Below are 116762 nucleotides of genomic sequence, written 5' to 3' on the forward strand. Positions count from 1 at the left end.
GTTCTAATCCACATTTGTTGTTGTTTTAACAACATAGGAGATCACAGTTTCAGCCTACTCATATTAGTGAAACTTCTCTAGGCCAAAATTAAGGCACTCCAGCCTCCTAACCAGCTCTCTCCAACCTCAAGTATAAGCTTCTAGCATGAACAACTTATTATTTGCCTATTTATGGGACAAACAGACAAAATGAAAACTCAAAGAATAACATACTTCAAAATACCAGGGGGAGCTAGTTCTTCTCATTAGAGCAAGTAGAGGACCTATCAATATAAACATAAGTTTCAAACATAATCCAGTTCCTCTGAAACACTATTTCACCACACTTTATAGCAACTACTGAAATGCCTTCATAGGAGGGGTGAACTTGAGAGCTGTTCCCACCTGATTGCTCTTGCTCTATCAGCATAAGAACACAGACTTTACTTTTCTGTTTTTGCCACCATATTTGCTGAACCTCCATCAGTCCCTCCTTATAATGTTTTGTCCATCACGACTGGCCACAGAGGCTGGAAGTGAAATAGAAATGGGGCAGGAAACTGGAAATCAGGACACTACAAAATTTGCTAGTCTTCACAGAGGCAGTAAGTAGTGTCTTTAGGATTAAGTTAAGCTGATATAACCTATACTCTCTAAATAAATAAGTTAATGGAAAATTTCAAAGTAAATGGTTCGACTTTCCAGCATGGGTAGGACTTTAACTGTTTTTCTTTTTTCTATTTTTTAGCATGAAAGCTGTGATAATAGGACAATCAGCTTTGAGGCTTTTTCCTTTCTGCTGCTGCTTATTATTTTATTCAGGTTAATGAGGTGTACCCCTCCTAACCTTGATTGTAACAGGTGGTAGGGAACAAACCTGGCATCTGCAAGATGCCAAGGAGAACTCAGCACAGTCTGGTGATACTTTAGGACCAATCTAATCTTTTTTTTTTTTTTTTTGCCTTGATCAACAGCTTTCTTTACAGCTAAAATATGTCTTCTGTTAAGATGGCTTTCTACTGCACATGAACATACATTCACTACTGTACAGAAGTTTATAAATCCTGAAGAAACCACCTATTGTATCTGGGTACAGCAGTTTCCTTTGCTACCTGCCCTAAACAGCTCTCATTTCTCACCCCAGGGAAGCCTTTTAGTTTGTTGAAGTAGTTCATGAATACAAAATACTTTTGACCCTTAGGGAAGAAAACAACTTGAACAAAGTTCAATATATTTTATGGTGCGCTACATTAAGGAAGGATGTATGAGTAAACATGCCATGCACTAGCTCTATGGTGTTCTTTTTACAACTGACTGCAGTCTTCTTCCTGCCTGTCTTGGCTGTTTCAGGTTGCAGAGAAAATCAGCACATTTGAATGTCTAGCCAATCTGTCACTTCATCTTTGGTTTCTGTACATGAAAGAGAACAAAACCTGACATATATTTGTGAAGACACTATTTACCCCAAAGTGCATGTTCGCTCATTGGCTTCATCTAAGCCACTGGAAAAGTGTGCATGTTAGAGAAGGCATTCCTCTCACTTCACTGAGCCAGAGTCACAGAACAGGCAAAGCCTCAAAGCAGGGAGAAAAAGGCATCTGCCACTGCTATTGCAATCAGCTGTCCTTCCACTGCCCTGAGGAACCTAAAACAAAGCATCTGGCTAAAGAAGCACAAAGGCTGCTATTTCTTGCAGGCTTTGTACTTCACTATTAACGGCATCTAACTAAGCAAGTTACAGTAAGGAGTTGAAAGTACCTCTGCAGACTTCAAGTGCACTGGGGTAGAGCACAATGATGCAACTGGGATTAAGCAGCTGGAATTTAGGCTGGATATCAGCAAATCTTTAGAGTGGTGGAATTAATAGAATGGAACTGCCTCTCAAAGATGTAAAACACTACAAAGCTTGTGTAAAACAGTAGAAATGGAAGCACACAATAATCCTATCAGACACTAATTCATTTGTCCTTGCATGGACACACAACGAATTATGAGGCTTCTTAGTATACACTTTCTAGGATTAACAGCCTTACTATTTGTCAGCAAGTAGGAATGTTTTTGTTATACAAAAAGTGGGGAGAAACTATCACTGTTGTTTCACATGATGTTTGATACAGCTAGAAGAATCTGCATGGTGTTCAGGACTGCTGTTTTAAATGCTCATTATGAGCTTCCACACAACAAATGCCACAAACAATGCCACTTTCTGAACTACACTTTTTCATGAGCATCTTTCTTGGGTCATTTGTCCAGATCTTACTTGCAGTTGATCCTACTATTAACATTAGTAACAATAGATAACTGAATTTTCAATCTACAAAAACGTCTAGGAACTAGGGAAGTTCAGACAATGCTTGAGATATTGCATGTTACAAGAATCTGCAGATTTCTAAATGGTGGCTACAGTCAGATCAGCAACATGGTCCGTGTTAGCAGAGGTATGTCCTGCAGTTCAGCCACCTTGACTTGGCAATCCTTTGTGTACATACTTAACATTTTGACATCGTATTCCATCAAACCATTGGACTGGAGATAATGCAGATTAGCAGTAATACATTTATACACATATTTAATTGCAGAATGTTTAACCTCACTGCCAAATAAATTATCACCCAATTGTAAAACTTTATTGCTTGAGGTATATCATCTCTATAGAAACTGGGTATGTGTAAGCACTATTTAACTGTAGTACGTTCTGCAAAGGTTACCTCACAGAAAGAAAAATGTCCTTTTGAATCTGTTTTGTCTCAAAGGCCATGTTTTTCTTATGTTATCAATATGGAAATGTTGCTGAATTCCACCTGTGTTTTTGCAGGTCACAAGTCTTCAAAGTTTCCAAGGTACTGATGATCTCCATTCACTTTTTGGTTCTCTGACGATTTTTGTGTATCTTTTTCAATGTTTTTGTGTAATATTTTAATGATCAAATCCTAGTCCTGGAAGTTCCCCCCTGAACAAATAAAGGAGGCCCAGAACTTTCTTCTAAATCCCACAGTGCTAATAATTTCCGTTACGTCTAGCAGACTCTCCATTCTCAGTATTAGTGTTGGCAATCTCATTTCACGTTTTGTTTCAGACAGAGTTGTGTGCTTTTAAAGGAATATTGTTACTTCTACAATCTAGGTTGGAACTGTACTTTTCTGTATGCTAGCTACAAAGAATGCACCAATTTATATTCATATATAAACATATAGATAGATATAGAGAACATATATTTATATAGAGATAGAGAACATATATATATAGAGAACATATATTTATATAACTAATCTGTGTTCTTTTCAGGCCTCTGTCAATTGCAATAAGTGGTTTATGGAGAGCTTCAGCTAACATGGACTTCTGTGAATAGACACAAAGCTTCTCATAAATACAGATTTAATATGAGATACTCAACACTATAGTAAAAGTCTTCAGTCCTGAACATGCTGTCATTGCTGTCACGACAACATTAGTCTAAGTCTAAGGACTTCCTAAGGACATCAACTTTAAAATTTAGTAACTTCATTTCAGTAAGCTCTATTCATATTTGCATACCACCAGAGTATTCAAAGGCCACTGTTTGAGCATTTACAATTAGTACTAATTTCCCTATACTGTTCATGACCATCTCTAGGTGTCATAATGCTTATTTTATCGACAAGTACAAGAATGCTACTAAAAGCCTTATCCTTACTGGATCTGCTTGAGCACCTTGCTTCTAGGAATGTTATTTCTATTACATATAATTCACACTTTTATTTATCTTCTGCCAGCTTTTCAAAGCTACTTGGAGCCAGTAGTCATACTCTTCTACTGTATTTCCACAGATGAAAACATCACCTGTGAAGACTTATATAACTCTCGACACTATCAACAATGTGTTTTATTTTCCGGTGAAAAAAGTCAGGTGCCAAACCTAGCCTAGAAGCCAGTCTGGATAAGCAGTATTTCCTAATAAATACCTCATGCTAAGAAAGCGTGCTGTTTCTTGAGGTTAACAGCCAATCTGCTGATACCAGACATTTTTCTATGGTTGATGCATCAAACATAATAGACTGTCCTAAGAATGTCCTTATTTATATATTACATTTTTATTTATATTTATATATTTATGTCATTCATTTTTATATATTTCATTTGTTATTTTGAGTGAATAGGTAGAGAGGAAATAATACAATTTTTTGTCCACAGTGACTGTTGAGTAATGTCGTTTCTCTTGGCTCCCTTGCTTGCTCTGTGATTCGAGGGATTCCAACTCTTCCCAGTCTGTCTTTTGCCTTGTGTTTTGAGAGACTAGAATTTTCCAAGGGGCAGGAATCACAAGACAAATAGGGTTTTCCACTTTTATACTGTTATCTTTAGAAAGCCTCCCAGTATCCTGGAACACCTTTCTGATATTTACTTCAGTTGTTCCAACTTCCTGCCTTCCAAAAAGTTACGTGTTTTAATTAATTATACATCTTATTCTATGTAATCCTAGGAGCTGAATCTTTAAGCATTTGTTATTTACCCATGCATTTATTTCATCTGCTTCCTCAGTGGGGCTAACTGCAATAAGTGTTCATGTAAGCAAAATCTTCAGTTTTACCCACTTATCTTTCACTTAAGCATTTCTCCTACAGTGCTAATATTTTCTGGCATCATGTTGATTTGGCACTGTCTCCAACTTTGTTCAAAACTCTCTATTACTTTTCTGAGTTTCCCTATCTGCAATGATATTGTTGTCATTCTCTGTTCATGCTGTGGGCATAAATTATCACAACTTACTATGAGCTTATTGCATTTGCCATGCTTTTCCAAGTACCAGGCACTTCTTCAGCTTGTGGCATTTGTCACAAGAAGCACAATTTACTATGATGCTGACTTCTGTCTTCAGTTTCTCTTTGCCTGTTAGCCTAAGGTTTTGCAATTTCTTATCTGATCTGTGCCACAGTTAGCTCCCTAAAAGACCGGAATGTCTCACTAGCTTTAATAATTTGCATATCCTTGTATGTTTTCATCTTCTTTTTATATTCTCTCATACACATCACTCATATTTTTATATAGCATCCTGTACGCCATGCAGTTCAATAATACAGTCTTATAATGGCATATTTTAACCAGAATTAGTGGAAAACTAATGGAAAGACCAGGCACTCCCAAAACAGCTGTTATCAAAAGAGTCTGATTGACCATTCTTTTTTTCTTTTTTTTTTTTTTAGAAAAAAAGACATACTCAGTCCTTTTCCAGTTACTCTTAATCAGTTTCGCAGGTTTGAGATGTGATAGTAATTTTAAATCTTTTTTGTGTAAAGTCTTTTCTTAATCAGTGATCAGTCCAAAGCCAAGAATTTGTCAACATCTACTTCATTCATTGTTTATGTTGTGTTAATGTGTTTGCACTGCTTAAAATGAACTTCTATGCAACAACTCATTTAAATGACTCATGCAAGAGCCTCTTCATTACAAGTTAAAATCCTTGTAGCTCCTGCACTGTTCTCTACTGGAAAAAAAAAAAAAAAAAAAAGATGGTAAATTTTGAATTTTGCCAACTGTGATGATGTGATGATTCATTGTCACAAAGACTGTTTTTGATGTGCAAAACAGTTACTTGTCTTGAAAATGCATTTCCTCTACATTCTGACAAAATTTGGGCTGAATTGAAAAGAGCCCTGACCACATCTCTTCAGCAGGCTGAAATTCTCCACTGAGGTTCGTACCTAGATGCTAGTTGTGAGTACCCAGAGGACTCAGTCTAAGACACATCATAGCAGGGTGCTGTTAAGACAGAGATTAAAGTCAAAGCCACGCAACTGCTTAACTTAATATGAAACATCACAGCAGAGACAGATTCACCTAATGTTTGTGCTTCATTTGAAGCAGAATGTCTCCTATCCACTACAAGTGACTCAATTCTGCTAACAGAGAAGGATGGAAAATATTTATTATGGCAAACCACAATCATAAACAAACAATATTAAGGCATTCAACCTTATAAAGCACAGGTAGACCTTCTCGGAGCTGCAAAGACTGTCTGAAGTGCTGGGATGCTATGATCAGTACCTCAAACTGATTTCTCAGAGTGAAAAGAAATTTTAATTTGTCTGCAAATACTTGTGCATTTTGTATTATCTTTTCCTTGAAGCTGAGGTATGTCAGAAGAATGATAGGAATTTACAACAATGCTTTAAGTACAAACATTTTGTAGAAGCTGATAAATACAACAAGTTGCCATGGCAAATCATAATATCAAATCCAGATGCACTCTCATTCAGTGAATATTGAGAAAATGTCTTCTTATATTTGTTAGAGAAGTTTCAAACCTTATTTCCTTAACACTAAAAATGTAGACCATCTCATATGTACAGAGAGAAAGATTCTCACCAATGCATAAGCACTGCAGTCTCATTAGTTTTATTCATAAAGATAATGAGGTAGGAAACACCAGGTAGTTGAGGATTTACAACCCTAAGAAGATCGGTAAATAAAAGCAACAGATTAGCCCAATATTATTGATTCCTGCCATTTAAAGTCTCTTCTGATGGACTTAATAGGCAATATATATCATTTTTAGAAGAGGTTTTGGAATGATGAGCATCTAAATCAGGAATACACATAGTCAAGTAGGCTGACAGAAATCCATCTTTTAACCTGATGGCAGGAATGCATGTAGAATTTGGAGAGATTTATGCCAGGACTCAAGGAATATAATATTCATCTTGAATTAACTAATTTTTGCAATCAATGTACTGTGAGTGATACAGTGCTGCCAGGAAAGATTTGTAGCCTGCCTAAGGTACCAATTACCTTCCATTTTCTACAATAAAAGTGTCTAGTAATATGAGTGATAGCAGCAAATTTTACACATCACTGACGATGAAAATGAACGTACTTTCCATCATGTCTGGAAACAAATTTTGTAAATAGCATAAAATAAAATGCAGAAAGGGAATCACTGGGATTTGTGCAGGAAAACTTCACTTAGTATTTTTACATATTTGTTTTTTCTTCTAGTGACAATTCCCATTAAGACTGATTTTTCAACCTTAGGTCACACTAGTAAAAAGTGTTATTGGGAGATGCTAATTCTCATCAAATAAAGGGTGAGCCAAAATAGCATAATCTAAAACCAGCCCAGCATGAAGTAAAAAAGTTATCTAAAGCAATGCTTCAAAGCTAATTAGATCACACTCTTGGCATATACCACCACAAGTCTTTCAGATTTCCTAGGATCAGTCTTGTGTTGCACACACTTGTCAAGTCCCAGGCACTGACTGTGGGACTCTCCCATATGATCCTGTCTCATGCACTCTAATAGTGCTGGCAAATCATAGATTCCCAGAACAATCAGTGGCTTCTCTCCTAGTTGGGGATCTGACATACCACACTCAAATGTTTGAATAACTCTATCTAGAGCAATATGATGCCATAGGTACTTTAGAAATATTTTTTCTATCTAAACAAAAGTGAAAAGACAGTAAATAAAAATGTATCTTCTTTTTTTTTTTTTTTTTACTATTTAAAAATAGTAAAATAGTAAAAATAGTAAAACTATTTAAAAAGAAATAATGATTCTGTGCCTAAGGAAAGGATGTTGAAGACAAAATGTAGGTCAGACTTGCAATATGGCATAAAAATAATCATCACTGAGGCACAGAGAATGAGCTCAGATTACTTTGATTTGAGCATTTGAAAAGCTGTGGGCATTTGAGAATTGCCTGTGGGGCATACCCAAAAGAAAAATTTATAGAGTTGTTTAAATACACTCTTAAGGATCAATGGGCCACAGGGAAATGTATCAGCAGTGCCCAACAGTTCCAAGAAGAAATTTCCAAGGGCTAACACATATAAAAACACAGCCATTTGGAAGGTTGTTTTAGAAAGTGGGTGATTCTACAAGTCAATTGTGTGTGTGCTTGTATTAGCAAGGACACAGCTCCAGCTTTGCTTATGACTTTGGCAACTAGAATTCTTATGTACACAGGGGATTATTTTTTTTTCTTCAAAACTGCACATAAAGAGTTTGTGTTTGAGTTTGAGTCTGAGTAGTGCTGGCTCATGCCAGCTGGACAGAATATCCAGTACAAATCAAGTTTGTGTACATGCTGGTATAATATAGTCCACTATGCAGCTCACTGAGCTACATTAATCCTATTTTGTCCTTTCCGATATTGCTGTCTTTTGTGACATGTCTCTTGGCTTGGCTGCTTATAAATTGCCAGAAGGTGTCCCAAGCCAGACATGAAGCTGTAGGTGAGCATCCAGGGTGAGAAGAGAGTAGAACCGTAACTGTGGTACCTCATTCATAGGCAATATCCTCATGCACACTATTGAGGTATACTAGCTAAGCCATGGGTGCATGTATGATTTTTTATTCTTCACGTTTTAAAATACAATGTTTGCTATTATGCAGCAATGCAACCTTTATCTTGACATTTGCCCCATGCTCTCCTACTAGGCAAGCAGGTTGCATGCTTCAGCAGTCACAGGAGTCCTCTGCTCAGAGAAAAGCTTGGAATGGGAAGAGGTACTGGGAATTATAAACAGATCCAACCTCACACCCTATTTCCATGCTACTTCAGTTGTCCTTGGAGGTCACTGAGACACAGGAGCAGGTAAGGCGGCCTAGAGGGAGAAGCTGCTATATGACAGTGGCTTCCACGTGCTATGGTACTGGAAGTAGTTTCTTAAGCCAATTTGACAAAAGAAACAATGAAATCCACACATCAGATCCAGGATCCAATTACTGTAAGATGAGGTGAAAATAAAAGGAAAACCTACACCACATCTTCACTGGATACACTGTCCAACTGGTATAAGATGCGGAAGATGGAATGAAATTGATAACCTTTTTAAATGGGAAAGATTTGAAGAGCCAGGGCTTAACTTAATGAGACCCTAACCTCTGGTCTCAGCTAAACCTTCCTTAAAAGATAAAGAATATAATTGATTCAGAAAAGATCTTAGAAGCCTTTGCAGTACTAATGGCACTACTTACAGGCCAAAAATCACAGAACAAAATGATAAGCAAAGTACCGTACCTTTCTCAGATGCTCAGTGGGTGGCTACGCATACTGAGGTCAATTAAAAGGACAGTGTGGAGTCAACTGACCTCCTTCTACCATGCTAGAAAACAGTTAATAGTTTGTTAAATAGTTCACCCGTTTTAGCTGTCACCCAATTTAACCTTCCTCAAGCTTAAAAAAAGGAGTCAGAAAACACCTCTTCAGCGAGGTGTTACAAAAGCTTTATTCATTTTGACAACCTGACACTACTGAGACTGTGAGGAGTGAAAATGTGGCAGAAAGTGTGGCCTGAAAGGCCATGACATGCTTTAAGCACTACAGGAGGAAAAGCCTGTAATTGACAACATCAAATATTCACAGAAAAATCATGAAGAATTAAAGTTGATGGAATGCCCAGATTCATGTGGGAGAGAAGGTCAGTAGAAACACTATTAAAAATGAATTTCTGGAAGATTTTTAGCGTGTTGGACAGAGAGAGTATTTTCTCTCTATTGGTACAATCAAACCCTTTGAATGAATATTGGTGGAACACAAAAGATCATATTTTCCACTCCTCTGAATTTTCTGGAGTCATTTATGACCAAGCTGATTCTGTACCATTTTATAGCTACTTTGTGCTACTATGAGTTACAGGCAGTGGAGAATGATATGCAGGAACTGTACATATACTGCACTACTAAAAGACTAGGGTGAAGTCCGCTCTGACTCACCTTCAACATGTGTTAAATTTTCAATATCCAGGTAGCTACAGATCACAGCCAGCCTGGGGAGATGAACTAACATCATGAGGGGGCTAGTAACCCTTCTGTCTTTTTTCATTCCTGTAGTAATCAGCAACCCAGTAAAAGTGTGTCTATCTGTGTTTAATTTAATCCTAGTTTCACAGTCTTAGGTTCTTCTGTAGTAACATTAGCTGAAGTTACCTGGAGATGCTGGTTAAACCGAACACCAGTTACTAGTTGATGGTGCAATTAGCTAGCACAGTTTTGATCTCAAAACTATTTCTGCCTTGAGATACATTTTTATTGTTTCATACAGCATTTGTAGATAAGGCTACAGGATGGTTCTATGCAGAAAAAGGTTACTTAGAAGAGTCAATTGCAAATTTCAGAATATTGGTGTTACTCCAAATTGCATTGAAAGACAATGGCCCAATGATTCATGGATCAGATATGCGTTAATCTTGTATAAGAGCCATGCCATTGTTTTACATGTTTATCCACACTGAGAACCAATTGGTATTTCTCAAGAAATTAGCTGATTGATTTTTACTTCTCTGCGATTATAAATGGCACTCAGATACAACCTACTCTTTAATGGAAGAATTAATGGATTGAATGAGCTTTGGTGCAAAACAATTATCTCAAAAGGCTGGGCTCTCTGAAGAAAGTGAAATTAGAGTCCTTGCCACCTCCCATTTGTCCTCTTCCTGAGGAATGAGAATAAAAACATTACCATACAATGTATGTCACTAGCCAGTATGGATGCATTTGAAATTCATTTTTAAGGGGGAAAATATATATATATATATGAAGAAAAAGAAAAGAAACAAACAAACAAACAAAAAAAAAAAACAAAAAAAAAAACAGAAGAAAGTTGCAAGTAATATCAAATATCATTTACTGGAACTTTTCACTATTGTTTTTTAAGCATTTTCCTATAAGAAACACAGTGGGCTATTCATTCAAACTGCAGGTCAGTATCAATGTGAAATCTTGAGGACATAGTTGTTAAAGACTTTGGGCAGGTGGAGGAAGAAAGATTGCTTTCAGTTATCAGGGGACATGAGTTTAGATATTTGACACAGTGAACTACTGTGGTTGTTTTTAGATGATGATTATCCATGAACACAGTATGCCAGGGAAGTGCTAGCTTAGTTCCTACCCTCACTATTCAGACACCATAATCTGGGTACAGTCTTTTACTGTCCTGAGAGCAGTTGATAATAAACAGATCTTGGTTTGTTTCACCTTTACACTTTGAAACACGTAACATGCATACCCAGACTGGGCAACATGGAGAAAAATACAGATCATGGATTCTGCTGTTCATCTGGATTTCCTGTTCTTGTGTAAATACGGTACTTTAGCCAGGAACACTGTTGACATATTCAAACTAAGCAGGCTGAGCTGTGCACAGTAACTACTTCTGGAAGAGCAAAGTTCATACAATCAACTGGAGTGTGGGTTTTAATTCTCCTAAGTTCTGCTACAGTTACATTTTCACTACCAGAAATAATTTCAGTTGAATCACTGCAACACTATTTGAAGCCAGAGGAGTTCCTAACTTCTTGGGGTTTGAATGAAGGCAGAAGGCCAATGCGGCATTTGAATGGAGAGCCATTTTGTCTGTCCATCACTGTGAATTTTGTAATCTAAAAGGTGTGAAATCAAAGAGACTGTATTTTATTCCATTTATTCCATTTACTACACTTGAAAATACTTGGCTATCACACTTTTTACTTTCCTCTTCTGATTAGGGATTGGGTTATAAAAAAGGTTTTCTAGGTTCCATGTATTAATTTCCTAACTACTGACTTTAAACATCATAATCATTTTCATAAATACAAAGGAAGGCTGCCAGACTCATGAGGGCAGAGTTTTAACAGGACCACAAATAGTCCATAACCAACTGCAGGTAAACAGGTGTTGCTGTTTTACCCATTTCTCTCATAGATGTGATGTGCAAATTTGAAGTCACTCTCACCTGCTTATTGACCTAGATCCTATCAATCTTATCTATAAACCTTCAGAAAGAGAACTTCCTTTGGTACTGCAGCACTACTTCTGCTCTTTCTTAGATATTCTTACCAGTGTATTAGTAAAGACTTACACACTGTTTGTGAGGAAAAAAACAAGCTTGCCTGGGGCAGAAAACTGTGCAAATGGACATGAAATTTAGATTTTTTTTTGTCTTGCTTCTCTTTAAAGCATGACTGTATCAGCACCTATGCTCCTAACACTATCATTCTTACATATTTCTTTAAGTCTTATCTTGTTTTGCCTATCTTTGTGACAAAGGGGGCTGGGAACAAAAGATGGATAAAAAGATGGAAATAACAATATTTCTGAAATATCACTCCTTCTCTGTCAGTTTCCAAGCTATGGTTAATGTAGTAAATCCTATCACTAGTCCCTAAAGACATGATATTGTACTCTTTTTAAGCATATTCATTATATTTCTGTTATTCCACTTTCACACAAATATCTCAGGTAGAACAGCTTCCCTAATCTATTCCACTGGGCAAAGAATACCTATCTATTACAACCCAAGGTCAGAAACTGGTACTGATAGAGGAAAAAACTAGAGGATAAGGGTTCAGAAGAATTTCCTCTTGACAGGAGCAATCACTATTAGCAGACAGAGACAGAGAAAGAATTTTACTCAAGAGGAAGCTAGCAGAAAAAACAGGTTTCAGAAAATCTAGTGGTTATGGCACTTGCATGGAATGAAAGTTACATCAATTACTACAAAAGATTTGAACTTGTGGCCTTCATCTTCCATGTAATTAACCTAACCACTGATTTCTAGCAGCAGGCTATTAAACTACCATGAGCTAAAGAATATTTAACTGTGTATATAAACCATGTGACTTCTAAGAGGGGAGCTTGATAAAAGGAAATTGACTTTTTTTTTTAACAAACTGCATTTTCTAGTGAAAAAAAAAAATCACACACAAAAAATCCCACCTGATAAGCTTTAACTGCCCTTCAAACTGCAGACAAATAAAACAATCTTAAAACCAACCTCTGGGCACTTTTCAGAGCACAGTTACTCACTGCTAATCTCTTCCAAACAAAATATGATCAGTAACAACAGTTCCATTCAGCGTTAACAAGAATTATTATGCATATGTGGCATAAGCACTTCTAGCATACCATGGCATTTGGCTGAAAGCCTGATGATATTTTTCGAATTTATAGCACAGTATGTGAACATTATATTTTTTTTCTATCTTTCACACTGTAAATTATTCAAGCTTTATTTCTTGGCCCTGGAATATAATACTATCCTGGGCTGCCATCCAAGAAGGACTTCTTAAAGGACTAACAAGTTTGGATTAACTCTGTAAGATATGAAGCCACTTGATTATTCCAGAAAGCAAAATAAAACTGAATTCAAATCACTTTAATTTCTCAACAGGCTTTCCTGCTGGTGGAAGTACCTGGTGGCCAGTCCTGGAGACTTGAACTCTTACAGCAAGTGCAGCACAGGCACCCAGAGCTGCATATGCCTGCCTTACACTGGCTTCATTCAGGAGGAATAGGAAGTGTAAGAAGCCTGGAGAACCTCTCCTCATTCTGATACCGCATTCCTTTTGATCCATTCTGACATGTTGGAGCTGCTACCACCAGCTATGACTTTTATGCTAATTTTCCTACAGATACAGGAATATATAGGTATATATAAAGAGTCAAAAGAATTGGTATTGGCAAGACAGATGCTATGGGGAAAAATAATGTTAACCTTGAAACTTGCAACAGTTCTTACAGACCCTGATGAGATAAACCCCAAAAATCAAAGAAATAAAACAAACATGTTTTTGCAAATTTTGAGTTAGAGAGGAATCCCAGAACTAAATGTCACTGTATATGTTTTTGTACTGTTAGGCAGCTTCTTCATCTGCTTGTTCTAGACCAGCTCATTTCAACAGCAAGTGAAATTATTTCTGCCTGCAGCAAGTAGGGTCATGTGCTATGATGCTTCTGAGCATAACTGATCTCTACTGATGTGCACCAGCTGGGGTTCTGGGGCTAGCTCCAACTAAGGACTTCGGTGCCTGAGGCAAGACCTGAGCAGAAGTGAGGCTCCTAAATCCAAAGCTACAGTCCAAGACACCCACAGACAGCTGCTGTCTGTGCTTGGAGGCATCTGAAATAACTAGTTATCTCCTTGTTTAGCCTTCAGGTTTCCTAAGCAGTCAGAATTCTGCTTCTACATGTGTCCAGGAGTGCATCAGCAAGAGCAGCCCACTCTTCGGTCAAGCCTACATTATCCTCCCATCCTTGAGTGTCTTACTGCAGTACCAGTTGCAGAGCATGCCAATAGACTGGAACTCTTCCTTTCACAAAACACATCAGTAACTTCTTCCTTCTGAGATACAGACAAAGGAGGTCTTGCCTACCTTCTATATGATATTCATTTAGGTAAAGCACTTGCCCAGGTAGTAGTAGATTTTGATTAATTTCTCAAGCAGATGGGAAAGCTTGCCAGCTGCCAAGCTAGGCAGGAGACCTTTCTGCTACTCTGTAGCAGAAGTTCCGATACTACGAAAAGCATTCAAGGTTCATGCAGTGAAAAAAAAGAGTACACAGTTGTGCATAATGCTGTATCCTGATGAACGGAAAGTTTTGTTGTTGGTTTGTTTTTTTTGCAAGAAAGGTGTCTTTACTAACATGTCTTTCTTTGGATCCAGACACTGACTAACATTTACGACCATGAAAGAGGAGAGATGAGTTCTATGCAAATGTAAATATGTTTTAATTATTGATGTAATATGAGTTGGACTCCAAACATAAAAAGCAGATTAAACCCCAGACTGGTAACCATCACAAATCTTTCTCTGGACACTGGTAATAATTTTTTTTCAGACAGGCAATGAAACTGCTGAACAAGAAAAAAGCCTTTGAATTAAAAACACAGAGTGTAAAACATGGGGCACCCATGCTGAGAAAAGCAGAAATGGCAGAAGAAGCTCTGCACAAAATAAACCAAACCAGATCCAAGAAAGTGACTGATTCAGTTTTACAGGCTAGACATAACCAGATACAGTCAGCAGTAGCAAATTACATCTTTGTCTCCCCCAGTGATGTGTTCAATTACTGAGACAAGAGTTTCATGCAAAGTGAACATCACAGTAAGTAATTAATTGTAGTGCAGATACTTTGAACTCTGAGAGCTGTGTTATGTTCCGGCTGTCACCACTTGTTTTGCAAATAACAGAAGATTCCACATGTCAACTTCTGTTGAAGACGGGGTTTCTTCCTATTTTCAAAATGAAACTCAGGCAGAAGAAGAATGTGCTACAAATCTCAGAAGGGCTTTACTCAAGTCTTTTATCCCAGCTTTCTAGGTGCATTAGACAACTCTGTACAAATGTCAGGTTATTAGCCAAGCTGGGTTTTGGTGGCAGCTGTATCTAAGCTGTTTGTCAGGGATAGATGGCATAAAGGCTTAGCAGATGGGGCAGGGATCACAAGTAGAAGGAGGTTTCCAAAGAAAAGTGGAATAGTAGAGCTTGACAAGGACTCAGTGGGAATCAGACTGCAGTCAGACACCCTGTTTGGAATGCAGTTAAACTGTGTTTAGATGCTACCAACTTCACCTACTCATCACTGCTTTCTTGACAGAGCCTCCTGCTGTTCCTTCAGATCTGTTGACAGTCTACACTCGTCGCCTCTTGCCTAGTCTAGTCTGTAAAAATGATCTGGACTAAAGAGCGACATAAACCTGCCAGCCACACACTGTTATGACTATATTACACTGATCTGGATCATGTGATGGACTGATTTAGCTTCTAATTAGTAGTTGCAGTTCTGTCAGCAGATCTGGTAGAGAAAATGAATTCTAGCATGGAGAAAGGGACAGCAAGAGGTACGCTGAGTTTCTGGCAGTAAGTGCTGTCTTGGAAACAGATCAGACAGTATATTAGAGGACAGCTTTAACGGTGGGAGCAGCAAGGTATTTTGCATCAAAGTGAGATGGAAACTGCAGCTAAGAGCAAGGCTTGGAAGTCTGCTATAGAAAGAACTAGGAAGGATGTGTGGGGCATGGTGAAGCAACTACAAGGTTTGGAAGCTGAAAGGAATTTAGACCACATTAGTTGTCAGAAGGTCCACTAACAATAGCCAAGAGTAACTAGGTTGCTTGATAGAGGCCTGCTGGGATTCAGGCTATGGTTTTGGGCATGCTATCATGACATTTAAGCAGTGAGAAAAGTAGGGTCATTTCTGAAGGGACCGCAGCAAGCAAGTGCAAATCTGGGAACACAGGAGTCATATGCCTTCTTTGGACAGCTGTGCCATGCCTAGTTGGAGTTGTATTTAATATGATCTCTAGATTACGGAAATTGATGTGAAAAAGGGGCAAATCCTTGCTGCTATACAAATCAAAACTTTTTTGACCTCTCTCTGCCTGTTTTCCCAAACTATTATCTCAGTTGGCAATTAGCTTAGTGCAGCTGTTTGGCTACACCTAGTCATAAAAATAATGACATTGCACACCTTCCACATACTTTCCATGTAAGCAAACAGAGAACATTAAGAGTAACAAACTAAGTTATTATGGTAATCACACCTAAAAACTCAGAACAGATGAATAACAGGCCAATATAATCTCCTGGGTCTTCACACAGCTTGCTGAAATACAATGCATCTGTCTGCCCCAACTGAAGACCACATCTCTTTTTATGGATTACGGATTGTTTTATTTTGTTGGAACAAAGCCAAAGACTGAGAGTCCATTTTTTCTTTTTTATTTTTGTCTTCTCATTTTCATGAAAACAATCAAAAATGTAAAAAAAAATCTAGAAAATTGTTAAACTAATTTTCAGAATAAAATGTTTTCCTTTGTCAGTTCTGAATAATGCTTTAATTCAAAGCAATCTGAAAGGACACATTTCTTTACTTTTGAGTTGGGTATCATTTTTTCTTCAGGATGATATTTGAAAAAAAGGAAGATAGTTATTAAAACAACTTTAATTGTTCTGGCAGACAGCATGTTTATAGCTTTTCAGAATATAGCTTGCAACCCTCTGATGTTATAATACGGTATGTTTTGATGGAAAATTGGTCTGTATTTTTTATCCTCCTTAACACTCTCTATCAATATGTAAAATTTAATTAGTTTCGAAGTGAAAGATGCATTTATTTTTACATATTAATAAAAATATCAAAAGAGCTGCTATAATGTATGCAGAAAATAAATGTCATTATTAAATAAACCAGATATGAAAATTTGAGGCTAATATCAGCTGAATACTGAATGCAGACTGTCCTCCATGGCATTCATATTTACAAAAGATGAACAATCTTGTAAGACGAGGTTTGTGTTCTTATGTGAGTTATGAAGGGTGCTTATAGTAATTCAAAATAATGCATTAAACAAACTCGTATCAATCTTTTTTTCCAAGTGTTCTCTAAATTGACAACCACCATTCAGACTGCATGCATTTCTAGGCATTTCAACTTTCATTGCTATTGAGCTATATGCTCAAGCCTTATTTAAGTTATTATATAAATTACTGTTATCACTTTTGATGTGAGTATTTTGCTGGAATTTGCACTTTTGCATGAAGGCGTAAGGGAAAAAGGTGATCAAGTCAAGATGCAATTCTCTTTATGTACACAAGAATATACAAGGTCTTGTACACAGCAGAAAATAAAAATCAACAAATGAACACCAAAGTTCTCATTGACAAATTCTGAGTCCCTTTCAAACCACACTTAAAAATTCTCTCCTTAGATCTGTCTCAGAAGCACAGAAGTCATGTTCAGTTTTTTCACAAATGTACACCTCCGATTTGAGCATTACCTAACTAAAACCTTTCTGACATGGCACTGTAGTTTTAAGCAGGCTTTCACTTGTGTTTCATTAAAGCAAAAAGATGTATATAACTATCATCTACAATTACCTAAAGTGAAAGGTGATAATTAAAGCTTGGTTGGATCAAACCCTCAGCGACACAATGAGCACATTCTACCTTGAGATAATTTTCTTTGCAACCTACCCCAGCCACTATCAATCTTCTATAAAATTAAGTAAAAGAGATCTTCATAATATTTCCTAAAATTTTGTGGTAAGGTGTATTTACTGCCCTTAGAGTACCCCAGGCTTGCAGAAGCCAGTTTTATATCCAATGGTCATAGGAGGATTAATCAATGATGATATCAATGATTAAAGAATAATTCAGGTTGGAAGAGTTTTTAGGAGGTCAATGGTTTTTCACTGACACATCCTGCATGGGATATCTGCAAGAGAAAAATGGCAAAAATTGCACAACTGCATTTTGAAACGAATTTAAACAGTTTCACTCAAAACGAACACGAACAGTAGCCCAATTCCTGGTGTGATCCAAATTTAAATTGTAAAATTCCTATCATTTCTAATAAAATAAATGTCTCTCTTTTGACAGGATGAAAAGGTGGATCTCAAAGTAATTCAAAATATAATTTGTTTTGACAAAGTTGTAAATACTCAGCAGTGCGGTCCTTAATGTTCAGCTCTAGGTATCCAGAAAAACTGTGCACTGAAAAACCTGAAGCACTGAAGGAGAATCTACTGATAAAGGAATCTGATAGCAATTGAAACTAGAAATCACATTAAAGAGGTTTGGGATTTTAAGAGTGAGGATGGCACTACTAGAAAAGTGTTATAAAGATGCAAGAACTTGTTTCAAAGAAGCAGAGTGATAACATTTGAAAATGAATGAAAAACTAAAAGGGAAGGTCTTAGTGTAATCTGTCAGATAGTTACAGAGAAGTGGGATTAATTATTTTTGTTGAACCATTTGAACACAAAAAAAGGAGAATTATTAGCTCACTCATTATGCATACATGGGAAAGTGGGATATATTGATATTTCTATTTCCCTAATTGTTAAAAATAACAATGGCCCTGTTTATTGCCACCAGACGTGCTCTGTTCCTCTTGCTCGTATACAGGAAGACTCTGATCTTGTCCGTGAGGATGCTGACCTGCCTGTCCTGCTGTTGCCCTCTGCTCCCAGTTTGCCTTCCCTTGCAGAGCAGCCCTCTCTTGGTGCTACCTGTCATTTCCCTCCAACAGTGCACATAGGTTTATGGCAAAAATGGTAAAATATATATTCTTTATCATATTTCCACTGCTGCTTTTCACCAGCCTTTTTTCTTATCTTCTAACTTATTTATCTTTTAATTTATTTATCTTTTATTGTTTCCTTCTGCGTATTCCTCTGTGCCTCTCCTGCCTCGGCATCTCATGTTTTGTTTTTCTTGCTCTTGCAAAGTGATTCCCTGTCTTTCCTTCTCTTCTTTCTTTACCTCCTGGTTTTCTGAGTCTTTTTACACAGTACCCACCTTTCTCACAGTGTTCTTTCAGTCTTTCCAACTTTCTCTTTGCCAAATGCACTTAATTTTCTTCATTTAATAGAAGGTTTTTAATCTCTCTTTTCAGGCCTCATTTTCTGCTTTTATGCCCATATGTATCTGCCCTTTCATGTCAATCTGCCCTCTGACTATTGACAGCTGTACTGGGTGTGGCTTGGATGGAGTTAAATTTCTTTATAGCAGCCCATATGGTGCTGTGTTTTGGATTTGAGACTAAAACAGTGTTGATAACATACCAATGATTTAGTTGTTGCTGAACAGTTCTTGCACTGTGTCAAATCTTTCTCTTTTTCCCACAGCAGGAAAGGATGTGGGAAAAGGCTTTCTCTTTTTCCCACTTTCCACAGCAAGTAGTCTGGGGATGGGCAAGGATCTGGGAGAAGACACAGCTGGAATGCAAACTGACCCAAGAAATATTCCATGCCACGCTCAGGGGAGGGGGCTTCAAGGGAATTACCCATTGCTCAAAGACTGGCTGGGCATAACTCTACTTGTAGAACGTGCTGAGTGACTGCCTTTGCATCACTTGTTTTGCATGTATTTTTCTTCCTGTTTCCTTCACTTATTAAACTACCTCTATCTAGACTCATGTTCTCTTGCTTTTTCTTTTCTTACTCTCTCCCTGCTCCACTGTGCAGGAGGACTGAGCAAGCACCTGGAGATCAACCCACCATCACATCTCCTGATTTTTTATACTTAAGAGTCCCAGCTTCTGAAGTGGTATCATTATTTTAGAATCTTAAACTTCATTTTAAAAGAAGAAACAAAAGCAGAACTAACAAGCTTCTTGCCCATAATGTTACACAAAAAATCTTGAAAGAGTTTCTGTTTTTAAGAACTAACAAAAGGAGGTCTCTTTAGGATATTTTAGTGTTTGGAGTTAGCAGTGCTGCCCACTTCATCTGAACCTCTCTGCCCATTTGCAGTCTCTTCTGCCCCATACCTGAAACACATCTATTAAGTTCCACACGCTGACATATGTTTATACTGCAATTAAAGGAAGAAGCTGTTTTTTCTGCAATGCATGACCCTACTTCAGGAAACCCCTGATGACTTTACAAAAGCAGCACTGGAGGTAGCTAGAAGCAGTTTTAATCCTTTTCATTGTACTGCTGCTGTTGCTAATGGCTTCTGGCTGCTACTGTAAAGAATTATGCCTCCTTCAGGGGAGTTTTCAAGATAGATGAGGAGTGTTCTGGTGTCTTGTGGGAGGGTGGGTGGACAAGAAACAGGAAATAGGCCTCTGGCCTTTCTAATTATACAGCATACAGATGTTCCTGAGGTGGCCCATTCTGTTCCTTGCCTGTCTGTAACTGTTCTGATAATGAACACAGGAAAGTCGATCTGCTGGAACTTTCTGTTTAATTCCTGTCACACATAAGAGAAAAGAAAGAAGTCTGAAGCCCTGTTTAATGATCAATCCATGAAGGAAGTACATTGGTTCCTGGACTCTGGCAACTGAGTTCAGATTACAGCTTCAGACATACTCAGGAAACCAGCAGAAGATGGGTCTAAGTTCCATTTGCTTAATTGCATTCCTAAATTATATGTACTCCTGACTGGTGAGGTCTGGGATTCCAGTGAACAAAAATGATTCAAGAAATAACATTTGTCTTTACTGAATGTTCTTTACAGAATGTGTTCTACTGCTAGCAGCAGGATTTTACTTCTCTACTTCTAGCAGAGGAACTCTCTGCTAGAAGTACTGTACATGACATGTAAACAGACTCTCTGACTAGTCACAGTAATTAAAAAATCAGCAGATCCAGCAGGTCACCTTCAGCACCTTTATGTTCTCTGCAAACCAGAAGTACTTTTTCTGTTATTTTACATATTTACTCTCTACTTTTCAGTGAGAAATGCAATTTAGAGATATTATCTTACCAATCTTTCCCAGTTTAGCACAAACATGAACTTTAATGGATACATGATTTTTTAATGGAACTTTAATTATGGGTACACGAATATTTGCAGTTACATGCAGTTCCAAAGCTCTCTAGATTCCCTTAGAATGAAAACTTTTTGCAGGGTACAAGTGCTGATTGTTATCAATATCAAATTGCACAAACCCCACAGAAAAAAAAAAAAAAAGAAAAAAAAAGAGAAACCTTTTATTATTTTGTAAGCAAACACTCCTCTGTTTTTTTTGCCTAATTACATAATTATTCTCTCACTTATATAAGCTTTGTACAAGGAGTACTGAATGGGGCTACAGAAAGGTGATACCAACTAATTGCTAACAGTGTCATTTCATTGCTGCCTGTTTGTTAAAGTGCCAATTACACATCTCCTTTTTAATGTATTAAGACAAACAGTAATCATGCATTTACTGCTTTTATAACCCCAAAGGTAATTCAGCAGCAGCTTGAGGTATGTCTTCTGTACTCTGCAGCCACGCTGAGCTATGTGAAGAGTCCAGTGAATGGGAAGTTAACATACTAAAACTGCCTCACTAGAAGTCAAATAAAATGCTCACTTGATACACTTTAATCTCAACCATCTAGAAATGTTCAGCAAAAGGAAATATTAAGTGACAGCACAGCTTCAAACTGCACACCAGTAAGCAACACAATGCAATGTTTTTGCCATGTATTTTCCCTTTGTGGAAGAAGAGAGGAGAGAGACGGCTGTTTACAGGTAGACTATTAGAGTTCTTCCCATTAGATTACCGTGTGAAGGCTTTTTTGTCATTACTGTAAGTACCACATAGACAAGGATGACAACACTAACAGAGAGGCATTCAGACAACTGAATAAATTGGCATATTATGACCTCAGCCTGCAAAATTCCAGGTAGAATTGTATTTTTTGTATATTTTTTTTAAGTATTCAATTCAGGCAAAAGCAAAGTAATATAAACAATGTTTAGGGTTAAACAAAGATAAGAGAGAAGAACTAGGATTAATGAAAAAGATTAAGAAAAAAAATTTGGTTGAATATCAAGAAGAAATACTGACAGTGAAACTTATTGGATTGTGAAATATTCTCCTATGGAAAGCCTCAGTATCTTCTCTCTGAACCATTCTTACAATAGTCTAGGGAACAAGGCAGCACCGACCTCCAGAGGCCACGTTCACAATATCCTTGGTCTTCTTTGCTCACAGTACACACAGAAATGCCATCAGACTTTGCCTTGCTTTGGCATTTTGGTATATTTGGTTCTTCCACAGTTTGGAACCACAGAACTAACTACAGAAATAAAACTTATAATATGTTTACCAGTATTTCTCTGAGTTTGTGCAAGTTTCAGGGGTTCTGAGTAAGCAAAAATGTTCAGGTCAGTTCTATTTAGTCTAAGAAAATTCACTTGTTCTCAATGAAAATTATTTTCCTTATGTGGAAGTATTACAGATTTACAGATTATTGCAGTAATTTCCAAAGCCACTGTTTACCTCTGAGACTATAGTTACTAGTGGCTACTGATGTCAGTGGTGCTATTCAACAATGCACTGTGAACAGTACCTTTTACAGAAAATAAAGCAATGTTTAACTGAAACATACTGAAAAATGAAATTGAATTTTTATGAGCAATGTCCCAAAGATTACATTTAGGCCTACAATTAAAAAATCATGATGAGAATTACTGCTTTTTGTCTACATTTTTAAGCAAACTTCAGTTTCAAGACATCTATACCTTTCTAAGTCTAATCCATTCTCTGCTTTGGAAAAGTAGGGACTCGAGGTCATTTACTTTAAGACTAACACTGTTATTTTTATGATTACCACTTAAATTATCACTAGAGCTGTTATGTCCTGTTATTAGTACCATAAAGAAAACAATATTCAGATCATTAAGAGGCAAGATTTTATGAAGACCCACCATTTTATTCAGTATGTGTGACAACATTCTACCTGGTTCCTTAGACTTCTTGCAGAGATTGCTGGTTGATTCCAGGTGCTGCCTTGCTCATTTCTATCGCTGCAAGTTTTCTTAGTCCCTGTGACAAAAAAATATATATATATATAGCCAATTATTTCTCTGTTACAATCCTCTTCAAACATTTTGTCTGGGATTTCTATTGAGAATAATTGCACCAATAGCATTATCTTCTCTAGTCTATGAAATCCAGTAAGAATCAGCAATAATCATAATCACCATGGTGTTCAGAGGCTGCACATGGCCTCTGTGAGCACTATGCCATTGATTTTTACTGGACATGGCTAATCATCTGTTGGCTACTGTATGGTTATAGCTGCTAAGATCAAATGCAACAAACATTTGAGAACAGCAGCGTTAAGAGCATATTCTCAAGTGAACTTGTAAGGGGGAATATGCTTCTGAAGTTAAATGACTGACACAGGTTCTTTCCTGAAGTACAGATCTGTCCTAGATAAAAAGATCTTGGTGTGCTACAGTTCTACTTATGTGCTCTCCAAGATTTTCAAACTTCAAAGCACCATGTAAAAGCAGATCATTTATTCACCGATGTCTATAAGGAGGAGACATCAAATATAAATACATAACTATTTCCTCAAGAAGAAACCATGCCAAATCCCTGCAAATCTCTGTTCTTGATGGAGTTTTTCAAGACGTACGTGTGCAGAAGTGCAATGGAGCTATGAAAGGCAGTCACTAAATATCAGACTCTAATCTAATGAAGAAGACATTGAATATACCTCTCAATATCTGCTGGCAAGGCTTTTCCTGTTGCAATAACAGGTGGACTTTTTAATGATACCTGTCCACTTCAGTAATACTCAGAAGATGTAATATAAAGAGAGACAAAAGCACTTATAAAGCTGATTCTTTCTGTCGTGTCCTTAACTTGGAAAAATAATTTTCTAATTGTTTGTCATGTTTGATTATTTTATAATAATTCCTGTTTTGTAAATAAATAATTTTAATTTGTTTAGGATGCATGATCGAGTCAGCTATGCTTTTTCAATGTAACAGGAAATTCCTTGGGTGGTGTGAGTACAGACCACTCAATAATATTGAGTATAGGATATTAAAAGGACATGAATAAACAGAACAATAAGATCCTAGGTAACACTTACTTGCAGTCACTTCTACACTAAATTGAAGATATTCTCAATTTAATCTTAAATAAATTAGCTGGAGCACTGGGGACAGTCTAGTTCTGATATCGTACATCTATGTAATGGCTATAAAAACACCAAAGATGCTCAGCAAGTATTTGAGCAGTTTGAACCACGCTGAACAACATGTTGCCATGAACACTGGCATCAGAGTTGTCACACAGCCACTACAGTACATGTAGATTTCAAGAGTACATATGCACAAACACAATCAGTACTGCTAACAGAGTCACAGGTGGTCCCTTCAAATAACTTAGATTACGTGGCCCACTAAAATAGAAATAAAAATATATTGGGTAAAATCTTGCCAAGTTTTCAAACCAGCCAGTTGTCTGATCAAGGTTCAAGAGGGCTTGTCCAATTAAATATTCAAATGAAATAAGCAATTAGGTATGTACTGTATCTGTTGGTCTGTGTCTTGAGGCTGAAAGTATCCAATAATTTTAGGGGGAAAAAAAATAATATATATAACAATTCCGTAATGAAATCAGGAAAATATGCAACAAAGCATTTGAGAAAACAGCTGCAAAGAAACCAGAATCTAGTATTCAGCAGTGGGAGAAATATAACTCACAGAAATACTTAGCTTATATACCTGTAATAGCATCAAATATTGAAGTTAAAAAATTAATGTATACCACTGTTTCTTTCGTGTTAGTCAAAATCCAAAATGAAAAGCTTGCCAACTTTTTAACTAATGTCTGTTGTCTTTGTATCATGGTTCTGATTAGCAAATTTACATTCTAAGTCTCTGGCAGTCACCCTGAACTACTTTAAAAAAAAAAAAAAAGTTTTAATTTTACAGTGGCCCTTCTGATTAGAATAAATTATACTTATGGTGGTAATATGACCACAAGATGTCATTTCACAATTAGTGAAACACCTGCTAACGTCTGATATTTACTTTTCCATTTTTAATCACCTTTCCTTGTCTTTTCCTATCACAGCTGGAATTTTTCATCCTTCTCTGTTAATTAAATAGCATCTTTCTATAGGTAGATTCTTAATTATCCAATAATTCCTAGCCCAAAACAAACACAATGAAGGGTGAAGTTAAAAATGACCATCAAACTATTCATACTGCGTCTGTTTTCACTTAGAGAACAAAGCAAGGGCAAAGAGGCAAATAGATAAGGAGCGGAATGTCCATGGAATAAGTAAGTTAAAGAAATGGAGGAGAATTAATAAAATAAGTAATACCAATAAATCCCCCAAAAAAGTGCTTATTCCCTTTTCTTCTTCCCTCCTCCTACCCCTTTTGTCAAAGGACGGTTGCTTGGCTTAATCTATTGGAAGATCTATGATTTATTATCATTTTAATCACAAGGATACTACACTGTGTACTCCCCTTGCCACAGAGATAAAGAAGATGGGTTTTGATGCTTTACTACAAGTACTTCTATTGATGACATCAAAAGGAGTTACAATTCTGCAAACAAGGAATATCATATACTAAAACATGCAGAAGTAAAATTAGTGTATTTATAAACTCATGTAAAATGAAAATAATAGCAGGCAAAGGGATTTTCTTCTTACAGAGAAAGAGAGATTCATCCTTACAGATGGGATACCAGGCCTTTGTAGCTCTAGCGGCTGGTTACTAAAGCTGATCAGAGGTACACAGTTAACTAGTTCTTGATAATGACCTCTTCTGAATTTCTCTCTCTCTCAGAGTAGGGATGTTATCCAGAGGGTAAAATTTACTCTACCCAGTAGTAATTGGGGAAGTTGCAATTTGCAGCAGCAAATTAGAATTAAACTAAGCAAGAATGAACCTAACTTTCCTATGCTGATAAACCTTTAAAATAGCTTTGGACATATTGTTACTCAGCATTATAGAAAAACAAGTCACCTTTAGGCTCAGCTCCATTTTTGTATTTCTTTTCCATTTGCATGTTCCATTCTGTGTTCCCTGTTCTGATCATGCATCAGTCCTCTTATCTTTTTTTCTCTTTTTGCTTTTTATTTCCCTTACTTTCCATCAGCTAAATGAGGCAAGAGTTCTGTAGAAATGAAAAAAATAAAAAAAAACATGGTCATGTTAGTAAAATCTACGCTTGACAGCATACGTTATTTATATCTATATCATAATGTATATGCACTGATGATAAATCAAGCTTTCATATCCTGCTTGAACTGTCAAGTTTCTTCACATTTGAGGACTTGCCTTTGAAACTGTAAGGTTATTTCAAAATCATTTTTTAAAAATTAATACTGAAGAGTCAGAAAGATAGATGCATATAAAAATGTAGAGAGATATAACCCACTCATCAAAATAAGGAACAAGAGATTCATGGTTTTCAGTCACTATTGGAGTCAATTTGCAGGTCTGGAAAGAGAACACTGTGCCACTTCACAATGGATTTACAACCAAAATGTCACCCTTTCAATAACCAGGACTAAAAATCTCCCTTTTAGTGAACACACATTTTGAATATACTACGTGGGCTATTTAAATACATCAAGTGCACAGTATCCGACCTATCAGCCCAAGTGTTTGACATCTCCGATTCAGATCAGATATTTTGGGAATATGTATGAATATCTAAAATGTTGTCATTCTGCTCTTTACTGAGATTTCTTTGAGCAATTGCTCTATAAACATTTTAAACCAAACAGGAACTTAGTGTCTGTGCAAGTCTGTCCTACATCCTTCCTATAATTGTACATAGTTCTTTAAGAAAATTGTTGCCAGGAATGCTCACCTGCCTCCTAAATCTGAAAAAGGACATTTCAGATTCTGTCTGCTGTATATAACTGCCTTCAAAGGCAGAGCCAAGGAACTGCAGCTCTGGATGATTCTTTCACTGCTGACACAAAGGCACTTCAGGTTTCTCATACAGTATTCTGAATGTTCATTTAGAAAGAAGCTTTTGCTTGCTACAATCCAAGTTAACATATCTTCAGATGAAGGAAAGCTGTCAAAAGCCAATTCACTTTTTAACAGTCAATAGCCAAAATAAGGTCAGTGACTTAGAAACATAAGACATTTCTTGTTGCATCCAAGAAACTGAAGTGTGCCTTCCTTGCCAGTCAGTCTCTCTTGACAATTTTAATGCTCAGTCCAACAGTTTTTCGCAATCTTGTTATTTCCATTGCAAGCAAAATACTGGAGGAGATACTTTCAGACACTAGGATAGTTATGCTGCATATAGTTTTCTCCAAAGATACGATTATAGTCCTGAGTCTCTATGTGATTCCTTTATAAAAGGTTTCTGGTAATACAGTGATGTCATGGTAATCCTTACATGAAATCTTTTAAGGTCCAAGTTACTGTTTCATGACTATCTCAAAGTTGTCTAGCTAATGTTAGATCTCCAGCTAGAGTATCAGATATAATACCTTACAAACACAGAGTAAAAGAAAACTTATCTCAAAACATCCTACTTAGTAAAATAAACAAACCAGTTAAAAGTATAGTATTTCCATGATTTCTTAGAATATATTTTGGCTAGTTTCAAATAATGTAAGAAAGGATGGTAATTGCCAAAGGGAGAATTGCTGAAATAGTGAGATACATCATTCTTTTTCAGATACTTGATAATACAGCAACGATAGTTCCAAGGAATAAAGTTGTATCAGGTAACAGAATCTATAAAACCTAATACCTTGTAGCTTCCTACATTTCTTACTTATCATAAAAATCATATGCAAAGACTACTTAGACTGGCAGAGTAAGGTAGGATGTGAACTCAGTAGTGTAAACAGTATCAGTAGAAGACAAAACTGGATAAATTCCAACTGCTTCCCTAAAGGGTAGCCAAAAGGAAATTAATGATATTAAAAAGGAATCAAATTTTCTAAACTAATTTCTATGTACGGCACATCCCATTTAACGCTACTAAAGAGCAGCTACCTCTGAGGCAGCTGGTGTTCACACCGCTGTTCCAAGCAGGGACCAAAGACACTTTTGGCTATAAACTGCAGCAAATTCCACCGAGATTATGAAGGGACACGGAGCATGTTTCAAGTGATTTTTCAAAAAGCTGCAACATTTTAGCAATGAAGAGTCCTTGGTTATTAAAATCTTAACAAGAAAAGCAACATAGGGCATTGTAAATTCTGATTTCTTTTCCAACAGTAAACTATCTTTGAATTACTAGTAAGTTAAGACTAAACAGATAAAATCACAGAATCACTGAATCATAGAATGGCCTGGGTTGAAACGGACCTTAAATATCATCTAGTTTCAACCCCCCTGCTCTGGGCAGGGTTGCCAACCACCAGAGCAGGCTGCCCAGGGTCACATCCATCCTGGATGAGAAATACATGTCTGATTTTTTCACTGCACACCAAATATTTCATCAACAAATAGTTCTGGTAAAGTGGATGCTGTATATGCATCCACATGCTCTTTTCAGAGTAAGCATAGCTTTTTAAAAATCTGGAGAATCTGATAAAGTACGTGCAAGTACCAACCTGCCTCTTTCTCACATCTCAGAACTGGAGCGCATGCCTCCGGAGATAAGTTTTTTTCTCCATTGATACTGCAAGCATTTTGCAGTTTACTAACAACGGGCAGTTCAAGTGTAGAAAGCATTGCAGCTTGTACTGAGATGAATACACAAATCTAAATTTCAGGAACAGTTTGTTGTTTTTCTAATGTGCAGCATGAAAAGTGGCATAACATCAGAAGATTACTCTTGTTTTTTCATTTTTGAGATACATGTCTTCTGTTGTAATAAAAAGCACATTCGTTCCATCAGAAAAACTCTGAATATTCTGCCAAAACAAAATGAATGAGGCTACATGAAGAATTATTTTCCTGAGTAAGCTTCCCTTACCGGTGCAATTTGATAAATATATATATTGATAGATAGATATTGATAAATACCCACTGTATTGCTGAAATAAGTGTTTTGTTTTTATTTTTTTTATTTTTTTAAAAAAAGGATTACTTTTGACATAACATTCTCCACTGCTGCTAAAATACTTTCTATACTACCTCGCATGCCTCACCTGAGTAGCCTGTATTAGAGGCCAGACTGCAATGAAGGCAGGTCTTTTCTTGATTGAAAGTTAAAGCAAGCACTGTGTCTACACCAACTCAATTAGCATATGTAGCTGTTTCAGAGATGGATGCCAATAACTTGGCTATCTTATGTGCAAGTTTCACAGAAAACCAAATCTGTATAGCTGAATTCAGAATTCTTCACATAAACATGGATTTTCTGTGGCTCTGAAGTTAAAATCTCCCAGGAACTGATGCAGCTTTTCAGACCAGAATATTCTTGCAATAATCTTTTCAGACTTTGTCTAGCATGGACCACTGCACTTTATCAACTGATTCCTCTATAAAACCTATATCCTCCAGCAGAACTGTATATATTTTCTCTGAATAGATCTTGTCTTGATTTAAAGACTTCAAGGAGACGATTTTACCACATTCATAAAGAAGTTGTTGCAACAGTTAAAGTACCTCTTTATTAAAAAATTGAGTCTAATTTCTGTCTTCAATATAGGTTTGTGTGGTAGATTTAAGAGCCCTCTTATACCAAGATATCATACATATACAATGCAGACAAGTCACCTCTAATGCATTCAATTAATTTTGTCACTTTCTATAATAGCAACAGCAAACTACATATGTTGGATATTCCACTGTTGATAGATTACACAACAGATTTTTGCCTCCTTTGGGTTACTTTGTATAATCCTGATTCAGGTCAGCCACTGCTTTGCAAAATAGTACTTCTTCCAGCAGTATGTCCTGTATTCTTGGCTCCAGGAGTTACTGTCTCCCATTCGGTTGTATTAATTTGTGAGCTCAAGAAGACCTTATAAATAAGGTGATTTAGAGAACTGCAGAATTTCCCTGTCCCTGCAACTTGGTGTGTCAGAATCTTCTTCCATCACCTGTAACCTTTTATAGCAGTGAATGTATTTCTATTTTTATTCTAGCTCTCTAGCTAACATGCAAAGCATCTATCAATTTTAAAAATAAAGCTAGATTGAAATTAGTCTTATTAAATAAGTCTTCCTCAGCCATTGTGACTGAGGCACTGTGATTTCTTCATACAGTGATTTCTTCAATTCTACATGACATCTAATTAGGACTCAGTTATAAATAAATACTGAACTGTTTTACATATATTCTTGTTTAGATTACCATCCTTTGAGACCTGTCTGTATTACTGCTTCTCTGACCTACTTCTATCAAAATGATTCAGGCTAGCATAAACATGTTTAACATTGGATCCCTCAAATCAAACTAGGTTGGGGTGCAAATTCACATATGGATTTGGTGGCAAATCTGAAGGGATTGTAGTCTCTTGTAGCATGGGAAAGGTTGTGGTAGGCAACAGCAGTCTGCAACAGCCCCAGCTGTAACCACGTCAGCTTACGACTCCTCCTCACTGCAGGTAGGCCACTCCATCTGATTCTCCTGGTTTAGATTTGTTCTTATTATTTATAGGAATGACTTTATTCCAGTAAGTGTATGCCAGATCAGGTCATGTAGCACTCTAACAAGATAAAGCCATTATAAGATACAGAGCTGGCACAAGCACTGTTGTGTTCTGGCCAAATCGAGGTAAAATTTATACTGCCAGACAGCTTGGCAGTTGTTTACTGATGAAGCATTAATAAGCAACTTCAGATTTTATGCTGCCACAGAAATATTACATTTCCAAGCTTTTGTAATTCAATGGCAAAAAAGGTGCTAACATCACTCCTGTTTAAAAGTTTGAGCAGCATGTAGACTACCTGCAGTTCAGCCCATCCTTCATCTGGCAGTAGGAATGTCTCCTGCTCAACCACGAACATTCAAACTTTATATTTACAATTTCTACAGAACTAATACATACTGCTGACTGAAGACTTTGCAGCATAATGTAAAACAAGAAACACAAGTTAAGATGCATTGCATTGATCATCCATATAAATCTGGAGAATACTGTACTAATCAAATTCTCTTTATTGAAGTATACAGTTCCATCCTTACATTTACTTGAACTGTGTCCAGAAATTAACAATGAATTCTGCAATTATCAGGTCTTATGTTTTAAAATTTGTCTAATATTTTTGAGTATTGAAAAGTATTGAAATAAAATTAATAGCAGGAATAGGTTTTAATAGGTTTTAGAGAAATGTCTTCAGCTTTCAATTTGTGCAAATGGAACATTCCTTCAGAAATAAAGAGAAATTTAGGATTCATTCAAAATGTACAGCAAGAGAAAAAATAGTGGAAATGATGATGGGGAACAATTTTTCATTAATCAGGGCAGAACTGGTTAATTAGGTAGGTCTCACTTTTCCCTGGTGTCTATGATAAAGGTTGCATTTGTAGTGAACAGAAAGTCTGGGGACAGAATACCTCTAGAAACATCTGAGGACATCACCTAGAGAATGGAGAGAGAGTTTGCATTCTCCATCTTCTAGAGTTTATAGAGATTTTCTCTCTTTTCTTCTGGCTATCCCTGTCTTCAGTGATTCCTCTCAGTAAGGTTTCCTATGGTACAGAAATAGACTGCTTTACAGTGACTGTCTTTCTCTTTGAATGTAGGGTAGGGAAGATCAAGAACTTTCCCCAGCTTGTTCTTTCCCTTTCATGGTCTGTTCTGTCCCTCTCAGCCCCCAGATTCCGAGATCTGAAACAATAGCGTAACAGGATCGTGTGTCTTTCTCTCATACACTCTGGACTAGCTACTGGGCAAAGCACAACATAGTGGACCTCTCCCTTTGTTTCTCCAACAGCTATTACTACAGCACACTACGCCCTGCAGGAAATCCAGCAGAAACATGACCAAAAAATTGTAAATAAATGGAGAATCCTCTTAAAGGCAAAGGGAAACAATAAATGTCACAGAAAACCTGCATGGGGCTGAATTACTTCCATTCAGAAGTCTCTCCTGTGAAATCAGGTTGTCTAACTCTTGGTTTGTGTGTCGGACATTTTTAAATGGTAGAATATTCACACAGGTTTCCAAAGAGATACCTCTTGACAGCTTTAAATGGGATGAAATGTGAGATAGCTGTGTTAGCAAGTAATTAGAGTCCTTATTGCTTGTCTTCTAGAAAAACCTGGGCATCATTAAAGAGAGATAACAAAGCAGATATGTGTTATTGTTTAAAGAAACTTAAAATACAGGAATCAGTGAATCTCTGCTATGAGAAGAAAACACTGAGTGGCAGAGTCACTACTCAGGTTTCCTGAGTGCTCTCGCTGAATAATTCACATTTGGTGCAGTCACAACCTTTTCCTCTCTCAGAAGACTTGCACAGGCTGCAAACAATCCCACTACCTAAAAGATTCTTGACATCTTGAAATGGAAAGGAAATCAATGCACTCAGATAACACGTGATATTACAAGGTACAAGTGTCATAGACTTGATAAGTTCATTATTGGCACAAGATCCAGTAAAACTTTTACTAAAGTTATCATGAGTACTGACTTTCCAGCTGACACTATTACAAGTACCCGGGGTGTTTTAAATTTGTCCTACTGCTGCTAGTAGTGAAGGATTAAGGGAATTAAGCTTCCTCAAGTTACATGTGCGCACGTAGTACGAAGTAGAACACTCAGTTTCTCCTGTCCCCTAAGGCTTTTAATGGCACTCCAACTGTATCAGAATGCAACTGAGAAATGCTTCGCATGGACATATTCTTCCTGTGAATCCCCTAGTTTGTTTCATGGACCTCTCAAATCAAATCACCCTTCCTTCCTATTCCCACCTTTCAGGTATTCTCTTTCAGAACTTTCCCATCAGTAGCAAAATTTTCTCCTTTTGTTCCTATTCTCTTAAGACAAGTTTATTTTAAGAAAACTATTAACTGGAGTTGCAAGGTTTTGAAATTAAGTATTTGTTAATCACAAATTTGATCAAGATAGACTTGTTGCACTATATTTTTGATAGATATCTTTTCAAAGCAGTGTTCATCATCAAAGCATGGTATTATCTACAACACTGATGTAGGAAGTGTTGAGCAAGCAGAACTGCAATCCAGTATTATAACCAGATTTATGTTAGGCATGAAAAGACAAGGAGGAGCTCAGACGCAGTGCAAGTTCATCTGTGGATGGAGAAAGTTATAGGATTCTTAGTGCTCACCTCTTGAGAAGATGACAAAATTCCTAAATGCCAAATATCTGGTAACCTGCTACAATGGCAAATGGCATAAACACGCATGGCGCACAGATTGTCTGAGGACATCCATGACAATTATTGTCCCTTGAGTTCACCTTGGCTGAACTGGAAGAGTTCAAGGAGATGGCAAGTTACAGTGACAAGATTTCAAGGACATTATAGAATTTCAGGCTAGCAGCCACGTGATCCTAAAAAGGTGGAAAATCTCTTGGCAGAAAGCTATCAAGCAAGAAAGGGGTCAAAACAGGCAGAAATGCCCAGCACAACAGTTCTCTTGCATTAATGATACCAAATGATACCACAAAAGCTGAGATCTCTGCTAATGGTTGGATGAAGCCTGTGGCACTTGCAGACACACTTGTCAAGGAAAACAGACGGCTGTTTTGTGATGACAGTCACAAATGTGTGGCACTTCCTCTCACAAACTCTACATGACAGTCTGCGGAAAGATTCAGTAATTAAGAAACATGGGAGTACATATAATACAAGGAATGGCATAGCAGATTCTAGACTCAGAATGCAAGCTGTTAGGAAGGACTCTAAGGACCAACAACACTTCAGCATGCAGGATCAGGCAGGAGGATAGAAGCTGAGGTCTCAGGGTTTAGCTGACAAATATTTATTTGGAGCAGCTTTTGGAATACATGAAACTGACAGATAATGGAACCAATCTGATGTCATTTAAGATTTAGAAGGTTCTGGGGATTTTTTTTTCTTTTTTTTTTTTTTTTCCAGTTGAAGATGCTGAGGGGTACAGGGTACAGATATGTGCAGAAGAGAACACAATTCAGAAGAATATAACTTCTAGACATGAAGACACTTCATTCAGCAGAGGTGTTTTGTTTTTCACAGAATATCTGAGGTTGGAAGAAATCTCTGGAAATTGTCTAGTCCAATCCTCCTGCTCAAGAAGGGTCAGCTGAAGCAAGTTGCCCAAGGCTGTATCCAGTTGTGTTTTGAACATCACCAAAGAAGGCAACTCTGCAACTTCTCTGGGCAACCTCTTCCAGTGTTCAACCACAGGAGAAAAGTGTTTACTTTTCCTGTCTTTCAGTTTGTGCTCATCACCTCTTGTCCTGTCACGGAGCACCACTAAGAAGAGTCTGGGTCTATACTTTTTATATCCTCCCATCAGATATTTATACAAGTTGATAATGTGCTCCCTAAGCATTCTCTTCTCCAGCCTAAACAATCCCAGGAGCATTACTGTAAGCAGTGCTCCAGGCATTAACTAACATTTTTAAAAATAGTTGAAAGTAGGGGTATGTCAGCACTCTGTTTACTCTAGTGCTTTCATGCCTGATGCTTCTGGTTAAGCTACTACCACAGTTTGCCTATAATTAAAATTATTTAAATGGACATTAGTGAATAATTGTTCCTGTATGAGCCAAGAGCTATTGTAAGCCCACATTCCCACCAGGAGTTATTCCACAACGTCTCTGTGGTAAGCTTAAGCATGTATGGGTAGGAAATTTTACCAAAATCTTCTACAGCAGCTTGATGTAGACACAGTCTCTAGAGTTCTCATTTCTTGGAATCTTATAACCAAGGAAGATTTTGTTAAACAAGAAAGTTGAACACTGCCAACTCACTTTTGAAGACAGCAAAAAAAACTAAACACATTCATTGTATGTACTAACCATAGATTTTATGTGTACTGCTGTAACACAGAACTGCAATAGGATACAAAGGTGTGCCTGGTTTTTGGCAAGCAAGTCACTACTGCACTGCTGCAATGGAAGAGGAATAGAGTGAAATAATAGGATAGGACTGAAGATTAAACCCCATTAGGATTTCTAAAGCTTAATTAATAAGATACTCCAGAAACTGGTAGAGGGGAAAAAAGGGTCTCAGTGGCAGCATGGCCCTGAATGTATCATTTAGAGGCTGCATTGCAAGAAATTGCATGTTTAATGGTCAGCTTTGTGTTTGATTACATCTTCACCTTTTCCATCAAGGTAAAAATAAAAAATAAGAAGAAAAGTTCAGTTATGGAAATGTCCCTTTTAATCGCATATCCACTTGTCTTATCTTGACAATTTTAACACGCAATCAGATTCAACTCCTTGGCACCAACAACCCATCATCTAATAGTTTCAATAAAATACATCAAGTATTTAAGTACATAAAATGCTGATAGGAGAAGGATAGTAGTATAAACCTGTACAACAATTCCTCAAAGTCTGTCTACTGTTCATTAGAAAAATGTAAAGGACTAGTTGAAGAAAAAAATGAGTGCATAAAGAGTGAAAAGACAAGAAGACAGAAACGGGAGAACAATACAAAGGGCTCGTGGAGTGCATCTGGGCAGTGAAAATGCACAGGAAAGTCTTTGCCATCTGGCAAGAAGACACCAAAGGACTGTGGAAAAGAAGATGAACAGCTTAGTTTTCACAAGTCATGTGGTCAGACAAGTAGAAACGAGTATCAAAGACACAAAGTTTCGATGCCAGAAACTGTTAAAGGAGAACAAAAGACTTACTCATCTTTGCAAGTTTGAAGAAGTCAGATGTAAAGAAAAATAATGAGTAAAAGAGCAGGGAGGAAACAAGACCAGGATTTCTGAACATTTCACATTGCTCTTTTAATGGTCAGTTTCGTTGTATGCATGCAGTTTTTGGTGGGGAAAAAAAAAAAAAAAAGAGCAGCTATTGTAATTAGTAGTGCATATTGTGAGCAGTAAAACTCATCTTAGGCCTAGACTCTGTCATTAACCTCTGGTAGAATTTGGGCACTCCGTATGAGCAAAAACGGACTTAGTTGCCTCTTCTGGACCACATGGTTTCTAACATAATTACTATTTTGCCCCCAAATATGAACTGAACCGTAAATGGTACATTTTCATATTTTACTTTGGCACTGTTTCCATTTCATTAGGTGTGCTTGTGGTACAAGAAATGTAGAGAAATCTTTGCAGTTTAGCGCATTCTAATATGATATAAACAAGCTAGGGCAAACCTAGAAATGTTATTAGAAAAAAATCTTTTACAGCCGCTGCATTGGATGACAGTTTGTCTGAGGGCCATATCACAGCCTTGACAAAGATTAATTGCTAAGGTTCAGTATTAAGCTAGATCTGCTAAATCTTTAAAATCCAGCCAAACTGAAAGCTTTCCTAGGCTGACTAAAATTCTGAGCATTTTGTCCGTACTTACACCACGTACGTTGTAAAACCTGGAATTAATTCTTCATGAGCCTGCCTACTGCAATTGTTCTAAAGCCTTACTTAACAAAGGATAAAGAAATGTACATGTTCCCCACAATAGCTAAGTCCCTGAAAATGAGAGAGAATGATGAGATGTATTAGAGAAGGAGGGAAGTATGTAATTAGCTGTTCTCTGAATTATCCTAAGCGTAATGATCAGAACCAGAAGACCATTGTACATCAAGGATCCACTTTACAGTTAATCTAAGTAGGTGCAGACCAGTGCTGTGCTATGTTGAACTTACAGCTTGGCCTTCAGGATGGTGTTGTGCTGTGCATATTCCTGGGCCACAAAAATAATTAAAAAAAAACAACAGCTGGCTAAATGTAACAGAGGAGACCATAGGCAGCTCCCACATAGTGCCAGTGACTACACCACCGCCATGTCCTTGCCTTTATCTAAAGTGCAGCAACAAATTCTCATGTGAAAATCTTTTTTTTTTTTTTACAGAGAAATTAATAAAATTAATAAAGTTGTTTTCTTTCAAGAAAATCCTGTAAGAGCTCAAAAGACCAAAATGCTCAATAACCTTTCCATGGATGGGATCTGCACAGCATGCTGTGCCTTGATCAGAGAGCCCTCCTCAGTGCTGAGCAACTCAGGGTTCCCAGCATCTGAAGGGATGTAAAATTATATATACTATCCTCTCTTTCTTTATAGTGGTAGCTCAAATAAATGGCATTTTAAGAAATACTTTACAGAGTCTAAGCACCTTTTTTACTGGGGTCATAACAAACCAGCAGCTCCTGATGTAAAACTGTAAGTATATGTCAGTGAGAACACGTTAAGTCAGCAAGGAAACACACAAGTTTGTCCAATATATTATCTATAATAATGCAATATTTCAATAATGCAACATTTCAATTAAAATAATTATATGACTTCAGAATAGTCAAACAGACTTCAGAGAGGTAGCAAAACGGAAGCATTTCTAAGTTCCACACCCATGTTTTCAAAAAGCCAAATTCTCAAGTTTTGTTCTGGGCAAGAGAAAGTTTCCGCGAAGCTCTGCACTAAAGCCTCATTCACTAAACTATCCATATTACCTCCACTGACTTACATATACTGTACGTCTCTAGAAGTGTTTTCAGTTAGATTTGCCCTTTTCCCCTGATTCTTTTGATTGATCAGTGGAGAAGGAAGGAAACAGGAATAACTCATGTCTCTCTACTAGTGAACGATCAGGCATAGCCCAATGTATTGTTTCATCTGGGGAATGCATTTTAGGAAGAAACAAACCCCATGTTTTACAACTGGCTTCTTACAGGTCAAATATGGCTCCTTGCTTCTTATCATTTCCCCTTTGCACTCCTTCTTGGCCTCCTAGATATAAATCAGAGCCAGCCTGAACTTTCATCTAACGTACTACACAGAATGAGGGTATACCATATACATATACATATACACAGCTTAACATGCTGTATATTAACTTGTCGTCCAAAGTAGATTTGAAGCTAATAGCAGTAGTTCAGTTACACAATGACAGATTTCTTTCAACAGCTACTCCCTTCCCCTTTACCCTGTCCTCTTCTGCTGTTCATGCAGTAAAAAAAAAGAAAGTAAGAATGCCCAAGAGAGTCATGGCAGTAAGCTACCACTATGGGAGGTGAACCAAGTGGATTTGCTGTAGGGGAAACAGGCTTATAGTAGGAATGTATCTATGCGCTCCAGTGATGATGGCTGAAGTTATTTTTGGCAGTTTCTCACATATTACTTCTTTGCTATTTCGCCAGCAGGGGGTAGCCAGCCAGTCAGCAGTAGAGCATCCTCTTTGGGTTGTTATGAAAACAGCAAATGCCATCACTGGTTTTCCACTGGGAGTGAATGAAGTGTTCAGTAAACAGAATGGTCCCACCTAAGGCAAATTTTATATTATCCTGAGAAGTAACTGCCTCACTGTCTTTCATCGTTTCACAGTATATGAAATAGTAAAACTTGTAACAATTTTCATAACATCATTCATCTTGAAGCATCCCAAAGGCTTTACAGGGATCTTTTTCCCTACTGTTAAAATGCAATAATCTTTAGCACCAAATAATATTATATAATATTACGGGACAGGAAATGGAACACACAAAAAAAAATGCATGCCCAGACTAAGTTAGAAGATACTTAGCTATATACGGAGATTTTAGCAGAGGTCAAAAGCTTTCAGTCCTGAAGAAACAAATCTTCTAAACAATCCAGCAGAGCTGTCCTATCCATTTGCTTCAAAACTGCCCTTAAGACATCCGCATCTTGAATCAAAAATATATTCAAGCTTCATAGTCTCTGTTTATCATATATTTTGCAAGTAAACTATTTCATACTGTCTCTTTTTGATGAAGCCAGCTAGGAAACTGTGTCAAAATAGTCATCTGCTAGCAATCAGTCATTCAATCAAGATACACAGAGACTTCGTACATAAAGTAAGAAGGCACTGTCATTGCCCTGAATAAATTACAATATAAGCACACAGATAAAGTAATGCTAGTGAAAACAGTAGCTTCTTACTTGAAGATAGAAGAGGAACAGCCAAAATATTTAATGTGTTGCATAAACATAATTTCTACTAAACTCTGCTTTAGGTATAGAAAGGCTATCACAAAATAAAGAAACCATAAAGATAGGTTTACCTGCATAACGTTCTGTTTGATCATTAGTCTTCTGGATTTTTATGTCTTAACAAAATTGAACATTAACAACTGCAAAGAGATGATGAAGATGTAAAGGTGGACTGTACAAATTTTGAGACAAATTAGCATTATTGAGAACAGAAGGAGAAAAAGGAGATAAAAGCATTAGATTATGGATGAATGAGCCTAAGCACCATGACAGACTCAAGAAATCAGCTTAGGTCAACAGAGCTAGCAAAAAGAAGGGAAACAGTATTTCATATCCAAGTAGATAAGCAAGGATATTTTGTCAGGTATTTGGATCCATCATTTATAATGTTTGATGCAGTGTCCTTAGAACTAGGTATTTGCCACACAAAGGATTTTTTTCCAACAGTCACTTAAATTTTGCTACAGATGAACAGGCTGTTACAGAAATATTAGTATGCTGTGCTACTCCAAGTCAGCTAGGTCAAATTCCTGCTGCAAACCTGAAAGATACAAAACATTTTGGAAAAAAGCAAAACACACAAAAAATCCCCACCTCAAAAACAGAGGTAGATGTCTGCATCGTGAACTCAGAGAGATTCCACAAGGTGCAAAACCACCCTTCTGCAACTTGAGAACTATTACAATTTTCCTCTTTAAACTAAAATAAATAAAGAAGTAAATAAGCACCGGTAATATGCTGACTACTTAGCAAAACATGCCACTGTAATAGTCTCTGGAAATCAGTAAGTGTCTTCAGTATGGGATTCTGCCTCAGACTATACCAAGTGCTGCGCTGCGGTGTTGAACTATAAAGCACTACTGCCATCTGCAGGGTTTTATCCTTGATGTCATTTCAAACTCACTAAGCTTGTGGGAAACTGCTCTCTGGAAACTTCTCCATACAGCACCATCACAGCGTGGACAGTACATCATGATTGCTCATTTGTTTGTACCACCTTCACTTGGACGCAAAAAGGCTAAACAAGGCAAAACTTCAAACTATTCAAAGGTAAACTGTGTCTATACATGGCAAGTTCACTACAATTGCACTTTCTGTGAGCTTATTTCTAGTACTACAAAATAGACTATTAGCCTATTATTACATTTTGAAACCTGGTCAAAAAATAAATTTATTTGAACTTCTGCTCCAGAAAGAGAGGTGTGGTTGCCTCTTAACATGGAACAATCTTGCCCTCAGTCTGATGCTAGTCTTATATGTTCTAACAGAGTTGTATCCTACCTGTTTATTTTAAAGAAAGCACATTAGGTAATAAGGAATAAAGGAAGAATCGGTGTTAGGGAAGACAAAAAAAGCCTGGAATAAACAACTTAGGATTTGGTACAGATAGAGGTTAAATGAGCCAATCTTAGTCCAACTGTTAGAGGTAGTATATGGAGCTATACACAACGTGGACTGTCTGCACCAAAAGAAATGAGGAGTGTTAGCTGGAAAGACTTAGGGATGTGATCACATGAAGACAGAGGAAAAGGACAGAAATGGATAAAGCTAATATGACATGTGGGACTGAGCAATAGCGCAGTAAATGGGAGAAAATGGGAGTATTTACTGCTTGTGTTATGTGTAAATTACTTATGGAGTTAGACGTAAACCCTTAGGATACTAGAACAAGCTGAAGAATCATTCTGCTGTCACAGAGGCACAAGCTACTTGTCCTGATAAGTCAGTAAACTCAGAAATACAGAATGTTACACTGTGAGCTAAAGACACTAGATGAAGGGTCATGAAGTCCTTCAGACCCTCGGATTACAGGGATTTGTACGATTTATTTGTCAGATATAGTCTAGAGATTTATTGCTGAAAAGAAAAATAATGAGTTCAATTATCAGGTTGAGTATGCGTTTCAGATTGATCCTTTTACATCTCAGTTCTAAGAGCAAAGTAGAATAGCTACAGCAAGCACACAACTGCTTTGGGAAGACCATAAGAATTTCAAGCCTTCCAGCCTTCCTTTTATGTAAAAACGCTTATTGCTGAAGTTCTGTTTTTCCTAGCTGAACAACAGCACTGAAGACATAGATTAACCACTGACTCCATCGAAGTCCTGACTTTTCTTTGACATCTAACAGATTGACTTGATTTGTTTCTCCCTTGCACAGTTCAGTTTCAGGTCAATTTCTCTCTTCTTGATTTTTTTTTTTAATTATTTTTATTTTTACAGGGTTCTCTTTCTACCCTATATTCAGCACAAGATCACTTCCACAAGAGAGAAAATTACTTATTCAGGACAGGCAGAAAAGATTTTTCTTTGTGTGAACCGAAGGTAAGGCTAAAAAGTCATTCCCACATTCAAATTTGTTTTATTTGGTAACGGTTTTTCTTCTCAAAAAGACTGATTTATAAACAACAGCAAAAGCAGCTTGTGGCAGACCAACCTTCTCTGGAGCCATACAGTATATTACTAAGAATATGCCAAAAGCCTTATTTCCCTGAATATAACTGTAAGGAACAACAGCAAATCCAAGCAAGTTTTTCTAGATTGCACTTTAGGAAAAATAAGGTCTTGCAAAATTTTCATCATCTGCTAAACTGGCCATGGCCATTCCACAGCTGTGTTTGCACCACAATGTATCTAAGCTAATAAACTCTAAAGACCTGTGTTGGCTCCTCACAGAGTCTGCAGTGTTGTCTCTGAATCCACAGCACAGCTAATCTGCAATTCACCATAAATAATTAACAACTGCACTGCTAGTCCAAGGATGATCAGCTTGTTCTCTAATCCATGTTCCTTTTCCCAGAACCCTCATTTTTCTGTTTTCTCTGCTGCATTCTGCGCCCCCTCCACACCCAATTCTGTATATTCCGTGTTTTCTACTTCCATATACTTCTATTGGTAACAAAGACCTATTTGTTCAACCTCTTGTGCACTTTCTCTTAGGCAAGTTTGAGAATTTAAAGTTCAGGGGTAAGCATCTCACTCTTGCTCTGCAGAACTTTCTTAAGGCTTTCATTATGCTCTTTAAAAATTGTAATGCAATTAAAGCATCACCCATTTTAAAAGTCAGCATTACAGAAAGTCTCAAAATGTTAAGTGGCTAGTTTGAATAAAACCACTTGTTCTACGCTTGGCATTTATACCAGAATCAATACAAACACAATGCAAGTCAGATGAGAGAACCTAAACATCTGGACAATCTTAGTTGTTTTTTCAAGACCTCAGACCTTTAGTAATCATTTTCTTCTTGAAAAGCGAGAAGTATTTTTACTATCCATATAGTCTGTACTAGCCATCCAAAGAAAAATAAATCTCTCTCCACACCCTGGAACTGGAAAAACAAACAAGCAAAACAAAACAACAAAAAACAAACAAACAAACAAAATATATATATATATTTTAAGCAGGAGTAGCTTGCTTGAGGATAGTAGGCAGATTTCCCAACTTCTCAACTACTTAAAAAATATTACATATCAGCTCATAAAGTGCAGTGTTATTTACAACATTATTTTCAAATGCAAATGACAATGTCTGCAGCTAAAAAGTGGTTCCTGCACTGAAATCATATATCACTTTCCAGTCAACGAGAACAAGCATCTTTTCAGTAAATCCAAATGTTAAGGCAAGTCCTAGTCATGGATTAATGAGCTTAAGATGGTTTCCAGTACACAGATGCTAACATTCAGATATTGTACCTGATAAAACCCATATTGTCCAGCAAAATTCAAGCCATCAGCCACATTCACAACAAAACCAAAATGAACACGTAATAGCTCTTTATTAACCACCTGCTGCTGCCGAGTTTTTCCAGCAGGGTGAGCCTCAGAAGTCCCACTTATGGCCCTGCTCTACTCCATCATATGACTGAAATTGCTCTACATGTCCATTGTTTTTCCTGCGTGCCACTGTTACTACACACATGCTGCAGCAAGTTATTAATAAGGAAACTCACTTTGTATTACTTTTTTTGTTGCAACCTTGGTATCTTAGCAACTGTTGTGCCTGCTGTTCTCTCTGCAGAAGCTTTGCTGACTCACCTAGTCCCTGATACTGCAGCTTTACTTGGGTGATTAGCATTACTGTACCTGTGTGCAGCATCCGTGCACGCCTAAGGTTGCACCTATACGTAGCTTTTACTTCTCCGTCCATGGAGCACTGAACTATATAATGCGGACACCTGCCAGATAATGAAATGGGGGTGGTTTTGCCCTTTGCTCAACATGTCATGCTATAGGCCCAGAGGATAGAATTAAGATGTAGCAAATGAATGGGTGCAATCTGCAAAGTTAATAACCTAAAAAGAACTTTCTGTTTCATTGCCAGTGGTTGGTGGTCTCTTCTTCTCTTCCATGAACATGCACAATTCCCATGAATCCTCTACAGATCATGCCAAGCATCAATAACTGCATCAGTTGCCATTTAAAAAAGAGTAACTGGCAGTAAACACTGTAAAACACCCTACATATATTTTGGTTAAAATGATAGGAATTTAAGCTGTAAGCAGTGGAAACAAGATCTGTTTTAAACTTTGTAAAATACTGATTTCTTGGGGTGTCATTCTTTTAATATTACGTCAGTCACTAAAACAGAAGATGTAACTCTACCAGACAGGCTGGTATTTTATATACAAAACCACAACAAAGAATGTTATACAATTCAGATGTAAAGAGGTAAGTAGCATGTGTCATTCTCATTCTCACTTTTAAGTTTCTTCTTTCACTGTTTGTACTGCTTCTGCTACTTGCAGCTCTTTGCATTTTTTATTCTAATCTCAATTTTTTCTTGATTTATAATCTGTTCAGCCAATGGAAGCCTTATCAGGAAAAAGCAAACAAACAAAAACAAAAACAAACCAACAACAACAAAAACCTGCAGAGCTTCTTCTAGAGTCCACTATACTGAAAAAAGAATTGGTAGAATTAAGAGGTTAAATGTACCTATTTAAGTAATTGATCCTTGTGGGTCTCTTCCAACTCAGGATATTCTATGACTCTACACAATACCTCCTTATGTTTTAGTTGCTTTCTTTTGTAGAACTTACCTTACTACATAGCTGGTCTTCATTCATCAGATGGCATGTACTGTTTCCAACAGCATAACCATTAATATGATGTGCTAATTCAGCTACCAGTTTCTCTTTCTGACATCAGTTTGCTTCTCACACAGAGGCTGATGGCAATGTATGGAATATCTTCTCATCCCCTGGAGAAATGTGAGAATTGCTCTCCCAGATAGCAAACCCAAACTGCCCAATAACATCAAGTGTTCAGATGAGATTGTGTCTAGACAAAATGACCCGGGAAACTCATTTCTCTTTGTATTTCTTGCACATGGAGAAACAAAAAGCCAGGGAATGTCTGATATGCATAAAAACGAAATTACAAAAATGGAGTCATAGGCATGCACCAAAAAAACCCTCAAATTCTGAAAACTAGCATGTCGTGGCATGAATCCTTAAAAGTAGCAAAGTATCTAAAACAGTGAAATGAAAAAAAAATTTGAATCAACATTAGAAAACAATGAACTGGGACCAATGTTGCATAAATCTACAATAAAAAGAGGCATCCACTGCTGTATAAATGGGTTACAGATGCAGCATGCATTATGGATTAATCTCTAGTATCAGGAGAATCAGTTCTTGGATGTCAGTTCTTCATAAGACTATTGCTTGAAATTCCTTGTAATGCTCCTATAAAGAGCATGAGACTTGGTCAGGGAATTTGACAAACATCTGAGGAGACGCTGTTTGGATATGATTGTGTGGGGGGTGACATAGAATGATTCATACTGAAAATTCCAACCATCAAAAATGCCAGTAAAAACTTCTGCCATATCATTTCATATCTACCAAATAAAACTAGCCAGTCAAATATCTTCTTAAAAGGGCTATGAATATCCTTACAAAGAAAAAGCTCTGTCTATGAGAGCATAATTTGCTTTGGTGGCTTCCATAGCTCCTTTTCTGGACGTCCATGGCAGACTTGTGATCAGCTCTATGATTCAGTCAATATACCAGTGTTCTGGCTATGGAGACAATATCTGAGATACGAACGATGATGACTGTGCTTCCTTGTGTACCTCTTCCCCATGTCTCTTACTGCCCTTTAAAGTTGGCTGCTGCATGAAATTATGCTCAGAGCCTGGGCTTTTGGACTAATTGGGAAGGAAAATGTTTCCTGAAGAAAATGAGTATTTTGGACAGTACCGCTTCAGTTTTGCCCAAGTTGAGCTTGAGACAGCTGCTCTTCCTCCCAGAAGACATTATGGCACCCTTTCAGTAAGAATGGTTCCAGCTCCAATAAAACAAGAGGTAGATGTCATCAGGAAACAACTAGTATATTTCTAAACATCCAGGAGACGAATACACAACTACCTTACATACAGAACACATTACAGAGAAAAACTGCTCCTGCAGTCAACTGAAGCCAACTGAAAGATGTGAAATTATGCATCTATATGGAGACAAAAACAGCTTGGCTATATGCTCTGCTGTCCTGTAGGTATGTGAGATTCATAAATGACTCTTTCATCAAAATGACATAATCTCCCTGAATGACAAGATGAGACAGTGAATATGTCAATTGACAATGTCAGAGGAAGAAGTGATTTTGATCAGGGATAAAAAAAGCATTCGACTACTCTGCAACAACACTGATAATACTCTCTGATGCTTTTGCTGACAAAATTTCAGATGCGAGGTAATCAATAACTCTAAACGATATTTTACAGGAAGAAAATTATTTTTTAAGTTCCTGAACACTACTCTGTATCCTGAAATACTTTAGGCCCTTCCTCAGCTTAGGAGCTTGCTCAGCTCCTAAACTTTCTTTCTCACTCCTAGTTATGCTTTCACTATAATCTTCTGTTTAAAGTACAACCACAGATTCTTTCCCTACTTCAGCATGCCACTCCCTCCCCTGCACCCACAGAACCACAGAATGGCTGAGGTTGGCGGGGCCCTCCAGACGCCAGCTGGTCCAACCCCCTGCTCAAGCAGAACAATTAGAACCAGTTGCCCAGGACCGTGTCCAGATTATTTTTGAACATCTCCAAGCAGGGAGACTCCACAACCTCTCTGAGCAACTTGTGCTAGTGCTCTGCCATCCCCACAGTAACCAAGTTACCCCAAATTCTTTCCTTTGTTTTCTCTAGCAATTCTCCACCACATGACAACTCCAAGTCCTTGCTAATGTCTGATTCCTACACTGAAGACACAGGGTTCTTAACTGCACTGAGACAGATTAAACTAGCAATGCTGACCAGCAATGAGGAATTTAATTACCTAGGAAGCAAGATGTTTATCCCTACACAGCATTGCTCTGCTGTAACTTCAGTGAAAAACCTTCCCTGGTATTCTGCATTTCTCACCTATAACCACCAAAAGCAAATGTTTTTTCAGACACCAGCAATCTGCAGATTTAACTGAAGCTTATTACAAAACTATGAAAATTGTTGTAGATAATACAGCTTCTGCACATGGTCAATATTACCAAATTTGCTTTGCACCCCTTTTAGTGAAGGATACCTAGAAATTACAGCTAGGGAATAAAAAGGCACAGTCATACTAGAGCTAAATGCTTAAATATCACAATGTGAATAGCCATTTATTTCAGTAAGCATTAAGTATGTCTGTCACTGACTTTAAAGGAAACTGAAGATGATCTACAGATTTGAAAAATTATTTCTATTCAACATACAAATACATACGTACATAAATGCCTCATTTTAATCAATATATTCCTAGGTTTAAGAGAGATGAATGTCATTTTAGAAAGAATATGAAAAAAATCTGACATCTTGAGATACCGTTCATCAAAGTATCCCACAGGGCTTCACTGGATAAACAGACTTCACTGGAATGAAGATCCCTCTGCAGTGTACAAACGCTTCTCAGAACATAGGAACTTCTCAAGATGAAGTGAAAGAAGGCTTTACTCCTCTGAAACTCCTGAAACTGCAGGGAAAATCTAGGGCAGCAAAAAGCAATTAGTAAGCAATGAAAAGTAGTAAGCAATGGAAACTAGTAAGCAATCAGTAAGCAATGGAAAAAAAAATCCTCTAATATTTATTAGATTTTTTTAAATGTAGCTTTACATAAACTTGCAAAAATAAACCTAAATGTGAAAGCGTAAATAGTCCAAAATATATGCTTGAATGTGATTATTCACACTTTAAATGGAAAATGTGTGGGTAAGCTTCACAAGTCACTCAATTATGATGCAGAAACCGTACTACTTAGACGCCTAACCAACCCTGAATTAATGCTAGAATTTGAATAATGAATATCCACAACAAGTTGTTCATAAAACATTCATTCAGGGAAAATATTTTCCAAATAAATTCACAAACTCAGACCAAAAAAAGAAAAAAAAACTTGTACAGTTGATTTAAATGGAAACATTGTCAGGACATTTCCTGCAAGACAAGAGCGGTGTTGTTTCTTTGGGACTAACCAGTATTTTTCAGCTAGCATTTCCAAAGCGGTTTGAAAAGTTCTCACTTGCTACTGCCCTTTCTACCTCTTGGATTGTAGAAACTCTGATAGGTGCATAACTGATGTACTTGGAGAAGAAACGGTCCAGACTGAAGCACGCATTAGGAACGCGAGCTGAGAGAGGCGTTAACGATCAGACAAGAACCTGACTCTTACACTGAAGCCCTCACTGAAGTAATAAATGAATTTAAACAAAAACAAACAAAAACCTCTTCATTTTACCTCACAACTTTGCTCCCTCAACCTGCAAGCCCCCCTCATGCCCTCCCTCCTGCCCCCAGCGGCAGCCGCTTCCCCAAGATGGCGCTGGGAGAAGGGGGGAGTTTAACGGACAGCAGCCCTCGAGCGCGTGCCGCTGTGGTGGCCGTTAACGGTCGGGTTAACAGAGGGTTCATTATTTCCAACCAGACGGGTTCATTTCTAACCAAACGGGTTCATTTCCAACCAAACGGGTTCGTTTCCAACCCGGTTGTCCCACGTCTGTGAGAGGCGCTGCCTGAGGCAGGCAGCAGCCTACGGCGCTGCATGTGAGGGGAGGGCGGGCGCGCAGCTTCTTGCTGTGAGAGGAAACGATCGTGGGACAGCGGCACCTAAAATCTATCTGTTTGTGGTTGGTTTGCGGGGTTTTGTGTTGTTTTGTTTTTTGTCTCCTTTTGATCTTGCTGACGAACATCTGTGGGAAGGAGGGCTGGTGTGAAGAAGTCCGGAGTGATTGGTGTGCAAGACGCATGGAGAGAATTAAAACAAGAGCATGAAGTGGGCTGCAATATTTGGTTTAAGACTGAAAGATTTTGGTTTAGGACTGATGAGGGAAGAATGGTGTAAGGGCAGTGTGTGAAGGTAGGTTCAGAAATACCAGAAGTGGCCTCAGAGTCGGTGGGAGCCCTGAGAGACTGTGAAGAACTTCTGTCAGCCCTGTAAGACTGAGATAAATATTAGGAAAAGGTTTTAAATCTGCTTAAAAACCATCAGTTAATGTTTTCATACAATTATGTAGTTTTCAATATGACTCATTTAGACACAGGGTTAAAATTGCTTACCATGTGGTTAATGTTACAGCAAATATGAATCAGAAACTTGAGTCAGAAGTGAAATTACATTGATCTCAAGATGGATTTTACCTTGTAAACACAGTGTGCAACGGAAAGCGAAGCTGTCAACTGCACTGGCACAGGAGCAGCAGTTAGAAAAACCAGCTTGCTACTGAGGAAAGTGCATCAGTTGTAGAGGACAGAAACCTGCAGGGAAACAAGTGACATCCGGTATATCGTCAGTCTGGTGTAAATGAAAAGGGTGAAGAAGACAATGACTATTTTTACATCTGTGCTAAAACCCAACTGAATGGATTTTTTTTTCTTCAGTTTTACTTGTAAAAGTGGTGTTCAGTTTGGAAGTCTTGTTTCATATTGATTTGCATGTCTATAGTTGGTTAATTTTTACTTGTATCTTTTTATGAAAACAGCTATTTATGTAGTGTTAGTGTCTCTATATAAGTAACACTTTGTACAATTTTATTCAAGGTGACATCTTGAGTATGTACATTACTCCATATTCCTTTTATTATTATGTCTGCAAACACCCACAAAAGATAGAAAATGGATTTTACATTTTATCCATTGGTCTGCTAATACCCAGAAAGCCAAATTTCGAAGTTATTAAAAAAGAAAAGTGTTCTCTAAAATAATCTTTTCTATGCAGAATTGCAATTTCCTTTCCTATTTACAGCTTTTTTTTTTTTTTTTTAAAAAAAACCCTTTTGAAGGAAACGAATTCTTACTGTCATTGTCAGTTTCACTGGAATAGCCTTTTGAATATTGGGCCACAGTTTAGTCAAGGTACTGTAATTATACAGTAGTAAATAGAATATATGATAAAATATAATAATTAAAATAGAGTAGTAACTTTAAAATGTATGTGTTGTTTTTTTCCCATGCTTGCTCCAAAAAGTTATTTATAAATACGAAGTATACCATAGTATAATACTTTTCATCTGTAATTCATGGATTGGAGCCCTTCTTGGCCGCACAGTACTAGTCATTGTTTCTATATGCTAAACACACAGATGAACTTCCTTACTGTCTGAGAGTTCAGAAACAATAGTCACTGAAAAACTCTGGCAAAAATATAATGTGCAATATAATATGCCAAATTAAATGGGTTTGTCTCATGTTACCAAAGCTGGAATGAAATAGGAAAAAAAATGAATAAAATGTGTGGGATTTCTTTAAGTAGAAGCAAAGAAAACATGATAATTAAAATAAAAAATTAAAAAAAAATCAGGAAAAGAGTATTCTTTCAGATACTGGCTTTACCATTTTCCAGAAACAGATATAAAACAGGCCAATTCAGGCAATATCTGTTTTCCCTCTGTGCATGTCCTCATTTTATGAAGACTCTTCTGCGAGCTCAGTGGGAGGGGGTGTGGAAGATGAAGACAGGCAGCGGGATGGGGAAGAAGCTCCAGGACAGAAAGGAGCAGATGTCGTAGGTATGGGATCCAACACGCTGCATTGTCACTGCCAGCATGGGCAGTGTGGCAGGGTGCTTCACAGTACAGGCATCCTGCATGTGCCTGAGGACTGCACGCAAAGACCCCAGTGTGGAAGGCCTGGAATTGAAGGTGACAGTCTAATTGTCCCATATCTGCATGGTGCCTTGTGAAGAGGAATTCAGACCACGCAGGAAAAACACCACTGAAACAAACATGGGACTTGCAGCCCCGTGCCTTCCCACATAAGTCCCTAGTGTTCGGGCAGCCCGTTTGTCACTGCTGGAAGGATATGTGTATTTTCCTGCTGGGGTAACAGGAAAAGGAATGGCACGTTTGGTAGCTGTAAGCTTGCTGACAGGAAGGCGTGAGATCTTCCACTGACAAGTCATCTGTGCTGTTACCTGAATGGAGCGTAGGCCCTGTGGTCATGCCAGAAACGACGCATTCCTCTATGATCCTCCTGGGTGCAGTGTCGTGGGAGCAGTGTCATGGGAATGGTGTCCCTTGTTATCAATACAGGATGTTCTTGTAACCCTTGTTCTGCTGCTTCTTTCAGTGCTTTCTCACACGTGCACACTTCCATCCCTACAACATTCCTGCCAATCTTGGTATTTCTGTTAAGAATCTCTCTGCAAGGACTGGCCTGGCTGGATTGCTATGGATGTAGTTTTGGGAGAAGAGCTGGTGTCCTAAAAGAGATATTCTGTTCCATCCCTGGGGGACTTTGCATATGTGAAGGTTTCCATATGCCCAAATTAGCTTTGATCAATGACCAGCATTGAAACAAGCCTCAGCTTCTCCCTCTGTGGCAGAACCCCAAAACTAGAAAGCTTCAGGACAGCCACACAGTGTCTCTAGTGCTATATGGCCATAGGTGGAGATATGATCCTTCTGAACAGGATGGCTTCTGCCTACAGGCTGGGGTAGGACGCGTATTCTGAACCTGATCATGAAAATGTCAACTTGCAAAAGTTATAATTTGTCAAAAAAAAAAAGTATGTGGGGAGCATATCATTGTGCTGAGAAGCTTCAGTGCAGGCCTTATGAACACAGCTTTGCTTCCCAGTGAGTATCTCTACCTACAAGCCAAAGCTCTTTGAAAGCCATTGAAATTCCACTGCCATAAAATCTTGAGGGGTAAATAGCACACTACCTGCTTGCAAGTTGCAAATGTCCATGCTCAACGAAGTCTGTCATTCCTGACAGGAGAAAGAGATTTTGCTCCATGAAGCTTTCATAAAAGCTAATAAGCCAGTAAGTGGGCACTTTTCCTTGGAAACTCTCCAAACTCCTTCATGCACTAGGGTTTCTTTAAGCAGATGTTGTCTTTTCTGGCATTCATTTTTCAGAAGTTTGCTGCCAGATCCTGTTTAAGCCACGAAAAAAAAAAAAAAATCTGTAAAGCTGTGTACAAAGGTATCTATGGGGATGTCACTATAAAAAAAAAATAAAAAATAAAACATTATGATGGAGGCCCATGCAGAAATCTCAGAAGAGAAACACAAGACTGAAAAGGCATGTAAGTAAAGTCTGAAAAATATTTTGACAGAGAACTGAGAGACTTCTGCTTTTAGAAGGTGCACTCCTGACTGAAATACACAAAAATTGTGTATCTGAAGTGTTTCATACAGATCAATGTTTTTTGTTTGTTTTCGTTTTGTATTTCCATACAAAAAATAGCCCTTATTATTTATATCAGAAATAACAAAATTGTCCTCACCAAACCACCAGTAGATTCTTGCTTTGCGGTATTATTTCCTCCATTTTGTTTTGTAGGGGCTCGGGAATCACAGCAGTCAAATATTTTTTCTCTAGAACTGCATTTTTAACAATATTCCAGAAAGACTACTTCTTATATGATGTGTTGATAGCAACACGTAAGTGCTAAGAATAAGTAGAAGCTGAACCTAGGTTCCAATGTTTTAAGAACTAAAGAAATGTCTGTTCTAAAGTAGACTGAAAATTGCTGTCTTCAGAGGCATTTGCACAGCCATTTGTCACTGTGGATGAGGAAGCAATCTTAAATGGAATTAAGGTTTCTCTAACTTTAAAGAAGTGGCCAATCCTTCATCAAATATAAACGCAGACCAAGCTTTGAGCAAACTCTTGTAAATGCATTCTTTTTGGTGCTTCCTTTAACAAAAGAAAATAAATCAATAATTTGCTGCATAAACCTTACTCTGTGGTTCAAGTTAATTTCCCACTGTTCTTTTCTAGAAATCTATTTCTGTAGAAAAGTTCCAAAGTTCCTAGCATTACGGAGTAAGAACAGGAAAAGCATTTGCCTTTTTTCAGACCTGCACATGCAAGTGTTACATGCTAAGGTTAGTCATATATCTAACTATCTCTACAAGAGTAAAATATTGGCCTATTTTGCTCTCAGATCTGTTAGGAAAAAAAAAAAAAAAAAAAAAAAAAAACCAAGAGTATGCCATTTTGAGAGTGTGATTACATGCAAAGACTAAGAAATAAGCTTTCCAGGGGCTCTGCCAATCTTACAGCTCTCTGTCTTCCTTGAGAGATCAGAACAGGAAAGTTTAGTTTCTTGCCTCACAAAAGATTTCTTCCCTGAACTGAAGAAGTGCTTGAACTCTGGCAGCATTATCTAGTTCAGCTCTTATCCTGTCACAGGCTTAACTATTTCTGTGGAGTAAAAATGGCTTCTGGATAAAAAAGCACCCTTAGGTGGCCCCTGCCTACCAGAACTGTACAGTGAAAACTGCAATAGGATGTATCAATACTTTATGGCAACAACTTTATCATGTCTGTCTCTCTTGTGATTTAAGGATGTAACAGGATCATTTAAGAGAGATGTCATTTTTGGAAAATTGAACGTTAGGCTAGGAAAAGAGGCTGTTTCTAGGACATTCTTTCATGCTGAAGACTGTGGAGAATAGAAAACGAATTTGTAAAGTTACAGCTGGTCTCTTCGGCTGTCTAAACCTATGATAACATCTCTATGATATTCTTAAGAGATACCTCTGTGGCTGAATGAAGGGTGCTAAGAAGTAAGACAACGTTGATATTGTGTGAGGCTGGAAGGGACTACTGGAAAATATAAATGGAAACTTTTTTTATGAAGCTTTTTATTAAATTGTTAAATAGAAGGAGGTAATAACTTAACTGTGCAGATGAAAGGGGGAATATACCAGATGTATAGAATTCATACATTTGTATGGCTTGGGGAATAAACTTTCTCAGGAAGGTGAAGACTTCGATTCTTAATAGAATTAAATTTCATACTGATCCAAGCCAAGATAGGAGCAAAGTTGGAAATGCATAATTTCAATATTCACAGAATAGATTCTTCTCCATTAAGTCAGTTGTGGCTGCTAGGTTTTCTTTGGATCCTTACTGTAAGTGAAATGAGACAATATTTAGCTTTCAGAGCTCTCTGAACAAACAGTAGTATCTCTAAAGTATGTAAAAGTTAAATCACATTTTATCCAAAAACTGGGATCATTTTGTAGTCAATGACACATAAAAGTGGCATGGGGATTTTTCCTCTTTTTCTTTCCTTCCATAGCTACAATTGACAGAAATAGATACTACAGAGAGTCACCATTACTGTGGTAACTTAATTGCATGTTTGTGACACTAGTCATTAATTAAACAGGACTGAAAAGAATGTTTTAGGTGAATATGTTCCATGGATCCTGACTATGGAAATACTGCCTCTTTTCTTGCCATTGGGCTGGGTGACCTGGCTTACCACAAATCTTTCTTGCCCTCTGAACTGTCTGATGAAAAACCTATCTTTTTTTTTCAGAAGAGCAATATATTTAAATATTACATTATGATTTGTTCTCATCCTACTGTGCTAGTAACCCTAGCTGTAAGTTTAAACTGATCATACCCTTAATGGTGCATGCTTTGGAACGGTGTGTATCTGAAAGGCAAGGCAAACTGTGGAATCTGGGAATCACCTGGCTGACAATTTGTCCTGAGCATGGCCCCATCTTTCTAAATGAATAAATGGTACTAGTGTAGGACTGATCAATTAGATCAAAAGCAAGGCAGGAAGTGGTGGGTCTTGTGGATATCATTTCCTCAACAGTGTTTTTCCAAAAGACATGTGAAGAGGAAGGTAGAATACCTGTTGACTTGACATAGATTATTTTTCTTTCTCCACCATTCTCTTTGTTCTCAGACCTACCGGAAGTAAAGGTGGCTTGGAAACCAGAAGCTGTACCAGCACCATCTGTGACAAACTCTACGAGCATAAGATTGCTAGAAGCAACTACATCCGTGGGTATCTTTGATCCACAGGTTTTGTCCATTAAAACTGTAGAAGACTTGCTGGATCCATCATAAACTTTAACATAATCACCCTGACAGCCTCTGGTTTTCTGCAGCTCAAAGGCACGGAAATGCAGGGAAATCTGGAAGGGAAGAAAAACCAAGCCTTTCATACACACATATGAGAGTTCTTTCATGGAGTGCCCTTTAAACCAGACAGAATCCAAGCTGTAGCCAAGCCCAAACTGGTACTGCTTGCCCTGCCTTGCCTCTCATCCCCTGAAGATGCAGGATTCAGATCTAACAGGCCTCTAACTGAATGCTCCCATGTTCAGACTGCTTGGAATTTTTCAAAACTATTGGAGGTTTTCAAAATCACAATTCTGCAGTTGTTTTTGCCTGTACCTGGCTTAAGGACACAAAGAAGTACAGACTAGTTTGAAATCTCTCCCATGAAAAAGATGTTATATGGCAACTGTTACGCAGATAAAGAGCAAAATGTTTAACAAAGAAAGGTGTAAGGCCAACCATATTCCAAGACCATTATTAACTCATGATTACCTTTCTCGATCGGGTACGGATAAGCCAGACACAGTTGGTATTATGTGAGTAATTTCTTGGGTGGTTGGCAGATTTCAGTGACCCAAATGCTGCATCGAGAATAGTGCTACAGCGACCTGAGGGAGAAACAAAGTTTAGTCCAGCACCAGGCTTGCAGAAACTTCCACTCACTTAAAATTGTAATCTCTTCAGAATGTAAAAGTCTTGATTTTCTGATATGGCAACATCATTTCAGGGGACTGGTACACTAAAGAGTGTCAGAGGTTTCATTTTGGCACATTTAGTCACATGGTAATCCACTGATGTGAGGAAGTCAAGTGGTGTTAGAAGAATCAAAAAATTATGGTGTCTCTGCAATACCTACATTCTGAGTTTAGGAGGAGGATTTGGGTTTTCCTCTGTGCAAGGGATAATACTTTATTCGTCATGTTTTTTACCTTTGAATAAATTTCTGTGATTGTATAAAAGAATTTCTTCAAGCAGAGGTTAAAATTAAGGAGTAGAAAATATATAAATATTTAGAATGACAATTTAAACATTTGAAAACTATTAGGCTAGAGCTGCACAAGATACCATGAAACAGTTTCAGTTCAGAAGAGCGTAACAGCTCTTTTCGTTTGTCTCAGGTCTTAAATACAAACTGCAATGAGGGACAAAGATGTCTGACTTTTGTGGGGTTTATCATTGTCTCATGAGCCCTAACAAACCTGATGACTCCAGTGAAGCATACGACATGGTATGCAGTTAAGCCAGTGCCACAGTCATCACATATGCCAACAATGAATGTGTTTGATTTAGTTTGGAAGCAAAAAATAATATTTCACTAATCACAATATGCCTCCAGCTTCACCTTTGCATTCTCTGCCAGAGTGACCGTAATGGGTACCATAGATTTAGGAGTGTAGTCTCACAGTCTTTGATGAGAAGCTGCTGCCAATGCAGACTGCCCAAACACCTCTGTCAATGAGCTGAGTATCCTCAGAGGAAAGGATGGCTTTGAGTCACTTACTGCAATTGTAGAGCTTGTTGATTTTGGCCACGTCCATGTTGCTTAGTCCCTGCCTCTGTCCAATATGTACTGCTCCATCAGGGATTGGTACAATAGTTGCTTTTCCAGTGGTATTAGTGAATGTGTATCTGAAAAAAAAAAAAAAAAAAAAGTTCTTTAAGTAAAGTTTAAAGTTCTTTAAGTAAAATTACTTCTTTCAGGATTTAATGGCACAATCTACATGCTTTGAGGGAGAACAACAATTGTATGCAAGTTGCTTAAATCCCTTCTGAGAAGTAGATTGTTCTTCTGGCCGATTCTTGATGCATGTTCCAGCATTCTTCTTCTTGTGCAAGAAGAATGGAACCTGCAAAACATGTCTGCTTGCTGCCTCATACTACAAGGCCCTCAAACTATGCTGTTTGGAGAGCTAAATTTAAAACGAGCTCATCAGTTACCTTTGCTATTGTTCTTGAAATTTTATTAAATACGGAATAACCCAAGGATAACAAACTATCTTAATCCCAAACTCATCCTTGAAGAAAATTCAAGCAAACCTCCAAGCCCTAGACATGGTGGCTGGGGAGTAATAGCACTGCTGTCACATACATTATGAAGGTGTTTAAGGTTCTAAAGTCCCACAAGAGGATGCTAATACAGAAATTATTGGAGGCGTAAGTCAGTCTCTTCTTATAATAGAAAAAAATAAAATATAAAACAACCTTTGGCTGCCTCTATATTAATTTATTTATATTTGTGCACAGATTAACTTTACTGTGATCTTAGACTGACAATATTAAACAACACTAATTAGATTGCTGATTAAATGATCTATAGTGTAATACCACTTCAGAAAACTATTTTTAGCCTAGAACCCCAGTATGTTAGGTGGTAGAGTAACAGAGGAAAAAAGACAGCTCTCCCTAAAAAACCTATCTGCGGTTGATGGCTTGCAGTCCTCTTCTTGGCTATGTAATCCTTTTCTTCAAGTGGCAAAGGAGGAACTCTACTCTGAAGCTGCTTCCTTTGTTGTTGCTATGATTAACAGTGCTATTCAAATAAGTTTGATTAGGAAGTCCAGCAGTAAGCAGATGCCCTCCTTTGCCACGTGCTCAGCTGTGAATGACTCCTTAAAGAAAGCTAAAGGATAGTGAATTAATCATGGGGAATGGCTTATCTGAACTGACTTACACTGTTTTTCTCAGAGGGGGAAATGGGGAAGCTATTCCCCATTAGTAGTAGGACAGAGTTTTTACAAGTTAGTTCTAATGTGAGATTTGAGTTCCAACGAAAGCAATGTCACGCTGCTACTTACGGGCCATAGTGCATTACTGAAGAATAGTCATATGGAAGACCCAGGTTGTTAGAGTTTTCAAATTTCTTGAAGTCTGGTCTGTCAGCTGTAATATAAGATACTGTTCTTAAAGTGTGCTTCTTATCCACTCCCTCAGGGAGCAAGGAAGAGTTGGAAACAGCAGGACATATCTACTCTACTATCTACACTGAGGAGATCAAAAGTACTTACCTGGGCTGATGTACTCCCACATGATCTTTACATATTTATCCCTGTCACTTCGAGAATGTTCATGCAAAAATCCCAGGGCATGGTCCAGTTCGTGCTGAATTATTCCTTTCCACATGCAGCCTCCTTTCATCACAGAGACAGTCTGTCCACCTCCTACTTTTCCATAGTTGGACCAGCAGCTGAGAGAGGCATTGAACACCAACAGAAGAAGACTTATGGGATTTTTATTGTCAGGCAAAGGGACATTACAGAGAACCTTGTTTCACATATACATTGTGGGAATGGAATGATTACTTCCTGTCCACTGGGATAGTCAGTGTCTACAGAAAGGTAAAACTGACTATGTTGTACAAAACAAGAGCCAGTATGGTCATCACTAAAGCTTCCCGGAAGACCTTCATTAGCACAAAGGCTCCTGCATGCTGACCTTCTATACTCAGGGATTTTAACTCCCTAGAAATAACCATTTTTGATCCGAATGACTGAATCCTATATCAGAGCTGGAGCTAAGATAAATAGCACTTAAAAGCTGGCAGATGTTAAACAATTCTCTCACAGAGTCAAATTCTGACCTTGACAACCAACTGTATGTCTGACTCAGAGAACTGTTTATTTCATAAGTTAGAATTGATTTTGCCTTTGCAAGAACTACAGTAGCTTGTTATATGTTGTGTTCAAGTATGCATTATATATATGTATATAATGTATATATATACATATATGTATATATATAAAACACCACACAGAAAACACAAGCTGAAGTATGTTCTACACCTTAAGGGTGCTTTTCTGTGGTCTGAGTCACTTCAGTTTCTCTTCTGACTCACTGAAGTAAATGCTGGGTCCTTGCACTTGCAGGGTACCTTACACTGTGATAAAACATGAAGTTTCTTCTCCAAATCAACACCTCTTTCCTCTCTAAGTCACGCGAGATGCAGGTAGTGAAGAATTGAAAAGCAACACAGAAACAACTTGTTCATTTGTCTTTGAACTTACCCATCAGCAGATTTAATGCTGAGGTAATCACGTTCTGTCTGGCGCTTCACAAAATTAATACAAGTCAGTGTTTCGAATTCTGCCATAGCTTCCTGAATCCCTTTTATGTGGCTCTCCTCTGGAGAAGAAAAGGTTAATTTTGGGGGTCACAGAGAATAATAACAGGTGCCATTGAAATCTCACGTGTACACAAAAACAGGGTAAATGAGGGACACAAACATTAGCCTAGTCTCTTTGTTGCTTCTTGCTCATTAATGAATTTCATTAAGGTATTACAGCCTGGCATGAGATTCTCCTTATCCAGATCCGTGTCCAAATGGATTCAGGTGGGAGCCTTTTTTTCTTAACAACTTGTTTTAAATTATAGGGGTGATTGTTGTTCTAGCTGCTGATTGTGCACTTGCAGGCAGCTATGGGAAACTATTTTGCTAATGAAAAGTAGGCCATTCAAACCACACCACAATAGGCCTAAAGGCAGGTATTCATTGTTGTCTTCAGGAGACCAGACCCAAAATATTATGGATGCAAACTACTCAAGGAAATTTGATCTCTTTTTTCTGTTTATGTCTTTGTATTTAAAATTAATCTGTGCTTGCATAGCACAAATAAATCCTTAGAATAGATTTCATCACCATAGCCACTGGAAGCAGGTTTCTATCTGAAACTTATTGGATAACGTCCATTCAAAAAAAAATAAATATATATACACAGAAATTTACACCCACCATAAGTAGGATCCAAGACATAGGGAACACGAACAATCCCATCGCTGGACTGGGGCCAGTAGCAATTGCGACAGTTGATGGCACTGCGGCTCCTTTGTGGGACTATGTCACCTTCTTGCAAGTACCGAGAGCAGTCTGTGGTGAGAAAAAAAGGGTGGAAGTACCTGAGCCGTAGACTGCTGGGAGCTGTCTAGGGTACACTTGGAAAAGTGTCACTCTGTGTCCTCCTGAAAGCTTATTTTTCCTAAGCTTCTGCTCCTGGTCAACATTGGAAGTGGAGTATTGGACTAGATGGACATTATTTGCTTCCCTACTTTTGCCGAAGTGTCCTTAGCTAAGAGGACAGGTGAGAAGCTCCAGCTCAGTTGGGTAGGGTTTTAGGCAAGACAAGGTAGGTCTGAAAGCAGTTCAAGCAGTAAGAGGAATGCTGTACTCTGGTACTATTTCTTTACCACCTTGTCACACTGAGTGAATGCCCAGGAAAGGTGCTGGGCAAAGGCAGGAGGACAGTAAGGAAACCCAGGAAGGCAAGAGTACAGAGGGACAAATAAAAAAAAAGTGTTGTCTATAGAAAACTGTAGGAGTGTTTGCTGTCCATTTCTACAGACAGGAGTAAGGCTTCATGAATGACCACACTTTCCCCTCCCTGAGGGAGAAAATACAAGAAAGAGAAGCTGATAAAAAGTGGCAAATATGTTTGGAAGTATCAAGGAACAGGAAGTCTAGAGCAGGAAGCTTGGAACTGGCCATATAGGAGTCTGTACTACAAAGGCATATGATGACTGAATGCACATATTACTTTCATTCAACATAAAGGTAGTTAAATAATAAAACAACCATATAACCAAGTTCTCTTTTTATGTCCAAAGAAGGACCAAGATGTTGAGAGCTAAAGCTGAAGAAGCTGCCTGCATAGTTCAGTTGCATCGACATCTGGTATCATCTTCAGTATTGACAAGATAGATTTAGGATACCATAGGGCTTCAGCAGACCACACAGACAAAGTATTTGTGGCCAGTTTCTGAGGGTTTTTTACATTTATATGAGCAAGATAGGAAAAAATGTTTGCACAGATTATGGTAAGATATTGTATCTCCCCCATTGCCCTCTCCCCAGCCCCCAGCCCCCCTCCAAAATAATAACAATCAGAGAGACCCAGTAGAAGCAGGGCTTTGATGGTATTACCTTTGTTAACTTTCAGAATTCTGTTAAAAATAACTTCATCCTCAGAGTCTGTCTCTATAGGTGATGGAGATTCTGTTCAGAAAATAGAGAATCACTTTCTCATTCCCAAGGGCAAAGTGAATCCTGATTTTTAATCTGACAAGTTTCCAGGCACTCCCTTTGCTCTGGCCCCAATCACAGTCATGCAGTCAAACTCACGGAGTCTATTTATGTGTTGGTGTTCAGTCATGTAGATATTTGCTCAGGGACACAATCTTGTGAACCTCCCAACAGCAGTGGTTGTTTCGGCATTAATCCAGTCCCGAGAGACATTCCTTTTCAATCTTTCTCTCTTTCTACCTTTGTTTTTTAGTCATTGCATTTACAGGAATGGTCCTTCAGCTCTTCTAAGTCTGTTTTGTCCTGCTTGGACAGCAGGCAATTCCAGCTGGCAATTCCCCTCATCTGCATGGCTCCCTCCGTGTGCTCAGACAGCACAGCTTTCCTTCTGCATGCACACATCACGCTCAATCACCCAAACATATCAGGAGCAAAAACGGTTGGAAAGCATTCCTGCTGCTTACTGCTGGGTACGCTTTTCTTGAAAACTCTTGAAACCAATGAATCAGGACTGAATTCCTATTCCATGATTGAGACTGAGGTGCCCAGATAAGCCCAGTATTGGGGACTTCTGAGCCTCACATAAGTAAAATCAGCTGATTTTGAGCATCATGCTATGAGTCTTGACATCCACAAACAGCACAGGCAGATGGCTTCTGCGCTTGCTTTAACCTTCAGAAGTGACTTAAGTCAGGATATTATCTAAGCAGAACCATTTTTAGCAAAATTAACACCTGAAATTGTTAGCAAGGCTGGGAAATTGGCCACAACCAACAGACTCTACTTTGCATAAATTATTATGGTTAATGCATTCTTAAAATTTCTTCCCTGAAATTAATTTGTGTTAAGCAAGTGCTATTTTCTGGAGTAACTGGGTAGCTAACAATCAGTATATCCTAGCAAACACTTACATTTAGATGTAATAATACATACCATATATATCTTCTTCTGTAGTAACCTAGGAGGATGAAACATAAGTATTATCTCACAATTAACAGTATAACATAAATATGAAATAAATTAACATGCAAAGGATCAAAAGTGTCTGGGCTACTGTTGTGTGCATCTTTCACTAGTGCAGTCTTGAGGTCTTATTTACTGTACCATGTGTAAAAAAAGTACTACCATGTGTGGTAGATATTCTTCTTTGATGTATTTTGCATATACGGATATCATAAAATAAATTCGCATAGGAGATTCAGGAAATGCAATTTGAAGCATGTAGCAAGTTTCATAACTTCTAGCTTCATTCATGTTCCTGATGGTAGAGTACAAGGCTGATGAAATCTCTGATGAAATCCTCCCAGTATCACCTCACAGCAGTGGTGAAAGGCCATGGCATTTACTGCTTGTAGGGAACTGTGGGGCTGGTACCTAGCTGTGGAGGTCATGTTAGTAGCAAAACAAATTGCCATACTCCCTTTGCCTAGTAGAATAAAAAGCAGTTCTGAGTTTTCTCTATGACCACAAAGGAGGCAAAAGTTTCCTGGGATTTTGGCTATATTTGGGCATTTTGGAATGACAAATGAGATAGGGATGGAAACTGCACACTCTGGTACATTGTTGATCTGGGAAGACTTCCTGCACAGATGGGGATATGGATGAGTAGATGAGTCTTGAAGTCAGTGCTGGACCCCAAAGTTAACAAAGGAGCTGATTTAGTTGTCCTCACCTGAGTAGGTTCTGTTGCTGCAAAAAGCAAGGAAGAAAAAGACAAGCAAAAGGAGCAAATTAGATTCTGAATGCAACTTCACAGCACAGGTCTCAATAGCACAGGTCTCCTCAGCCATGGGAATGCCTTTGGCAGGTGCCCTTGCTTGGAGAGGTAAGAGGGTGCATTAACTGATGCATGTGCACAGAAATTCAATTGAGACTTAGACAAACATCTATGAAACTGTTCCATGTTCAGGAACACAATCCTGGTCATTAACTGTATAAGAATCAGCAAAGCATTTTTCAGCTCCAGTGTGAAAAATGTCAGAGGAAATTAGGGACAAAAATTTGTTTTGTTCCCAGATTCCACTGGAACAGGTGCAGGCTAACCAGCTCAACAATCCTCTCTGGTTTCACAGTGTCAAAGAGGAAAGTTATAAAATGGGATGAAGGCTATAATTTAGCACCAGGCAAATAATCTTGACTTCAGTATGCACCTGACAGCAGCTTGTAACCATCCTGAATCCTAACATGTGTTTCTAGCATGTCACCTTCTTATTTCTGCCAAAAGGCAGTTTCTAGATACCAGCACAGAAGGGAAAATCTGATATATATATTTCTGAAGAGAAACTTCATTGTTATAGCATCAGAAGAGTACAGAAATTGAAAGGTCCTCCAGAGGTCATCCAGTTTGTCTGCTTTCCCTAAGGCAGAAGCAGTTTTATCTATGTTATTCCTGAACACAGTTTGCTTGACCTGTTCTTAAGTATGATGGATATGCCACACACCTTTCTGGCAATCTCTTCCTTGTTGTTAATAATCACACCTGTATTTGTCAAAATTTAAAACCACAATTGTTTTTCTACCCAACACCATCACAGAGAGCACTTATGCAAATAGTTCTCATATCTCTAAGCCCATCCTTAACTTTTTGAGCATGTGTTTTTAACAGAAGATGTGGAGGATGCCAAGCTCTGTCACACCTTGCAGCACCTTTCCTTTTCACAGCTTCCGTTGACCTAAGTGGTTATTGCCCAAATGTAGGGGGGACTTCCTCCTATTCAGAGTAGGTCTAGAACCTGCAGAAGAATTGCTTTGATTGAGCCAAAAATTCTTAAATCTGCCTTTTCAGACTGTTACTTCATTTGCATGCTAAAGAAACTCCACTATGATAACTTTTGTTTATTATGCAAAAGTTCGGTCATTTCCCAGGAGCTGCAACAGAGAGGTCTATGGCATCAAAAAATTATTCGGGAAAGTGCATTTTTGAGATAGGTTGACCAAATTCAAAATTCATGCACACAAGAGGCATTAGAATAATTGACTAGTCAAAGTCAGTGGAAATTAGGCTCCAGATTCCTAGGCACATACAGCTCAGGACCCCTTTTTAAAGCTCAAGTGAGACATCATAGCAGGCATCTGCTATGTGCCTCATCAAATGAAATCTGGTGTGATACGGATTTCAAAATGTTACAGTTCAAGTTTTCCCTGCACTGTAGATACTGAAAGATGGCACAAAAAGCAGTAACAATGGTAAATTAAAACTCACTGTATGTGTTTGGCCCATTAACCCTGCCACTTCGAGTTCCAACAAGCATGTCCCTCCACTGGCTTCAAATTTACTGAACATTAATTTTGCATCCCTTTGCTTCTATGCCATAACTGACATCTCAAAAGAAGAATTGCTCAGTTTTCATTAGTCACTACCTTGTTCTGAGTATGTCAAGCAACTCTTTCTTAGGCCTCTTCCTTTTGTAGCACGTCACCCCTGACTCGGCAGTTTCTTGATGTAGTTAAGGTCTACCTACAGTTTTATTTCCATTGACATTCGCTGGAAATCTGCAATGACCCCATTCTATTTTTCAAAATGACAAAAGCTGTTCTGTTAAGCCCATACTATTCATTTTCTATCTCAGCACAATGCAAAGCTTTCTCCAACACCTGATGTACCTTTTTCTTGTTGCTGCATCAAGGCAGGTAAGGAGGCAAATAAGTGGCAATAAGTGGCAAATAAGTGGCAATAAGTTTCCTAATGCTCAGTTTAAAGGAAAAGTATCAAAATGTAATGTTAAAATGTAATTTTCAAACCTGTCAAAGCACAGCTGAATTAACCTAACAAACCACACCCAGAAAGTACATACATGTAGAGCACGTCTGTGTGAAAGCACATCTGCATTCAGCCCAATACCAAATTGGGAAACATAAAAGTTAGTACATTCAAGTGCTCTAAAGTTGTCACTCAGCAGCAAATTAGTCTTAAGTGTTATCACCTATATTTACCACGCACTGGTGAAATTCAAATCTATACGTCTTTTATAACCTTGTGACACCTTTTCCATTTTTTCTGTGTTGTGACACAGTGAAGTCAAAGCTTCTTATCAACATTGTGCAGCCCAGGGTTACAGAACGAGGCACTCTTAGACACACAGCTCTGAGTCTGCTCTGACTCAGACCTCTCACCTGTCTACACTATAAGTAAAATTGATTGCTCAACAATTTGGTCTACCACAACACATACACTGCTGATGACATGCAGGTACTTTCACTGCTACAGCTCTGCTTTTGTTCCTCTTTCCTGAGGCCTCTTTGGCAGCCCCATGCTTCAGCTGTACAACTATATGTAACTACATCAGTGGCAGCGTCACAAATCAGCTTGTCATTCATTTCAGGATCTACTACACTGCACAGAACTGCACCTACAAAATACGGGGTTCTCTCCACAGTACAGATCTTACCTCCATTTCCCTGTTCCTCACTAAGTATGAGCAGCATAGAGCTTCTTTCTTAAAATCTTTTGTTCTGCTGCTGCTGCTCCCAGATAGACCCTTGTATCTTGTCACCACTGCTAGAATCATTGAAATCTTGACAGACAGCCTTAACTTTTTCTACCCTGAAGAAGCTCTGCTTTGAGCTCTGCTTTTGAATCTTAATTTCCCCCTACTTCAGATTTTTTTTATTCATTCCATAAAGACACTGGGAAGCCATACAATTTGTAATAATAACTCTCTTCAAAATACATAACTTAGTAAGTAGGCAAACAGAAAACCATACTCTCGCTAAGTCCCTCATACATGCAATGTAGTGGCATGTTTATTTCTGGCAGTATAATGTCCGTAGTTACACTTCTAGCTAGTAAAAACTGCATATCTGGAAGTATTACTGAAACTACATTATTTGCATCAGCTAATGACCAGGCTTCGAGATTGCTGCTACGTAATTTATTTGATACATGGTCAAGAATTAAAATACAATAGAAATCCTACTTACTTGCTGTACTGTTTCCGGAGTTGTCCTGCAAAATCAATAGGTAGAAGGTATTAATTTTCCATAGCTCATAAATGCAGCAACAATAGCATCAAAACGAGGTCAAAAAGAGGAGCTAAAGTAATAGATTGTCTTCATATAGCATTATATTACTACTATTTTTCTTGTGGGAAAATTATCAAAATGGGTTTCCACAGCTTCACTCCAGGAAGAACATGTCAATTAGAAGAAAGAGCAGGGCTGCATGGAACTGCTCTCACCTGAATAGGGAAGCCCAGGGTAGTGTGAAGCAGAAATGCGGTGAAGACTAGGAACATTTTCAGATCCATTCTCCAGTTCTGACAGACCACCCGTGCTTGTCCTTATCTCTTCCCCTTCCAGGAGCGCTGCCGCTAGATATACCAGTAGAGCCTGCTCTGCCAGGGCTCAAAAAATCTTCACCAGCCAATGGGGATCCAGGCAGGAAGCAAGCTTCTTTTGCAGCCTCAAGAGTCAATTTAGCCTCAGGGTATCTCCTAGTGCTGCACTACTGCTGTCAGGGTGATCTACAGCATCCCTTGTCTTCATATTGCCATTCACACTGCTCTCTGGACAAGGATCAGCCTCATGCTTGTGCTGCCATGCACTTTCTCTGCTTCGTGGAGGAGCTTTCCTTAAGTGTTCAATTTAACTGGTACCACCTGGGAAGCCCTGGATAGCTTTCTGGTGTAATTCTGGAGATTTCTGATGGTGGGTGATTTTTTACTTTATGTCACAGGAAGCACAGAAGGCCATGACAGTATTATGCTACTTCGGAGCTTGTAAGAAATCCCTATTCAGTGTAGTCATGTCCATATATTCCCTGAGTAGATTTCCTTCATGTTCTCAGCTTATAGATCTACAAGTAGAATTTCTGTTTCTTCCTCTGTGTTTCCTGATGTTATAGGAACTCCATAATTTCTGTCAGTCTGACACTTACAGGTGCCCGGTAGGCTTCATGACCAGCAGTCGGAGAGGGGATGAAAGACAAGAGGAGCAGAAGCAGCACTTGTCATTCTCACATTTTGAGGATGATTTACTGATCCACTGCTTACTGGAGCTCACTTCCAGAAAGGATGTAGGAAGCAATGAGCAGACCTGTCAAGAAATGCTTGTAGGAGGTAAACTCCTGAGTCTTTTGTCACAGCAACATCTTGTCATGACCTCTTTATTGCAGCAAAGTACTGCTTGTTGAAATATTTGCTGGAAGTGCTGTACCTGGGGAATTGTCCGGTCTCTAATGCATGCTTGTTTTGTGTCAGAGTACATTTTCCATGCGTGGAGAAGGAAACTGAAATTAAAAAGGTAGAGATTCTCTCCGTAGACCATGCCAGTGCTCAGATACCTTCAGAGTGAGTTTAAATCCACTCACACTTTCACTGTTTCTTTCTGTATTAAATAAGATGTTCCACAATGATCTTGGTGTTAGAAGTTAGCCATGTTGGTGAATGAACCAAGAAAGAATCAAGAAGGAGTGGAGTGGGAGAAAGCTTTCACCAAATGAAAACCGGTCAAGTCTAGGAGTTACAGGGAAATGTAGTCTGAATTGCATTGTCAGGGATTACTCTTAATTTTAGTGGATGGAAGTTCACAGTTATGCACCACTGGCTATTTTAGGAGAGTCTGTATTGACAAGGTCCAGGGATAAACCTTCATTATCTCCACAGGGAGGCAGCACAGGAGAATACTATTTTTTTCCTCTCTGGCTGAAGTACAGTGTGCCCTAGACACCTGATAGTAAAAAGCAGGGTAGCACATGGCCCTTGTCCCTGTGAAAGAACAAAGATCAAGCAGGCACTGTCAGCACGCTGATCTTGCTGACACGGACAGTCTTTGTGTCCCTCTGTGTGCATAAACGTTTGCACTAAGCAATGCTAAGTGCCTTTCTTTGTATTTGGGCTTCAGTGATGAAAATCTTCCTTGTGCTGAAGCGAAGTGGTGCAACTCTGGTCTGCAGTCCTGGAGTGATTTCCCCAGGCTTCTCACTCAATACAAGGGCAAGATGGATGTCCTTGCTTACAAATGCCTTGGTATGCTAAAACGTATCAAAAAGACACCACAGAATGGGACTTGCATATAATCTGCTTGCATTAGAGTTTAGAGGAAGAAAGGAAAGGTCAGATTCCCCTCAGGGAAAACCAGTCCAGAAGCAAAAGGACAGATCAGAGATACTGAAGGAATAAAGCAAGGGGTTAAACTGCAGGGTAGGAAGATCAGTAAACAGCATCTTTGTTGCTTCTTGCTGGGAAAATACTATAACCTCCCAAGTAGCCGGTTAACTGCCTGTGCTCAGGAAAGGGTGAGGGAACTGGGCTGGCGAAAAGGATGCTGCACGTTTTGTGCTGGACGTGCTAATTGCTAATATGCTGACATATTAAGTAGTTTGTCAGACTGATTGCTGCATGCCACCTTTTCCATATGCTAACACTAGTGATGATGGGGGAGATTGCTGTTACAATCAAGAATGTGGCTGTAAATGCTACAGCTGGCAAAGCACGCACAACAGAGCAAGGGGGAGTGCTGACACATCATGCCTGCTGCACATCTCAATGATCCTATCAGCTTCTGTTTGTCCCTGTGATTTGGATTCAATATTTGGTTGTTTTCCTAGGTGCATTATTCATGGGGGAGGAATTGTCAGCAGTCCTGTTTACACTAATCAAAAAGCTATCTAATTTTTCAAGATATTGCAAAAACTATTCCTTTCACCAGATCCAGTAACGCTGGTACCTCTAGCAGAAAAAGTGCCAAAGAAATTTTATTGGAACCTTTAGGAACCAAACTAGGGCTTAGCAAAGAGGAGCCTGTCTTTGCATGTGTGGAAGGAATGCATTTGGGAAATTTTGTCAGGACTTGAGCTCTCCTGTCCATATATCCCAGATTCTGGTAGACAGTAGGAATGGCATATACTTTGCAACTGTGAAAAATGATTGGCAGGTGTCCAAAACCAACAATAAGATATCTAGGGTTACTTGGACAGGACAGTGAAGTTATCTGCAAGAAGTCCATCAGCAAGAAGAACACTACTCCTGAGAGACCACTACAAAACTTAGAGTTATTCCTGAGGATGTATGCTGATCTGCAGAAAACTGTATGCATAAGCAAGAAAAGACTTTACAGATATAGAAATGAAAGAATTTTCTGTTGCTTGTGGGAGTTCACTGTAGGCAGCCAAAATCAAAACAGCAGATGTATAGAAGTTGCAACACTTCTGTAGACACCTTTCAGATTTTGCTCAGTTGTGTATCATTTAGGCATATATATTATACAGTTATTTTTCTCTTTGGAGTGTTTCATTGTAAACAGTTCCCAAAATATAATGTAAAACATCAAGACAGAGTTACATAAAAGAAATCAGATGTCTATAATTGCTAAGTACTAACTAGTATAACTACTAGCTACTAATTGTGATGTAGTAAAATGCAGGAAAAATAATTCCATGAAATAAGAAAGTAGTCAAATTTATGTTGATTTAAAAATATGTTTGTACTGCTAAAGGAGGTTATATGGCAGTTACCTTACCCGATTAACAGTAAAATATTAAAAGGCCTTAAAGGTTTTAAATCATCTGACTTTACTAAAACCAGCCATTGAAGCAATGGTATGGTCCACAACACATAACAGAAATTACTGTGGACTACTGGCATCACCTAAATAAACACCACACAATTACATATACAGTTAAGTGTTAGTGACAGGTCTTAACCAATAATATATTATGTTAGAAAGATCTGCTCAATATCATTTCTCTGGAATGTCTGCTGTGTTGGGCATTTCATTATTTTGGCTCACCCTTTTTTTTGGAATAGGAATTCCAGTTGCAGCTCAGCTCTGGGCTCATTCATTCTAAACGTAAGTCCACTGGCCAGGAAGTCTGTTCCTATGCACTTCTTCCACTTCAATGCTTTTTAGTTTCCCTCTCTCTACTTCCAGTTGTCTTAACACTCTGTCACACAGAATTAGCTTCCTTTTCTTTGGTGTCTTTATTACCTTTCAGCTGTGATACTTTTCAGCTATAAATCAGTCCTCACATAAGTTTTTTCTAGGCTGGCTTAAAAGATTTTCAGCCCTTTAGTCTTATAATTAAAATCTTGGTTCTGCAGTCAGATTCGATAGTCTTTGAATACCTTCCAAATTGCTCATACCTTTCTGGTAATGCAGTGATTAGGAGAGGATAATTTTGGTTGAATTTATGCCAGCCAGTACTTTGCTGGTTAAGACTATCATGGCAGACTAAACCACGGCAGGTTCTGAGGGTTTCATAGGCAGCCAGCATAGACTTCAAGTCCTTGTACAGAAAAAGACTGATGTGTCATAATAGACAACTCTAGATAAGTCAAAGTGTGTGTTTTCTCATACCAGGGAGCGTACTTGTTGAATCAAAAGATTTAGCTGTCCTTCATGTTCCTCTCCACACTCCTTTGTATCCTCCTACCAGAGAAGGCTTGCAGTTCCTCACCCCATTTCCTATTCCACTTTCTGTCATACTTCCAGTTTCTGAGAGGCTCCTGATTTCCTTGTCCTTGCTAACACCATCTGCAGCAGCTCCTAATTTTACATCGTTTTCAGATTCCTTAGCAGAGCACTTACACATCCTCCATAGTATTAATTACTAGCTCCAATCGTAGTTCTAGCCCTAGCAGTATTTCTGCAAATCTAAGTGATGAATGTTTGCTTGTTATTGATTAGTCACTTCTCTATTCAATGAGCCGAACCTGGAAACTTTGATCTTCAGCCTGTCATCAGAAAAAAGAGGGATGATGGAGAAAAAGATTTTTTAGTGATGGATTGTTCTTTATGAAAGAAAAATATGCAGTTAAAAAAAAAAAAAAAAGAAAAATTGAAAAAGTCAAAGCATTGTAATTTTTAAAATAAATGCATAAAGTTGATTTTCATTTCAAAATCACATTTCAAGGTCAAATTTAGAGAAATATAATTGAGTAATTAAATTAGCATTTGAAATGAGGTATGATCTGAAGATTATTTAGGGTTGGGGAGGAGAAGGGTGGTGATGAAACTAGAACTTTAATTTGGACAACTCTAGTAATGAACTTCTGATTTACTTGGGAAAAAAAAGAAAACACACACACACACAACAAATTCCTTTCTTTTATCAGGAGAAGCCATCTGATTTGTCTGCTGCCCTTAGGTGAGGAGCAGAGGGATCAAAGGTTTTACATGATGTTTCCAGCCTGCAGAACAATGCTAGGCTGATTGCAAAGGAATCCATGTGATGGGGTAAGGTGAGAGCTGTTGGAGCAGTGCCTGGGGTTATCTCTGGTCTCTGCCCTCTGCAGGGATACATGCCATCACACAGTGCTGCCCAAGCTGTACACTGGGGAGTTAGTTCTCCTGCCTATATCTCCTTGAGACAGATTGTGCAATGCCAGCCAGCTCCCCTGCTTGGTTTCATCTTCTGTGAGAAAGGGTCTTTTCTTACAAACTGAGAGCTTTCGGTCACATTAATTTTGACATGAAAGCTACCTTTGTAAGCATTTCTTTGACGTTTTAAATACAGGCATCAAAACACTGTCTCACGTCTGCTTCTCAGATGAGTGCACAGTAGCTGTCGATGTGTGCTGTGAGTGAAATGCACCAATCTCTGACTTATTGTGCCTAGATCTGCCTGACTGAATCTACTGATAATCCTAATCATTATCTCTCACCCTGGAAGAAGTATGTCCCTAGCACGATCATCAGCATCAGCTAGCTGCACTTCACAGATTGTTTTTACTGTACCTCAGCAGAAAGGCTGAGTACCACCTATCTCAATACTTCTACTTGCTTCTCAATAAGTGGCTTCCTGACTGTCCTCTCTCCAGAATTTCTGAGTATTTCAATGGGAATCTTGAGAAGGTGGTTTCAGCGTTTTTCTGAATGCAGATTCCCTTCGCAAGGTGAGCCTCACTGTGAATTACGCCCATTTACCAGGTTAGCGTATAGCTTTGCTTCCTCTCCGGGGAGGGTAATTTGTCGTTTCTCTCATGCCTCCTGGGCAGGTGAGTTTGGACACTTCCCCTGCTGCCTCTGACTTTATCTAGATCCCCAGGAAAGTGCTCTGAGGAAAGTTAAAGTCTAACCTTCCCTGCCTTGTTTTAAGAGAGCAGGTAACAGTGACTAAATATTGACATTGGAATGATTGGTTGATAATAAACCTTACACTGTTACACGGCAGAGTTTGCTCATGGCTCCCTTTCACTAAGACAGAGCTGGGGACAACAGGACACGCAGTAAATGATGGAGGAGCACTCACAGGGCTGCAGTGTGGAAGGCAGGAAAGGTGGGAGGCCGAAGTCTTCGCTGCCTGATGCGGGCAGAGAAGGAGGCCTGCACAGCTCAGCCTCTGCACGGCCTACCTGCTGCCATCACTGCTCGTTGCTGATGTCTAGCTTTGGCAAGGAAATCACTCACATTTTAACCACGTTGTCTGTCCCAGATAAATCCCTTCATCCTTTTCCAGTTTCTGAGGGCTGCTCATTGCTCCAGGAGTAAAAGATTCCTTTCATTGCTCAGCATTGAGGCACCTGCTATCAGCATGTACAAAAGCTCCATAAATCTTTACAGATTTATCCCTCCAGCACTCCCATCTGAACAAGAAAGATTTGTTCCCCTTTTCACAGCAGGAAGAGCTGAGCACCTGCACCCCTCTCTGCCCCGTGCCTGAGTTTCTCCAGGCCGTGCAGGTTTTCCCTCCATGAGGCCTGGCAGGACCCCAGAGGAGGCGGGTGCTGGGCCCGGGACTCCGCCGTTCCCTCCAGGGAACAGGGAATGGCTGCCACCCGAGCCGTGACCGATCTGTTCGTGATGCTGCCCAGGGAAATTGTGGCTACATTAACCTCGGCTTACAGCTGCCATTGCATTAAATAAAAAGCTTCCCATGGGGCCTCTCTTTCCATTTATCTGCGGAGACTCTGCTACTGGTTTCTGAATGCTCTAAAGGGACATTGCCAAATTACCTACAATTGCCATTTTTCAAGCACTCACCAGTGTACTCTATGTTGCTCAATAAACACATCAAGAAGGCCCACTCCTTCAAGAACTTGCACATCAAATAAATTAGAGAGGCTGTCCTGAAGCCTCCTGTGGGAGGGAAAAGGTAAGCTATATTTTCTTATAAAGCTGATAGAGGCTTGTATGGCCAAACTTTAATCTGAGGCCTTTCAAGTCTAGCCTTTTGGTTTCAAATTCATCTTTGCTGTAGTTACCATTCTCCTTAGTGGTGGACTTAGCATTGGCTTTCCAGGCTTTTATGCAGGAAAAACTTTTTTTTTTTTTTTTTTTTTTTTTTTGTACTGGAAGATTTGAACTGAAGATCCAGTTTCTTACAGAGATGGATCTGTTGCAGATCTGCAAATGATACAGCGTGAGTTCAACAAGGAATCAAGGTCAAGACACTCTGAGAAAGCTTCTATGTAGAGGCCTGCTCCCATCCTTTACATATGTATCTCCCTTCTATCTCTGATAAGGAACGTTATAAACAGAATCAGGGAGTATATACGTATTCCTCCTTTGAAAAAGTAAATTCTTCTTGTAGAAAATTGAAGAAATTGGTGATGTGGAATATTCAAAGTAGTTGCTTTCTGGCTAAGGAAAGAAGGGTGGAGTATTTATCCCTTTCTTCATTCTGATAACCTTTTCTGATCTACAAGAGAGAGGGGCCCACATGTTACTCATTTTGAGCCATCATAAAAAAGGAGAAGACAATGCCAGAGTTCATCTATCCAAGAATTTATGAGGGCCATAGAGGCAGTCTCTGTGGCCTGTCATTAAATGAATTATGACGCTACCCTCAAACCACTGCAATTCTGGTATCCAGAGGTTTGAGGTAGAAATATCACACTACTAAGGTGCTGGATTTTATAATGAAATAACTAAACAAAAACAAAACAAAATACAAATAGGAAAAAAAAAAAAGGAGGATGCATATCAAATGATCAAGTCAACCTTTTTATACAATTAACTGAACTATCCAGTAAAACCTTGTTTTTTTGCTTTATTATGCCATTAAATGGGCAGCAGTCTTGATGACCTACCAGTCCCCATAGGAACAGACCACATGCATCTCTGCTGATGTGTGTGCTTGATAAAAGCACTCACATACTGAAACTAATGGGGATGCCCTTTGCTGTCAGACAAGGCAGTCAGTCCAAATTATGAGCTTTTATGAGACAATATCTTTTCCACACTCCAGTGTATGGCTACTCTAGCAGATGGTTTGACTGCTAGCCTAGGGTGATTTAGAGAAGCCTTTCAGTAAGCACTGTTTGTACTGAAATTCCTCACACTCTGCTGCTTACACATACACATTTGCTTCCAGAAGCTTGCTAGCAGTAACAAAACAACTCTAGGAATACAGAAGCAGTGGTGTTTCTCCAGAGTGACAGTCAGGCACTGACACATTGAGTACATTTCCCCTCCGATCCCACCAGAACAGGGTCCTTCTTCCACAGGCAACTCTCCTGTCTCAGCCTGGGTTCCCGCTGGTGGTCAAGGGGCTCCATCACCTCCCTCCAGGGTTTCTCCTGCCCTGTGCCATTGAAGCTGCAATGGACTTGCAGCTTTTCTTCATAGTGGAACAAAATGCTGCTGGGAATGAAGGTCTGAGTACATTTGGAGACCATATAATGGTTCTGTGTCCCTCTGTTAATTACAGCTGGGGAGGCAGGAGGGGAACACCAGGCTGTTCCATACACTGAATAAATGTCTGGGTTAGCAGCCCTCAACATGTCAAAGAAAGGTGAGGTGTGCCAAAAGGAACAGCAACACCTGACAAAGGAAGGTGAGGTGTGCCAAAAGCTTCTAGTCTTGGTCATTTTTTCTGGCAGTCACAGGTGGGTGACTTTTGGACCTGGTCACTGATACAGTTAGGTCACAGGGTTACAGTTAGGGTTTGGAGAAAGAGAAATCACAGAGCTTCAGTGTGACTGGGGTTGCAAAGGGGCTGCCAAAGGAAGGTAAGGTGTGTGAAAAACTTCCAGTCTTGAGCACTCCTGATGAAATATAAAGCTGGAAAAGAAGGATATAGGAGTCCTTGTAGACACCAAGTTCAGTGTGAGTCAGTAACATGCCCTTGCTGCTAACAGCTTTTTGGGCTGTATTAGGCAAAGTATCACCAGAAGGCCGAGAGAGTACCCTACCCCTCTACTCAACAGTGGTGAGACCCCAGCTGCAGTACTGTGTCCAGTTCTGGGTTCCTCAGTACAAGACAGACCTAGACATACTGGAAAGAGTCCAACATAAGGCCACCAAGATGTTTAAGGGACTGGAGCACCTCTCCTATGAGGAAGGCTGAAAGAGTAGGACTGTTCAGCCTAGAAGAAGAGGAAGTTCAGGCGGGATCTTATCAATGTCTATAAATATCCAAAGGGAAGGTGCAAAGAAGATGGAGCTCTTTCCAGTGGTGCCCAGTGACAGGAAGAGAGGCAAGAGGCACAGACTGAGACACAAGAGGTTCCAGCTAAACAGCAGGAAGCACTTTTGTACTGTGCAGGTGATAGAGCACTGACACAGGTTCCCCACAGAGGTTGTGGAGTCTCCCTGCTTGGAGATGTTGAAAAATTATCTGGACATGGTGCTGGGCAACCTGGTGGCCTTGCTTTAGCAAGGGGGTTGGACAAGATGGCCTCCAGAGGTTCCTGCCAACCTCAGCCTGACCAGCTCTGGAGGGAAGTGACTGAAAAGCTGAAGAAAAAGCAGGACACTGCCCTCCCTTTACCTACAGCTTGGAAGTAGCTGCTTTTCATCTGCCTTCCTGCTTCTCATCTTCCTTTATGCTCACGACATGGGGAAGGAGACCTACTTACTACACTGAGATCTGGGCTCTGCAGTCTGTCCTACCTATCAATAGTGCCACTGGATGTGGTATGGCACTACATTTTGTGGAGGTTAAGGTCTTTTTGCCTTGCCTTTTCTCTGTCTCTGACACGAGAAGAAGAGGGTTTGGGATCTTCCTCTCAGGGTCCATTAGAATGACATGGAAGGCACTATCTATTCCACCATGGCTGGAATGACCCTAACAAGATTTTGGGGATGTTTAATCCATCTACATTGCTGTTCTAAATAAAGAAGTAGCCTCTGAATCTAATCATAATGTGGTTTATGTGCCCCAACATTTCTGTGTCCTGGTTTGTGCAGAGCTAGCCAAACCGGGAAAAGAAGTGGTAAGGAGAAGTCTTTCCTATCTACCTTGCCATGTTATTACTTAAGATTACACAACTGTTCCTGTTCTACAGACAGGAGCTGACCTTTCCCTCCTCCTGTCTGGTACCAAGTGTGTCTCAACTTTGAGCAGAAATTTTGACACAGAATTCACGTATTTTGCCACAATTTAGGTGAAAGGCAAAACTTTAACTTTGTTGTAACAGTCTTCTCTCCTAAATCATAGCTTTGGGGTGATTTCATCTTAGCCACAAATTTTGATCTGATAATCTCACAAAATGTTGTCAGTGGAATTGGTACTTCAGAGGGTCCAGGTTGTATGGGCAGCAAGAAGAGCCTGGCATTGTCCAAGAAGATGCAAATTGCTGCTGGTATGACAAGTACATATCATGCTGGAGAGATCAATGATGTATGGGCTTGAGTGATGAAGACTTTTGATATATAACTGATGGTGTGACAGATGTTGGATGGTGAAGGCAACTTGGGTGGGAAAATCGGGAGTTTTAGTATGACTATGTTAAACTTAAGCTCATATGAAGTCTCTTGGTAGAAGACATCAGTGTTAACCATGGATTTCACATGTAAGAAGACACATCAGTCAGATGTTGAGATGGGATCCATAAGCTATGAAATAGGACAGTGGGAATGGATCAGGAAAAGGTCAGGTGGAGATAAAATATAGATGGAACAGACTTTTGTCTTAATAAATAATGCATTCCCATATAGTGAGGGAAAGAGAAGACATACAAAATGAACAGATAAAAGATGTAAAAAGAAAAAGCAGAAGGAGGGTAAAGGGAGAGTATAAATGAGTTTTAAAGTTCACAAATGTGTTCAGAAAAAAGGACAGAGTAAACTGTCCTGTGTAAGCAAAGCGATGGAGTAGAGACTGTGGAATCAAGAGTGGAAATGACTGAGGATGAGAATTTGCAATAAGGGTTTTACTCTTTGTCGTAATTGTCAGATTTCCTCCTACTTTACCCAGCAAAGAGCCTCTGACCAATTTTGCAGTTTTAGAGCTTGAAAACAATTTATTCAGGAGTTTTGAGAGGGGCTATGGTGCATCTGATGACACAGGGCTGCAAGTCAGGGAACCCACTGGGGAAAGGATAGTCCTCTTTGAAGTGTATTTTGGACAACTGGGAAAATGAAGGTAACAATTGCCCAGATATACTGAAAGGAGCACACGTGGGAGGCATCCTCTCAAATTGGGATGTAGCTTTTTCAGTCTCATGTTAGAGGAAGGTTCTGCTTTGGAGATTAAGAACTGTGTACAAAGCAAGTACAGTCCTCTGAGACAATCAGAGGCATGACCCCGTGCTTTCCACCACAGAAGTGCCTAAATCTTGAAGCTTGTGGCTATCTCAAGATCGTGTAGATTAGGCCAGACTACAAGCCTGCCCATAATGGTGCTGATGGAGTGTGAAGTGTGAAAGACCTATTGCCCTGTTTCACACCAGACAACATTGATTCTGAGTAGCAATTACCTGTCAGACTTGACGGGGACAAGGCCAGATCTGCATCATGATCTCAATTTGAAAAGCTAAAAATAGCATATATTTCTGCAGACAACAAAACAATTCCCAGTCTCAACTATTTCAAAGGAAGGCATGGAGGTCAGGTGTCACAGCAGTGAAGCAGGAAGGATATCATAAAAATGGAGTCATGCCACTCTTCGCACTTAACTCACTGTCAATAAACTCAGTAGAAAATATCTATCCTGACAGCTGAAGGCTGTTTTCTGAAAAGGCTGTTTTTGTAGAAAGTGTTGGTAAGGTCTGTTTGTTTCTTGACTGGAATGTCTGGGTATGTGATCATGTGCACCAATTCTTTATATCAGTGTTGACTAAAATTTGTATAATAGCAGTGTTATAGAAAATATTTCAAAAACAGAAAAAAAGTGTGGGTCAAAAGCAATCACTAGGGGTGAACATGAACAGAAACATAATTTTTGAACTCCAGAACTAGAAACTGAGAGTCTCTCTTATCTATAATGTTTTCTTCTGCTCTTTTCTCTATCTCTATATCAACAAACAGGATCAAGCAATCTTAGGGAAAACATCTCCTATGGTATTCTTGATATTAATAATAGTACAAAAATCACTGCAAACTGATTCATAATCTGGCATTAAGAACCACTGTTGAGGTACCTGCAGCTTCTGCTGATGGGAGTACCTAGCAAAAGAGCCCAATAAACACAGTGAGTGACTAGACAGCAGACCAGTTCACAGTCTGTCCAATGTGATTTCCTATCCATGCCTCTTTGACAAAGGGAGGGACTACATGAAAATTCTGACTGAGACACAAAGGAGATGTGGAAAGAAAGAATAAAAGTCCAAGAGCTGCTGCCGAACTGCCACTTTACATGAGTCAGTGACTCAAAATAACATTTCCAGAAAATAATCTGATTTTTTTTTTCAGGGCTTTACCTAAAAAATATAGGAAATAAAATGTGTACAGTGGCATCTGCTAGAATAGCCACTCAGGGTTAGACCACTGCCTCCTCTGACCCAGTCTCCTCTCTCTGACAGGGGCCAAAAGTGGCTGCCTAGAAAAGCATGTAAGAACAGGGCAAGTATACACAATATTTTCTCTTTGTTTATTTTGAACCTGGATCCTGCCTGAATTTTCCCTGTAGTTCTTATACTGAAATTGGGAAGTTGATCCGTAACCACTTTCCCCAGTACACTCAGGATTTGAGAGACCTCTTTGTTTTCCCTGTACAGTATCTCTTTTCCAATCTGGAGAGCTGTCTTGTTTATTCCTTACCCAGAAGCTGTTCCACACATCTGATCATCTTTTTTCATCTATGAACCTTTTTCATTTTGGCGACATCCTTATTTAGGTTGGAGAGACAAGAACGACACTTAATGGTTAAGGGAAAGGCAATCTGCTCCTAAAACAGAATCAACTCACAGAAAAGCAGATGCGGCTTTGGCCATTACATTGCTTATTTGCTTCTCGCACTGCAGTGAAAAACATGGCAGCCTTTTTCATGAATCTTCCCCTTCTTTCCCTGAACGTTTCTTTTGCAGTGACAGTGGTATCTGTGGTATGAGAGGCTGTGGGATGGAGACACAGGCTTCAAGGCCTACTTGGAGGGTGGCTTGCCTCCTTGGCCTTTCTCCAGTCCCCCTGTATTGAATCTTTGCAGATGCCACTTTAGTTATTTTCCCAACACCTGTCTGGGATCAAGCAATATATTTTCTCCTCTTTCATGGGGAACTGAATTATGAAGCAATTAGGCAGCAGAATCCACCTACTTGATTTAGGGGCCCCGTGACACCTCCCAAAGACCTGTTGTTGCTTATTGTGTTCAGAATGCTTAATGCCACGCTGCACTGTATGTGCTTGGGCACGGCTCCCACAGACTTTTGCTGCAGATATGTACACTCAGGTCGAGTATATCAGACCACAAGCTATCCGGTTGGATGTAGAGAAAATGAGAAAGAAGCACATCATGTATATTTCCAGCTGCATAAACTGTAAGATCAGCCTGCAATTGGAATTGTATTTTTCTTTATCAACTTCTTCACTGAGACGGAGGGGAACTTAGAAAACAGCTGCTTTCAGTACAAAACACAGATTTATTTGTGGAAAGAGTGCATCTAAGCAGCAAATTATCCAGAGATTATTTGGATATATTATTTGAAAATAAAATAGTGTGTCATCCTGTACGCTTTATCCTATTTAAAGACAAGGCTGACAAAGAAGTGGATAGAACTAAGACTTTATAGCAAACATTCATTCTTGAATTTCATGGCTTTGTGACCTTAATATAGCTAAAGACATCATTTTAGCTAAAAGAATGATATCTCAACGCTTTTCTCTGCAAAATGTCCTTTACAGCAATAGCATTGTAAAAAATGAGTATCTAGCATAATAACCAACTCTTAGAAGTGTAAGAAAAGATATTGTTGCCTCTAGGAGGCAGCATTTTATTGCAAATACACTTATCATATAATTTAGTGCCTGACACTTCAGAAGGTTTTCAGGCTTTTCAAATCTCCTGTGATTATTAAATATATATATATATAGCAGAAAAGAAATAAACATTTACACTTGCAATGGAGCTGTATGTGTGAAAATGAGTTCTGCTTCTCCAACCAACCAGAGACAATTCTCAAATGAAATAATCAGGCACAAAATATGCTCTTTGGGTTCCTGTTTTCCGGGCTTTTCAATAGCAAATTAGCAGAGTTTGATGGAAAAGCAGAATACTCGGGTTGTTCTTCTGCTCTCCACAAGATACCCTCCCTAGGAAAACGTCTGCTCATTTGCTTAACCTCACCTGCTAAATGTGTACATATTTAAGCTTGCACATGCCACTTTCCTAAACCAGGTCCTTCAGCTGCATTTGCAGTGGTTTGATTTTCTTTCACCCAGCTCTCTCCTGAGCTGGAGATGGCAATTTCTTTCTGGCCCACTATTACTGAGGTGCTAAGACCTCATGCTAAAGCAGTTCACCTGGTGAAGCACAGACCTTGTTTTCCTGCTGGGCTTTGTGGTGTGATGTGACTTGCTGAAGCACAGCTGCCTTTCTCTCTGGAGATGGCCTCTTGGTGCTCTCAGAGGAATCGTGATTTTTTTTTTAACCTGCCTCACATGTTAATACTCTTACAACATCCCAAGTGGGCCCAATGTAAACATGGATCACCAGTGGAGTCCAGACCGCTTTGTGGCTTGAATCTTTTGTAGCCCTCAGAAACTAAGTAGTGTTCATGACGGTGAGTTGTCCTCAGTCTTGACTTTGGTGTTGTCTGTGCTTGATGTACAAAGCTTTTAATTCCTAATTTATCTTCTGACCAGCTCAGCAACATGAGTTGCTCTAACTTCATGGGTTAGTAGCACAGGGAAAGAAAAAGAATTCCTCACAGTTACTTCAGTTATTCAGTTTTCCAGGAAGCTGTTACAACAACCAGTTTGGGTCTTTTTAATGTGTGAATAAGATGACTGACAAGTAAACAGGAAAGTCCTTATGGGAGGTTATATGAAGCAGATGGATAGATTTGTGAGTGAACAGTCCATGAGGACTCATTGTGGTCCTGTAGTCTGATCCTCTGTACCACGCAGGCCATTGATCTTCTTTAGTTTAACTCGTGATTGAATGAAAATAGATCCCTTAAAAACAAGTTGCATACAACCAGTCTTGATTTCAAAACTGCCCACGATGGAAAACCCTCCACAATCCCTTGGAAATCGCTCCTGCACAAATTATGCCCATTGTTAGAAATCTGCAGCATGCTTTTAGCCTGAGTTTGTCTGCCATCAGCTTCTGGTCATTAGCTCCTGTTAATGCTTTGCTTGCTTGACAGAAGAGGACCTCTGTTATCAAAGATTTATTACCCATTTGGGTACTTATGGATTCTGTCTGCATAAACCCTTAGCCTTTCCACTTACAGACTGACCTTGAGCCACACTCCAATCCACTTGCCTCCCAGCCCTCTGTTCGTTCATGTAGCTCTTTCATGGACGCCCTCTAAATTGTCCAGCGAGCTGGTGCTCTGCCTGGCAGAGGGGGGTGCAGCTTTGCTCCACAGCAGTCCCACCAATGCCAAATGCAGATGTTACAGGCCCTTCCTATTTCTGCCCAGTGTTTTTCTTCTCACTCTCCTGTGGATCACACACTACTCTTCCTGACCATTTTTGTTCTTTGGCTCCTTCTCCCTCCTTTCTAATGCTGGGCCTCCCATGCTGGAAGCACCGCTCATGTTCTCTGTCCCGACATCAGACTTTCCATTTGGCCACCAGACTGCCACTGCTCTTTGCTTCTGTCTGGCTGTTTATTTCCTTAATGTCACCCCTCTGTTTTCATGTAACTCATACGACTTGGCACTGGCAATTTAGACTTCCTCCCAGACACCAATAAAGATGTATACAAGAGGGGCAGATTGCTTGATGGTGTTTGCTCTTACAGTTGTGTTTTCAAACGTGCTCACTTCATTAGCTTTGAAAGTATAGAGCATGTCCCAGGTTATCTGGTATCGTTTAATTCCATAATCAAAGCAGAGTGGTGGGGTTTGAAACTTTGCTTCCCAACTTGCCACAAGGGATGCAAGAGCTGTACCGCAGCCAGGTTCACAGCGGGTGCTGGTGACAGAATCCACGTGACAGTCTCTGAAATAGGTACCAGACAGATTTTTTCCATAGATGTCCTGAATCCCACAGATCTTGGTCTCAGGCCAGTGCAGTGTCACACTATGGAATCATTTACCATGAGCCCTGTAGCAACTAGCTCTACCCTTTTGCATGCTAAATCGTTTTCGTCATCCTAAGGATATGAAAGTGGCAAAAGGCTACGTGCCTAGCTGGCATGTACTCCTGTAAGTCTGGAGGCTTCAGGAGCACTGTCTCCATTTACACCAGCTGAAACACCACAGCTTGAAACTCACTTTTCTTGAGGATGGTCATCATGTATCTCCCTTTTAGAAAACAATTCTTCATTCTTCTCTTATTTATTTCATTTACTTGATATTTATGTATAGGTCTGTTTCAGTGACAGTGATGGATGGGCCAAGCCCACATTCCTCTCAAAAATCTTCCTTTTTTGCATATAAAAATGTAGACAACTGCTTTATTTTAATAGCACTGCAAAAGATTCTTTCAGTGGTCTGTAAGACTTCACCATCTGTTGAAGTATTTTCACTTGTAGGAAGACAAAACCCCTGTCTTAAAGCATTTACAACCTGAGGCCACAGAATACAAAAGCTTGAGGAGCTGGATGTTGTCACTGTAGGCGCAAGCCTTTTTCCTTCACTTTTGTTTTTGCTGTGCTTCTTTTTGTTGCTGAAGAAATGCATGACAGCCATATGTGGCCCTCTGTCATTAACTGACAGTTTCAGTGCCTAAGGTTGGGTGGTGTAAACACCTTGCCATTGTCTAGCAAGCTCTTTTAGACCACCATCCTGTTGAAACTGTCCTGTATCTGTAGCACAGAATCTCAGAATCTCATAACAAGTACATACAAGAGAAAACATGAGCTTACACCTTCAGGCTAAATCTGACTTGTAAAAAGGATTTCTCTTTCCAATTTTCTTCTGTTAACTCACACCTCTGCCTCGCGAAATGCCTCAGTAAAAGCATCTGCCAAGTACCAGCCCCTGACAGAGTGGGTTGAGTCAGGGAAAATAGTCAGCAACCATCTTTCATTCAGAAGTATGTGGGCTTTTCCTTGTGATAGTGAGGAATTCTGGAAGTTTAATTTGTGTCTTCTAACTTCCAGAATAGAAATTGCAAATCCTTGACCTGCTTATTTTTAATTGTTGGAAATTGCACTAAAGATCTTTTTTGTGGTAAGGCATGAACTGCAGCCAGGCAATACAAAAGCCCTTCTAATTCTCCATGTGATCTGTAGTAACAATTCTTCATTCAGAGAAAGCCTCTTTCACATAGCCAATGGACAGAAAGCCCAAAAAATATCAGTGAAAAAGCTCAAAACAGGAATAGAGAATCTATAAGCACCAAAGGTTGGCCAGTGCCTAACATTTTGTCATCAAAAAAATATTAATGTCTGAAGTATCAGGAACTGAAAACCATGCTAAGGAAATGTTTAACAACTGGAGTGGACTAGTTACAGTCAGCTTCATCTTTTCTCTGTTGTTAGCATTATCAGCCTGAGGAAATCAATTGTACTTTCTTCTAATCATAATTTTAGCACAGGAACATCCTTGGATTTATACGTACTCACCATTACATGTGGACTCTTGAGCAGGTGGGCAGCACTGATGTTGTCCTGAGGCAATTTACCTCTCACGCAGCTCTGGAGGTTATAAAATGGTTGAGGTTATAAAAAGCAACAACAAAGCTATCAAACCCATAGCATGGTCCTGGAATTGACAGGACTCCAGCAACTGCCAGTGAAAGAGAATAGTGTCAGTGCTGTAGTGTGCAGGGGTGGGAGGTGGGACCCACCAGCCCTGCTTCATTCCTTCAATGCCTCTTGGAGGTGGAATGGGACAATTTCTCTTTTAATGAATGCCACATCTCTCTTTGCTTTGTCTATAAAGATGCAGGCCATTGTCCAAGGATTGTGCTCTTTTTTCGTTGTCTTACATCTCTTTGGCGGTACTAATAAATCTAGCCAGGGCAAACGTTAGTAGTACAAATGTGTCATAAGCTAGGGTCCATCTTATAATCTTGGATACGCTTTTGTTCTTCTTATATGTATTCTTGCACCAGAATCTGGAGAAAATACATGGTCAGAGTGACTGTAAAATATGTGTTCAGTCCTAAATCTGCCCATAATGTTTAGCTTGCAAACACAGGCTTTCATCTTTCCACCTTGCAAGTCTCTTTCCAAAGGCAGAGATGACAAGTAAAAAAGCACTGTGATTCTGGGCATCAGCAACGTGAATGGCCAGCAAGGAAGGTTGTTATCCCGGCCTTATTTTAGCTTACTTTTGCCTTAAAGAAAAAGGAGTAACTATATTATTTGGTATTGAAACAAGCAGCAAGTGTAAACCTGACTTTGAAATACATTTATGGTGCAAATTTTTTAGAACAGCATGTGCTGAAAATAAGCAATGATTATAGATAGATGCAGTGACTGTATGTGCCAAGGCTACAGTTAAATTATGTATCTGTACCAGTTACATCCATCAGTGCACACAAAAAATTCTTCAGTCTTTGGCCTGTTGCTTGTAAAAGCTTGCATAGTGTTAATATTCAATGTTTAGCAAGAGTTGTTTTGTTTTCCCTAGCAATAGTAGCAAAAGGCTGCTGCACGGCTATTATTAAAATATGGTATCTTCATTCCTTTTTTCATTTCACAGCATATATAATTTCTGGCAAGGGAAACTTCATATATGAATTGCTAGAAAACATCTTGGAGAGCTATCTCATTAAATTATTATCTTGCAGAGAGATTTTTATCTGGCCTTTCTTCCATAGCCTGTTGCAAGCAGTTTTTATATAATTCTCAAAACAGCTTGAAGCAAACACATGAAAAATGGATCTCATGGATGGGCTGAATGCCTTCTCCACTACAAATCCATGTCAACATTTTCTACCCTTAACAGCATCTTCTTTTTCGTATTGTTTCCAAATCTCAGGAATTTCTGATTTAGTTCTGTTAGATTTCCTAGCACCTTGAGAAAGTACCCAAAGACATCTAAACAGTGTGTCCAGTCCTTTTTGTCCTCTTTCAGATTTTCCTCTCTTCTACCTCCCTTCATCAGTGGCAGAAGTCCCTGATGATATGGCATATTCTTTAAGATAAGACCTCATAGTACTATGATTACAGCTTTACCTGTTCAACTGTGGGCTGAATGAAGTAGCTGCATGTGTTAGTTAAGTCAGCAAATGGTTGCAGAAGTCTGCCTGTGTCAGAGAAGGTTCAGATCTGCAGAGGTGACCGTGAGGATGATCTTCAAGGCTTTGGAAGCTCCTGAGCCATGAAGACAAGGAAGCAAAGAAAGCATTTGTCAGGCTTTCTCAATCCCCTTTATGTGATGTTCCTCCCACTACTGGCCTGGTGTGACCACTTTTATTTTCTTGTATAGACAGAGGACAAAGCTCAAGGTTTTCCTGCTGTGGGCTGAGCTGGAAAGGCCAATTTCCACAGGCTCAGCAGTGTATCAGGGGATTGTATCTGCTTAAGGAGTCTGTCATGATTCTCTTCTTGATAGGGGGTGGGAAGTGGGGGGCAAGATGGGTATCCGGCAAACTTCGTAGGGCAAGCAGGAGGCAAGATGATGGAATGTGCAGTATATCCATAAGGGTGGTGCAGTGTTAAAGAGGAATCTTTAACAATTAAAGTGAGAGTTGCATGTGGGATGGAAGCTTTATGAGAAGCAGGTGAACATGTCATCTACAATTGAACAAATGCCGAGTGAGTGGTCATGATTAAGGTGTAAAAGAACCAAAAATCATAAAAAATGCATGTCAAAACCTGAGCTGCAGAAAGATCCAAAAAACTGTTTTTCTAAACATATTTATGTATGTAGTTCATTTTTTTTTCTTTCTTTCTTTTTTTTTTTTTTCCCTGATCCACAGGCAGCAACTGCATTCCAAAATAGAAAGACAAAGAAACTCCCAGCAGAACTGGTTACTTTTTCCAGAGCCATATAAGGAATATTTTGTTTCTTGATTACTAGTTCCACTCTGGCCCAGATATATAGTGACCCAGAATTATGATCATCTTCTGGCCACTAGGTACCCCTTGTGAATTGACCCAGAAAATGGTTGCATATGTCACAAAAAAACACATTGAGAAATGGCTTTGATTCGCCTCTTCTGCGATTTAGGCAGTCTGTGGTAGAAGGAAAAAAGAAATGAGTCAAAGAAAATCAGTCACCCTCTCACCTCAAGAGAAAGCTGCCTGAGAGGGATGCGTGGCCCTTCAGGTCTATTCAAGCGGGTTCCTTTACTCTGCTCATCAGCCCACTGCCTCACACCGGTGTAGTAAGCGGTATGACTAATATGCAGCATATGTTGTTTGCTCTCTCATCCTCTCCAGAGGAAGCAGCATATGTGCCAGTGTGTCTTGTTTGATAGGATATTCTGCTGCCTTTTTGAATAGAAGTGTTGCCCTGCACTGATGCTGGAGAAAGCAGCTCCAAACGGTGCAGACCCTGTGCTGAGGCGAAGATGGTGGGGTGTGGGACGGTGCTTAATTCTTGCAGCTGTTCGTTCCCCAGCCTCTGAAGAGTGGTAAAGTTTTGCCTGACATACAAGCAGGCTTTGCTCTGACCATATAGTGCTATCATGCAGTGAAATCATAACTGGGGTTCTCAGACCAGCACCTTTTGGCAATCACTATCTTTGCCTTAAGACAGAAAAAAATTAACCTTTTGAGCAAATCAGCAGGCTAGACATCAGGATAGCTAGAGAGCAGATTAAACATTTGGATGCACTTTCTGTGAGTTAGCTAGCAAGGCCCAGCCCCTTCTGCTGACGTCCTTCCTCTCTATCACACATCAGACTTTTCCCAGTGGAGCTGGAGAACAGGCTTCAATGAAAACTGCCTGTTTGCAGCTATATGGAGATTGCAGGCACCACAATTACTATTTCTTCTACCTGACCTGGAGCAGAAACTCCATCATCAGGATAGAAAGGTAGCCTTGTTGCCTAGCAAAGGTGGGATGATTTATCTCTGTCTCTAGATTGGTCCCTTTTCTTTGCTGCACAAGAGAATTGTTTTCAGACTTCCAAGGAGAATGAAGCCAGGCTAGAAATCACAGTGGATGTGTTAGAGCTGCTCTCCCAGGGAAGAGAAGGAGTCACAGGTTTTCTGTGCTTTTTGTTTCTGTGCAGCTCAGGACAATGGTTTTATCTGCCCCAATTATAGCCCTTGGGGCTACCTTAGGGACTGCAACTAGCATCCTTGCACTCTGCGGTCTCACCTGCTTCTGCAAATGCAAGCAACCTGGGAAAGGACTCTCAGAAAAGGACCAAGATGAGGACATGGAAAATACTAAGCCCAGTGTGCTTCAGCCAGCCCAACAAGTAAGACACGATCTCTTCTTTACTCTGTGATTTTTCTTTAAATGCAGAGGGTGGGAATGCAACTTCTCTGTTAGGCTACTCAGCATGTGATTTATACTGCTTATTTATCTGCTTACCGGGTTCAGGATCTAACAGCAGGTTAATGGGAGGAGGACTGAGGGGAGCACAGAGACGGGAGCTGGGCGACCCACAGAATTGCCAGAGCAGGAGACAGCTGCCACACTGCCAAAAAGAAAGCTGCTAATGGCAAAAATAGGGGAGGAGGACTGGAAATGCTGCTCAGCTGTCAAGCTAGATCACAAGGGAAATCATTTCCTGAGGAGAGAAGGCTGGACTTTACCAGGTGGCACGCAGCATTGTAAAGAGGAGATGACTCCTGCTGGGATCTCCTGTAACAGCTATTTCTCTGACTCTATTCACATTATCTTATGGTTCCTGCAGGATAGTTCCCTGTCAACAGCTGGTTTCTTGTGAAAATCATCCCTTCTCCTCCCTCTGCCCCTCTGACGGGGAATTAATTGTGTGTGAAGTTAAAATCAGGCATTGAAATGATAATAAAAATGCTACTGAGAATCTGGACTGTGAGGACCGGACAATCTCAGCACACTGAATTGCTTTTTTACTTACAGTAAGAACAATGTGATGTACCAGTAATATCAGGCATCCCCATGTGTCTTTCTGTCTTGTTATAATCCAAAAAATCCCCCGATTTATTTCTGAGCCTAATGAAAGAGAGAGCAATGGGAGTCATAGGACACTTTTGGTATGCTTATTATTGGAAGCTGTCATTCAAAGTCAAATTTTTGACTGATTTTTTTGGTTGACTATAGGCTTCAGCAGGAGCTATAGCACTGGGCAGTCTCTGAAAGTATTAGCTGTTGGCTGTTGCTTTTGGTGTTTTTATATGCCTAAATCCTTTTCGGTTTTATCTAGCCATTCAACCAAACGTTATGCCATAGCAGCCAAGTCCAAAGGCCAATGATCCACTGTATAAAAGTCTTTGTTTGCCTTTTAATTATCTGAGGTGCCTATTATTTTTGTATTATTAAGGAGTGTAGCGGGAGTCCTAATTGAACTTCTCTGTAATGCTTATAATTACATTTTCAGTCTCTCTCTTGATACTGCTCTTAGGCTCTCAGTAAAGAGCCCTGGCATCCTCATGCTCCTGTTGCAGTTTGTTCTGATGAAAGAAGACCAAGTCTACTAATTGTATTCATAAAAGCTGGCGCAGAATAGCATTACACTAGCTTCTATTTACTGGGGATGGGAGTAGGCTCCACTGGCCATGGCTGAACATCTGCACTGAGCTTAGGACTTCTCCAGAAATTGCTGCTAATTCTGAGCGTTCATCCACAAGCATGGCCAATACTGGTTTGCATTTGCCTAGGATAAATTTTACCTGCTATCTTCCTTGTCTTCTTCGATAGCTTTTGTCTATCTTTTTTGATAGTTTTGTCATGTCCTTTCCAGTCTCCTTTCTTGTTTAACCCATACAAGTGATTTGCCAACTCCTGTATAAAGTAGGATGTTGAGATTTTCCATATTTACTGTTAAAATGAATGATAAATGTGTAACTTTGACGGTCATATCACTTTGCATAGCATTTTCTTCTAGCTGTTAGTGTCTGGGACAAAACTGCCTACAGATAACTTCTCCACCAATCTTTTCCTACAAGAGATTTTTTGTTCTTTTAGCTTGAAAAACTCCTAAATCTTTACCCTAATTCAGTCATTGGAACGGCCATTTTCTTTTACACAACCTTTTGGGAAATATTTTAGTAAAGTATTAATCCAGTCTGGAGCTTGTCCTTCAGGCTGTCACCTCTCTTGCATGACTGAAATAACTACTAAGTCACCATGAAGTCCAGTTAAGCCCTCAAGTCCAATTAAGCCTGCAGTACCCAGCATATCATAGGTTATGGTCCTCACAATATTTCTACACTTATCAAGTTTTGCCTTAACTTAATCCAGTGTTTGACCAATACAGAATCAAATTATTCAACCTACCCTCAGTGCATCACTCTTTCTTGAATGATTGTATGCTTTCAGCATTGTAGACTTTCTAATTAGAAGCATGACTCCTAATGTTACTGTTTTGTTGTTTTGTCTTTTTTTTTTTTAAAGAAATTTGGTCATATTATAGCAGCCTGTTGTGGTTTAACCCGGCTGGCAGCTAAACACCACACAGCCGTTCGCTCACCCTCCCCCCTCCCTCTCTGGGATGGGGGGAGAGAAACGGGAAAGTGAAGCCTGTGAGTTGAGATAAAGACGGTTTATTAAGACAGGAAAATAATAATAACAATAATAATAATAATAGTGATAATGGTAATAGTATTAACAATAATAATGTGTAAGAAAACAAGTGATGCACAATGCAATTGCTCACCACCCGCTGACCGATGCCCAGCCTATTCCCGAGCAGCCGGTCCCCCCACCCCGGCCAGCCACCCCTATATATTGTTTAGCATGACGTCAGATGGTATGGAATACCCCTTTGGCCAGTTTGGGTCAGCTGTCCTGGGTCTGTCCCCTCCCAGCTCCTGCTGCACCCCCAGCCTGCTCGCTGGCAGGACAGAGCAAGAAGCCGAAAAGTCCTTGGCCTGGTGTAAACACTGCTCTGCAACAATTAAAACATCAGCATGTTATCAGCGCTCTTCTCATCCTAATCCAAAACATAGCACCCTACCAGCTACTATGAGCTACTTAACTCTGTCCTAACTGGAACCAGGACAGATATCCACCCCTTATTCCATACCATTTATGTCATGCTCAGGTTACACTCTGTCCAATACATTCTAATTAATCACCATTTTCATCTATGATATATAGCAATCATGGTAGTGATGACATACATTATTATATAATAATTAACATACTACAATTCAACTCATGGGCTATTCTCACCCAGTATCAAATCCCCTTGAGGTACACACCGGACCTCCCCATTCTTTTGCATTACCCACCAAGTGCATCCAGGTCCCTGAGCAAAAGCAATTCCACGAATAGGTTTGCCTTTTCCTGAGGCAGGAGTAGCCCAGACTGTTTTACCCAGCATGTTTCTTACGTGCACTACAGGAACTTTATCCCCTTCTACAGTGCGTAACAGGTTTGATTGGGCAGGTCCAGTTCGGTTGGCAGATCCCCTGGTATTGACTAACCAGGTGGCCTTTGCCAAATGTGTATCCCAATTTTTGAATGTCCCAGCACCCATTGCTTTCAGTGTAGTCTTCAACAGTCCATTGTATCGTTCAACTTTTCCAGAGGCTGGTGCATGATAGGGGATGTGATACACCCACTCAATACCATGTTCTTTGGCCCAAGTGTCTATAAGGTTGTTTCGGAAATGAGTCCCGTTGTCTGACTCAATTCTCTCTGGGGTGCCATGTCGCCATAAGACTTGCTTTTCAAGGCCCAGGATAGTGTTCCGGGCGGTGGCATGGGGCACAGGATATGTTTCCAGCCATCCGGTGGTTGCTTCCACCATTGTAAGTACGTGGCGCTTGCCGTTGCGGGTTTGAGGGAGTGTGATGTAATCAATCTGCCAGGCCTCTCCATATTTATATTTCAGCCATCGTCCTCCATACCAAAGAGGTTTTGACCGTTTGGCTTGCTTGATTGCAGCACATGTTTCACAGTCATGAATAACCTGTGCTATAGTGTCCATGGTCAGGTCCACCCCTCGATCACGAGCCCATCTGTAGGTTGCATCTCTACCTTGATGGCCTGAGGTGTCATGGGCCCATCGGGCTATAAATAATTCACCTTTATGTTGCCAGTCCAGGTCCACCTGAGCCACTTCAATCTTAGCAGCCTGATCCACCTGCTGGTTGTTTTGGTGTTCTTCAGTAGCCCGATTCTTGGGCACATGAGCATCTACATGGCGTACCTTTACAACCAGGTTCTCTACCCGGGCAGCAATATCTTGCCACAATGCCGCAGCCCAGATGGGCTTGCGCCTGCGCTGCCAGTTGTTCTGCTTCCATTGCTGTAACCACCCCCACAGGGCATTTGCTACCATCCATGAATCAGTATAGAGATAGAGAACTGGCCACTTTTCTCGTTCAGCAATATCTAAAGCCAGCTGAATGGCTTTTACTTCTGCAAACTGACTCGATTCACCTTCTCCCTCAGCAGCTTCTGCAACTCGTCGTGTAGGACTCCATACAGCAGCTTTCCATCTCCGATGCTTTCCCACAATACGACAGGACCCGTCAGTGAACAAGGCATATTTCTTCTCATTTTCCGGTAGCTTGTTGTACAGGGGGGCTTCTTCAGCACGAACCACCTCCTCCTCTGGTGATATCCCAAAGTATTTGCCTTCTGGCCAGTCCATAATCACCTCCAAGATTCCTGGGCGACTGGGGTTTCCTATTCGAGCCCGCTGAGTAATCAGTGCAACCCACTTGCTCCATGTAGCATCAGTTGCATGATGCGTAGAGGGGACCCTTCCTTTGAACATCCAGCCTAGTACCGGCAGTCGGGGTGCCAGGAGGAGCTGCGCTTCAGTACCGACCACTTCCGAAGCAGATCGAACTCCTTCATATGCTGCCAATATCTCCTTTTCAGTTGGAGTATAGCGGGCTTCAGATCCTCTGTATCCCCGACTCCAAAACCCCAGGGGTCGACCTCGAGTTTCCCCAGGTTCTTTCTGCCAGAGGCTCCAGGTGGGACCATTCTCTCCGGCTGCGGTGTAGAGCACATTCTTTACATCTGGTCCTGTTCGGACTGGCCCGAGGGCTACTGCATGAACTATTTCCTGCTTAATTTGTTCAAAGGCTTGTCGTTGCTCAGGGCCCCATTCAAAAGCATTCTTCTTACGGGTTACTTGGTAGAGCGGGTTTACAATCAGACTGTAATTTGGAATATGCATTCTCCAAAACCCCACGACACCTAGGAAAGTTTGTGTTTCTTTTTTGCTAGTTGGTGGAGACATAGCTGTTATTTTGTTGATCACATCCATTGGGATTTGACGGCGTCCATCTTGCCATTTTATTCCTAAAAACTGGATCTCTCGTGCAGGTCCTTTAACTTTATTCTGTTTTATGGCAAAACCGGCCTTCAGAAGGATTTGGACTATTTTCTTCCCTTTCTCGAAAACTTCTTCTGCAGTGTCACCCCACACAATGATGTCATCGATGTACTGCAGGTGTTCAGGAGCTTCCCCCTGCTCCAGCGCAGACTGGATCAGTCCATGGCAAATGGTAGGGCTGTGTTTCCACCCCTGGGGCAGCCGATTCCAAGTATATTGGACTCCCCTCCAAGTGAAAGCAAACTGTGGCCTGCACTGTGCTGCTAGAGGGATGGAGAAAAATGCATTAGCGATATCAATTGTGGCATACCACTTGGCTGCCTTTGATTCCAGTTCATACTGGAGTTCTAGCATGTCCGGCACTGCAGCACTCAGTGGTGGCGTGACTTCGTTCAGGCCACGATAGTCCACTGTTAGTCTCCACTCACCATTAGACTTTCGCACTGGCCATATGGGACTATTAAAAGGTGAATGAGTCTTGCTGATCACTCCTTGGCTCTCCAGTTGACGAATTAGCTTATGGATGGGACTCAGGGAGTCTCGGTTGGTGCGATATTGCCGCCGGTGCACAGTTGTGGTAGCGATCGGCACTTGCTGTTCTTCAACCCTCAGCAACCCCACAACAGAAGGGTCCTCTGAGAGACCAGGCAAGGTAGACAACTGTTTAATGTCCTCTGTCTCCAAAGCAGCTATGCCAAAAGCCCAGCGGAACCCTTTTGGGTCCTTGAAATATCCTCTTCTAAGATAGTCTATGCCAAGGATGCACGGAGCATCTGGGCCAGTCACAATACGGTGCTTTTGCCACTCATTACCGGTTAGACTCACTTCAGCCTCCAATACAGTTAACTGCTGGGATCCCCCCGTCACACCATAAATACAGATGGGCTCTGGCCCTTTATAGCTTGATGGCATTAGAGTACATTGTGCACCGGTGTCTACCAAAGCCTTATACTTCTGTGCGTCTGACGTGCCAGGCCATCGAATCCACACAGTCCAATAAACTCGATTGTCCCTTTCCTCCCCCTGGCTGGAGGCAGGGCCCCTCTAGTCCTGGTCAGAATCTTCATTTCTGTGTTTAAAGGACTGCCTGCTGGAAGTTGGAGCAGCAAACCTTTCAGAGAACTCCTTTTTCCCAATTGTTTTCCTTTGCAATTCACGTACCCGTGCCTCTAGGGTCGCAGTAGATTTTCCATCCCATTTTCTCATATCCTCTCCATGGTCACGTAGGTAAAACCACAGGGTGGCGCGGTGTGTGTGCCCACCATATTGTCTTCCTTGCATAGATGAACGTTTACCCCTAATAGCTGAGACACTGGTTTGTACAGGTGGGGAGGAAAATAAACTCTCTTTAAGTTGGTGGATCTCTTCAGAAAGTTTCTCCAAAGCATTCTCTTTTAGCTGGTGGACACTGGTTCGTTCAGGTGAAGGGGAAGATAATCTTTCTTCAAGTTGGTGGATCTTTTCAGAAAGTTTCTCCAAAGCATTCTCTTTTAGCTGGTGGACACTGGTTCGTTCAGGTGGAGGGGAAGATAAATTCTCTTTAAGTTGGTGGACCTCTTCAGAGAGTTTCTCCACAGCTGAGACACAGGCCTTTAGGGAAGAGGAGAGATTTCCTTCGTACTGCCGGAGTATTTTAGTCACTTCATTCACTGTGGGATTCTCCTCCGTTTTCCAGGTTAGTATTGCCAATGAGTTGGCATATGATGATGGGGCACTCCGTACAAACTTCCGCCACATGGGTGGTGTACACTGGACTGCATCTGGATCTGTGGATGTTTGTGCGTCATCTAGGTCCTTATAAATTACTTCCCGTACGGCCAATTCCCTCAGGTACTGAATTCCCTTCTCCATGGTGGTCCATTTGCTTGGTAAACATACAAGTTCTTCCTTGAAGAGATACCTTTCCTTCACAGCTGACAGGAGACGCCTCCAGAGGCTGCGAGATTGTGCTCCATCTCCAATTGCTTTGTCAATGCATGCGTCCCTAGCAAGGGATCCCAGCCGCCTGGCTTCCTTGCCCTCCAATTCCACATAATTGGCTCCCGTGTCCCAGCACCGGAGCAGCCAGGTGACAAGCTGCTCGCCTATACAGCGACCAAAATCTTTTCGCACATCTCGTAGCTCACGCTGGTATAGAGTCCGGGTAATTACTGTTGATTTTCCGACATCCTCATCCTCATCTTCAGTCTCCTGCACCTTTGATGGCTGGTATGGAGTCCGGGTAGTTACTGTTGATTTTTCGCCATCCTCATCCTCATCTTCAGTCTCCTGCACCTTTGATGGCCCAGCCTCGTCTTCACTTCGCCCAGACTTAGCAGAAGACTGTCTGCGTTTTAAACGACCTGAGCCTCTATACCATTTTTTCACCTTGTCTACAGGGGCAACTTGCACTGCTACAGCTCGTTTCTCTGACCCAGCCACAGGGTCTGCCACAGGGGTTGGAATACCCTCTGCGGGGTCAACTTGCACTGCTACAGCTCGTTTCTCTGACCCAGACACAGGGTCTGCCACAGGGCTTGGAATACACTCTGCGGGGTCAACTTGCACTGCTACAGCTCGTTTCTCTGACCCAGACACAGGGTCTGCCACAGGGGTTGGGATACCCTCTGCGGGGTCAACTTGCACTGCTACAGCTCGTTTCTCTGACCCAGCCACAGGAGTGGGAGCAGCTGCACGAGCTGGGGCAGCTGCAGGAGCTGGGGCAGCTGCAGGAGCTGGAGCGGCTGCAGGAGCTGGAGCTGGAGCGGCTGCAGGAGCTGGAGCTGGAGTAGCTGCAGGAGCTGGAGCTGGAGCGGCTGCAGGAGCTGGAGCGGCTGCAGGAGCTGGAACTGGAACGGCTGCAGGAGCTGGAGCTGGAGTAGCTGCAGGAGCTGGAACTGGAGCGGCTGCAGGAGCTGGAGCGGCTGCAGGAGCTGGAGCTGGAGTAGCTGCAGGAGCTGGAGCTGGAGCGGCTGCAGGAGCTGGAGCGGCTGCAGGAGCTGGAGCGGCTGCAGGAGCTGGAGCTGGAGCGGCTGCAGGAGCTGGAGCTGGAGTAGCTGCAGGAGCTGGAGCTGGAGTAGCTGCAGGAGCTGGAACTGGAGCGGCTGCAGGAGCTGCAGCTGGAGCGGCTGCAGGAGCTGGAGCTAGGTTGCTAATAGCATCAATTGCAGCTCGATAGGCACAAGCCAGACCCCAGCACGCTACAGTGATTTGTGTCACTTTGGAACTGCCAGAGTCATGACACCTTTTTTTCAAGCATTCTGCCAGCTTTTTAGGATTTTGCAGTTGTTCAGGGGTGAATGTCCAAAACACTGGAGGTGACCACTGCTCTAGAAACCTGCCCATATCCTCCCACACTCCCTGCCACTCGCAACTATCCCGCCTCAAGACAGATCTCCGGATGAGATTCCTAAGTAGTTGTTTAACCCTCCACAAAATCTGAAGCGCATTCAGGAGACATAACAACAAGAGCAGGCTGGTCTGAGTATCCCAAGGATATTCAACATCTCGGAGAACCACCGTAACTAACTCGGGGGATAAGAGGGTGGTGGTGAAGGAGAAAGGGAGAGTGAACAGGTAGGGAAACATGTCTTCCCCTGTCCCCTTCACAGATTGGCTCCCTAACGAAAACAGGCAATAGGTGTAATTGCTAATAGTTTCCGAGATATGGGTTCCAAAGTATAGAGTCGACGTCAGTGCTGAGTACAAATACCAGGTTAAAGTCGTGACCAGATATTTCATCATTTCATAAGCCATTGTTACACCGCACAGTACCATAACAATCTTAAACCAGGGCCCGGAAAGGATAAACAGTGCAACAGGGAGCACATACAGAAAGTAACGCACCATAAAACTCAATTTGGAATACAGGTACAGCAGACTGGAGATTAAGGCAATCAACATCGTGACTAGCAACTATTAAGCAGGTCCAATACTTATACCAATTTTAGTTTAACACACTCTGGTCAGATTTGTCGATATCTCAACCCTTCGGGCCCCACGTTGGGCGCCAAAAAGACTGTTGTGGTTTAACCCGGCTGGCAGCTAAACACCACACAGCCGTTCGCTCACCCTCCCCCCTCCCTCTCTGGGATGGGGGGAGAGAAACGGGAAAGTGAAGCCTGTGAGTTGAGATAAAGACGGTTTATTAAGACAGGAAAATAATAATAACAATAATAATAATAATAGTGATAATGGTAATAGTATTAACAATAATAATGTGTAAGAAAACAAGTGATGCACAATGCAATTGCTCACCACCCGCTGACCGATGCCCAGCCTATTCCCGAGCAGCCGGTCCCCCCACCCCGGCCAGCCACCCCTATATATTGTTTAGCATGACGTCAGATGGTATGGAATACCCCTTTGGCCAGTTTGGGTCAGCTGTCCTGGGTCTGTCCCCTCCCAGCTCCTGCTGCACCCCCAGCCTGCTCGCTGGCAGGACAGAGCAAGAAGCCGAAAAGTCCTTGGCCTGGTGTAAACACTGCTCTGCAACAATTAAAACATCAGCATGTTATCAGCGCTCTTCTCATCCTAATCCAAAACATAGCACCCTACCAGCTACTATGAGCTACTTAACTCTGTCCTAACTGGAACCAGGACACAGCCGAATGAACATTCTGTCAGAGAAAGTGCAAAATGTTCTTAGTTTGCATATTCTGTATGTTTAACAATTCTTTCCAATTAAAATAGTTTTGTTGCCAGGAACATGCATTCACTCTCCTGTCACTGATTCAGAATTAGTCTATATTCCTTGAAGGAATGAAACTCAAATTGAGTTCTGAGCCTGTGTCTCAGTTTTATCATCTCTGTCTACGTTTATAAATTGTCCTGTCAGGACTTTTTTCCAACTGCATTAGTACACTGTATGTCCTAGTCAGTGTTTGGCATACTTAATTATTGAAGCCTGTCAGGGCCACTGATTCTGATAAACAGAGATGACAAAAGAAAGATGAAGCAAGACTGCATTTTATCCACTTGGCATGTCTCCCATGACACTGATGCTTGTATTTGCTATAGATAGAGGCTCCCCATGGACATGCCCTGCATATTTGAGAAGGAAGAGTTCAAACACAAAGATACATCTACAGAACAATTAATAAGTGCTGTAAATTTGCAAAGTGTCAGCAATGGGTGCAGATTAAACATGCCTAAACACATCCAGCAGTGGCAGCAATCTAGTGCATTGTCTGAGTGATGCTGGGCAGGCACCCAGAAGGGTTAGCTGGAGCCTCCTAGCTAATTTTGTTTTCTTCGCTTTCACACGTTTTATGCAGAACTATATGAGTTTTCCTTTATTTAAGATATCGCTGCTGATTTGCAAAGGGAACTTCCATAGGACATTGCTCTGTAACTAGATTAGCAGACAGCACTTGGGTACAGAGCTGGCAGCAAAGATAATAAACAGAAGCAGATGCAGTTGGAAGAGGGGGTGGGCTAGTCCCACTGTGCTTGCATATGTCTCTCATCTCTAATTCTGCAGAGCAGACAGACTAGAAGAATATTTAGACCCAGTGGAGCTCTTAGTCGCTGTGTGCTGATGGATTTCCTGACTAAATGTCTGGCTTTTAGTAAGTGGGGAAAAGATTATATTAACAATACCTCACATTTGTATAGTGTTTTTCATCCCAAAGGGTCCCAAAGTGCTTCATGCACACAGCTACCCAGGCATGCTGATCTGGTGTGATGCTCAGTGGCTAGTAGGAGAGCACGCTTATACAGAAGGTTTGGGAGAGAAAGAACAGCAGGCACTGGCTGCCATGGCAGGTACTTTGTGCATGTTAGGAGTCTTTGCAGAACAAAGATGACCTATTTTTTTTCAAGCTATTGTCTAGTTTTTCCTAACATATTTTGTTTGGTTGGTCTGTTTTAATTTTGAAGAATAGAAAACTGCATGTGAAACTTGGATGAGTAATTTCAAACTTCCTATGTATTTTAGTACTGATGAGGCTCACATCTCTAAAACAGGGATCTCACTACATTTTTATTATAGACCAGCACTGCATGACTTACATAATATCTAAGCTCAGCTGAATGCTAGGTGGGGATCTGCACACAGTGAGGTGTTTCTTTTTCAACTCCTATTTCAGAGTCCTTGAAATTAGACGAGAAAATGCTGTTATGTAGTAGACTTCCTAAACACCAGTGTACTGGCTGTCTTGAGAAGATGGAGTCTCTGACCTAATTAGCTCTTCACCACTGCCAAGTCCATGTAACTGTAGTGCCATGGTCTCCATAAGCAGAGTATGACGAAAGAGCTACAGTCCAAGACCGCTCTCTTTCTTCAGCTCTGTTTCTTAAGGAATAGGTATGCTCCCTCAGGACATCTGAACTGGGACCACAAAGTCCCAACACAGACAAGTGCCTCAGGGCACCATCTACATTCATTATTAACAGAAAACAATGAGACTAATGAAAAACTTTAATTACAATTACGAATGCCTCTTGGCTCTCCCTCACTCTAAACTTAATGCAGAATAGGTTGGCAGGCAGTGGGGTTGGAGTGAATCCCTCTGCACAGTAATCAACCCAAACGGCAGTTTTACTTCTCCTTTTTGTCTTCCATGCTTTTGAAACATTAATAGAATCTGATGAGAGGGTCAGAGTCATTTGCTAGTCAACTTTTGTTCTGTTGATGAATTCAAATATAAATGAATCAGGAATGATTTCAGTTGTGAGCAGAGGGGATTCTTTCCTGGGACGTAAAGAAAACATGACTGTTATATTCCACTGATATATTTTTCGTTGTTTGAGGAGAACGTAATTCTTTGTGCCAGCCTTTGCCCAGTCTGCCTGGGCATTACACCATCTTTCAAGTTCTTCCATTGATACCATGGTCAGCAATCAGCAGGGAAATAAAATGTTAAGTAACTCAGACAAATCAAAATGTCAATCCCTGTATAATAAAGGAGAACTCTGTGTCTGAGGGTCAGGTGGGGCTCTGGTCCTTAGAAACAACAGGTGTTTCTTGCTGCAACCAAACATCTGTAGAGGAGTGACTCTGAAAGGACATACACCAAGTAGAATGGTAACAGATTTGGCAAGAACATCTGGGCAGCAGCTTCTCTAACCAAAGAAATAATGACAGTAAGAATGACCAAGGGCACCATATTTTCTCCCTTTGTCTCAGCTCATTTAACACTGAAAGAATCAGAAGAATTAGTGCAAAGTAATAAACAACGTTTTAATTTTCAGTTCAACATTAAGAAAACAGCAGAGCCAGTCCAGCCTCGACCACTCCTGAAGTTTCCCAACATTTATGGCCCCAAACCAGTGGTAACTTCGCCTGAAATTGTTAACTACACACAGTATTCCTTGAAGACAACAGAAGAACCAGTTACTGGAAAACATACTGTTTTGGATGAGAACAGGATGAAGATACAAGTCAATGAAGAGCTTTTTGTTCTCCCTCAAAACGGTAAGAACATTTGGTCTTCAGACTGGGTGTAGATCTGTAACACTTTTGAGCATAATGTGATTGTAATTAGAGAAATAAACACTGAAATGAAGAGATGGGGTGCTTTTCACTCTCTTATCATGAACATTATGAGTTCTATTTTAAATATATGTGTTTACTAGAAAGTAATCATGGAGCACATCAGGACATTCAGATAACAAAGACATAATTGAAACTATTTTTTTTTTCCCTAAAAGTGCAAGAATTGCACTCTTGTTTTGAAGAATCTGTCTCAATGGAAGCAGACATTTTGTAGAAAAACATGTATTTAGAGTAAAGTTTTAGTGAGAGCAGTTGCCACAGTATGGGTGGAATACTTGGCTAAAACTAGGCAGAATTGCTCCTCCAGAAGAAATGCTGGCTGTCCAGCAACTGTCCCTGTCAGGGACATCAGCAGCATTGGTTCAAATTTGTACTTTAGTTTCCTTGCTTCTTTACTTCCACCAGTTCTGTGAGATGGTCTTGGTTGGTTGTAATGTGAAGTGAAACCAAAGGCTGACACCTAAGACCTTTTTGCCAAACAGAATTCTTGTTTTCCAGCCAGCCCAAATGGTAGCATGCCAAAGCCTGGAACATAAGATTCCTGGAGCATACAAAAAAATGCAATGTTAATTATATACATCTGGCAGCAAGTCTGGGTTGCTTCCACACTGATTTTTACCTTCACAGCTGTCTTTTTAACAGCATAATTGACTCTTATGGTTACCATGTTACCACATTAATGAAACCTTACTGAAGATTTGCCAGAGGCACAATGCCATCTGTCATGATTTTTTTTAGAGCATTTATTTTTTAAAATTGCTTGAGATTATATTTTTGTCCTTCGGGGAAGAGGATTGCCACATGCATCCCTACACCCTGAGACTTATGAGTATGCAAAATCAAGGAGTACTATGGGAAGCAGCTGCATTAGAGGAAAAGACTGTCTGAGCCACATCCTTCAGTGTCAGGAAGAATATTACAGGGTGGAGAGCCTGAAGGATGATTGCTGCGTGCAGGATAAAGCTTTACATAATTGTGTTGGTGTAAGAGCCTCTCTGCACTGGTAATGGCACAAGTTTACTTCCTTCTGTGCCTGATTTCATAGCTCAAGTATTGCTGAAATTAAGCCAGATTTGTTGCATTCTCCTTTTGGTACCACATTGAACAGATACGGACCATGGATGAAACTTTTAGGAGGAAATGTGCTGGTCTCATTATTGTTGTCTGTGTGAGTCAGGACCGACCTTGCAGACAATAGATTTTGATGCCAAAAAGCTGTGGCTTCCCTTTTGGTCTTGCCATTTGCTTTATTTCAGTATGAAATATGTAGCCAGCTTCAAAATCACATGTGGAGAAACTGCCTCAAAGCTTCCCAAGCTCATGATCTTTAACCTGGTTAAATGCTACATGAATAAATGTCATATTGGCCTTCTGCATGACAAAGACTGTAGAGTTAAACTAAAAAAAAAAAAACCTTATAGAGGTCTGAATTAATGCAGAGAAGAACACAAGATGCAATTCAGCAATGTATGTAACAAAACAAACAACAAACCTAAACGAAACAGTATAAAACGATAGTGTAGATAAAAACAAACAAAAAAAATATATAAAACAAGAGTGTAGTTTAAGCATCTTGACTTAGGCACAAGGTAAAAGAGCAAATCTGTGATGCAACGTAGAGCACACAATGGTGAAGAGAGCAGGAAGCTTGTCCGGGTGCTGTAGAAGACCTGAAAGTGTGAGAAGAGAAAGCAAGAAGGAGATTCGGTGAGGGAAGAAGAAGGAACAGAAGTGATATTCCTGCATACAAAGTGCAGGCATAGTAAGACATTTAGAAGAGTTGAGTCCAGACATGGTGCGTTTCTCCTTCTTGGAAGGTGAAGACTTGCTTGCTAATGGGGTTACTTCAGTTTCAGGTGTGGTAAAAGATGTGTGTGTCACGGAGCACTTGAACCCTGAGAGGGCAGCCAGCTGTAACCAGGTCCCTGAACTGCGCTACTCCCTCACATACGATCAAGAAAAAGCTGAGCTGCGTGTGGCCCTTCTGGAAGGTAAGGGGCTGAGTTCTGCTACTAGTGATTCTCTGTCTGGAAGGTACAAGACACCTTCTGATTTTATAGAGAGTTCCCCTCCCACATTAAAATCAACATATTTCCCCAGAACCGCTGGATGTTTCATTGGCAGCTGCATTTGCAGAATAGAAATACCTAGAGATGTCAGTGCTCGAATGAATGTGCAGGGCATGGCTTGGGAGCAATCTGTTGCACAGCTCAGAAGCAGAAGCCAGGAACCAGGATGGACTCCTCTAGTCCCAGCCCTGGTACAAAGCAACCTCTTATTTAATTTTTACTTTGGGGATAGGGGAGGGGATCTGCTATCTCCTTCCTCTCTGTGACTTCTTATCTTCAACATGACCCACTCCCTACTGCCTCGTGCTCAGGCCAAGTTAGAAGGTGAGTTGTAGACACCAGACTTACCCTGTAGGCCCCTGAGGAAGAAGGTCCCTCTGGCACCGCCTGGCCAGGCGGCTGGGCTCTGCGGCACTCTCTGAAGTAGAGACTGACAACCGTAACAGCTTCTCTGCTCAGGGCTGGAGCTTCATCGGTTCCTCTGGGAAAGTAAAATAAGCTGACTGAATAATTCATGCACAGTGCAGATCTCTGTGGAAGCCTAATCAAATCACACCCTCTGAAGTGAGAATTGAATGGGTGCTAAACGGCGGCTGCTGCTGTGGGCCGACTGGAGCAGCAATCCCTCCCACAGCCTCTGCTGCCCTGCAGGGTGGATGCCCTGGGCTGCCGGCATGGCCCTTCTGCAAGCCTGCTCCTCCCTGGGTGCCCCAGTGCCACTCAAGCTGTGTCTGCTCTGCTCTCCAGCTCCTCTCCCCCAGAAATCGGGGGACTACAGTTTTCTGTGGGGCCTGGCAGCTCAGGAACAGCTCTCCTCAGACTGACTGCAGCAGGGACTTCAGTTTTGCCCACGGAGTCCTGCTGTTCCATGACCCCTCTAGGGAAGGAGTGCTCCTCTTGCTGCACAGAAGGCAGTGTAATTCTCTTGATGCAGAAGAGGAGCATAAAATGCCATTCTCATTCTAGACTTTTCAACATAAAAGGGATATAAAAATAGGGATCAATGTCTCTTGACACAGATCTTTTGGGCTGTGGGGTGGCTTCTGAAGGAGTTATTTGCCAGAGGTTGGACAAGCAGAATGTAATAACCCTTAGGCATATCCCGCCCTGGCCTGCAGGTGTGGATGTGTGCCAGGAGAGAGCTCTCTCCCGTCTCTGATGCTTATGAGTGACAATGCTGCTTCTAAACCTCTTTAAGAAGCTTTCTTTGTGTGCCAAGGTAAAGGTAAATGGGAGCTCCCTGTCCCTGTGCCATGCTGTGTCTCATCTCATTGCTGCTCTGCATCTTCAACAGAGCATGTTTCTTTGAACTCAGGTGATGGTCTCCCAAACACCAACAGCATCCTTCTGCAGCGACAGAAGGACAAAGACATTGTGCAACATGAGGAAAACACCACAGCATGGACTCATGGCTTAGTCTGCTCTGTGCAAGCAGGAACTGGAGTCAGTGTCTATGTGGCTGTTTTATTTTATGGCTCTTATGAAATAAGCAATTTAGCCACCAATATTTATGGGCTGTCTTTTATGAGAGGTCCTTAAAGTCAATCCTTCCTTTCCAGCTATGCATGGCAGAATGAGCGGTGACCAGGATGCTGGCTGCCATTGCTACATACTGGGCACACTGGTGAGCAAGTCTGGCATTGCTGAAGCCCAGACAGAGCTGAAGAAGAAGGTGCTTCACACCCTCTGGGAGGAGGTCTTGCGGTTCCCATTAACCGAGGAGGAGATGCCAGAGGGGACACTGACTCTCACCCTGAGAAACTGCGACAAGTTCTCCAGACACAGCATTGTGGGGGAACTCAAACTGAGCCTTGCTGACATAGAGGACTCCTTTGGGATGGCCCAGTGGGAAAGGCTAAAGATGCCAGAGAAGGTATGGACTAAGTCTGTGTTGGTAGACCAGAAACTCCTTTTTTTTTTGGAAAAAAACCTCCAAAACTCTCCAAAAAAAAAACAGTGTTTTTTTTTGGAGAAGAGAAGCCCTCTTCCAAAACAGCTGCATGTCCTTGGGTGGGTGGCTCTGTTCATTTGGGCCCAGGTTTGGCCTGGTGATGTGACTGCAGAGGTCACTTAGCACTGCTATGTGTTGACTTCACCATTTCAGAAAGCAATCAAAAGCCCATCAACCCAGTCCCTGCATCTACAACTCCCAGCATGTGTGCCAAAGCTCTCTTTCCCCCTCCCTCAATTACATGACAATCTGACACTGATATCTGCAATTCAAAGTCTATGTTTAGAAGATACGTGAGTTTCTGTGTGTTAATGATGCAGGGACTGTGGTAGCAAAAGTTCAGCGACCAGACTGTGCCTACACTGCAGGAAGGAGGGACTCTGCCGTGCTGGGTGGGGTAGGGTACATGGTAGCAATTGAATGAGCCCTTAGCTATTCAAGTGAAACACATTGATGGGACCAAAATGCTGAACTGAAGACAAGGAGCCGTTGCTCCTCAGTACAATCAGCCCAGCAGCGCTATTTGTTCTGGCTGATGTCAAAATATCACCCATTGCATTGTATTTTTTTTATTATTATTATTATTATTTTTTGGTGGGCGTTGTTGTTTTGTTTCGTTTTTTGTTTTTATGACAAAACTTATCTTTCTTTTGTTATCCACATCTTCCCAGTCGCACAGACAGGGAAAATAGGGGAAAGGATTCCAACAGTATTTGAAGTATGTACAGGGAGTGCCTCATTTGTATTAACATTTTACAAGCAAATTTCCTCAGGAACCTTTTCCCTGCTGTAAACTAGATTATTCTAGCAGCAGCAATATGCTTAACAACATAGCAGCAGGACACTGCTATTGTTGCTTATAGTACATGGCTACAAACAGCTACCTACTGTACTCTGGTATGGCACAAGGTGAGCGATGCAAAATAACACTAGTGTTGTTGCTAACCCTGCTATAATAAATTATTGCTTGTCACCATTGGGGGTGAGAGCTCTCCACTGAGCTGGTCATAGTCACAGAGTAGATTGTTTCTGATTTCCAATATTGCTAATTTATCTGATCACCGCTTGAATGCTAATAGGGCCGCCTATTCTGAAAAAAAAACTCTGGCAGAGAAAGGGGCAGAAGAAATAAATGGGTGGTCTGAATCAGTTTCATAAAGCAGAAGGCTAAATAGGTACCTAATAGCTGCAAGTTGAGCTGAGACCCCAGATTGTTACTTCAAAAAAAGATGTCCAAAAAAAACCCTATTCCAATATAAGCCATAATAATTTTAATTCCCAGACCAAGATAGACAGAGCTCTCTCTGATCCCTAATCTACTGTAGTATCTGCTTTGTAAACAATACCCAAGAAGCAGCCAGTCCACGGCAATGGTCAGTTTTCACTCGTACACCTACCTGACAGAGTCCTGACATACTGGGTACTCTGGGACACACAGAAACAGGACAACACTCATTGCTTCTCCAGGCTGACAGCACAAGGTTACCACTAACAGTACTGCTGAACAGTGCCCCAGTTTGAGTTGAGGATGTGCAGTGAAAGCTGAATTTGCGTCATCTGGGACCTGAGAGAGCCAACCGTTGCACAGATAGCTTATATACAGATCCTGAATCATTCATTGAGAACCAGAGCGGGAGGGAGTGAGGAAGAGCTGATCAAAAAAGAGCAGCTATTTTTGACAGCATCCATCTAGGAACAAAGTTACTGGTCTTTGTTTAAAGTCTGACATTTCCTTGAAAAGCTGTGTGCTGCAGAATTTTTATTCCTAGCCTCCCGGTAATTCTCCCACACACAAGGAAAAGCTCAGAGGGAAGCTTACAGCTAACCAGGTAGTGCAATTAGTATTCAGGAATTCATGGAGTGCTGTGAGCAATGCAAAACATAGATACTGCAGACTGATATCCTTATCTTGTCTTCCTTCCCTCCCAGTGCTTTGCTAATGACAGTGATGATAGCGGCTGCTTGCATAGCACCTTCCCTTTTGTGATTTCATGGTGTCTTGCACATGTAATTCACCGATGACCCCCTGATGCCTGTTATCCTCAGTGCACAGAAAGGAAGACTGAAGCTCTGGCAGTTGTGTGAATTCGCTAGGCTGTAGCACAAAGTGCTGGTTATGAATTTACAAGGGAAAAAACAAACAAACACAACAGAAAGAGTGAGAAGGAACCCGTGGCTCAGTCTCTTCATGCAAAACTCCAGCAGAAACCAACCATTACAGGTTTTGGTTTCATGTGGATACAGGCTGGTCAAGAATTTGATCAGAACATAAGAGGCTAAAAAGCCATAAGCACAACATGTGATGTGTGTGTACAATGTGTGTGTACAACATGTGTGTGTGCACGTGTGCATTCACACCTGCCACCCTCTTTCTACCTCTCAACCTTTACTGTATCTATCTGTGCCTGGAGGTAAAGGAACCTTATTATAGCCAAGAGCTATAGAGTGAGACCTGGTGAGAAACAGGGTGGATGCATAAGCAAAAAAAACCCAGTTTATAACTTGACTTAAACTGTGTTTTTGTATTGAGGTGGTATTTGGATTGGTCCCTCCATGTACAAACACCTATTCTGTTGTCGTGGACACACAGCCACTTAAATCTGCCTCTGCTTTTGTGTTTCTTTTTCTTAGATTCACTTGCATTTAGGACAGGATTTCTGTAAGTGAAACACATACAAGCCTTTCCTTGCTACCTGAGTGTATGAAGGAAGATTTACTTGTGCTGATTGGGGATTGAATTTCAGGCTTCCCTGCTAATGGCCTCCCACCTGATTTGTGCAGGACAAATAAATCATTCAAAGCAGACACTGAGGACAGCTATGCTTTCTGGAGACTCAATCAGCTCACAGGGAGCGTACAGGGGGCCTGTCCTTGCCTGTTGCAAGAAACCTGGTGAAAACTCAATTTGAAATATTTATGGCTCACTTAAAACGGCAAGTGGAGAGCACAGAAATGGCCTGGAGAAGGGCTGTCTGCCCTAAAGCTTGTAGATCACGCTAAGGAGTCCAAAGGGAGTCTATTGAATTGACATTGGCTTTCTGTGACTCTTCTGGGTCGTTAACCACACACTAAAACAGATTTCTGTCACAAGCTTGCACTCACCAAGAGAGCAGCCATTCCCTTTCGCCCCTCGCCACAGGCCCGCAGCTTCTCCTCATCCAGCTCCTGCCAGGCCGCAGCGCTGCTTTCCTAGGCGAGGTCAGGTCCTGGCGCGATCGTTTCCCTCCTGCCCTGCCTACGGGGATACTTGTGCAGAGTGAGAGACGGGAGGAAAGGTCAGGAGGCTAAGAGGCCAATTGCTGATGGGAGGAAAGGAATAAAAGGACAGAACAAGCAAGCAAACAAACAAAACCCACTGCCAACAAAAAAAACACCACCAAACAAACAAAACAAAACAAAACAAAACAAAACAAAACAAAACAAAAAAACAACCACCACCACCACCAACAACAACAACAAACAAAGCATGGTCTCCTGAAGTGAATGCTTGATTGTTCAGAGCATTTGACCCGGAGGAAATCCCACCTGGGCAGCAGGGCTGTTCACAGGCTGAGGGAGGACAGGCCAGGAAGGAAAGGTAAAACTGACAGAGGGCTTTAGGTTGGCTGTTGTTTTTTCTAATACCAGATAAGGGTTAAAGAAGGTTCAACACTGGCTCCAGAGTATGGCTGTGTGGCACAATCCAAGGTATTGCTTGGCAGTTAGTTAGTGGAACCTGCCGCCATGTCTGGTCAGAGCCCCCTCACACAAATGACAAGCGAATTATGAAAAGCAGTAATGGAAGTAGGGGATATAAATAAAGGACAGCTATATAGTTTCTCTTAAAACAAGTATCCACCTATTTGCACACAGTTCAGTCCCAAATTCTTTTCTTCTTACTAAATATGACACTAAAAGTAGCTGTTGGGAAGCAGTTGCTTTCCAGCAGCAGAAGAAAGAAGTAACCCATGTGAGCTGGGCCTTATGAGTGAAGGAACCGTCTCAGACATGTTTCCTGGTTTATTCTCACCCCTTTTAATTTTAAAGACTCCTGTAGAGAGACAACTTGGTCAGTCTATGACCTTACACCCATCCCCTTGTACTATTCAGTTTTCCTAATGTTATGGCCCAGATTGTATCAAAAATTAACCCCTCCTGTATCTTCATTTCCAGGAGCCATCTACAGGCCATGGAGAGGTTCTGCTGTCTGTCAGCTACCTGCCGGCAGCTAACCGCCTGCTTGTGGTGATTATTAAGGCTAAAAATCTCCATTCCAAGCAGCTGAAAGATCTACTTGGAAATGGTGAGTGGAATAGTGAGTGGAACAGCACTAAACAGAGATTATTGTTTCTGCTGTGCCTAGAAAGAAAGTGGGGAGGATGGTATTTGGCAGAAAAAATATATTTGGCTTAGAAAGCTAGAGACTTAATAGTTTTTAAAAGTGAAAATCAAAACCCCCAAGATCATATTCTATCACTCAGCCTGATGTCATCAGTAAAATTTCCCTTGTGTTCATTCTATTGCATGATCTCTCTGTGCTTCTATAGATGTTTCTGTCAAGGTGACACTGAGGCATCAGTCCTTGAAGCTGAAGAAGAAGCAGACCAAACGTGCAAAACACAAGATCAACCCTGTCTGGAATGAGATGATCATGTTTGAGGTGCCTCATGAGCTACTGCGTGCCTCCAGTGTGGAGCTGGAAATGCTGAGCCAGGATGCTGCTGGCCAGAGCCATGTGCTCGGCAAGTGCAGCCTGGGATTGCACGTCACAGGAACGGAGAGGAACCACTGGGAAGAAATGCTGAGAAACCCCAGGAGACAAATTGCCATGTGGCACCAACTCCACATGTAGGTACACCATGATTACTGCCAACCAGATTTCCACCAAGCCTCTGAGCGTGGAGGAATAAGCTGCATTTCACCTTCCACCTTCCCATACACAAAGCGGCCTGGCACAGCATTCTTCTTAGGCCACCCTCCCTAATTTCCTGCCAAAAGAATGCCTCATGATAGCCCAGGGAACTGTCTGGAAAATGTATTTAGAGGACAATCTCTCACCCAATCAAGTGGTCCTCTGAAAAAGGGGCTTGGCTGTCTAGATGGTTTGAATTACTTTTATTAGCCTGCCCATTGACATCTCTGTGAGGTCCCTGTTTCTGTAGAGGAGCAGAGGGAAGCAGAGGAATCATGGAAATTTAAGCTGCTCCTTGGCATCTGGCACTGTCACCCAAGTTCCTGTTGAGGGCTGGCTCCATTATTACAAACATGCAGCAGCCATTTTGCCAGCCACTGTCTTTCACAATGCTTTATAAGATCGTAAGAAATGAAGATCACAACATTAATGTTGACTCCTGACCCGAAGTAGTAGTATGAAGGAAAGAGAGAAGCCATGTGGAAGCATAGGCCAATTTACAGTAGATGGATATCTAGAAATAGAGAAAACAGAAGAGAGACAGTCAATACTATCATCCTGTGTAACCTTTGAAGCAAACACTGCCAAATAAGAAGTCAAATACTTTCCTTCACTTTTGTTTCCTAGAGTGTTCGATATCTTAGATTTAAGGTTCATAAAAATTGTTGAAAGCACAAATGTTTCATGATCCTATGATAGAATACCCGTATTTTCTATCTTTCTATAATGTCACCCAAAAGACCCTAAACATGGACAAACAGTTATTATGGATGTTACCTCCAAAATCTTGGACCAAATCCTTCTGCTTACTGACATTTTTTCTGTTTGGGAATTTCTGATCTGGAAAAGTCTCAAATACACTAATTATAATCCAGGCAGCATCTAAGACTAGACAAAATAAGTGGGATCATTTCATACCTTAGCAAATGATTGATGGTTTTGGTTTGACAGTTAACTATGACACTCAAATCCTCATACCAGCATTACTTGAAGACAACCCTTAAGAACTGTGATGAATTTCATCACTTCCAGACAGAAGGAATTCACTGACCAGACAGACTCTCTAGGGCTGTTTTTTTGTGTGTGCACTTTCAAGATTTGACGTGGCTTAAATGTTACTGTTTACTCTCCTTTTATTGTCTAGATGGACTGAAAAGCTGGAATTGGCAGCAATGATGTTATGACCTCAAATGCACACTGCTTGTTCTACCACTTTGTTTCAAGTAGTAGACACAGCTTTGAGGGACATGCATGGGGACAAGACATCTAAAAATATGAGAACTGAATCATATGGTTTGTAGCACTGAAAAACTCTGAGAACTTTTTTTTTTTCCCCAGGGTCAGCTTGACCCTCTATTTATTTCAAAATATTAAGCTAGGCTTTATCTAGAATCCATCCCATTTTGCTGGTTTAGTCAAACAAGTCTAGCAAATTGTCATGTGAAGGATACTACCCTGTAGAGAAAGTGAAAACAACCAGAATCAGTCTCTGAAAACTGGCTGAAGTGCCAGGCACAGAAGTTTATGAACAGAGGGGTGATGTTCAGCTGGAAGCCACTCACTATTATTGACTGGGGCTGGTATTGGGACCAACTCTGTTTAACATCTTCATTAAAGACCTGAACAACCGGATGGAGTGCACCCTCAGCAAGTTTGCTGAGTTTGATCCTTGGAGAAGATCAGAGAGAGAGAGAGAGAGAAAGGAAGGAAGGAAGGAAGGAAGGAAGGAAGGAAGGAAGGAAGGAAGGAAGGAAGGAAGGAAGGAAGGAAGGAAGGAAGGAAGGAAGGAAGGAAGGAAGGAAGGAAGGAAGGAAGGAAGGAAGGAAGGAAGGAAGGAAAAAATCCTTTTTTACTGTGAAGATGATCAAACACTGGAACAAGTTTCCAAGAGAGGTTGTTGATCCTTGGAGACACTCAAACCTGCCTGGACATGGTGCTGGACAACCTGCTGTAGTTTACCCTGGCTTGAGCAGGGATGGGGTTGGACAAGATGAGATCTTCAGAGGTCCTTTCCAACCTCAGTGATGTTGTGACTCTGTGAGCAAATCAACAAGGTCAAGGTACACTGGAAAACATTATCCATACACTGCTATTCCCATTATAGGTGGTGTAGCCAGAAGTTACAGGATCACTTTGAAGAAAGTGGTAAAAACAGCTTTGACCAAGCAAACAAACAGAAAAGCAAAATATGCCAATGACTCTTATACCTAATGATTTCATCTCTGATATTGCTCCACTGGCTAGGGGGGATTTAAACAAAAAAGGAATAGGTTTTGTTTTTTGCTCTATGGGCTTTTGTTTATTAAGAAAAAGATGTAGGATTCTGTGAATAAACTAGACACAGCAGAGATTTAGTTGATAGAGCATTCTTACTAGTAGCTGTGTTCATGATTTGTCTGTATGTGTTCCTATAGATTTGGAATAATGTTTTCCATTTAAGTGCAAAATTTGTTGTCATGTTGGCGTACTCTACCTATAGTTTTCTGGCAGTGCTGCAGTTTTCTTCTTTCTTTTTAGGATAATGATAAGAAGGATAACTTCATGGTATGATGCTATTTGGCTGGCACTGAAAGCCTGAAGGGCCAAATATTTGTCTTGCTTCCAAGAGATTTCTCTAGTTCTGCCTCCTGCTTATTTTAATGAGCCTTTTATAACGTCTTGGTGACTGATTGTAAACAGCATTATCTGCCTCTGCCCCTGGTGATTTTGGCACACCCTGTAATTAGATAGCAATCCTACAGCATCTAAGAAATAGCCCCTTGAAATCTGATTTTGCTGTGAAAAAGAATAATGTCCTCTTTTACAGCAGAAAAAGATGTATATACAGATGAACACAAAACTTTCTTAGGGGCAAAGTGGTGGCATTCATGTTAAAGACTGGTGTTGTTCCCTCCTTTGCTGCATCAGAATTGAAATGGACAAGAGGAGTACAAATGTATGCATCTCTCCTGGTTCGACCTTTTTTGTTTTCTGGCATTTTAGCCTGGGAAGAATGTTTTTTGCATTCACCATAGTCTTAACAACCTGCCAGGTGTTGGTTTAACGAGGCAGCTGTTTGTTCAGGGACTAAAAGGCAGTGCAGTTAAGGGTGCTGGCTCCCACGAGCAGAAGGAATGCTGCGTACGTGTGGTACTGGAGGGGCAGGGACGCCCAGCCCGGGCCCTTTTGAACTCTGTTAATAGGGGCTGTTTGTCATCACATTCCTGCACCTGTCCAGGACCCTGCCCTTATCCCAGGTAACCAACCGCCTGTATCACATGTTTAGCCATGCTTGTATGTCCCTGAGCCCCAGCACCCCGTGGGCCACAGGAGCTGAGCAGGCCCAAGGAGATGAACTGTGCAGTTACTGTGGTAGATGGCAACATTATAAATATAAACAAAAAGTATTGGAAATTCGCAGTGTCATCATATCAAGTAGCTTCAGCAATATGAGGAGTAAAAGTATCACTTCAGTGTAAAATTGCCGGAGAAGTCAGGCAGACAGCCCCATGGTTTTCAGTTCCTGAAGCTGTAAATACAGGACTATCAGCGAGCGTGACTGACGTCTTAAATTAAGGGCTGCTGCTTATAAACTGCATTGTATGAGAAGAAGCTAAAAAAAAAGCAGCTATGACAATTAATGTTCGTAAGCTCTGTGTGTGACCAAGCAGCCAGGTATTTAGATTCCCCAGTGGTGATTCAGCGGTTGCACAGATCATTCTGCCTACTATAACCCACTAACATGAAGGTGCAAGTATGGCTGTAAGTGAAGTAGGGAGGAAGGAAAAAAAATGCAGTCTATCTGGTCAGAAAGAACAGTCCTTTTCACAAAGCGCCAGGGGACAGGGACTCTGAGGACGGGGGTTCACTATCCCTCATCCAGTGACAGAAACCAAATGACACTGCTGCTGTCAGACAGAATGAGAAATGCAGTTCCCGTATTGCATCCAGCATCCCCTGGGAGAGCTGGTCTTCTGCTGAGACCTCTGTTCAGAGGAGGGAACTGAGAGGCCAGAAGAAGTAACCTGTGGCTACATTAAGGTGCTATTTGGTCAAAGCATAGATGATAGCCATACGTTGTTTTGCCTTGGCCTGCCCTCAGAGCTAGATCTTCCCAAACAAATGACCTAGTTTGATTTTAGTCTATTTGTGCTACTGTAAAAGAGACAAAAAAAGGACAGATCACCAATAGTCCCTAAAACATCTCTGGGATATTTTAGAGTCATTACTACCCTTGGCCACCTTCCTGAGTTGTAAGGGGCACTGGTTGCAGCTTGTCTCCTCTAAGTGTAGCACTTTTTCAGTGGACAACTTATTTCCCTCATTTCTTGTCCCAAATATCCTTGCATGATGTTAGGAACCATCTTTGCTTTGCAAAGAGGTAACACTTCAGAAATTAATGGAAAATTCCCTTCAACAGGACTGGGATAAGTCTGGGAAATTTTTTAGGCTCAACTATTCTCCCAGGCATTACTGTGCTTTCAACACTTTGAACAAAAGTACTCTGATTTTTTTTAGCATCTGTCATCAGTACTTTGTGGGAGTAGTGTCCCAAGACACACATTTTTTACTGGAATGGAGAAGGTTGTAATTTGGGCTCTAGAAATACAGCCCAAGGTTTACCCAAATTTTCCTGATGTGTGTGAATCTGAGATTCTGGACATGATCTTCATCATGTTACTTTAATTACTTGCTTCCTGTGATGACCATTGAAAAGGCAAACTGTGTAGTGATTTTTCACATCAGCGCTGCCACCTCTGCAGCATAAAGACACAATAGCTGTAAATTGCATACTGTGCATTACACCTCAACTGTTCTTCACCACTGGCAAGCACATGATTCATAGACAGCAATATGGTGGGAAATAGTTTAAAAACTGTATCAATAGCAGGGGTCTGAGTTAAGCACAATGACATTTAGTTAAATCCGGGAGCCAAGGTAGCTTGGACCACGCTTCTTGCACTCTTTTGGAGGTCAGTTTGAAGTTTGATTGGATTGAAGGGCAGAGCTTTGGCAGCATCTTTTATGTGTTTCAGAATGTAGCGATGTCTCAAAATGAATTTGGTTCGTGTGCTGAAAGATAAGCATGATGAGCAAATATAAATACTTGACACTTTATATTGTTTTATTTTGTGTTGGTAATATCAAACTCTACAACAATAGTGGCAAAGTGAAGTAGTGTTTTGTGGCCTTCCAGCATGAGAAGGCTTTTCTGCTTACTCAGTCCTTCAGTGTTTGAATGTGTTTATTGTACAGAGCAGATATTGTTTGTCAAGACTATATTGTACGCACAGTCCAAAGCACAAACAAGAGCATGAGTCTCAACCATTGTGTCTAATGTTACAGCACAAAATGTAAATCACCACAAGTAAATAATTCCAAACTGTATTGACATTGTGTCTGTTTGTTTGCTGTAGGGTAAGTCCCCTGTGTGTGCGGCTCACAAGCCAGAGGTACAAAATACTGGGGTAAGTCCACAGAAGGTCCTCTGCACGGTACCTCCAAGGAATGTGTATACTATCAGAAGGGGAGCAGCCAGAAGTGGAGTCCTGTTCTGGCCACACATTGGAAAGCTGTTGGCTTTTCAGCAGTGGTAGCTAAGCAAAGCTGTAAAGGCTTTCCTGCAGCTTGAAGAGGTTAGGGAATAGGATCTGGCAGTCAGCTTCCACCCAGATACAGGCTCCATCTCCAAAACAAAGCTAAGAAGTGAACTTGGATTCAGCCTTTTTGCTGATCTCAGTACTTTCCAGGGGGTGCTGATGATACTCTGCAAACCACGCACCAATAAGAGCAAATACCTGCCTGACCTAATACTATCACCGGAATTAGCTGGTTCCTAACAAGACACAAAGATCTAAAACTACACATAAAAGAAACTGAAGACAGATTTGGGGGGCAGGAGTGGGAGCTATTTACCTCACTGACAGTTTGGGGGCAATCTGTCACCCATCACAGTCAGTGTTAGAGCACAAGGAGAAACAGCAAAGCGAGTCTGACGGAGCTCCAGGCTGTTGCTGGCTTCACAAAGAGGGCTGCTGCTAGTCTGTCAGCTGCACCACAGAGCTGATGCTGCTGGAGCATTTGCCGCAGAGGCGGAGGGAAAGGAGCTGCATGTATGCCCTACAGGGCATTGAACAGGGGCAGTATGTTTGACATTTACAAATCTCCCTGCCCAGGGGATCGATGCTGGACTACTCAGTAATTCCCAGCCCAGCCTATTCAGAAGCAGCAATAGCCTCTACAGAACTATCCTTCTTTTGCCCCTACTGTTCATTGCCACATCAGGTTTATTAGAACTTTTTTCCCACCATTATTTAAAAATTAAAATGGGGCTGGTCTTTAATCCTCTGTGTGCCAGGAGAGAGGGGCACCTAACCCAGTGGATTTGCCAAAGCTATGGCAAGTGCTGGGCATAGAGGTCTGTAGCCTGTTCCTCCCTTTCTTTGCACCTTGACTGGTGACCTCTGATAAACTGAACAAGGAAGGGGCCCCAAATGTCCCTGGAAAGACACCTCAGGCCTGACATGTACCTGCTGGCTCTGCCAGCCCCATCTCCATCCCGGCCCTGGTGTGCCTGCCGTGCCACCTCCACGTGGCTCGTCCACCCCGCACCGTCTCCCCAGAAATGGGGACAGTTGACAGCAGTGCAGACAGCAAGCTTGTTTTTCCCCTTGCATCAAAACAACTTAAAACGACGGACTTCAGAGAGCTGAGAAGTCTAGTTAGCACAGATGCTGTTCCGCAGGAGCCTTTGATTATCCGTCGGATATTTTTAGAGCCCCTTGTAAACGAGCTGTGCTTCTGTTTGTGTGGCAACAGCTCTGCAAGCAGCTGCATCTGTTCCCCTGTGCCCACTGCTGTGTGCTGCCGTGGGGCTGGACCCTGTTTCCCCTACAAGCATCCTGTTTCCAGGAAGGGACAGCACATTTGGTTTTTGGCTAAATTAAATTTTGAGTGCCAGCTGCTAACAACAGCCATCTCTGTGGAGCACGGCCAAGACACCAGCAGAGTTGGGGATGAGCATGCCAGGCGTTAATGCCATGACAACCATCACCGAGGAATTTTTCAATTTCCTTTTCACTCCTATTGACATGGGAATCAGTGGTCCTAAAAATGAAGGGCACCTTTAGCCGTAGACCAGATAAATTCGTGCAAGCTTCCCTTCCTTACACTAACTCAGATCGTGTACTTTGCTTGAAGAAATCTTGCTTTTAAGTCCTCAGTCTGCAGTTATCAGCAAGGAGGCCAATCACTGCCAACAGCAGCGGTCAAGTGTCCACAGCACAAAACCACTTCCAGGAAATTAATTACAAATCAGCAATGAATTTTGCATGCTGCTCTTACTCTTCACACACGGTTGATCTGCTGAAAGTGAAGCATCACCCTGCCTGGTGTGCTACCAATTGACTAGCAAAGACAAAACCTCAGGGACAGGGTTTCCACTGCTGGCTGCCGAGTGCCCAGCAAACCCCAAGCCTGCGGAGCTGGAGCTATGCCCTGGCTGCTGACGGGGTTTAGTTGGGCTTATTTACTGCTCAGAAACAAATGAGTTTAATCAGTGCAGTGAAAGCTGCCAGAAAATGGCAAATTATTTGTATTACTTGGATTGCTTCATGACTTCAAGGAAGTCACTAAGAAAAACCTTTTCTAAGTGAGCACTAATTTTTGGCTATTTTCACTTCTGAGTCTGGAAATTGCCTCTCGCTTCTAGTCCCTACGGCTGTCATTGTCTTTGGCTAAAACTGGGAACACTGAGTTCTGAAACTGATGTACAGCTACTCACTGGCAGTCATCTGTGCTCCCGAGTGCGTTTTCCCCCTAGGCCCAACTCTCCCATCAGCTACGGCCTGTGAGCCCTCTAAGCCCAAACCTCCTTCAAGGCCAGAATTTGCACTCATGTTTCCTTCCATCCAGGACCAGCAAACCGCCCAGCACCAGGGTGTTGTGACCTGAACAACCACCAGTGGGACACAGCAAGTCACCAGGTTAAAGCCCAGGACTGTGAGGATTTATATGCCTATGGATTCTCTAAGGGGGAACAACCCCCTTTCTAAACCCTACACATCCATTGTATTAAGTTTGCTAGCAGGTTAAATAACTTGCCTACCTCATGTAACACTAGCTTCTTCACTGGTATCCATTTCCAGGATCAACTGGAAAACTCAAGATTCACCCAGACCCAGTTAAATTAAACAGCGAGTCCTATTTACAACAGTTTTCACGTCTCAGTACGGAGGCTCAGCAATATTATCTGTATCAACACACTGTTGTAGTTCTTCATACAGGATCCCTCCTCCTGTGTTTTCTGGTTCTCTCCCACTGACATACAGACACATTTACATTTGAGAGAGTAACTGTTTGAGCTGGAAGGGCCTTGCCCGCCTACGTTTCCATCTACCAGATGTTGGCAGTCTGGGCCAGGGCTGGCGTGCAAAACTGAACCAAAGCAAAGGAAGGATGGGCCCCGTTGCACCTTCCTGTGGGCCTCAGTACCCAGCAGCTACCAGGCTGGGCCAGCGATGGAAGGAGGTCATACTTCACGCTTTGACAGCTGTTTATTCAGGAAACACAACTCACAGCCCAGTGCTCATCCACAGACGCTCCTGCT

The 116762-nt window shown here is 40.6% G+C and overlaps 2 protein-coding genes and 2 long non-coding RNA genes across 9 annotated transcripts; 2 read left to right on the top strand and 2 right to left on the bottom strand.

Annotated features, from left to right (window-relative positions):
• Window positions 1-17122: 17122 nt before the first annotated feature.
• Window positions 17123-47500, bottom strand: LOC310901239. Its single transcript, XR_014585650.1, has 5 exons — window positions 47372-47500; window positions 46725-46885; window positions 25939-26089; window positions 22867-22984; window positions 17123-17932 (listed from the first exon to the last, which is right to left on the bottom strand). It is a non-coding gene; the product is annotated as an uncharacterized lncRNA (long non-coding RNA).
• Window positions 39793-49697, top strand: LOC310901237. 2 transcript variants are annotated; one of them, XR_014585647.1, is made up of 4 exons: window positions 39793-39973; window positions 41145-41246; window positions 47452-47864; window positions 48472-49697. It is a non-coding gene; the product is annotated as an uncharacterized lncRNA (long non-coding RNA). The 2 variants fall into 2 exon arrangements; XR_014585648.1 differs by having other exon boundaries at window positions 47452-47785.
• A 147-nt stretch (window positions 49698-49844) lies between these two features.
• On the bottom strand, window positions 49845-67211 carry LOC310901219 (astacin-like metalloendopeptidase). Of its 3 annotated transcripts, none has more exons than XM_083840491.1 (13): window positions 65399-67211; window positions 65142-65166; window positions 61894-61910; window positions 61155-61179; window positions 60123-60194; window positions 58938-59072; window positions 58213-58330; window positions 57217-57395; window positions 57007-57091; window positions 55713-55840; window positions 54704-54819; window positions 54060-54285; window positions 49845-51269 (listed from the first exon to the last, which is right to left on the bottom strand). In XM_083840491.1, exons 1-13 carry the CDS (start codon window positions 65465-65467, stop codon window positions 51097-51099), a joined length of 1368 nt encoding a protein of 455 aa, XP_083696617.1. In that variant the 5' UTR covers window positions 65468-67211; the 3' UTR covers window positions 49845-51096. The 3 variants fall into 3 exon arrangements, with proteins under 3 accessions (XP_083696617.1, XP_083696618.1, XP_083696616.1); XM_083840492.1 differs by lacking the exon at window positions 49845-51269 and adding an exon at window positions 51308-53257; XM_083840490.1 differs by lacking the exon at window positions 49845-51269 and having other exon boundaries at window positions 51308-54285.
• An 18702-nt stretch (window positions 67212-85913) lies between these two features.
• On the top strand, window positions 85914-113542 carry SYT13 (synaptotagmin 13). 3 transcript variants are annotated; one of them, XM_083840497.1, is made up of 7 exons: window positions 85914-86368; window positions 86568-86759; window positions 98961-99183; window positions 101115-101255; window positions 102893-103206; window positions 107437-107566; window positions 107811-113542. In XM_083840497.1, exons 2-7 carry the CDS (start codon window positions 86577-86579, stop codon window positions 108113-108115), a joined length of 1296 nt encoding a protein of 431 aa, XP_083696623.1. In that variant the 5' UTR covers window positions 85914-86368; window positions 86568-86576; the 3' UTR covers window positions 108116-113542. The 3 variants fall into 3 exon arrangements, with proteins under 3 accessions (XP_083696623.1, XP_083696622.1, XP_083696624.1); XM_083840496.1 differs by having other exon boundaries at window positions 85915-86759; XM_083840498.1 differs by having other exon boundaries at window positions 85916-86759; window positions 101121-101255.
• Window positions 113543-116762: the final 3220 nt, after the last annotated feature.

The sequence above is a fragment of the Anser anser genome (genome assembly GCF_964211835.1).
Source record: "Anser anser genome assembly, chromosome: 5".
NCBI classification, from domain to species: Eukaryota; Metazoa; Chordata; class Aves; order Anseriformes; family Anatidae; genus Anser; species Anser anser.

Bases quoted from the DNA above. Each gene is read 5' to 3' on its own strand.
- SYT13 (XM_083840497.1), top strand. From the start codon at position 86,577: ATGGTTTTATCTGCCCCAATTATAGCCCTTGGGGCTACCTTAGGGACT. The intron at 103,207-107,436 runs GTATGGACTAAG...CTTCATTTCCAG, and splicing joins GGCTAAAGATGCCAGAGAAG to GAGCCATCTACAGGCCATGG. The intron at 107,567-107,810 runs GTGAGTGGAATA...GTGCTTCTATAG, and splicing joins GAAAGATCTACTTGGAAATG to ATGTTTCTGTCAAGGTGACA.
- LOC310901219 (XM_083840490.1), bottom strand. From the start codon at position 65,467: ATGGATCTGAAAATGTTCCTAGTCTTCACCGCATTTCTGCTTCACACT. The intron at 57,396-58,212 runs GTAAGTTCAAAG...TGCCTCTCTCAG, and splicing joins AGCATTAAATCTGCTGATGG to CTGCTGGTCCAACTATGGAA. The intron at 54,286-54,703 runs GTAATCATGAGT...CTTCCCTTCCAG, and splicing joins TCCGTACCCGATCGAGAAAG to ATTTCCCTGCATTTCCGTGC.